Source organism: Pan paniscus, chromosome X, assembly GCF_029289425.2.
Source record: "Pan paniscus chromosome X, NHGRI_mPanPan1-v2.0_pri, whole genome shotgun sequence".
Lineage (NCBI taxonomy): Eukaryota > Metazoa > Chordata > Mammalia > Primates > Hominidae > Pan > Pan paniscus.
This window is the reverse complement of record NC_073272.2, coordinates 41,165,131-41,295,991: the sequence shown is the minus strand read 5'-3', so window position 1 is coordinate 41,295,991 and position 130,861 is coordinate 41,165,131. Positions and strand designations below refer to the sequence as shown.

Here is a 130,861-nt window from a genome sequence, read left to right as displayed (position 1 = left end):
CTCTCTGCACTGTATCCATTAGTACTGTCCTCCCTTTCCAGGTGCTTCACCCTACCCTATCCTCTGGTTCACCCACCCCGCTGCCTTGTTCCCATTCTTGGTGCAGCCCTGCCATTTCTCTGGGCTGAACAAAGTCTTAGGGATATTTTGGTCGGGGAGGTGATGAGGGATGGCAGGGTAAGTCTTATAACTTTGTGTATTAGTCCATTCTCATGCTGCTATTAAAGACATATCAGAGACTGGGTAATTTATAAAGGAAAGAGGTTTAACTGACTCACAGTTCAGCAAGGCTGGGGAGGCCTCAGGAAACTTACAATTAAGACAGAAGGGGAAGCAAACACATCCTTCTTCACATGGCAGCAGCAAGGAGAAATGCCAAGTAAAAGGGGGAAAAGCCTCTTATAAAACCATCAGATCTCGTGAGAATCACTCACTATCATGAGAACAGCATGAAGGTAACTGTCCCCATGATTCAATTACCTCCCACCAGGTCCCTCCCATGACATGTGGGGATTATGGGAACTTCAATTCAAGATGAGATTTGGGTGGGGACACCATAATCAAACCATATCACTTTGGGCCAATTATCTCTCTTAGCCTCTTCTTATCTGTACATTGTGTATAATGATATCCATGTAATGGAAGTTAAGTTGTTAGGAATCCTTCCTCTGACCATAGGAAGGGCTCAAAAAATAGTAGTTATTAATATCTGATAATTATTGTTTTATAATTTTTGATTTTGTGGTCTTGTGAAATTAAACCTACAGCTTCTGTTTTCTTGGCTGTAATATGGGGATTACAAGCATCTCCTTCATAGGCTTGTTGTAAGGATTAAAGGGCATGATGCTATCCACGTGAGAGTTCCCAGCATTTTCTCTCCCCCTCCCACTCAAAAGGTTGACCCCTTCAGGATTTTTCCATCCTGTCTTTCTGGATTTTCCCTTCTCTGGGAGGGACACATTCGTCTGTGCTCTCTCTGTCCCCACCCCAACCCAGTGACTCACTGTAGTAGGCTGGCATGAGGGCATTTTGTCCAGGCAAGAGGGGTGCGTTTTTTCCTTGCAGGTGATAACAGAGTGTGTGCTTGTGGATGACTGCACATGGAGGGAGGGCCCTGTCACTTTCCCCTACCCACAACATGACCCAAGCTAAGAAGGCCAACATCACTGCTTCTTCCTTGGGGCATCGTCAGGCATTGTAGGAAACACAGGCTGGGTCAGGAGACACCAGCAACCAGTTCATAAAAACACTCCATTGGACCACTTAGGTAATTCAGGCTTTGGTTTCTTCTATGTTTTTTAAAAAATTGACTTTACCTTCAAGATTGCCTAGAGCCAGCTTATTTTTCAAGTACACGGACAGTTGCTTTTCCCTTATGTTACTAATTTTATACATTATGTTTTGTCTTTCTTTTTTTTTTCTGGCAGAACATTCTCTATAATCTTTTACCTTAGCCAGCCTGCCTGGGTAATTCAAACATTTTAAAATAATGAAATAAATATGATCCTGAGGAAGAGTAGCAATAAATCAAGCCATTATATTAATTATTGTCATGATTGGAGTTCTCTAGAGCTAAAAGGCAAGAGAGATGACACATATTTTAACACCTATTTAATGTCAAACTTTTTGCTTTTAAATCTGCTCGGCATTTTATTTGACTCTTTCTTCTACAAAGTTGCCCAAGCCACTGATAATTCTAGAAAACCCAATGGAGAACAATCTACCAGCTGCTTAATACTAGGCTCACAGTGGATACCAGCTGGTGTGTGCCCTGCCCCACGGTGTGCTAAGGGCTAGTGGCTTGTGGCAAATGGCTATTGGTTAGGCCTCACCCCAGTACCCCAGCATGCATTGCAGCTGCTGCCCTCTTTCGATAAAGCTTGGATGTTTACGGCCATACTGTGGATGCTCCAAGTACTAGGGCTGCAAAACAAATAACCTTTAAATGTAGTGGCCTAAAACAACAATCTATTAAATGCTCACAGATGCCGTGGGTCAGAAATCTGGACAGAGCACTGTGGAAACGGTTTGTCCCTGCTTCATGATGTCTGGAGTCTCAGTTGAAAGATTCAAAGACTGGGGGCTGGAATGATGATTAATACAAAGCTTGTATGCTCATGTGTCTGGCAGCTGAGGCTGGCTGTCTGCTGAGACCTTAGCTGGCTGTGGCCTCTCTGTGTAGTCTGGGCTTCCTCACAGCATGGAGACTGGGTTCCAAGGATGAGTGTCTTCAGAGGGAGCCAGGTAGAAGCTGCATCCTTTTTATGACCTAGCCTTGGAAGTCCCATACCATCATTTCTGCTGAGCACCATTGGTGGGAGCACTCATGAGATATAGACTCCACCTCTTAATGGGAAATACAAGGCGCTGGAAGAACACACTGGACCATAATATGGGCATTTTTGGAAAATACAGTTGGCCACACTGGGACTGTCCTCTGTGAGGCCCTGTTCTCTCCTCTGGTTGAGAGCTGTTGATCATGGTCTTTTGGCTGGAAGGAAAAGAGACTCGAGTGATCACCCTGATAATGTTCTACAGTGGGAGAAATCTGGAATCTCAACCACACAGCCAGACTTAAGGAAATTACCAGAATGATTTTTTTTCACAAACTCAGTTTGGATCAGGGCACTTCCCAGCCTAAAATACTTTGATGCTTTCCCATTGGGCTTAGGAAAAAATGCAAGCTTCTCAGTGGGGATTACAAGTTCTACATCTCCAACCCAAGCTCTTGCCACTCTCCTCCCACTCCAAGCTCCAGTTTGTGTCTCAAACCCACCAGGCCTTCTCTTGCCTGTAGGCTTTGAACAAAACATCTTCTCTACAAAATGCTGCCTCTATTTAGGACACTTCTCTGCCAACTCTTTCTCTTGCCTATTCTCAGGCTCTGAAGTATTCAGCTCTTCGGATACCCTAAAATCATCCATTATTCCCCAAGGGTATTCACTGTGCCAGAACAGTTGGGCCAGGAGAGGCCAAGTCAGAACCAGCCTGTCTTCCGTGACTTTCTAGACCAATAGAAATATAAAATGAGCCATAACTGTGAGCCATGTAAGTAATTTAAATTTTTCTGGTAGCCACATTAACAAGTAAAAAGAAAAAGGAAATTAATTTTATTAACATATTTAACCCAATATGCCCAAAATGCTTTCCATATTTTTTTTCACAAGAAACCTTTGAAATGTGGTGTGTATTTTGCACTTACAGCACATCTCCATTAGGACTAGCCTCACTTCAAATGCTCGATAGCCACATATGGCTACTGGCTACCATATTGGACAGTAAAGCTATCTGTCATTTGATCATCACAGAAACTTCTATTGGACAGCCCTGGTGTAGAGTGTATTTGCTATAAATGAAAGATGTAAGGAATACAATCCCAGATGTACCTGAGTTTCATGTATCAGAGTTGTCCCCAAAAAGTTGAGTGTAAATTGAATTTTGCAGAAGTAAATGATGCTTGGACACACAGGGAAGGTCGACTATTTAAAACAAAACTGGGCTGGGTGTGGTGGCTCATGCCTGTAATCCTAGCACTTTGGGAGGCCAAGGTAGGAGGATTGCTTGAGCTCAGAAGTTCAAGACCAGCCTGGGCAACATGGTGAGAACTGTTTCTACAAAAAAATACAAAAATTAGACAGATATGGTGGTGTGTGCCTGTAGTCCCAGCTACTTGAGAGGTTTAGGTGGGAGGATCACTTCACCCCAGGAGGTCAAGGCTGCAGTGAGCCATGTTTGCACCACTGCCCTCCAGCTTGGGCAACAGAGCAAGCCTCTGTCTCAAAAAATTAAATTAAATTAAATTAAAAAATGAAAATGAAGCCAATTAAAAAAAAATTATTTGGAAAAACTTTCAAACTTATAGAAATGTTGCAAGAATGATCATATTGCAAAGAATAGCCAACCACCCTTTATCCATTTTCACCTGTTTTTCACATTTTACATTTTACTCCTTTGCATTATCATTCATGCACCTTCTCTCTGTCTCTATCTATATACACATACACCAATATATAATTTTTAAAATACAGTTTGAGGGTAAGTTGCTGTCTTGGTCTATTCAGGCTACTATAACAAAATATCATAAACTGTGTGGCTTATAAACAACAGAAATTCATTGCTCACAGTTCTGGAGACTGGGAAGTCCAAAAACAAGGTGCCAGAAGATTCAGTGTCTGGTGAGGGCCCACTTTTTGATTCACAGATGGTGCCTTCCAGCTGTGATCTCACATGGTGGAAAGGGTGAGGGATATCTCTGAGGCCTCTTTTATAAGGGCACTAATCCCATTTATGAGGGCTCCACTCTCATGACCTAACCACCTCCCAAGGGCCCCACTTGCTAAAACCATCACATTGATAGGGTTTTAACATATGGGTTTTGGAGGGACACAAACATTCAGACCACAGCAGTTACATACATCATGGCCCTTCATTCTTAAATACTTTCATATTTTCTAAGAATAAGAATATTCTTTTATAGAACCACAGTACAGTTAGCAACAGTATAGTTATCAACTTCAGTAAATTTATCATAAGTTTAATATTTTAATCTGTTCTACCATTCATATTTCAATTTTGTCAATTGTCCGAATAATGCTTTCGATAGCATAAGATCTAGTCTAAGATCAGATATTGAATTTAGTTGACATGTCTCTTTTGTTTCTTATGTGGAACATTTCCAGGCCTATTATTTTAAAGTAAAAAATTCTTTATGAAGTGAGTTTTCTCTTCCTCCCCTGTCCCTCTTATTTATTTTGTAAGTTTGAATTTTCAATGTATTTGGTTTTCTTAAGGCAGAACACTACTGTTTTAGAAAAGTGCATGTGAGACAAGAGCCTTCTCCAAAGCCCTAGGCTGCCCTTTCCAGTTTAGGTTAAGGCCTAAAACTCCAGTTCTGAGAAGGGGACCTCATGAATCCAGCTTTTCTTAATCTGGGGGAGTGTCTCCCAAGCACATCACCTACTGGGGGGATTGGGCCACTGTCCCAGCTTTGTTTCACCAGCCAGTGAGGCCATGGGGACTTGCTGATCCTCTTACCCTTCCTTGTCTTCATGGGGGCCTTTCACGTGCAGCACCAGCGAGCCCACCAGGAAGGCAGACAGCGGCTGGCTGATGCAGGCTGGAGAGCTGGCTTTTCCACTCTTTGATTTAAGACCGGGCTTCTCCACAAGTTCGCATAACCTCCCCTGACTGTCTAGATTGCAAAACCAGGCAAGATTTCCTTAAACTCCCAGGAGACCCAAACAAGTCCTCTCGTTTGCTCAATTACAGCGATAGATCACAACGGAAGGAAACACTAAATTAACTGTGACAGTCATTAATACGACCTGCTCGGTGGCAGCGACTGCGTTGGGGGATCGTGGATCCGATGGCTATAACATATTGGTGATTGATAGGGCCGCCCCCATTGGCTCTTTGGCGGGCCTTGAACTTGCTGGAAAAGACCAGGCCTGCACACAGGGCCCCGTAGCCATGGCAACGGGCTCTCGCTCAGCAAAACACATAAAGATGATTCATTTTGTTTTCCTTTCCTTTCTTTCCACCCAAATTTTCATGTGGGTTGGAATCTATTTTTAATTTTTTTTCTTGGAGGAGAGGCTATTTTTAATTTTGTTACCTCCCTCCTGGGGGCCTGCCAGGCCCTGATTTGAATGACCGAGGGAGGTGGGCTGCACCAGGCCTGAAGTCCCGAAACTTTTCTAGGTTTTCCCAGGGTGGGGGAGGGGAGGGGTGAAAAGTGGTGGCTGGCGTGGAAGTGGGGCAGGAGTGGCTTTGGTATTAAAGCTGAGACCTCCAGTCTTGGAAACACCCTTAAAGTATTCCCCCCAAGCTGGTGTTTCGTCTCTCCAGCTCTCTGCTGGAAGAAGGGCCCCCACCATCTTGTTTGTAGCTTTAATGATAATTTTTTTTTTTTCCTGGAAACCGAGTCTCGCTTTGTCACCCAGGCTGGAGTGCAATGGTGCAATCTCTGCTCGCTGCAACCTCTGCCTCCTGGGTTCAAGCAATTCTAGTGCCTCAGCCTCCTCAGTAGCTTGGACAACAGGTACCTGCCACCATGCCTGGCTAATTTTTTGTATTTTAGTAGAGCCGGGATTTCACCATGTTGCCAGGGTGGTCTCAAACTCCTGAGCTCAGGCAATCTGCCTGCCTCGGCCTCCCAAAGTGCTAGCATTACAGGCATGAGCCACTGTGCCCAATCTCTCAAGATAATTTTGTTTTCAATAAATCAAACTCTTTTTCCGGTGAGGCAGAACGCTTTCATATCCATTTTCTTATTTGATCTTTGAGGTAGCTAGGTGTGACAGAGACTGAATGTGCCCACCTGTGTCAGGGCGACCATGTCTCAGCCTCTCCCACAGTGCTCCTGCACCCCCACCCCAACCACTAGTTCTGGCCCGTGGAGTGAGGGCAGAAGTGATGTACACACAGTCACTTTCAGGTCTGGTCCCTAAAACTTCCCTCGTGGGTCTCTTCCCTCTTTCTATTTGCTCAGCTTCTACCAGTGGGGTGAAGAGGATCCCTTGGAGGGCAGGGGACAGTAAAGTCACACCACCAGAGGTTCTAAATGCATCAGGCTGTGAACTTGGATGAAAAAAAATTGCCTCTTTATTTCCACTAATTTTCTAATGAGATTTAGTGTTTCCTTCAATTATGAATGCAGGCAACAAATCACGGCGGTATTAGCAGTACCTGAGACCTTGTCTCCAACAGAAATCACAGATATTTCATATCATATTACTGTTGTTATGCAGATCTCAAAATATCACTTTCACTTATCACTTCTTTGAAATTACGGTGGTTATTAGACCTGCCACTCTATCTTATTAATTACTGTGTTAATAAAGAAGCATATATATTGCAATAGCACAACTGTGTTTTTTTATTTTGATAACTACATTTCAATGTAATTGGTTTTCTTTGTAATTTTATTTTATTTTATGCATTTACAAGCCTTCTTTTGAGAAGCAGTCCATGAGCTTCACCAGAGCGTCAAAAAAGTCTATGGCAGAAAAGGATAAAATGCCCGGCACTTTGTCCCTCAACCAGCACATGACAGTGCCACAAGTTTGTAAGTCAGATGCAGAAATTAAAATGTCATCCTCCTGACCTCAGCCCAGGGCTCTTTCAGATGTACCACATGGTCCTATCTTTTCCACAGCTCACCCTCACATGCTTCTGTGTAGAGGTGGCAGTGACTGCGTTGGGGTAGAAACCTTCCTCAGCCTACGTGCCTGTTGGCTTTTCCTGTTCATGAGAAAGCCTTGCTGAACAAAGCTCTAGAACTTTCTGTGGCGATGGAAATGTTCTAGATCTGTACTGTCCAATATGGTAGCCACTAGCCACATGTGGCTACTGAGCTCTTGAAATTGCCTACTGTGACTGAGGAACTGCATTCTAAATCTTATTTTGTTTGAATTAATAGCTCTGTATTCGTGGTTAATGTATGGAATGGGGAGCTCTAGACCAGGGTTTCTCACACTTGAGCGTGCATCAGAATCATGTGGAGGACTGGTTAACATGTAGAATGCTTTCAGATACACTCCAGAGTTGTTGATTCTGTAGCTCTGGGATGTGCCTGAGAATCCCAGGTGATGCTGCCGTTGCCGGTCCGTCCATTCTCAACATACTGTTACCATTTTGAGTCAGATCATTTTTCATTGTGGGGGCTGTCCTGTGCCTTACAGGCTGTTTAGCACCATCCTGGCCTCTACCTACTAGATGCCAGTAGCATCCATTCCCCCCTCCCACGTTGTTATAACCCAAAGTGTCTGTGAACATTGTCAAATGTCGCCTGGAGAAGCAACCCTCTCCCCCACCACCCAATTGAGAACCACTGGTTCTCACACAAAAAGATCTTATTTTTTTCTTTTTTGGCTTCGATTTTCTATGTACGGATCTGAACATACTACATTTAAAAAAACAATCTGGAATTTAAATCTGAACTTAATTTCTTCATACATCTGCTCTAAAAGTGCCAAAAATTTATTATGTTTCAACAACACACCAGACCAGGTTGGAGGGTTTTGTTTTATTTTGCTTTTTTCCGTTGAAAAGAATCAGTCGTGTCTATGGATGGGCATGCCTTAGGCACTAAGTGCTTTTGTGGCTGTCCTTTGCTGGTCAGTGCCCCTCCTCTGCCCCCAATTCCCCTTCTTTTCTTCCCCTCCCCTCTTCTATTTTCTCCCTGAAATTCTTCCCCCTTTCCTTCCATTCCTTTTCTCCTTTTTTTGTCTTCCAGACTCTTCCCTGCCCCCACGCTGGTCTTCCTGCCCCCATCTTTCTCCTCTGCTGTCCTTTTCTCTCTCCTCTTCCTTTCACACCGTTTGCTTCTGGGAGTGGGGTGACTGGGAGGGGGGACCCTCCCTGCTCCTCCTCCTCATCCTGTACCCCCCTCCCCTCTGTTCTGTCTCCACAGCGCTGATCCTTGCTTTTCCAGCCCTCGGTGCTGTTTATTTTCCATCTGTGTTGTTGCTGCCATCTCTGGCTGTGCTTCCTCCTCTCCTCTTTTTATCTCCAGCCCGTGTTTGTCTTGGGTTGGCCAAGTTTGGCCCCTGGCCCCAGACAGTCTCGGCTGCCTCTCCGTGCCCTCGCCCTGCCCCCTCCAACCTCCAGCCCGCCGGCTCACAAAACAGCTGCTCTGAGGACCACTAAGTGTGATGCAGTTTTGGAAGGTTTTCTAAGTATAGATAAGAAAAACGAACAGGATAGGCTTTCCTGGCCCCTTGCCGGAGTCATGTTACAGCACCGATCAGGAGATTATCGAGAATTAGTGCTTCTTTTAAATGAAGCATTTAGAAATTGTTGGCATCATTGTTGTGACGAAGGGTAGGGAACAATCTCTGTCGGTGGGACAACCGCATGTGGCTTGGCATTTGTCCTGTGGAGAAGTCAAACATGTCAGAGGCTGACATTCTCATATGGAGGTGACATTAAACAAACAAGGTGGCGGGGAACTCTTTAAATCACCTGCAATATTGCGAGCAGTCAATCAATAGCTCTGACAAGCTGGGGCCACACACTTGCTGTGACCGCTGGGTTTTGCTTCTCACAGAAACATGCTTGACAGGAACTGTGCTGCTAATTTGGGGCACGATGTCTGTCTCCCTACTTTGACTTTCCCCCACTACTAGTGCATTTTTAAAAAGTGACCCTTTAAAAGACCCAGGCTGAAGGCTATTTCTACCTACTGCTAAGTATATGAGATTACTTGGAAATATCAGATTGTTGACCAATATTTTCTGTTTTCCTGTCAGAGGCACTAACTCACACATAGAGTAGCCCACTCGATTTTAATCCTTATTTATAAAAGTAAAGACAGGGTCTGGAGAAGCCCAAGTGAGGCTGGCTCCCAAAGGAAAACTGTAAGGCTGTCAGTTCCTTGACCAAGATACAAGGCCGACCGTGCTTCGTTCCACGGCAAGAGAACGCGCTTAAAATCTAAGTGCTCCTGGGAGAGAGGGTAGGGGTTGGGCTTCAATTCATGCTAAGTTATAAGTCGCTAATATTAGAAAGTCATTCTTAGTCAGGTTTTGGTTGAGGAAGACCTGCTTGAGTGCTCTTGTTGATCAAGCATGCAGAGGGATGTGGGGGAAGAGAGTGTCATGCTAGGCAGTGCGGACAGCAACTGGCACAAAACTAGGTCCTCTCTGGTGGGATTAGAGGCCCAGGAAAATCACAGAAGCCATTCCCCAACATGTAGCCAGGTGTGGTGAGTAGCATCCTGTTTTCATCATTGAAACTGAGAACATAAACCTCAGATCCAGCAGTGGGGAGAGGTGTTGCTGAGGAACCAAAACAACTGAAGAAGGGCAGGGGAGGGATGTTGTTTGGCACAGTCAGGAAGCCAGAGACCAGCAGGGAGAGTGACAGTAGAACAGACACTTTAGGGTGGACAGCAGTGAGGCAAATGTTTTGTGGGGCAGGTGGTGTTCACTCAAAGTATTTCAAGGTCAGAAGGAGGCTTAGAGGACATCTCTCTACTTGAATATTTCTAGCAAAGAATAATTCACAGTTTCTGAAAACTTGTTTTAATTCCAGAGAGCTCTAAAGGTGGGATCTACCTTTGTAATCAGTCTCAAAAGATTTTAGGACTCTCAGTGTTATGAAGAGTAAATCTGAGTCTGTTTGTGCTGCCATAACAAAATACCCAAGACTGAGCAATTTATAAACAATAGAAATTTATTTCTCACAGTTTTGAAGACTGTGAAGTCCAAGATCAAGGCACCAGCATTCAGTGTCTGGTGAAGGTCTTCTTGCTAAAGAAGAGCAGAAGAAAGCAAACCCATTCCTTCAAGCCCTTTTATAAGGGCCCTAATCCCATCTATCAGGGCTCCACCCTCATCATTTAATCACCTCTTAAAGGCTTTACCTCTCAGTACTATCACATTGGCCATTAAGTTTCAATGCATTAATTCTGGGGGTCATATTCAGATCATAGCAAAATCGAACTCCTCTTTCATATGAAAGCTTTTCACATGTTTGAAAAACGTGTGCTCCCCTTTTCAGCATAAATGATATCAGTGTAACCAACTGCTCCTTATATTCTGTGGCCTTGTGACCCTTCATGGTTCCCACTGCCCTCTAGTTTGTCAATGTCCTTCATCAAATGTGACTCTCAGAACTGCACACAGTTCTTGTTCCAGTTAGCTGGTGCTGTGTAACAACCAACCACAAAAATCCCAGGGGAATGCAATAGTAAGCGTTTATTTAGCTCACGGGTCTCTGGATCAGCTGGGCGCCAGGTCATCTAGGCTGCCTAATTGACTAGGAAACTCTGCTGTTCTTGACTGGACTTGCTTACATTTCTGGGGTCAGCTGATCTAGACTAGGCTTGGCTAGGGCTGTTCAGTCTGCATCATGCGTCTGTCATCCCTTCCTGGGACCAGTGGGCTTACCCAAGAATGTTCTCATTAAGATGGCAGATGCATAAAAGAGCAAGGCTAATTGTACAGATGCTTTTCCAAACTTTGGTCATGTCAAGCCTGCTAACAAAACAAGTCACATGGCCAAACCTAAAGCCAAGGGGGAAAGGGAAGTCTGACTTTTTTGTGGGAGAATCTTTAAAGTGACATGGCAAAGATCATGGACAATGGGAGGGCTTAAGAAATGTAGATTTGACTTGATCAGATCAAAGGAGAGCTAGATTATTCTCTGTCTTTCTGGAAAGTATGTTTCTTTCAATTCAGCCTAAGATTTAATGACCTTTTTAGATAGCCATACTAATGGCTTTCAGTGAATTTGCTGTCAAGTAGAAACTGAGGTTTTTTACATATGCTTGCCAAGCTCTGGACCTGTGCTATTGACTTCTTGGAGCCAAATGCAGGATATTACCTTTATTCCTATTAAATTTTGTCTTAATGGAACCAGGGCCCCAAATATTCAAGTAAGACAGAATTCATACCCCTTCTTTCATGTCTCAAATTATGTGCAAGTTTTCTCTTTTTTATCTTTGAAATTATCTTTCATCATGATATAATCAGGACTCTTATTGGTGTCAACGATAATAATGTTGAATTGACTTGATGAAGACAGAGTCCCATGTCCCACTGTAAGAGACTGTCCTCTGAGTTGCCAGGGGTCCATTCTGCATTCCTTGGGTCTGGCATATTAAATATTAGAAATTCATCTCATTTAATCATCATCCAGTCTCCATTTCTCCATTGTGTCCCCAGGGATGCAAAGAGACTTTGTGGCATACCTGTTATGATTACATAAAGGACAGGTAGGATTTAGAAAGGAAATGAGAGAGTTGCCATTCAAGAGTGAGGGAGCACATCCAGCAAGGTCTTCAGAAGGAATGAGTATGGGTGTATAGGTGGGTACAGAGTCTTCAGATAGGCACAAGAAAGCTCATGATATGGAGCTGTGGAAGATAAGGCCAGGAAGGGAAGTTGGGTTCATGTTATGAAGCATCTTGCATAGCTGGATAAAGATTTTGGAATTTTTCCAATAAGTATGGATTTTCCAAAACTTACGCAGAGTACATTGGTTCTTTAGAGGTTCCTGAGGGGTGGCCTTGCCTTGGGGATTGTGGTAAAGACAACTTGACCCCAGCATCTGTTCTTCTCTTCTTCTTCAGTTATAGTCCTCCGGATTTTTTGCAGGGTGCATGGATCCCCAGAAAAAAAGACTACATTTCCCAGCCTCCCTTCCATCTAGGTGTGGCCATGTTATCATGTTTTAGCCAATGGGGTTTAAGTAGAAGTTGACATAACGTCCAGGGATAAGGTACAAACTTCTTCATCCTGTCCAGCTGGCTGTATGCAGATCTTTGATACTGAAGTGACATTGGAAGCCATTCACATCAGTGTAATAAAATAGGGGTAACCTGAGTCCCAGACCACATGGAGTGCCATATCAATCATGCAATGATTATTACAGATTTCTTTGATGTTAACAGTAAATAAAATTCAATCTATGTATTATGATGGATTTCTCTTACAGCCAATCCAATCCTAAGCAAACAGAGGGATAGAAAACCAAGTGGAGATCCTTGTTTATCTGTTTAATCTGTTGGGGTTTTGCTAAGAAGAAAGGACTATAGTGCTGGGCAATGGAGATCCACAAATGGTTGATAAGGGGGGGAGGGGCACGGTAGCAACTGTGCTTAACAACAACTACCACAATAACAACAATAAAGATAAATCTGGCCAAGATGTGCAAAGGAGATCCAATGGTAGTATGAGACCAGTTGGCTCCTGACTGTCTCTGTGCATTGCTGGGAAGGCAGCCATGATGTGGTGATTGAGAACCATGGATATCCCATCCACCAACAAACCAGTTACTCTTGTACTTATGGGCACGTGGAGTTGTGCCACACTGATCCCTTCTCCTGAGTCACTTCTATGCTCTGGCCCCTGGTCTCCATGGTCCCATTGGATGGGTCATTACCCCAATTTATAAGATGCTTAAGTCAGCCTGGGGTAGAAGAATACTGTCCACATGAGCTTGTCTTATTGACGCAATGGCCAAACATGCCCAATATGTTAGTAATCAGAATTACTTTCATTTTCATTGCTTATAACACAATTACAGTTAGTAAATACCTGTTTATCCCCCAGGAATGAACAAATGGACCCTCTCCCATGTCTTATAGTAGATGGGGGGCGGGGATTAAGGAATGAAGAGGTGTGGCACAAATTTCACAATCATTGAGTGAGGTATTTAACATTTTTTATTTCTATGAAATTGAACTGAAATTGGCTTGGTGTTTGCTCTAGTTTACCAAATTGTAGAAAACTTGACCTAAGCCTCCATATAAACTGAGTCACTTACAGATTTAAAAAAAAAAAACTCAAAAAAGAAACCCCCCAAAAAACAAAACCTCCATCAGTTTAGGTTTCTGCCCCCGACTTCGAGTGCTTCTGAGCTCTGTTGGGCTGACTGTTGTCCTGGCATGGGAGCAAGACCTCTGGTAGAAGGCTGGTTTCTGTCCTGCTCTGGTTGGTTGGTGAGGGTGCAGGCTCTGTGGGTGTTCAATTAGTACCACCTTCACTGCTTGTGCATGGAAAACATCTGTATCCTTTTTGCATCCAGCTGGCAGGGGGCATGCAATCACCCACAGCTTCCTTGCTTGGCTGTGGAACTTCTCCCTACCCTCCTGACTGCCTCTCAGCTATTCTGGACCAAGCTGAGCTGTGAGCAGCTCTCTGAGATTGTTCTCATTTCCAGGTCCAAGACGTCTCCTACCAACACACGTACTCTACCCCTTGGGCAGTATCTTTGCCAAACCTATTGTATCTCTGAAAAGTACCTCTGCTCTGGGATTCACCCAAACTCATCTGCTCTTTCTTCTGGCATTCATCTTGTCCCAGACCCAGGGATCAGCAAGGTTATTTGGGGGTGAGCTAGGGGCCCCTTCTGATGGAGGGCCCATCATCTAAGTTCAAATCTCCTCCCTTCCAATTCTCTCCTCTTGGTGGCTGGCCTAACCTTGGTCTGCTTTGAGGCAGGAACATGCCTTCTTCCTGCTCTGCTGTTTGCAGCTGCAGTGTCTGTTTCAAGCCCCTTAGCTTCTTATTCTCTCGGCACACAGAAACCTTTACTCTTTCAAGGACTCTTTGCTGGTCATAGAAAGTCTTGACTTTCAAACTTTGGCTTCTGCTCTGAGTTTTCTATAACTCTTTGCGGAAACTCAAATGGCTTCTTTGTCTCAGGCTGTGTTCTCACCCCTCCTACGTGCATACACATCATGGATGCCACTGACATGATGCACTAAAGGCTTGTAGAGGCAAGAGGAAAAATGTAGGAAAGAAAATCCAGTTATTATTTCAAGATATTATACCATCACATTGTTTTTTCTTCTAATTATTAACCAAATTACCAAGCCTCAAAAGAAAGTGGCTGTGGGTGCTGTTTCTAGGTAGTCTCTGTGCATTTATTCCACCTTTTTATTTGTGAGCATCATCAGGAAGAATCTGCTAGAACATCCCACTGCTTTGCTGCCTTTCCTGTTTCTAATGAGTACATCATCCGTGACTGTTAGTATAAACTAGAGCACAACTTGGAGCCAGAACTCTGGTTCCACACTGTACCAGAGTTATGCTCTGCATAACAGACTGTTCTCATTCCTACTTCTCCTAGAAAATTTCATGCATTCCAAATATTTAGAGTGAGGGTGGAAATTTGGTTAATTTGATTTTCTGTTTAAAATGAGATCCTGCCTTCCCCCAACATCCCCCGCAAAATATGTGGTAGATTGCAATAATGACCACAAATTCTTTTTTTCTTTTTTCTTTTTTTTTTCATTATACTTTAAGTTTTAGGGTACATGTGCACAACGTGCAGGTTTGTTACATATGTATACATGTGCCATGTTGGTGTGCTGCACCCATTAACTCGTCATTTAGCATTAGGTATATCTCCTAATGCTATCCCTCCCCCCTCCCCCCACCCCAAAACAGGCCCCAGTGTGTGATGTTCCCCTTCCTGTGTCCATGTGTTCTCATTGTTCAATTCCCACCTGTGAGTGAGAACGTGCAGTGTTTGGTTTTTTGTCCTTGTGATAGTTTGCTGAGAATGATGGTTTCCAGCTTCATCCATGTCCCTACAAAGGACATGAACTCATCATTTTTTATGGCTGCATAGTATTCCATGTGTATATGTGCCACATTTTCTTAATCCAGTCTATCATTGAAGGACATTTGGGTTTGTTCCAAGTCTTTGCTATTGTGAATAGTGCCGCAATAAACATACATGTGCATGTGTCTTTATAGCAGCATGATTTATAATCCTTTGGGTATATACCCAGTAATGGGATGGCTGGGTCAAATGGTATTTCTAGTTCTAGATCCCTGAGGAATCGCCACACTGACTTCCACAATGGTTGAACTAGTTTACAGTCCCACCAACAGTGTAAAAGTGTTCCTATTTCTCCACATCCTCTCCAGCACCTGTTGTTTCCTGACTTTTTAATGATCGCCATTCTAACTGGTGTGAGATGGTATCTCATTGTGGTTTTGATTTGCATTTCTCTGATGGCCAGTGATGATGAGCATTTTTCATGTGTCAGAAATGACCACAAATTCTCCACCTCCCATCAAGAGGTGGAAATGCTTTCTCCACTCCTTGATTCTGACCTTGGCCATGTGATTTGCTTTGGCCAATGGGACCTTAGCAAATGTGACACAAGTAAAGGCTTACAAACTGCTATGCACTGTGGTTTGCCCTCTCACACTCTGTGTTATTCCATTTTGCATTGCTATAAATTAATACACAGTGCTGGGTAATTTATAAAGAAAAGAGGTTTATTTGGCTTACAGGTCTGCAGGCTGTACAAGCATGGCATCAGCGTCTGCTTGGCTTCTGGTGAGGCCTCAGGAAGCTTTTACTCATGGTGGAAGGCAAAGGGGCAGTAGGTGTGTCACATGGTGAGAGAGGAAGCAAGAGAGAGAGTGGAGAGGTCCCACACTCTTTTTAACAACCAAATTTCATGGTAACTCATTACCATGGGAAGGGCACAAGCCATTCATGGGGGATCTTCCTCCATGGCTGAAATACCTCACACTAGGCCCCACCTCCAACATTGGAGATCACATTTCAACATGAGATTTGGAGGGGACAAACATTCAAACTATATCACACTCCCAGGGGCCCTGTGGCCACCACCATGTGAATGAGCCCTGGGCTTGCTTACTGGATTATGGGATACCTCAGCTGATTTGGCAGCTGCCCACAGGTGCCTAAGTGTGCCTGCCTGTGACCAGCAGAACAGTCCAGCTGAGCCCAGCTCATATTGCTACTCTACTGATCCTTAAGCTAAATAAGTGGTTATTGTTTAAAGCTACTGACTTATGGGGTAGTTTGTTGTGCAGAAAAAGCTAACTGTTACATGATACTAAACATAATGGAATGTTTGGTGAATTGGCATTTTGTATCCTCAGGGTTATAGAGTGGACATCAATTCTTTCCATATAGAACTACAAATTTAAAAGACAGAGGCTGGATTTATACCAAGTCCAGGATATACCTAAATTCTTCTTTTAAAAAGTTAGCCAATATACTGTTGTGTTAAAATGCAAATGCCTGAATAATATGCTAAGTATAATGCCATTAGATTAACTAAATTTATGCTGTGTATATATACTTGTATATACATGGAAAATTCTAGAGGAACACTGAAGAAGCTGTTAATAGAGGATACCTCTGGGCCTGGGACTAGAGGTGGGATAGGGGTAGGAGGAACTTTTTTTGTTGTTTATATCAAGTTTGAAATTTTCACCATGATTACATGTTAATTTTATAACTAAAAAAATACTAACATTTAAAAAAATGAAGTCTATCACCAAATGGTCTAAGAGTACCAGCTTGGTTCAAGGAGCTGTGCTGCTTATTTCATTTGTATTTTTTTTCTTAAAAGCTCAGTGTCCAAAATACATCCTGATTGCTGCAGGATTTTCATCAGCGTAGGCGCCAGTGAATTGAGTTTTTACTCTGGTAAGCATTTGTTGCATGTCAAAAATACTCGCTTTAAAGAAAGAAAATGCTTATTTATTTAGTTTTATATTAATTTCCCACCTACTTCCAAGAAATATTTGAAACTCTTAATGTAATGCATTAATTAAATGCTGCTAGGGCAGAATTTCTAGCCAAGTAAAAGAACTTGTATTACCATAGTGCTACATTTGCAAATTGGAAAAATAAAACGCCAGAAAATCTGACTTCATTGAGCGCCCCTAGCTCAGATCCAGTGAACAGAATTTGAATCAAGACTAGGATAGGGGTGTCTGAACTGGGAGATTAAGATCTTTAACTAGAATGAAAAGACCCAGGCCCTGGATACTTGGCTTTTAGTGGCAATTCACAGACACGTGGCTACCAGGGCCTGAGAAGCTAGATTGTGTGGTTTTGCTTTTGAGTCCCAGGACCTGACAAACCAATGCAGCAAAGAGCCTGCAGGAAACTCTCTGACTCCAAGCCCAGATGGCCCTCTCCGATTCTCCTGGGATCTGGTTAACCATATGATCATGGGGCATCTAAAGATTGTGTCATCAGCCTGCCTGTACCACACTTGCTGCATAGAGGCTGCAGAAATTGACCCTCAATTCAGGCTGCAGAAAAATTCCAGGATCAGGGTTCATGGTGGATTTCTCACATAAGATGTATAATGTGGTGAGAATCTTGGCCTAAGGCATTGTTGTGGTGGGCTGGGAGTATTGAGGCAGCACTTCTCACAAGGACAGAGAAGAACTTACATTGCAGTGAGATGTGTTGATCTGAGCCAAAAGACAATGGAACAGGTGAGGGTGGGGGAGAAATGCCTTGTAGAATTCAAGAAAGGGATTAAAAAGGGCATTATGAACAGTCCTATTGCCTTAGAAATCCATATACCTGTGTACAGGGAATAAACACAAAATAAATTTGAGATGTCAACAGAAGACCTCATAGATTTTGGTTGGATGGAACATAGGCCTACTTACATTGGTTCAATTAAAGAAACCTTTATTAAATAGGCACGGTGCATCTCATGGGACAAATAACAGTGGTTCGAGGACTGGCATTGCAAACAAGCTGATAGGATCCAAGGCTGCCAACCTCTCTTTCTCTTTCCTGGAGCCACATGTTCTCTTATTTCTCATTTTCCTTGCTTATCCTCCCCATTCTCATCTATGCCATTGCGGGTGGATTTGTACCTGTTTATTCATTAGCATCTATGTAGCTTAAACAGATTGCTCCATCTCAGTTTGGTGGAGCTTCTCAACTCAAGCAATCATACTATACGATCATGGTTTCTGTGTCTCTTGGTGCTATGGTCTGAATGCGTCCTCCAAATTCATATGTTGAAACTCAATTGCCAGTGTGATGGTTGTAAGAAGTGGGGCCTTTAAGAAGTGATTAAGTCATGAGGACCCCATTAAGTCATAATCTCATAGGTGGGATTAGGGCCCTTATAAAAGGGCTTGAAGGAGTCGGTTCATTCCTTTTCAGCTCTTCTGCCGTGTGAGGATACAGCATTCATCCCCTTTTGCCTTTTTGCCTTTTGCCATGTGAAGATGCAGCAATAAGGTGCCATCTTGGAAGCAGAGAGCAGCCCTCACAGACACCAAATCTGCTGGTGCCTTGATCTTGGACTTCCCAGCCTCCATAACTGTGAGAAAATAAATTTCTGTTCTTTGTAAATTACCCAGTCTCAGGTGTTTTGTTATAGCAGCATAAACAAACTAAGACACTTGGTTCAAGTTTTCAGAGACTTTGACATAGGTGTGTGTTTCCCCCAGCCAGGGGATTCATGCTTTTTTGCAGCAGATGCTGGCAGTGCCCTGCTCATAGCTTCTTGCTTTTACCATTTCAATGCATGCTGGCCACATTTCCAACTGCCAGCGCCTCCCTACATCTCTTTGCCTGGGGCCTTCTCTGGTCATTGTTCTGTCCAGATAGGTGTGGCTAGCTAGAAGTACTGGGTATGAATGCCTAGTGACTGACAAGAGTTAGTGTCTAAACACCCAATCCTTTTACCCCTTTACCCCAATTGTTTTGCCTCTTTGCCCAAGGCTTGTCTTCTACACTATTCTCCAGCAACACTGAGCTCCAGTTATCCAGAGTGGTAACTTGCTTGACAACACACCCTGTATTGGTTGCCTTCCTTCTCACATTTCTTCACTCCACTACTGGTCCATCTCAGAATCACCTCCTAAATAAACTACTTGCATGTGAATCCTTGCCTCACAGTCTGCTTCTGGGGGAACCCAAACTGAAATACTAGTCCAATTAGTTATCGCCAAAGTCACTTGAGCAGAAGGGCCATCTTCAGAAAGGGGCTGTGGGTGGAGTAGACATAGGAAGGTTGACCTTGTTAAAAAAAAAATTAGAAGGGAGGTGAAGCATCTGCACATGATAAAAAGATTCACACCCACATGGAAATTCACAGTCCTGAGGGCAGGGCTATGTTGGGAATCATGTGGGTGGAGATCAAAAGCAGAGGGAACAGAAGTCATATTGTTGCAGAAGCATATTTCAGGCTGCTGGACCAGATGGGGGAAACTGATGATGGTTCTTGACTACGACCACACAACTAGCCCAGAGGTGAGAGACCTACTGATGGGGGCACCACCAATTGGGTGGTTGCTCAGAGTTCTCATCAGCTACGAGCAGAGCATCTGAACTAACTCTTGGCTTGCCTTGCTGACACTCTCACCTCCTATAAGGTAGAGGAGCGGCCAGTGAGGAATTGCTACTAGAGTTAAATTCAAACCAAGAAGCGGGAACTATTTGGTGAGGCAGCAAGACCGGACCTTGGGTGAAGGTGAGTTCATCATCTCAGAAGAGGGTCATGAAGAGTGGGCTGGTCAGACTTCAAAAGTCTTGAAACAGTGGTTCTCAGGCTTGAGTGTGGAAGGGTTTATATACGTGAACAAGGGCTGATACAGATTCCCCTGCAGCTCTGCCTCCAAGACTGATTGGGTACTTCGGGAGTGGGGCCAGGAATTTTAGGTGTTCTTAATTCAGGGGGTTCCCAGAAGGCATTTTGAGGAATAGTGCTTTAGAGCAAACAGAGGTAGGAACTCACAGCTTCAGACATTAAAGAGACCATCCAGAAGGTTGAAAGAACTCAAAAATAAAATTCCAAGTTGGCCACCACAAAAGAGCCCAAGGAGGAAGAAAAGACGAACCTGATGAAGAGCTACTGCTACACAGGAGGCCCTGATGAACACAATTAAAAAAAAAAATCATGCAGAAGAGCTGGCAGATAGCCAACAAAGAACAGAAAACAGTTGCAAAGAACACTAAGAGTGGTGCCAGGAAGGCTCAGTGGTGAACTGAACCTTAAACAATGTCGGGGCATCAAAAAGGGATTTTTGAGTTAAATTCTGAGTAGGCGGGTGAACCCACAAGGCGTCTGCTCACTGCTTGTGGGTCCAATGAGATAATGTTCACAGACAACAGAGGAAGTGGCTCTCACCCCTGTTTTGTACTGGCCTTCTGAGAATTACAGTGACCATTATTAGACACCTCTCTGTGTACGTATTATCTCATTGAATCTTCACAACCCTCTGCAAGGCAGGCATTCCTTATAATAGTCAGCTGTCTTCTATTTGTAAGTGGGAGAAATCCAGCTCAAACTAACTTAGACAAAGAATTGATTAAGGCAAGTCATAGAAACTAGAAAAAAACAAAAACAAAAAAAACAAAAGGAGAATTGATTGGCCCCTGTACCTAGGAAGGAGAATGAGGGGGCTGGTCATAGGCATGATTGAGTCTTGGGGGGCAGAGGATTCTCTCTCATTCTCTCTCCTTGGTGTGGGCCTCCCTTTCCTCTGGCAGTCAGACCTCCCACATGCGGTGGGGAACACAGCCACAGCCCATGTCTACCTGACATCTTTCCAGCTCCATGGCCCTCAGGCAATGGGCCTTCCTTGCTAGTTCCAGTCAGAACAATCCTGGGCTGGGTGCGATGGTTCTCGCCTGTAATCCCAGCACTTTGGGAGGCTGAGGTGGGTGGATCACTGGAGGTCAGGAGTTTGAGACCAGCCTGGCCAACATGGTGAAACTCCATCTCTACTAAAAATATAAAAATTAGCCAGGCCTGGTGGCATGCGCCTGTCATCCTAGCTACTTGGGAGGCTGAGGCAGGAGAATCACTTGAACCAGGGAGGCAGAGGTTGCAGCGAGCCAAGATAGTGCCACTGCACTCCAGCCTGGGTGACAGAGTGAGACTCTATCTCAAGAAAAAAAAAAATCCTGGAGAAGGTCTCTGGTTGGCCTCCTTCAGTCACAGTCTTATTCCTGAGGTGTCAGGTGAATGGGATACTCTGATTGGCTAGGTCTATGTCATTTGCCCCGTGGCTGAGCAAGGGGTAAGGGAGGCCTGTTACCAGAACAAGGGAGTTATATTTGGAGAGTCCTAGTTAATTCAAAAGAATAACTACCACAGTCCCATTCCCATTCCCATTTTATAGATGTGGAAGCTGAGACTGAGAGAGATCAATGAAGTTGCCCAGGAGATACACATGGTGTACTCTGGAGCCAGGACTCAACCCCGACACTGTTGCTTCTGCTAAACAGAGGTGTCTCTCATCCATCTGTGCAGGACTGGGGATAGGGAACAGAGATCAGAACTTGTTTTCTGGAAGGGTGTGTGGAAGAAGCCACTGATGCCTCAGGTTCCCTTTAGCAGACTGGTGCTCCTATCCCTGGTTGTTGTGAGTGTCAGGTGTTGATGACTCATAGCTGCTCCCTTCTCCTGACAATTGCCCTCAGTTGGATGAGAGCACCCACTGGGAAATGTCTGGGAGATTACCACCCCCTCTGCCACACAGTGGTCAGTAGTCCATAGCTGACTGAGAGGAAGGCAGAAAAACCCACTTCCTTGCCTCAAGGTGGGTGAGCCTGTGGTACCTTCACATTTTAGAGCTCCCCACAGGACCAAGCCAAAGTGAGACTTCAGCTGAACCACATCTCTTTTTCTCCTCTTCTCCTCTCACCTCCTGCCTCCTTTCTTCCTCTGCAGGTTCCTTCTGAGAGCACTTGCTCATTCATTCACTTGCATAAGAATCCCTGTCTCAGCTTCTGCTTCAAGGGAGCCTGACCTAAGACAGGTGTTAAGAGTTAAAGCTTGGATCACAAACTGGTTGTCAATTCATGGGTGCAAGAGGAGGAGCAGGAACCTCACCACAGAGCCAAGCCATACGTCTTTAGGAGGCCAGGTGCAGTTGCTCATGCTTGTAATGTCAGCACCTTGGGAGATCGAGGTTGAGAGGATTGCTTGAGGCCAGGACTTTATGACCAGCCTGGGCAACATAGCGAGACCCCATTCCTATTTAATACATGAATAAAATACAATAAAAAGAAATCAGGAAAGCAGGGATGCTGAGAGGAAGCGAGGAGGAGGTGGGGGAAGATGGGATGGGGGGCTGGAGGCATTGATTTTATTTTTAAAATTGTGGTAAAATATACATAAAATTGATTATTTAAACCATTTTAAGTGTACAATTCAATGGCATTCACTACATACACATTGTTGTGCGGCCATCAGCACCATCCATCTGCAGAGCTTTTTCATCTTGCAAAACTAAAACTCTGTACCCATTAAGCATTAACTCCCCATTCCCCTCTCCCGGCAGCCCCCAGCAAGCACCATTCTACTTTCTGTCTCCAAATTTGACTACTCTAGGAACATCAGATAAATGTCCTCAGTATTTGTCTTTTTGGGTCTGGCTTCTTTCACTTAGTATAATGTCTTCAACGTCCATCCATGTTGTAGCATGTGTCAGTACATTATTCTCTTTTAAGGCTAATATTCCATTGTACGGATATACCACATTTTTATTCATTCATCCATCGATACACACTTTGATTGTTTCTACCTTTTTCTATTGTTAATAATGCTGCTATGAGTGTGGTTGGACAAATACCTCTTTGCGCCCCTGCCTTCAGTTCTTTTGGGTATATGCCCAGAAGCAGGATTGCTGGATCATATGGTAACTCTATGTTTAATGTTTTGAGGAACCATCATACTGTTTCCACAGTGGCTATTCCATTTTACATTCCCACTAGCAGTGCACAAGTGTCCCAATTTTTCTATATCCTCCCAACACTTGTTATTTTCTCTTTTTTGGATAATAGTTATCCTAATGGGTGTGAAGTAGAGGCACTTTTGGAGGCAGAAGGCTGAGAAGCTATTTCCATATCTCTGCAATGGCTGCTGGGATGGCCAGGCTGGGTCACCCATTGTCACTAAAAGCAGCCCCGTGATATCCAGGATCGAGAGCCCTGGGCCCATCTCTGCCTTCTCTATGGCCATCAACACTGCAGAGGTGAGGTGCTTCATTCTCTCCACCATTTAGATTTTCCTTGCTATTTCTCTAAATCTCTTTGCTCGTGGGTGCAGACAGAACCCCACTGGGTGGAGGAGGAGGACGATTTTAGTGACAGATTGTTCTGTCCTCAGCTGCAGCTCTGTTCTCTGGCACTGGGCCAGGTGCTGCTTATCATTTTCTCTTTCCTAAGGCTGATTCTTTCCAGGAAGCACCATGGCACCTGGGGTTGAGTCTCTCCAGCCGCCTGGGCCTGCTCGGGCAGGGGAACCCCAGTGTGGACTCAGCCAAACTCTGTGAGATCCTTCCCCCTCTTGTCCTTGGTCTTAGTTTGGGCTCCCCTAAAAACAGACCTCAGGATTCCAGTGCAAGTAATTCATTTGGGAGGTGAGCCCAGAAAGGACAGTGAGAGAGAAGTGAGACAAAGAAGGAAGGAAAGCCAACAAAGGGTGCTTTAGGTGGGTTTCCAATGTGGACACTAAGGCTCAATCCCTCAAGGGACCCTCTCAGGGAGACAGGTCCTCAAAACTGTCCCCCACTGAGGATGAGGAAGCTGAGGCATTTCTTCACCAACCCGTGGCTTTCACTGTTTGTGGACTGTTCTGGAAGAGTGTAAACTCCCTGGCACTTCTAGGCTGCCTCAGACGTGGTCTGAAAATGCCACTGCAGCCAGAGAGCACTCTCAGAAATGCAAATCAAAACCACTTCGTGATAGCACCTCGCACCTGTTAGATTGGCTGTTATCAAAAGATGAAAGATATCAAATGTTGGTGAGGATGTGGAGAAAAGGAAACCCTTGTGCACTGTTGGTGGGAATGTAAATTAGTATAGCCATTACGTAAAACAGTATGGAGGTTCGTCAAAAAACTAAAATAAAACTACCATAGGATCCAGCAATCCCACTGCTGGGTATATATCCAAAGGAAATCAGTATGTGGAAGAGATATCTGCACCCCCATGTTTATTGCAGCATTGTTCATAATAGCCAAAATATGGAATCAACCTAAGTGTCCATCAATGGATGAATGAAGAAAATGTACTATATAAACACTATGAAATACTATGTAGCCTTAAAAAAAAAAAACAGGAAATTCTGTCATTTGTGACAACATGAATGAACCTGGAGGACATTATGCTAAGTGAAACAGGCCAGGAATAGAGACAAATACCATATGATCTCACTTATATGTGGGATCTAAAAAAGTCAAACTCGGCCGGGTGCAGTGGTGCACACCTATAATCCCAGCACTTTGAGAAGCTGAGGTGGGCAGATCGCTTGAGCTCAGGAGTTGGAGACCAGCCTGGGCAACATGGCAAAACCCTATCTCTGCTAAAAAATACCAAAATTAGCCAGGTGTGGTGGTGCATGCCTATAGTCCCAGCTACTTGGGAGGCTGAGGTGGGAGGATCATTTGAGCGCAGGAGATGGAGGCTGCAGTGAGCCGAGATCATGCCACTACACTCCAGCCTGGGTGACAGAGTGAGACCCTGTCTGAAAAAAAAAAAAGTCAAATTAATAGAAGCAGAGAGTAGAATGGTGGTTACCAGAGGCTGGGGAGGGGGCTGGAAAAAGGGGAGATGTTAGTCAATGGGTACACAGTTCAGTTAGACATGAGGAATAAGTTCTGGTGATCTATTGCACAATACAGTGTGACAGTTAATAATAATGTATTGCATATTTCAAAACACTAAAAGAGAAGTTTTTAAACGTTTTCACCACAAAGAAATAAATATTTGAGGTGATGGTTAGGCTAATTAGCCTGATTTGATCATTCCGTGATGTAAACATGTATCCAAGTATCCAAACCATCACATTGTACCTCATGAATATATACAATTATTATCTGTAAATTAAAAATAAAGTAAAACTCAAAAAAAGACAAAGAGAGCTCTCAAGCAGAGGGATAGAAAACACAGCTAAGAGTGTGACACTTGGGTAGGCTGAGGGGCTATAGGTGAGGCACTGACAACACCTGCTGCCTTGTCCTTGGTATTAAAGGGTGTTCATGTCAACCTGGAAGAAGGTGGTGAGGTCAGGATGGAAGGTGTGGCCCTACATTTGCACCTGGTGGACACTTTCAGACTCCTACTTAGTTCAGAGTAACATTTACTGAGTCCCCAGTTCATATGCAATATCATATTTTATCCTCATGATAACACCATGATAGAAGGTATTTTCTATGGTTTGAATGTCTGCTTTCCAGAATTCATGTAGAAACTTATTCTCCAATGCGATAGCATTTAAGAGGTGGAGCCATTAGGAGGTGATTACGTCATGAGGGCTCTTTCTCCATGAATGGGATTGAGGACCTTATAAAAGAGGCTTTATAGAGTGTTAGGCTTTTTTTGTCCTTCTATCCCTTCTGCCACGTTGGGACATAGTGTTCATACCTTTCGGAGGATGCAGCAAGAAGGTGCCATCTTGGAAGCAGAGAGCAGCCCTCACCAGACATCAAACTTGCTGGTGCCTTGAACTTCCCAGCCTCCAAGACTGAAAGAAATAAATTTCTATTATTTATAAATTACCTAGTCTCATGTATTTTGTTATAGCAGCATGAAAAGACTAAGATAAAAATTGGTAACAAGAAGTAGGGTCTTGCTCTAACAAATGCCTGGAAATGTGGAAGCAGCTTTGGAACTGGGTAATGGGTGGAAGCAAGAAGAATTTGAAAGAATAGGCTAGAAAAAGCCTATATTACCACGAATGGTCCATAAAGGCTGATTCTCATGAAAGTGCAGAATAAGAGGATAACTGTAGTAAGAGCCTCAGTTTTCTTAGAGATTACTTAAGTGGTCATGACCAGAATGTTGGTAGAAATATGGATAGTAAAGGCCATTCTGATGAGGTGTTGGAGGTGAGGAACATGCTGTGGACTGGAAACTGGAGGAAAGGTTGTTCTTGTTACAAGGCAGAAAAAAACTTAGCTGAATTATGGCTGTGTCCTAGTGCTTTGTGGAAGGTAGAACTTGAGAACAATGAACGAGGATATTAGCAAAGTACTCAGGGTGCTGCATGGCTTCTCTTGAAGCCTATGGTAAAATGCAAGAAGAGAGAAATGAATTACAGGCCGAATTTATAATCAAAAGAGAAGCAGAACTTAAAGATTTGGAAATTCTCAGCTTGGCCGTGTAAAGAATGAAAAGGGTGTTTGAGAGAGAACTCCAAGAATGTGGCCGAGCTACCTGCTGATAAGGAAGTTAGGAGGGATAGGCAGAAGCCAGGTGCTATTTAGCAAGACATTGGAAGAATGACCCCAGAGGCATTTTGGAGAATGGTGCTGCCACCCCCATCAGAGGCCCAGATTTCCAGAGGCCTAGATTCTTCCCCTTGAGGGCAGAATGGTTTCAGAAGAGGGGCCCAGGGAACCTCGAGGCTGCTGCCCAGGGCTGCCTCAAGCTTCTACTCCATGAATTCTGGCACAGCACTCCTTAGCCACCTGGTTGTGCTCCAGCAGGCTCAGGTGGGCAGCAATGGCAAACCTGGAGACATTCACATGGTGCTAACTCTGCAGGCGTGCAGAGTACAGGAGCCATGGAGGCTGCCTACACCTAGATTTAATGGATGCCTTGGAGAGCCTTGGGGCCTAGGCAGAGAAGTGCCACAGGAGCAGGGCCACCACTGAGAGCCCTCACTAGGGCAATGCTTAGTGGAGCCACAGGGTGGGGCCTCCCCCAAGACTTGTAACTAACTGTAGAACCACCAGCATGCAACACCAGCCTGGGAGAGCTGCAGGTACCTGGGAGAGCTATCTGGGCTGCACCCAGCAAAGCCATGGACCCCTGAGTCCAGTGAGTCCCAGTGAGGCCAGAAGGCAGGACACTGAGTCAAAGATTATTCTCCAGCTTTAAGATTTAATGTTGCTTGCTTTGTAGAGTTTTGAACTCATTTGGAACCAGTCACCCCTTTCTTCCTTCCTGTTTCTCCCTTTAGGAAGGGAATGTCTATCCTATGCCTGTCCACCATTGTATTTTGGAAGCACATAACTTGTTTGATTTCACAGGCTCACAGCTGGAGAGGAATTTTCTTTAGGATGAATCACACCTTGAGTCTCACCCACATCTAATTTAGATGATATTTAGATGAGACGTTGGACTTAAAGTTGATGCTGGAACAAGTTAAGGCTTTTGGAGCTATTGAGATGGAATGAAGATATTTTGTATGTGAGAAGGACATGAATTTTGGGGGGGGAGGGGGGCAAGGATGGCATGCTATGCTTTGAATGCTATATCCCTCCAAAATTCATGTTGAAACTTAATCTCCAATGCAGTATTATTATCTGCAATTTTGCAGATGAAGAGAAGATTCAGAGACGTTAAGAAGCTTCAAGAGGGTGATACAGGCCTGGCGCTGCCTGCCTTAGTGAGTCTAGCACTCCACCATATCCCTGACAAACTCACCCTTACTGTCTGTAAAATTCTTCCGGCTGATTGATCCCAGAGCCCACATACAGATGCACCTGTGTAGAGGGGCAGTGGGAAAGTGTGGCCAGAAGGACACTGCCTTGGGGACTGGCCCTGACCAACTCACTCTCTGCATAGTACACAGGCAAGTTATCTAGCCTTTCTAGTGGCCAGCACTCTCACCTTCAAATGAAGAGCCCAGACCAGGCCTTCTCATCTCTAAGGCTCCTTCTAGCTCTATAAGCCTATGATTCTACGTGATGTCTAGTCTTCAGTGCACACTATTAAAGTGGCATGTGTGGCACAACAGTGACAAATTGTGACATGGGGCAGGGCTGGTTGGGCCTCAGGCAGCTTTCTTCAGGGGGACATTTACCTTGGTGGTCTGTCTACCACCTGGTGTGGCTCTCAGCTTTGTAGGCTCAGAAACAGAATTTCATGATGGCCAGGATAAGCCAGCTCTGGATCCAAGTTCACATGAAGGTGCTAGAATGAGCAGAAAGGTTATTGTGAGCATTTACAATTAGAAACCAGTTGACTGGATGATTCCATTGGCTGTCCCCCGGTCCTGCAGGTGAGTCCCAGAACTGCCTAGTTGTCTGAGGGTTGTGAGGTGGACACTCCCAACTTCTATTTCTGACTTGGTTTCCCTCAGGGGTCAAACAGCAAACAGTGAGTTCAAACACTCACATTATGATAATCTAAGGAAGGCTTATTGCAAAGGTACTGATATGGTTTGGCTGTGTCCCCACGCAAATCTCATATTGAATTATAACTCCCACAATTCGCATGTGTCATGGGAGGAACCCAGTGGGAGGTGATTGAATTATGGGGGCAGGTCTTTCCTGTGCTGTTCTCATGATAGTGAATGAGTCTCACAAGATCTGATGGCTTTAAAAATGGGAATTTGCCTCTACAAGTTCTCTTCTCTCATCTGCCACCATGTGAGATGTGCCTTTTACCTTCTGCTGTGACTGTGAGGCCTCCCAGCCATGTAGAACTGTAAGTCTAATAAACCTCTTACTTTTGTAAATTGCCTAGTCTTAGGTATCTCTTTATCAGCAGCATGAAAATGGACTAATACAGTAAATTGGTACTGGTAGAGTGGGGTGTTGCTGAAAAGACCCGAAAATGTGGAAGTGACTTTGGAACTGGGTAACAGGCACAGGGTGGAACAGTTTGGAGGGCTCAGAAGAAGACAGGAAAACGTGGGAAAGCTTGGAACTTCCTTGAGACTTGTAGAGTGGCTTTGCCCAAAATGCTGATGGCGATATGGATAATAAAGTCCAGGCTGAGGTGGTCTCAGATGGAAATGAGGAACTTATTGGGAACTGGAGCAAAGGTGACTCTTGTTATGTTTTAGAAAAGAGACTGGTGGCATTTTGCCCCTGCCCTAGAGATTTGTGGAACTTTGAACTTGAGAGAAATGATTTAGGGTATCTGGTGGAGGAAATTTCTAAGCAGCAAAGCATTAAAGAGGTGACTTGGGTGCTGTTAAAGTCATTCAGTTTTATAAGGAAGCGGATCATGAAAGTTTGGAAAATTTGCAGCCTGACAATGTGATAGAGAAGAAAATCCCATTTTCTGAAGAGAAATTCAAGCTAGCCAGAGAAATTTGCTTAAGTAATGAGGAGGCAAATGTGAATCCCCAAGACAATGGGGAAAATGTCTCCAGGACATGTCAGAGGTCTTCATGGGAGCCCCTCCTATCACAAGCCTGGAGGCCTAGGAGGCAAAAATGATTTTGTGGATCCCCATGCTGTGTGCAGTCTAGGGACTTGGTGCCCTGCTTCCTAGCCGCTGTAGCTGTGACTAAAAGGGGCCAAGGTACAGCTCTGGCTGTGGCTTCAGAGGGTGCAAGACCCAAGCCTTGGCAGCTTCCACGTGGTGTTGAGGCTGCAGGTACACAGAAGTCAAGAATTGAGGTTTGGGAACTTCCACCTAGATTTCAGAGAATGTATGGAAACATCTGGATGTCCAGGCAGAAGCTTACTGCAGGGGCAGGGCTCTCATGGAGAACCTCTGCTAGGGCAGTGTGGAAGGGAAATGTGGGGTTGGAGCTCCCACACAGAGTCCCTTCTGGGGCACTGCCTAGTGAAGCTATGAGAAGAGGGCCACCATCCTCCAGACCTCAGAATGGTAGATCCACTGACAGCTTGCACCACGCACCTGGAAAAGCCACAGACACTCGATGCCAGCCCATGAAAGCAGCCAGAAGGGAGGCTGTACCCTGCAGAGCCACAGGGGTGAAGCTGCCAAAGGCCATGGGAACCCACCTCTTACATCAGTGTGACCCAGATGCAAGACATGGAGTCAAAGAAGATCATTTTGGAACTTTAAGATTTGACTGCCCTGCTGGATTTCGGACTTGCATGGGGCCTGTAGCCCCTTCGTTTTGGCCAATTTCTCCCATTTGCAATGGCCATATTTACCCAATTCCTGTATCCCCATTGTATCTAGGAAGTTACTAACTTGCTTTTGATTTTACAGGCTCATAGGTGAAAGGGATTTGCGTTGTCTCAGATGAGACATTGGACTGTGGACTTTTGAATTAATGCTGAAATGAGTTAAGACTTTGGGGGACTGTTGGGATGGCATGATTGGTTTTAAAATGTGAGGATGAGATTTAGGAGGAGTCAGAAGTGGAATGACATGGTTTGGCTGTGTCCCCACCCAAATCTCATCTTGAATGGTAACTCCCACAATTCCCACGTGTTGTGGGAGGAACCCAGTGAGAGGCGATGATTGAATTCTGGGGGGCAGGTCTTTCCTGCTCTGTTCTCCTGATAGTGAATGAGTCTCACAAGATCTGATGGCTTTAAAAATGGGAATTTGCCCACACAAGCTCTCTTGTCTGCTGCCATGTGAGACGTCCCTTTCACTTTCTGCCATGATTGTGAGGCCTCCCAGCCATATGCAACTGTAAGTCCAATAAACCTCTTTCTTTTGTAAATTGCCCAGTCTCAGGTATGTCTTTATCAGCAGCGTGGAAACGGACTAATACAGGTACTATTTACAGAGGTGTGTGGGGTAGGGAACCACAAAGGATAGCACAGAAACCTGGGGCTGGTAACATCCCTAAGCACAAAGCAATGAGGGGTATAGAGTGACTACCAGAACCCAAGTATAGAAGAAGAAACCTTAAGGGAGGCAGTGAATGACCTTTGGTGAAGGGTGCAGCCAGCTTGAGGTGCCCTTGTGGGGCGGTGGTGGTGGAGGGGGAGCCAGGGGAAGAAGTAAATGAATCCTACTCCCCTTGTTCCCTCTGATCGCCTTCTGGGCTTCCTGTTGGCTGAACTCCAGGAAAGCATGAGGCCAGGTCATCTTATCTGGGCCAGAACAGGCGGAAGAGGAAGGAGAGTGATGCCGGAGGGAAAAATGCAAGGTATCCAGCCAGGACCTCCCCAGCCTGCTGTCTGATGGACACATTCTAATTTCCTAACAACTTCAATCAGGCTACAGCCAAGTCTCACTGGCCTGGGAATTCCATCCGTTCAAGGTGACTCTGTTCTGACACATTAAATGTTGATGGCTTAGTTTACTGCTCAGGGGCAAACTTATTTCCCTTATCTTAAATTCTGGAGTGAGGAGTTACTTTCCCTCCCACAAACTCTTGTGGCCCAAGTAAACAGGATGGAGAGAGAAAGCTAAACAAGGTGCATTTGAAAAAGCCGTGAGGACTTCAAGTACCACATGCACGGTGAGTCAACAGTGAAATTAAGTGAGGCTGGGAGCATGTTCAAATGGGAAAGGAAGGGGATAATACAGACAGAAAAAAAATCTATAAGTTAATATAGCAAAGCATTATCCAGCTGCACAGCATTAATAGAAGTATGTAAGCTAGAACAAGGGAGGTGATAATCTGTCTCTACACTCAATTTGTCACTTTGCACCCGAACCCCTGGATTTAGGTGTGGAAGGCACACCTATTAAGGGGCAATATCTGCCTCACAGGGTCCATCTCCCATGATTGGCCCTAGTTTTCCCCACTAAGTTCCTACAGACACATCTAATTTCTCTTGCACATAACCACAATTGAAACAGTTGGATATAGCTGATGTGCTTGCTGCCATCTTTTCCCCCAGTGTAAACCTCTCTAGTCTCCTAGCACTTTCCTCAGATACCATGGCTCCACTAGCCCACACCAATGGCCAAATTTGCTCCATGTCTGAAATCTTAGCTTTCTCCACCTCTCCCTCCCTTCTCCCTTCTCAAACACCTGTGCTTTGACTGCCTCAACCTAAGGACTCTCTGTTTTCTAGTGACTTCTGGCTTCAAATGAAGAAGCCAGAATCCCGCTGGGTGCGGTGGCTCACCCCTGTAATCCCAGCACTTTGGGAGGCTGAGGTGGGCAGATCACCTGAGGTCGGGAGTTCCAGACCAGCTTGACCAACATAGAGAAACCCTGTCCCTACCAAAAATACAAAATTAGCCAGGTGTGGTGGCACATGCCTGTAATCCTAGCTACTCGGAAGGCTGAGGCAGGAGAATGGCATGAACCCGGGAGGCGGAGCTTGCAGTGAGCCGAGATCGCGCCACTGCACTCCAGCCTGGGTAACAGAGCAAGACTCCGTCTCAAAAAAAAAAAAAAAAAAAAAGAAGCTGGAATCCCATCCTTGACTTTCTGTCCACCTTCTGTTTCCCTTCATCTGTTCTGCAAAACTCTAATTCTGGATCAATGTGACTGCTGGACATCTTTATTCTTAAGCCCATTGTGCTGTTGGAGAAAACACATCACTGTGGCCTTACAACATGGCAAATCCATGTTCTCCATCCTCATCTGGGCCTTAAATGCTTCTTGACATTCTTTCTTTGTGCCCTTAGTCATCTGACTAAGTCCCTGGCTAATAGTCACATGACTAATAATCTCTGCTACTTTAAGCTTTGACCTCTGTCTTCAGTCTCTTACTGGTCATCTTCCATTTTATTTGCTACTGATCCTACCTCCCTATTTTTGTTTTCTTTATTGTTGAAATATAACTACAAACAGTAAAGTGCACAAATCTTAAGTGTCATCTGATGAATATTTACATACATCTGTACTCATGTAAATCACCACCCAAATCAAGATACCAAATGTTCTCATTACCCAGAAACTAGAAAGTTCCCTTGGACCCCTCATAGACAATAACCTGTCCTTCCCAGGTAACCACTATTCTGCCATTTATCACCATAGATGAGTTTTGCCTGTTTTTGAACTTCACATAAATACGGTATATGCTGTACATATTTTACATATATACAAATTTACATATATACACTTACATATGTAAATTTCATATCTGGCTTCTTTAGGTCAACATAATATCTGTGAGATTCATCTATGTTGTTGCAATTAGTTTGATCTTTGTCATTGCTGTATGGTATTCCATTGCATGAAATAAACCAGAATTTGTAATTTCATTCTTTGATTAAACAGACTTTTGGATGGTTTCCAATTTGGAGCTATCATGAGTAAATCTGCCATGAACATTCTGGTGCATGTCTTGTTGGAATATGAACTCATTCCTCTTGTTATTCCCTACTTTGATGTGAAAATAAAAGGTCATCATGTAAGAAGCCCCTCCTTTTCTCACTACCTACTGAGTTATCTCCTTTTGCCTCTTGTTCTTGCCTCCCTACTTGAAGGCTTAGTGAAGAGATAGCCTCTTATACCAAGACACGTTTCCCGGCCCCTGCCTCCAGAGGCACTTAACCAACTGTCCTCCCACCTGTCCCTCCAATGCATTCTCTCTATGAGGCTTTTCCACCAACTCACCTCCATCTTAAATAAAAAACCAAACCAGACAATACATCACACTCCAGCTACAGGTCATTGCTGTTGGCAGAGGCTGTCGGCATGCATGGGAATGGCCCCATAGCTTCAGATGACCTTGCAGGTGGGCTGAAGGGATGAGTGAGTGTCCACGGCGTGGGCTGTCCCTGTCGCTCCTTCCCTCCTTGAAATACTTTCTTCCCACAGCCTCTGCGAACCAGTCACTCCAGGTTTCCCACTTGCTCTGGCTGTTTCTTCTCCGCATACTTCTAGACTCCTCTCTTCAACAACATTCTGCCTAAAAGCCAAACTGGCCCCCACCCCAGGCCTTCTAGCCCACTCGCTCTGCTCCGTCTTCCGAGGGACCTCACTTGTACTCAGGGCTTTCATTCCCGCTTCTTTGCTAGTGACTCCTGTATCCATGTTTTAGTACAGATCTCTCAGTTGCAATCTAAGCCCTCACATCTTATCTGTCCATGTGCCATCTCTGTTTTTAGACATTTCACAGGCTTCTCAACATGTCCAAGGCTGAACTCAGCAACTGCCACTCCTGCGCCCAGCAAACCTGCTCCTCCTCCGTATTTCTTGTCTCTGTGGATGGCACCACCATCCCTTCACGCTCCCAAGCCTGAAACTTGAAACTCATTTGTGGCAGACACTGTTGATTGGCTAACCCAACCCTCATTCCTGACAAGGAACCACATCGTGGAACCATGGGCCACACTTTAGGCTGATGACTCTAAACAGAAGTTTGCTGTGGGTTCCTGGGAAAGTTTTTATTCCCCTGATACAGGTGCTGCTCTTTCCTCTTCTTCCTGCTAGAAGGTAGACATGAAGGCAAGAGCAGTAGCAGGCATTTTGTAACCATGAGGGAGGGACCAAAAGAATCGCAGAGACTAAGGTGCTGACATTCTTGGACAGATATTTGCCTACTTCCTCTTTTCTTGTTGCATGAGCAAACTATATCTTATTTGTTTAAGCAGTGATGGTCAGATTCTTAGATCCATGTACCCCATAGCAGATGCACTGCTTGGATTTCCCCTTGTAAGATACAGACACTCATTTCTTCAGCTGTTGAGAGTGATAAATGCTGGATGTCACCCAGTCCAAAATGTTTCATAATTTCCACAATTTCTTCCAAGATTCCATAGTCTGGCTTAGCCTGCTCTTTTCCTGGTGTTTACTTATTTATCTGATTCATTCACTGGGCTGTAAGTTTATGGCCATGTATTTTTGTGACGTTATTCCTCTGGTACTCGACACAGGAGCTAGGACATAGTCTACTTCTATGCTTCATGTTTCATGATCATTCACTCTCCAGGGTGCTGTCTTCTGAATATGTCCAGTTTGCTAATGACTTTTTCAAAGTATGACTTTCAGAACTGAGCGGAATGTGCCAGGAGTGGTCTTGACAAGAGTGGGACTATCATTTCCCTTTTCATAGACAATTACATCTGACTGTAGCCTATAGCAGGATTCTTTTTTCTCCGGCCACCATCCCCCACTCTTTACTTATACTGAATTTAGTGGCCATTACAGCTTTTTTTCATCCAAGATGTCACTAAGACACATTCCTCACATCCTATACCTGGACTTCTGCTTCCTGGATCGAGGCTAGGACTTTATATTTTTCCCTATCAAATGTCACCATTCCCATCAGTCTTGACTGCTAATTTTAATTGGTACTAGAACTGAATACGACTTTTGCATTCTTATTTAAATATTTGAATGTAATTTACTATAATTTCTGCAAATCGTCTCAAAACCTTTATACAAGAGGATGCAGAGGAAAATAAATAAATGAATGAATAAAAATACTGATGCGACTATCTCTATTGTAACAGTCTGTGGGAACATCACTGGAATCCTAGTAGATTATCCAGTCTTTTAATTGCTCTGCCAGCTTGGGGCAACCAGAAATTTGATAGGTGTGTGTCTTTTTTTTTTTTTTGGGGACAGGGTCTCACTCTGCCACCCAGGCTGGAGTGCAGTGGCACAATCTCAGCTCACTGCAGCCTCTGCCTCCCGGGTTCAAGAGAGATTCTTGTGCCTCAGCCTCCCGAGTAGCTGGGACTATAGGCGTGCGTCACCATGCCCAGCTAATTTTTATATTTTTAGTAGAGATTGGTTTTCACCATGTTGGCCAGGCTGGTCTCGAACTCCTGACCTCAAGTGATCCGCCTGCCTCGGCCTCCCAAACTGTTGGAATTACGGGCAGAGCCACCACGCCCAGCTAGGTGTTTGTCTTACATTGGTCCATCTGCCCCTTGCAAAAAAATGTTGAACAGGACTGAAGAAACAGTCATAGAGGGGTGTCTGGAAGTGTATCACCTACTTCAGATTTGGAAAGTATCTCTCCTGCTTTGGAGCTGTAACTCAAGTTTCCTTCCCTCACCACCACCACCTGGTTCCAGCAGCGCTGACAGTAAGTGAGGGCAAGAGGGTGTCAGATGGGGGCCTAGAAAGGCCCTTATGCCAAATCCATGTCATTTCTTTTTGGATTACCTGCTCTTTAACACTCTCAGGACTTCTTCTCTCCTCCCCTAGTGCAGAAAATGGAGAGCGAGCTGGTTCTTGGGCACAGACAGGGGCTGATCTGGGCCCAAGAGGATTGCAGTCACCCTGGCTCCACGGGTGCACTCTCTGCCAGGCATGTCCTCTTGGGTATGGATGCAGGATGCCAGGGCACACTTTTTATGACCACGTGCTTTCTCTTTCTTCCTGCATTAGAATTTTTTTCATCACGTCAGCCTGCTTATTAAGAAACTCCCAGGTGCTTTTTACCTCGGCTCCACGCCTGCCCTCAAGCTCTGGCCTCTGCTGTTTTGTGGTCTACCCTGTGTGCGTGCCAAAATGTGTTGGTTGAGTCTCAGAAAACACGCGGGAGGAGGAGCCAAAGGTCACAGCATGCAACCTACCCAACTTTCCTGGGAGTGTGGGTGGCACCCACTTAACCCCATCTCTTCTCTTTCCACCCCTCCCCCTGGGCAAACTGAGCTGTCCCCTGCCTGTGTTTACTCCCAATTTCAACGACCTCTCCGCTAACTCACTCCATATGTTAATTTCTCTGTCCTCCACTCCAGCGGTAAACCTCAGGGTTAACCCTCCGCTCCCCCTTCCAAATCCGGGACTGGACTTTCCCTCCTCTTTCCTCCCTTTCCTTGTCTGAGATCAGAGTTCTTAACCTTTTCTCTGCCGTGGACCCCTGCGTCGCGCTTCTCAAACTTTAACGTAAATAGGGAATTACCCCAGGATTCATTAAAATGCAGATGCTGATTCAGTAGGTCTAGGCGGGCCCGAGATTTGCATTTCTAACAAGCTCCCAGGTGATGCTGCTGGTCCATAGACCACATTTTTAGTAGCAAGGTCTCAGAGGCTTTCAAACGTGTGTGTGTGTGTTTGGGGGGCGGGGAGCGGGGGGCGAGAGGCTGCCCGCACCGCCTCCCCCGTCTCCCCAAGCACCAGGGAAAATCTGTGGGCACATTTGATGCATAAACAGACTCCGGCGGCTGCAGAGCATCACAGGTGCGCGTCCTGCCGGCCCTAGCCCCGCCGCAATTCATCAGCTCCCAAAGAATGCTTCTTTATAATCAGGAAATAGGAACCGACTCTCCCCGAGCGGGGAGCGCAGCCTGCACTCCTCCCACCTTTCCGGGCCGCTGCGCAAGGGGCGGACTTCAGGCGGGGCGGCTTCATAAACCAGAAAAAAAGAGACGAAACAATTAAACCTAGCGAGCCGGGATTGCTCCAAGGAACAGGATTTCAAAGGCAGAGGAGTCTGGCTCGTTTCCAGGCAGTGGGATCAGCCAAAGGGCGCGGGCTGCCCTCCCTCAGCGTGACAGGTGCGCCCCGGGCAGGCACTGGCCTCCCGGCTTGCCCTCTGCCCATCGCCCCCCGCGTTAGTGAAGAATGACTCAGGTTGGTAGGATAATCGACCACTGCTAGCCCCGTGCAGTAGGAAAACACAGAGAAAAGCCACATTCCTTGTAGTCCAGCCGTGGAGCTGTGCTTGCTTTAGAATCACACCTTCCAGAGATGTTCTAGAATCTGGCTTTTCCAACTGCGTATATCTTTTTCTTCCTCTCTTCCTCTCTTTCTTCCTCCCCTCCCCTCCCATCCAACCTCCCTCGCTCCCTCCCTCCCTTCTTTCCTTCCTTCCTTCCTTCCCTCCCTTCTTTCCTTCCTTCCTTCCCTCCTTCCTTCCTTCCCTCCCTCCCTCCCTCCTTCCTTCCTTCCCTCCCTCCCTCCCTCCCTCCCTCCTTCCTTCCTTCCTTCCTTCCTTCCTTCCTTCCTTCCTTCCTTCCTTCCTCAGTGAGGTCCTTACCTTTTACCTAAATAGTTATTTTGCTCATTGAATCTAGAGCTGGACACTGGATATTTACAAACTCAAACAAATAAATGCTATTACCTCCCAATTTCCGGTTTAATACAGACACTAACCACAGCACGAAATTTGTAAAGTATTTAAAAAGGAAAAAAAATTGTCTTACTCTGACTGTGGTCCCTGGACCAACTGCATCATCACCTGGGATATTCTCTGGCCCCAGCTTAGACCTCCTGACTGAGACACTCTGGGGAGTGGGACGTGGGACCCCACCACTCTGGTTTTTTTTTTTTTTTTTTTTTTTAGACAGAGTCTTGCTCTGTCGCCCAGGCTGGAGTGCAGTGGCACGATCTCAGCTCACTGCAACCTCTGCCTCCCAGGTTCAAGCGATTCTCCTGCCTCAGCCTCCCAAGTAGCTGGGATTACAGGCATGCACCACCATGCCCAGCTAATTTTTGTATTTTTAGTAGAGGCAGGGTTTTGCCATGTTGGCTAGGGTGGTCTCCAACTCCTGACCTCAGGTGACCCACCTGCCTCAGCCTCCCCAAGTGCTGGGATTACAGGCGTGAGCCACCGCACCTGACCGCCATTCTGTTTTAACAAGCCCTCTGGGCTGAAGTTTGAGAAGCAGCTCTCTAGAGAAATGCAGAGCCCATATTCAAGGTTTGTGTCGTGTACAAGAAAGAGAGTTGGAGAGCAAAGGGGAATTCATGTGCTCTGGCTCCTGGGATGGGGGAAGGGTGGACACTGGTCTAGGAGAGGCAATAAAGTTCTGACAGCACATGCCTCAGACAAGCCCAGGCCACTGCAAGTGAATAGAGGCTGCGTTGGAGAGGTTCTAGTGCTCCACTGTGTAACCCACCCGCCCACACTAACTGCCAGGAAACAGGATTGTCTACTTTGTGCTAATAAGCTGCCTCGGTTCTTCTAACATACCGAACGTGGTAAGAGCATGGAGGGATGAAATATCTGGAGTAGTTAAGTAATCAAGGCAGGAATAATTAGGTAGACTAAACCCCAACAGAAATAATCCATCTTTTGGAAAGAAATGACATTTTGAAAAATTTAGAAATCTTCATCAAGCTATTATGCTGCTGAAATATATAAGCACTTTGCATTATGTTTTCTTTCCTGCAACACACAACACATACGAGAGTAATTAAGGGATTTCACTCTGTCCTGAGCACTTCATCTCAATGATGGTGGCGCTGGACACTGGGGACTAATACAAATAACTCATCAATTATCTTTCCTAAATAAATTGTCTATTGATTTAAAGAGCATATTATTTTGTATCCAGGTATTTTAGAGAGTTTTGCTAAATGTTGCAAGCTTTTAGGATGTTTTATTGTTGCATAAACAGGGGAAGCAAAACGGGTCCCATTTCAAAAGTTTTCATGGACCCAGAGGGTTCCTTCTCTTTCCTCTCTTGCTGCTTCATCAGTTGATATTTGTGATTAACCTGCTCCATGAAATATGGGAGCTCTTACTCTGGAATGCAGGAGAAAATTTTAGCAGATTATATCCCCCTGTGAAAAATGGCCTTTGTCATCAGTGACTTGGAGAGGACGCTGTGGTGTGCTCAGATATATGGATTAGCAAGGAGCACCATGGTGCGAGATAAGACGGCGCTGGGCTGGGCTTGGGGAGTCCAGGGGTGTGCCCTTGAAAAAAGCGTGTAAGGACCGTGAGCGTCGGTTTTCTCATCTGTACAGCGAGTGGGGGATGAAGGGGTCTGCTCAAAGTCATCACAGTGCCTTTCACCCTTGATTCTACAAGGACAAATTTCAGGCATCCAAAATCTCTCCAACATGGCCAGGAAAAATTGCAGGAACACGGTGGTGTGCTTCTACTGGGATGGCTGTTATGGGGATGTTAGGAGCGGGCGTTTTTGTGTCTATTGTGACACCCCCTCCACACCATCTTTTAAAACTTCCACTGTGGCTTTTCTTGGCTTAGGCCTCGCTCTTCCTGCCACGAGTTTGAAATTGCTGCATGAAGATCCACCTGGCTTTAGGAAGCTGCAGTGCTGTGTAGCACATTTATTCCCAGTCAACGCTTCGAGCAACTGGAGCACAGAGTTTAAATGACTTCCCCTAAGCTGCTGTAGGAATGTGGAGCGGAACAAGCAAGGGGACCGTGGACCTGGATTCTCCACTTTGGGAGGCCGCCTGCTGACTCCAGTCTCCCGTTCCCCTTCCCTTCCACCTGCCCGTCCCACACCACACCCCCCACCCCCTGCCACCTGCAGCTAGTGGGTAACAGGAGGTCAGAGATTCTCCTTCCCCAGTGCCTCTTCATGTCTGGGCTGTTCCTGGTGACAGGGAAGAGGCATCTTGCTAAATCCCACACCATCCGTCCACAAGTCTGGCAATTTTCACAAGAGACCTAGTGGTCTCAGCCCACTTTTCAGCAACATTTAATAGCACAAGACTGTTGTGCAGCCTCAAACTACTGGGAAGAGAAGTGTTTGCAAATCTGTGGTTTGGAGAAAGCTGCACTCAAAACAACAATTCAGATCTTAATTTACAGCCCGCAGATTTTCAGGGAAGAGGATTTCTGGTAAGATAGAAATTATTGGGGCTTTATCCCAAAGCCTAGTTCGTTTCCTGACTTTTAACTCTTTTGCTGCTGTCTCTTCAAGCCACTGCCTTGGCTGGCAAAAACAATGCACAAATGATTGAGGTCATTCATTAATTCAACAAACATCTACGAAACAAAGTCCATTTATGGGCATTGTTCTAGGTGTAGGTGCTGAGAATGACAAATGAATAAGACTTGGGTCCCTGACCTTGAGGAATGGTGAGCCTGCTGGGGAGAGATGACCATTATCAACACAGGTGCATGCTATATAGCATGACAGGGACAACAAAAGAAGTAGGGAGGGGGACCGTTGGCTGCAAACTAGTTTAAGGACCAAATTCCAGCCCTAAGACTCACTTTCCTTGGCCTGCAGAGCATTAAAAAAATGTATCCAACATTTAAACATGGAAAGAACTGACAAAATAAGTCATGATTTCTGGCTTCTCTTGAAACATTTGAAGATCAGGCAATTCTGGGCCTGTGTTTGGAGACAACAGTAGCACAACTGATGCCGAGTAGCGGCTGCCCCCTTTCGATGGGACTCGCAATCTCCAGCTGGATGCAGTGCCCAGACGCCCAGGACGTGCCTGTATACCCTTTCTCACTAGTTGTAGGCATTTGAGTGTGCAACTCTTGGCTTTGAGAACAGTGGAAGGGCAGAGATGGGATCAGCTACTTCACTGGCTTGGGTGAATTGGGTGTCTTTGTGTTGCTGTCAGGGCAAACGAAACCGACATGGCCACAGGCTTCTCTGTGATCTGGTCTCCTTTTTTCTGACTGTGTTTCTAGTAGCAGCTCCTGGCCACCCTAAGCTTCTGTCTCATACAACGACTTGCACTTATGGGAATGGGCCCTGCTGTTTTATGCCTCTGGGCTGTGCAGTCCGCTCTGGTAACTGCTAGCCAAATGTGCATAGTTTGGTTTAAATTAAAATGAATAGAAATTAACTAAAATTAAAAATTTCACTTCTCAGATACCCTAGCCACATTTTAAGTGCTTACTAGTACCATTTTGGATGGTAAAGATATAGAACATTTTCATCATCGTAGAAAGTTCTAGTGGACAGCACTGCTCTGCGGTTTTGCTTAAACTGCTGCTCTCCTTTGGATGAAATCTAACACCTGGACTTTGAGCAACCGTCCTTTTAAGAGACTGTTTAAGCATCCCCTTTACTTGAAGCCTTTGGAGACATTTCCTTCTGGGTGAACTTGTCTGCATCCACCTCTCTGTCCCTGATATTTTTCCTTCACACAATCACACAGCACAAAGAACACCTAGATTTTATATCTGTGAGCTTCTTGTGTGTGGGAACTGTGTCATTCATGGCTTGTTTGTACCAGAACTTAGCCCAGAGGTAGTTCTGTTGGCACGTGATAGATGCTCAGTAAATGTTTGGGGCAGGGTTGCTGGGGCTCAGACTCAGTGGCCCCCAAAGGAACACATGATGTTCCAGACCTGTCAGTGAAGCGAGGATGCCGGAGAACTCTTTTTACAAGCTCAGCCTCGGGTAGCATGCACATTCACGGCAATTTCCAGCTCGAGCGAGCTGTTACTGCAAACCTCTAAGAAGTCAGTGTCTCGCAACATTGAGCAATGAGCAGCCAGCCTTGTGGGGATGAACTCGGAGCTCTTGTTTATTAACTCGTCTTTTTTTTTTCCCCTTCCCTTCTCTGTTTCCTAGTCTGTCTCATGGGCTCATTCCTGCCAACCTGTTGACCCTCACTCCCCAGCAAACACAGGTAATCTATATCATCCGTGTTTACACCTCAAGGTATCTGGGCTTTTCAGGCCAAAGAATTATGACAGATAGTACCGAATAGAAACATCTATTAAAAATAAGAATTCATAATTAAAAATGATGGGAAGTGGTAGGATGTGCCCTGTAACCCTGCTTCATGGGAGCAAGGGTTGAGTTATTTTCTTTGTGGGAAGGAATTCCAGTGTTGGGTTCCAGAACTGTGTCAGAGAAGGGTGACAGTGATGGTGGCTGTGACATAAAGCCAGAGAAAGCTTGAAAGGTGTGTGTGTGTGTTGGGGTGGGGGGGTGGGGATGAGCTCTCTATGCTTGGGCAGACTTTGGGGCTCTTCATCTTGAAACTGCAATTTTCTCAAATTTGGCTAGAGATAAAAGGTAATAGACATTTCTGTTAAAATGCAATATATGTTGTCTTTGATTGGGTTCCCTGGAAATGGACTTTGAGATGGAGATATGTATGCTGAAGGATCTTTTTTATTAAACAGCTTTATTGAAATATGATTTACATACTACAGAATTTATCTGTTTTAACATACAGTTCAAAGATTTTTAGTAAATTTACTGAGTCATGCAACCATCACTACAATCCAACTTTAGAACATTTCCATTGCTCCAAGAAGATCCCTCATGCCCATTAGCAGTCACTACCCATTTTCAACCCCAGCCCCATGCAAACATTAATCTACTTTCTGTTTCTATACACTTGCCTTTTCTGGGTGCTTCATGTAAATGGAATTATAAGGTATGTAATCTTTGTGTCTGGATTCGTTTATTAGGCATAATGTTGTGGCATGTATTATTAGTACTTCATGCCTTTTTATAGCTGAATAATACTCCATTCTGTGAATATACCACATTTTGTTTATCCATCCATCTGTTGATGGACGTTTGGATAGTTTCCACTTTTTGGCTATTGTGAATAGTACTGCTAAGAACATTCATGTACAAGTCTTTGTGTAGTTGTATGTTCTCATTCCTCAGGGGTATATACCTAGCTGTGGAATTGCTGGATCATATGATAAATTTATGTTTAGCTTTTTAAGAAACTGCCAGATTGTTTTCCAAAGTAAGTGCACCATTTTACATTCCCACTAGCAATTCCAGTTCCTCCATATACTCACTAATGCTTGTTACTGTCTATCTTTTTTATTCTAGCCATCCTAGTGGGTGTGAAGTGGTATCTCACTGTGGTTTTAATTTACATTTCCCTGGTGACTAAATGATGTTGAGCATCTTATGTGCCTTTTGGCCATTTGTGTATATTCTTTGATGAAATAGCTATTCAAATTTTGTGCCCATCTTTAAAAATTGGGTTGTCTCCTCATTATTGAATTGTAAGGGTTTAAATGTATATATTTCTAGATACAAGACCTCTATCAGATACGTGATTTGCAAATATTTTCTCCCAGTTTGTGGCTTGTCTTTTCACTTTCTTAGTGATGTCTTTTGAAGTGCAAAAGTTTTAAAATTTGATATAATCCAATGTATTAGTTTTTCATTTTATGGATTGTACCTTTGGTGTCATAACTAAGAACTTTACCTAATCCAAGGTCACAAAGATTTTCTCATGCTTTCTTCTAAAAGTTTTATAATTTTGCCCTTAAATTTAGGTCTATGATTCATTTTGAGCTAATTTTTGTGTATAGTGAAGGATAAGGATCTAAATTCATGTTTTTGCCTATGGCTATCCAATAGTCCCAGCATCATCTATTGAAAAAAATATCCTTTCCCATTGAAAAGCATTGGCACCCTTGTTGAAAATTAATTGATCATAAGTGTAAGATTCTCTTTCTTGACTCTGAATTTTATTCCATTGATCTAAATGTCTACCCTTATACTAGCACCACACTGATTTGATTACTGTAGCTTTGTAGTATGCTTTAAATCAGGAAGTATTGGTTCTCCAACTTTGTTCCTTTTTTCAAAATTATTTTGATTATTCTGGTTCTGTACATCTTCACAGAATATTGGGATCAGCTTGTCAGTTTCTGCATGTGGGAGGTTTATTTGTAGTATCTCAGGGGACAGGAAGGCAGGCTGGGGGGCTAACCCATAAAGCAGTTGCAATTGAGGCCACAGCAGACATGGGGAACTCTGGAGTTAGGATGGCTCTTCAGGCTCTTCAGACCAAACTGAGGTGAGGGGTCAGGCATTTGTATCCCTGTATCAGCAAGGGTTGGCTGGGGGCCATCTCGGGGGAGGGGAACATAAATATGGGCAGGGAAGTTTCTTGTGATCAAGGGCAATGCCCAGTGAAAGACTCAGCTGTGAGTGGTCAGCAGCTGATATTCTAGCCACTGGGGCATAGATCCATTGGCTCCGACATGGGACTCTGTCTCCTTGTGTTTTTGAGATTCACTTGCTTCTCAGGTGAGTTTGCCCCAGTTGGAAAGACCTTCTCCAGAATTCTAAATGGTTTCATTTCCTGGGAAACTTACAAAAGCAGGGTTGTGTGGCCATAACTGATATTCACCATCCCTCTACCTCTATTGTCCATTCTAGATTCCCCTTACACTCAGCTAGTACCTCTGCTGGTCTAGGCAGCTTTCCTGGTGGGGAGAACCAGACTGCCATTGCATATGGGTCTAAGCCTCTGGTTACTCTGCCCTTCTTCTATGGCTATGGCTGCAATATTCATCTATTTACCATTAAAACTGGATGTGGGAGCACCAAGATGAGATTGTAGCAGAGGGGACTTAGGCACTGGATGGATCAACTTTTAATCAGCCCCAAGATTCTAAGACATGATGATACTGATCCTTATGCATGTCTGGGCCCTCTATGGTCATGCTGCACCTGTTGCTGCACTGAACCTTGCTGATCTCTCCAGCCAAGTTCTGTTCTCCCTGGTGAGACAGACTTGAGACAGGCGGTCTCGAGGTCTGGGGAACTGCAGCCAACCATCCCCAACAGGAGCTCAGAATACACAATAATCTTCACCAGACCCCAAAGGACAGCCCTCTGTGGTCACTCAAGTTGAAATCAAATTAAGTAACAACCACAACCAAAACCTTATTTTATTTTTTAATTTTCAAATCAATCAGCTGGGTTTTAGTGGTTGTATGGTACAGGCAAAGTTCTATCCTAGTCCTTAGGTGAAAAAGAAAGAACTCCGAGACATAGTCTTCAGTCTTGACGGTTATAGTTTAGAATAAGCGGTTGGCAAATTATGATCCACAACACAAATCTGGCCAATAGCAGTGACAGAGACCATATGGCCCATGAAGCTGAAAATATTTATAATCTGGTCCTCTACAGAATAAGTTCACCAACTTTTGGTTTAGGAGACTAGGTGTGCAATTACAGTAGTCAGACACTAACTGCTGTAAAAAACAAATCCAAAATCTCAGTGGCTTAACACAGTATAGGATTCCTTCTTGTTCACGTCACACAAAAAGCAGGCTGGGGCTCTGTTCCATGGAGTCCTTCAGGGGCCCATTGTAGCTGAGGCTACTACATCCTTTCTCTGTTCTCCTTTTTCAGGCTGGGGCATGCCTCCTGCAGCTGCTGGAAATGCTAATTGCTCACAGCTGCATCATGATCCAGCTATTTGCCCTGAGTTGACAGCCACTCCACCCAGAGATGCCTGAGAAGATAGGCAGCCCTGGGGGCAGCCCGTAGGCAATGGTACAGGGGTACAAATGCCTGGCTCTTTGGTCTCAAGTGGATGCAACTCCTTGGAGCTACTCAAGCATCAGAGCTCCTGTGCTATCAGAGGCTGAACTTCATTTCAAACTACCTGTTTGCTTAGATTCTCCCCTTGCCTCATCCTGCTTCTCTCAGTCCTTGCAGCTTCTGCTGGGAACATTCTGCCATGAAATCCCTTGGGTAGAAACTCCTTCTTAAGCTCTGCTTTTAGGGGGCTTGACTTAGCACATCAGTCTCCTATGGTGTTGTGCCTCTGCCATTTTCACTATATGCCTTCAAGACCAACCTGGCACATCATCCAACTAGCAGCAAAAGGGGAGAGAGAGAGAGAGAGAGGGAGAGGGAGAAAGAGAGAGAGAAGAAGAAGAAGAAGAAGAAGAAGAAGAAGAAGAAGAAGAAGAAGAAGAAGAAGAAGAAGAAGGAGGAGGAGGAGGAGGAGGAGAAGGAGGAGGAGAGGAGAGGAGAGGAGGGAAGAGGAGAGAAGAGACAAGAGAGAGAACGGAGAAGACACCCTGCCTCTTGAGTCCTTAATCCCTTTTGCTCATAGTTGATTGGTGAAAGCTGTTCTCTCATCAAGATTAAAAGGAGCTTCAAAACTAGTTTGTGCGCCCAGGAAGAGGAAACAGTTTTGGTGAGCATCTACCAGTCTCTGCCCCAAGGCATCTGTCTGAAACAATTCCAGAGTAAAATCTCAGATCAAAATGACCCTGCAAGAGCAGGTCTCAAGGTAGGACATGATTTCTTTCTCAATGACTGGAAGAGCCATTGAGGGTCCCAGTTCCTCCAAGTATTCCTTTCCATGTTGATCTTCCTAACTCTTCTTTCAGGGCAGTGATCATCATAGAATCATCTTCCCAGAACCTAGCCAATAGAGGGAACTGAATAAATGTTTGGTTAATAAAACCACTGATCATCTGGGCAGTCCAGGGTATGGGATAGAATTTGCAATGACCTTGGAATGGCAGAGCAGATTTGTAGACCTGTGGAAGGTGGGTAGGTGTCATCTCAAGCAGGGAAAATAATGGCAGGGGAGAGACCTGGTTTTCAAACATTGGCTCCCAACGTCAGAAGAGCCTTCGGGGAATAAATCCGGTCTTTTATGTCCCACATGTTCTTTCCCTGATGGGCTGCAGCCATATCTCCAAGGCCTCCAATAAAAAGCTCCCTCTGCTCTCACCAACACAGCTGCCTTGTCTGTTAGCAACTGTATGTTCTGATAGAATTAAAGTTTATCTCCCTCTCCGTCTCCCTCCTAAGGTTGTCTTGGTGGCCTTTCTCTCTGGTGCTGTGCTCCATATTCTTAGTCTGTTTTGGTCTCCTTGCCTGCTCATTAGTTTCTGAGTCTGGTTGTTTCTTGGCTTGATAATCAGTGGCCCCCTTGGCTGGGGCCCTGCCTGGCTCTCATTAGCAGTTGCAGTCCTTGTGGAGATCACAGGGAACCTCCAAAGAAGCCATATTTGTAAGTATCTGCTGGAAAGATAACAACAGCACCTTACAGAAGTGAACAGAACACAGTAATTAAAAACACCGCCTGGTCACCAATGATGGCTTGCCCTTCGTGAAACACATTAAGACAAGATTCAAAGGAGATTTGGATTTGTGTTGAGAGCCAGAGGGATAGCAAGGAGGTATGTGGGTTCTTAATGCAAACCAGGCACGTTGGGGTTAAATCTGGCATTATCTCCTTCAGGATCTTGTATTTAATTTTATTAAAAACTCTGCAAACATCATCTTATTTGTCAGAGACAACTCTCCATACTGTTCCTGATGTCTGGCACTATAATTTGCATGCTGGGGACCCGCCTGCATTTGCCTAACTCTTGGCAAAATGTTTCGAATGCCATTTTTGAAATTCCTGGTGAAAGAGTGCCTGCTGCCCTGGAGATGTCTCTTCTGGATATTCTTAGGAACAGAACAATAAACAAGGACGCTTGGAAGAAAAGGGGCAGCTTTCCCCGATTGCCAAGTGAAATACAACTTTGTTATTAAACTCTTCTGCTCTGCTTTTGGAAAAGCTGGGATTACATGTTCTTTTCTCCAGTGTATTAAAAAAAAGTAAGATATTGGCTTCAAATTAATCTGCAGAACTTTGAACTAAAATGAGGGTTCTTTCTCAAATACCACACTAGAAAACAACACAGCAGACTGCCAGGAGCCCCAGCAGGGGAAACCAGAAGGAACATGATGACGGTGTGGAGGAGCTTTACATGGGGATGCTTTCCCATTTCTCGAGTCTGGGTACCCCAACTGGCCCCCATCTGGCTGGCCAGAGATGGATCATTTTCCATGATGCCTTGTGGGACCATACGTGGCGCCTCACTTTCAATGTACTGCTTGGAGTGCCCGAAGAAGATTCAGATGCGAGTGCCCTCACTTGATCTCATCCATATGCTGACCTCTGAGCTATAGGTCATGGCTAAGGACTAAGCTAAAGGCCCAACTTGGTGTAGTTTTGAACCAAGCCGTCTGCCTGAAGGGGGTTTTGAGGAGAGAATGAGGGAGAAAAAAGACTCTGTCAAGTTGCATGCTTGTGAGTTATAATGCACTTCTTACTGTTCCCACCCAGGATGAGATCTGGTGGTGCAAGGCTTGTTCTGGGGCCATTTGATTGAGGAGTATCCTATGGAACAGCCTACAGGTGGTACTTGCTTGCCCTAAAGAAAAACCCTGGAAAATCAGCATCCACCCATCTCACTTCCCCACTCTACAAAAGTAACACATCCATCAGCGAGCCTCTGTCTTTTGTTGGTTGAGGCAGTGGGCTGTGGGACTCTGGATGGCTGGTGCCAGCTTTCAAGGGCTACTTGCAGCCCGGCTGTTGGACATCTCCCTCTGGCCTTTTTCAGCTCTTTGTGAATCCCCTGCCAGCCTTTTCTTTCTCCCCAGTGATGCCTGTGCTCGTCAGCTCCCTCCAATGGAGTGAATATATGAGAAGACAGGAGTCAGCGGGGGTTCAGAAGCCTGGGAGAATGGAGGGGTGAGCCAACCAGCCACATAGAGAAGGAAGCTTTAGATCACATGCCTTCATTTCTTCCCTTCCAGCCTCCCTCCTCCCTGCCAGTGGCAGGGTGGCAACATTCTTAATGATAATTTTAAAAAAGTGCCAGGCCTCTGCTCATTTGCAAATCATCATGTCTAATTTGCATAACAGATCCGGGAGGCCCTAACTCTGCATATGGAAAATGGAATACAGTATAAATAAGATAAATGGATTAGGTCAGCTGACTGCATCTGTAGCCACGGACGACCCACGGGCCCAGCGCACACGAACTACAGAGGAGGTTTGTCAATCAGGCAATTTATTTTGATCCTGGAAGTAGAGAAGCAGGATGTGCGCACACACTCCCACACAGGCTCACCGGCAATCCCTGCTGGGAAATAGGCCATCAGGCAGTCCCTGCGCTGGGCTGGTGTGGCCTCTAAGCCCCCAGTAGAGGGGAGGGGAAGCTTCTGGAGACCACCTGCATTCAAGGCCTCCCTGTCAGAGAGAAGGTTTTGCCTGCAGACTGTGGGTGGTCAATCAAAAGCCAGTCTCCTTGAACTTGCTGACTCAGTGACCAGCAGCTGAAAGGGTGGAGGGAACAGTTGCCAGCAGGCGGAGGAGGTGGGGGGAGGGGGGCGGGGGCTGGGGGCCTTTCAGGCCTCCCCATCTGTCCTTGTCCTCGGAGGCCCGACCATCCCCGGGCAGTCGTCTAGGGCATCCAGGGCTGAGCAGCAGTATCTGGGGACACAGGAAGTCTCAGATCATGCTCAGTCGGGGAGACAATTACCCTGGCAGCTGGCCACTCGCTCCTGTCCACCTCTCAGCCCCCTCATCACCCTGCCACATGAGTCTCCGTGGCTGACCCCCACCCTTTCAGGACATGGGTCATCCATCATGGCAATGCCATCCAGGGCAGTAGCAGGTGGCTTGTCATTTTTATCAGTGCAGCTCAGGAAGCGAGGCACAGGCGAGGGGGCTGTTTCAGTGGATAAATGTGATATGACGCAGGCACCTTTTGCAATTAGTTAATGGGTTGGCTATGTGGGGTAGGCTTCTTTGGCCTTCTGTCTAGGGATTAATGACCTAAGATGACAGATGGGAACCTAAAATCACTCAGGAAAAGAAAACAAGCCTGGGGTTGGGGTGGGAGGAGGGGTGAAAAGAGTGGCCCAACTCCTGGGGGGCTGGGCAGTGGTGGGGGAGAAAAAATGGCATTTGGGCAGTGAGGAGGGAGGGGGTTTGATCAAGGAAGCATCCCAGAGATGGCTTTATGAACTGGGATTTTACAAGGAGCTGTAGACAGGTATGTTTGTGTGTATGGTGTGTATGTGATGTGTATATGTGTGGCGTGTATGTGGTATGTGTGTGTATGATATGTATGTGTGGTGCATATGTGGTGTGTGTAGTATGTGGATGTATGCATGTTATGCATGTTCAGTTCTGGGTCTGGACACACAGAGGTTAGGCAGGCTCTGGCTCAGGACTGAACTCACCAAGCCTCTCCACCAGCCTCACTGTTTGCCCAGGGTCCCTTTCTGTCCCCATGCTTACCTGTGGTTTCTGGGACTCCCAGGTTCCTGGGGCTCAGCCTGCTGCCCTCTCTCCATGGTTGGGCACCCTCCTTCCCCTGCCCAGGCCGGGCTGCAGATGGGCCACAGTCTCTCCTCTTCCTCCTTCTCTCTTGGAAGGTTTACCACAGAAACTTCTGGTGTCAGGGTTTCAAGGCTGATCACTATCAGGGCAAAGATTGGTGGTAGGCAATTATTGTGTGATGGGGTACTCATGATCGGGGAAAAGATTAGGGGTGGTGGTGCAGAAATAACACAAGTGGGCACTTGGGAAACCGGCAAGTATCTCTCAAGGTTCTAGCAGCAACTGGGCACTTTTGAGGCCAGGATGACACCGGATACCCTTGAGGGAGGTATTTAAAATGTGACCTCTCCTGTGTTGTGGTGAACGATGCCAGTTGCCCAGATCATACCATCTTGTTCCAGGACAAAAGAACCAGAATAACCTCTTGGCTATGCAGAATAGGGGATTAGATCATAACAGGGTCCCCTGTGACTTGCAGGTACTGCTCTTCCCTGAGAGGGTTGGTTTGCTGAGCTTGGGCCAGCAGGACAGGCAGGGTGGGCAGATCTGGAGACCTCCTAGCTAGAAAGGGGCCAATCTCAAACACTCGCATCCTGAGATGCACACTAATGGAAACCAGAGAGACCCAACCTGGGCTTTATGATGGTGGCAGTAGTGGTGGGGAATTTTCTGAGTAGGTCACCTGAGGCCTGGAAGATGGATAGAGGGCTAGTTCAGCATTCCTGGGGGCTAGACTCCCCACAGCTGGGCTGCAGGTGTGAATCTAACATGACAGAGCCACACCTTACACGCCGTACATCCTGGCTTGGTAGGGGCTGATCAGGCTTCATCTCCTCCCTCCCTGGAATCATGAGAAGACTGATCCCTTTTTGGACTGAGTAAGCATCCCATTTTGTGGTGATAGTTGTAAAAATCCCCACGGGGAAGATATTTTCTCCCAAGCTCCATTTCAGTCAGGGTGCTTTAGGTTGTCCGTGGTGGAAAACTCCAATTCCATCTAGCTGATGCAGAACGGGCAATTTTTGTTTCATAAGACTGGGATGGCTTGGAGTCCAGGCATGATCCTCTCGCACAAAGATGTTAGGGGAAGCCACTGTGTGGCAGGGCTGCCTGCAGATAGGCAATGTCATGTCACCAGGAATCGTGACCTCTTGGCCTGAGCACCGCATGTTACAGGGCCCCAAGGAGTGGTTGAGTCATCTTCCCCTAGGAAATGGGCCAGGCATCCAGGTGCAGCTAATCGGACTGTGTGTTTGTGCAGGTGCATGTGCCTGTGTGCACACGCATGTGGTGTCAACAGTGGAGCAACCAGGCAGGCAGGCCCTGGAGGCTTAACAGGGATCAGGCAGAAGATGAGACCTGGAGAAGAGGAAGGACAGGGTGAGTGTAGGGTTGGTGGGCCTGTGGCTGTCAGATGAGGGGGGCTGCTGATGGCTGGCCATGGAGAGTTCTGAGTTGCCTGTGTTCTGGAAGAAGGGAAGCTGCTTTCCAGGAATCTTGTTTTACAAAGCAGTGGTTCTCAAAATGTGGTCCCTAGCTGGGCATGGTGGCATGTGACCATAGTCCCAGCTACTCAGGAGGCTGAGGCAGGAGGATTGCTTGAGGTCAGGAGTTTGAGGCCAGCCTGGGCAATATAGCAAGACCCAATCTCTGAAAAAAAAAGAAAAAATTAAAAAAAAAGTGATCCCCCAGACCAGCAGCATCAACATCACCTGAGGGCTTGTTAGAAATGCAGATTCTCAGGCCCCATATGGAATCAGCCACTCTGGGGATGGAGCCCAGGCATCTGCATTTAACAAGCCCTGCAGGGGGTTCTGGGGCACGTTTAAGTGTAAGAACCACTGTTGTAAAGGAACAGCTGATGTCCAGAGTGTTTTCAGAGCAAACATCATGGTACAGATGTGTGCTGGTTGTCCTCTGCCCTCCAAGATCCGGTCTCAACTCTTTTCCCCCATGTTCTATGTCCCAGAGGCCAAGGTCTGTGGACTGCCTCTCTGGGCTCCCTTGCCAGCTAAGCTTTCTTTTCTTTTCTTTTTTTTTTTTTTTTCTTTTTTGAGACAGAGTCTTGCTCTGTCTCCCAGGCTGGAGTGCAGTGGCATGATCTCGGCTCACTGCACTCTCTGGCTCCCAGGTTCAAGCAATTCTCCTGCCTCAGCCTCCCAAGTAGCTGGGATTACAGGCATCTGCCACTGCGCCTGGCTGATTTTTGTATTTTTAGTAGAGATGGGGTTTCACTATGTTGGCCAGGCTGGTCTCAAAGTCTTGACCTCAGGTGATCCTCCCACCTCGGCCTCCCAAAGTGCTGGGATTAGAGGCATGAACCACTGAACCTGGCCCCCTAAGCTTTCAGTTGGGTTTGGCCAGTGGGAGCAATAACTTGGAGGTGGCAGGAGGGAGAGGTCAGGGTATTTCTTCTTTGCTCCCTCCCTGCTGTAAGGGAGGCAATGCCCATCCCTCAGTGTGGCTTCCTCTGGAGGCCTCCAAGGTCCCACCTCTCCCTGGGCTTCCGTATAACATGACTCCTTCCCCTTGTCCCTAGGAGTGGTAATGCCTTCCAGCTGTTCCTAGTTTCTGGGTACTCAGCATCCCCTCCTGGTTCTTTTCACCTGTCAGCACCCCTGCACGTGTCCCCTACATTCAGGTCTGTTTATCTGAACCTCCTGGGGTGAAGACTGTTGCCTGGCAGTGCCTGACTGATACCAGGTAAGGCATAAACAGGTGCCACATGTTGATGTAGGAGCTGATGCTGTCACCAGCTGGCTTCTGGAGATGACAATCCATTTCTCTGGTGCCTGTAGAAGAGAAGGAACAGTAATTGGCTGTGCTCCCACTACACCTAGGGAGTGTGCTCCGTGCTGTGCTGCGTATGATTTCCTTCACCCTCTCCTCTGCTGTAGGCACCATCATTTCTAGTTTAACAGCAATGAATCCAAGGCTCCAGGTTTGACAGCTGGCAGAGGCGAAGAAGCTAGGATTTGAAATCCTGTCTTTCTGGTTCCCAAGTCTGTGTGTTTCCCATAACCTAGGGTGCTTGCCTATAAATGAGAGCAAATGCCTGAAATCTTCTAATGTCAAGATTATGGCCTTACTATAGATACAGACAAAAATGGCCAGCGATATTCTGAAATGCTGCAAGGAAGATGTTTCTTCTGAATACTGGTCAAGTGATTTCTGTTGGCCTCAGCATGTGAAGGGAGGAATAGAGAGGGTCCCGGCACTAAGTCCTTCTTAGGGCCCAGGCGCTATTAGCCACTTTATCTATATTGCCTAGTGTAATCATCAAGGGTGTCCAGTGAGGTGAGATCTTACATTATTTCACAGATAAGAAAGTTGAGGCTCAGAAAGGTTAAGTCACATGTCCAATAGCAATCCTCTTTCCTAGACCCTATCTCTTTTCTTGGCTTTATTTTTCTCCGTGACACTTATCAGCTTCCAACATATTATATCTTTTACTTGTTTATCGTCTGTCTCTCCGTACTAGAATGTAACTCCACAAAATTGGGGATTTTTGTCTATTTTTTCCCCCTTAGCTGTACCCCTGGGGCTATGAGAGTGCTTGGCACATAGTAGGTGCTCACCAAGTTTTTATTGGATGTGCCAGTGAAGGTACATTACAGAGCTGGTAAATTGCAAATCTGGATGAGTCCAGGCCGATTGGACTTGGAAGTCAAGTTTTCTACCTGAGTGCCATCCTGCTTCCCCTCAAATTAATACCTAGAAATGTACACTTATTGAGCACCGACTGTGTGTGCCTGGCTCTGTTGTTGGTGCATTTGCATGCACATTCATGACAAGTGTTCTTTATGTGCTTCTGTAACTTAAAATTTATTTTCTAAAACATTTCGGAGTTTGATATTTTGCCTACTTAATTTTAATCTGGTTCTGCCTGCTGTGCTTGTTGGGCCATGTCACCTTCCACTTCTATGCCCCTCATAAAAAGCTGGGGTCATCAAGTCATCTAGATGAATGATTTCATTCACTATATTTAACCTACTCTCTCCTAAAGAATTCACCTTTTCTTTCCAAAGTGATGTCACATTGGCTGCACAACTTTTTCCAGCAGAGAGGGCAAAGGCACAAAGGTGACAAACATGCTTCTGAACTCCAGCCTGTGACTGCAGGTCTCAGATCTCATGGGGGTCCTTGCTACCCTGCCCACATGTCATGGTGGTGGCCACTGCCCCTAAGGTACTGCTTCAGGCACAACTCAGTTATACCCAGCTCATTTTCCTTAAATAGCCTTGAGAGCAGGGGCCATGTCTGTGTCACAATGCTTGACATACAGTGTGTGCTCAATAAATGTAGGTTGAAAAACAAATTAATAATCTTACTGAATGATGACAGCAACACTAGGCTATGCTAATCATCTCCATTTGACAGATGAGACAACTGAGGCTCAGTGCAGCAAACCAGAGAATTGCTGATTTCCTGTCACACTCTTCAACTTCAGCCTAGAGTCTCTACATGTTTTGAGTGTCTCAGTATAGGATTTGAACAAAGCATCTCTGCAAATGCCTTCTATCACAGTTGTGGTGTTGGAGCCACCTTCAAATGTGGCTAGCCAGGAACTTTTGCTATACAAAGCTCTCAACTGAGGAACAGCTCATCATTTGACAACTCATCTCTAGAAACGTGTGCCCTTACACCCCCTGCCCTGATCATATGCAGGGGGGCAGATCCAGGAGTGGAAAGTTCTCACTTTTGATCTGATTACTTTGCTGGGACATCCTGCAGGATGGGCCACCTGACACATGGCAGCACCAGCCATGAATGGTGCACTCAGCCTCTTGGGCTCATAGGTGGGCAATTTGGTCCAGTTTCCTTTTCAGACCACCTGGACAGAAGCCCAGTGAGCTGGGAATTCTGGGGCCTAAAGCTGAGTAGAGGGCTAGATTCTTGTCTCTGTCACAAAAGTATGTCTCTCCATCACAGCCCCCGTCATTTGAGGAGGAAAGAAATGTAAAATCACTAAACTGCTCTACTGAGGGTATGAAGGAGACCCAATAAATTAAAGTCAGAACACAAATATTGAGTGAATTAGGATATAACTCCCCACATTCCATTATAGAGGGCCTAACCTCAGGGTTCCCTTAAATGGCAAAGCCCTCCCCTCCAGGGCACTAAAAATATCATTGATCATTTATTCATTCAACGTTTACTGAGCTCTTACCGTATGAGACACTCGTTTAGGTGCTGAGGATTCAGACATAAGATAAAATGGAATTTGTGTCAATTAAAAAAGATCTCTGTGATGGTTAATTTTATTTGTTGACTAGGTCATGGGGTGCCTACATACTTGATCAAATATTATTCTAGGTGTTTCTGTTGAGGATGTTTTTGGATGAGATTAACATATGAATCTGTAGAGTGAGTAAAGCAGATTGTCTTTCCTAATGTGGGTGGACCTCATCCAAATAGTTGAAGGTCTGAATAGAACAAAAAGACTGGCCTCCATGAGCAAGAAAAAATTCTATAGCAGACTGTCTTTGGACTTCATCTGCTGTGTCGTGTCTTCCTGCTTGACAGCCTTCAAAGTGGAACACTGGCTCTCTCTGGGTCTCCAACTTGCTACCTCACCCTGCCATCCTCCATAATTGGGGAATCAATGCCCTACAATAAAATCTCTCTACCGATAAATCTCTCTATATCTGTATCTGTATCTATATACATTGAATCTATCTTCTATTGGTCTGTTTCTCCAGAGAACTCTTATACGATATTCAACAAATATGTTCCTGCTTGTCTTTCTGTCTATCCCTTAAGCTGTGTTGCTCTGGAAATGACTTCATGTGGCTAACATTAAGATATATGATATACGAAGACAAAATAAAATAGATTAGGAAAAAGAGTGGCTGGGCGTGGTGGCTCACGCCTGTAATCCCAGCACTTTGGGAGGCCGAGGCGAGTGGATCACGAGGTCAAGAGATCAAGACCATCCTGGCCAATATGGTGAAACCCCGTCTCTACTAAAAATACAAAAATTAGCCGGGTGTGGTGGCACGCACCTGTAGTCCCAGCTACTCGGGAGGCTGAGGCAGGAGAATTGTTTGAATCCGGGAGGCGGAGGTTGCAGTGAGCTGAGGTCGCACCACTGCACTCCAGCCTGCCAATAGAGCAAGACTCCATCTCAAAAAAAAAAAAAAAAGAACAAAGAACAAAGAAAAAGAGTGAGGTTGGGGCACCTGTGAGGTTGTCCTCCCACCATTCCTTTATGAGAACTATAGTCCCTCAAACCAATACCTAGTGCAGGAACAGCCATTTTGTATGACACAGACCCTCCCCCCTCCTTATCAACACCACTGCCAATTGGCCTGAGGCTAAGGCATCTGCCCTGATCTGGGCCAATCAGAGCTGTTCTTTGGGAGTTTTAACCTGGGATAGGGGCAAGCATTAGGTCAGGTGACAGAGGCTTCAAAAGGTAAAGCTTAGGAGCTGCCTGGCAACCATGTTTTGCACCCTGTGGAGAAAGCTGGGCTGTAGTGAGAGAGGGCCATATAGAGGAAATGACAGAGAAGTCATGATAAGAGGTGGGGGGATCAAGTAGACCCTTGTCCCAGCTGTTCCTGGGCTTGACCACATTCCTCTTTCAGGGGACACTCCAGTGTCCTTACCATAAATCTGCATCCCCCCCCCCTTTTTTTTTGACTTAACAAAGTTCAAATTGATTTCTGTCACTTTTAACCAAATCGTTTTTTAGACCAAAGGGAAAACAAGCAGGAAAGTAAAAAATGAAGGTTGGGTTAAGGTTAGTGGATGAACCTGGGGCTTGGTGGCCCCTTACGCGTGATAGAAGTGGGTCACACAGTTAGTTCTGAGCTTTCTAGCAGCCAGCCCCAAGAGGGAGACATGATTTATAAGATTCATAGTGTCTACACAAATCAAAATAAACCAGTTGGTCAGAAGCCACACTCATTGTGGTATAATACTGAGACAAGATGGGAACCTTCTATGTGGGTCTTTTTACAGAGGGCAATGTGCACTATGCCAGTGGTTCTTAAAGTGTCTTCTGCATCAGCAGCATCATCATCACCTGGGAACTTGGTAGAAATACACAGTCTTATATTTGTACTCTGAGTGTTGGGGCCTGGCAATCTGTGTTTAAACAAGGCCCCCTCCTCATTCTGAAGCATGCTAATGTTTGAGGGACACTTACAATATGATAAGCTATGTCCCCACAACATCCCATCCCAAGGATCAGCCCAGCAATGAGCTTTATAGGGCTGTTTCTCATGATGGTGCTCAATAATTACAGTGGCTGTCTGTTGTTTTGTCTGCCCTGCACCAGTCTTCCAATTGCAGAATTCCTCCTCCACCATCCTCTGTGGTCTGGGGGAGATGGTCATGTGACCCAGCCCCGACCAATCATAAGATATTATCCTCTGATCCAACATGATTGCTTCAAGGGCATCACATGACCCAAGCAGGGTCAATCAGGAGCTCTTCATGAGATCTGAAAGATGAATGCTGGTGGAGAGTGAGAAAGGGTTATTCTTCTTTTCTGATAGCAAGTTGAAAGATGGGGGCTCAGGCTGCTAGCTGCCATCATCCCCTCTGTGGAAAGAACCTATCTGTGGCAGGGGAGAATGGGGCCAACATGGGAACAGAAGTAGGGACCAGCAGAGCTGAGAGAGAAAGACTGAAGGGAGGTTGGGGGAGAGAGAGAAAGAGATTGATTTGATATTCTTCATGCTCCTGGTCCAAGAATCCATGCCTTAACTACTGTGCTCTACTGCCTCTCACAGCAGAAAAGCCCTAAAGACTTTCCCAACTGGACTGAGGCCAGAAATGAATCATTCTAAATCTGTGGCTCCCTGGGAAAACTGACAATACCATGGCTGATACTCTGTTTCTGGCTTGTGGGAAGGAAGGGATATGAGTTGTAGGCCTTCAGTTACATCTTTGGAGTAGCTGGGATGAGGCCTGAATGGAAGGACAGAAGCTTCTTCCTCAAGGAGTACCCCCTCTTGATTTGGAATCTAGCCAGGGGTATATTTTGCTACAAGTTGCTCTTGAAAGGTATGCCAGAAAGTTCTGTGGTTCAAAGTTAAACAGCCTATGTGCTCTTCACTGAAATTTGCAGGGCTGAAATGGCCATCTGCTTTACAAATGGTCTAGCCTAAAATTATTATGGCACAACCCTATCACAGATGCTGGACACACATGGGTTTCTCAATACCCCTATTATTATATGGAGAATTGTGGGGTGTGCACATTTTTCTGAATGAAGGGTTCTTAACTTTCATAAATTTTCAAAGGATTGTGACTCTAAAAAATGTTCTAAGGTATATTACTCCATGGTAGGAAACACTGGGATGTCTTTGCTCTTCTGTACTAAAAAGGACCAAGACAATTTTCTGAGTAAAACGTTGGTTTGGCTGATGGTGCTGCCTTAGAACCCCTCTCCAGCATCCCTCTCTCCTCACCCTCAGTGTCAGGGAGAGAGGCCTTCTTCTCAGGCTGTGTCCTCATCAGGCTCTTCAGCTTCCCCACATGTCAAAATCCAGCACGGCTAATTGTTAAAGCATGTGGCTCCACATCCAAATGGTAACACTCAATTTACAAACTCTGGATATTTGATTCGGAGTCTATCCTTGAATGTACTGTGGCTTAATGCCTACCAAAGGTGGGAGGAAAAAAAATTATGGAGGATTTCCTGAAAGAGACACAGTCCATATATCCCATACTCTTGGATTTATCTTTGGATTAAGTCAGAGCTAAGAAGTGAAATGGTAAAGAGGGGGTGAGTAAGAGCAGATGGCCTGAGTCAAGTTCTGGATACACTAGTTACTAGCTGTGCTACCCTGGGCAAGTACCTTCAACTTTCTGTGCTCAGTTTTCTGATGTGTAAAATGGGCTTAATGATAGTACCAGCTTCTTTGTGGTAGATCACACTATTGGTCCCAATCCTTCAGCCCTCCCTAAATCTATGCCCTTTGCCTTGTAACTTTGAAAAGTTACCCTCAAGTGGCTGGGTGCAGTGGCTCACACCTGTAATCCCAGCACTTTGGGAGGCTGCAGTGGGTGGATCACTTGAGCTCGGGAGTTCAAGACCAGCCTGGGCAACATAGTGAAACGCCGTCTCTACAAAAAATACAAAAATTAGCTGGGCATGGTGGCTCACGACTGTAGTCCCAGCTACTTGGGAGGCTGAGGTGGGAGGATTGCTTAAGCCCCAGGAGGCAGAGCTTGTAGTGAGCCAAGATCATGCCACTGCACTCCAGCCTTGGTGACAGAGTGAGACTCTGTTTAAAAAAAAAAAAAAAAAAAAAGAAAAAAGTTACACTCCTATAGTGGACAGAGTGGTCTGCCTCACTAGATTCAGGGTTTAGCCATGTGACTTGCCTTGGCCAATGGGATGTGAGCAGATGTGATACAGGCAGAATGCTTGAAGTGGGCTTGTGCAATGGGGCTTAATCTCTTATGCCTCTACCATTACCATAAAGACATACCTGCTGAACTGTGAGACATGTGGAAAGAGCTGAGTCACCTCAGCTGCCACCAGTCTAGATCAGCTCGCTCCTGCAGACCCCCAGGTGCACAAGCAAGTCCAGGCAAGATCAGCAGAGCTGCCCAGCCCAGCACAGCCCAGATCAGCTGTACCTGCAGATATCGAGAAGTAAATGTCGAGTGCTATATGCCACTAAGGTTTTGTGATTATCTGTTATGTAGCAAATGCCCACTAATACAGTTATAGTGTTATTGTGAAGACTAAATGAGTTCATACATGTAAATGCTCAAGATAGTGACTACTGCCTATGCTTAGAATGTACTGGGCATGCTACACACATCTGCTTTGAATATGCAGGGTTTTGTTCTGCCTGCCATGTTGCAGCTGTCCCCAGTGCCTGGAAGAAGAGCTTGGGGTTGTGAGTAGCTGAGATGGAATAGACTTCTAACCACCTAAACTAGTGCTCAGGATTGGAACATGTGGTAACCACTCCTCTGAGACAGCCCCTGTCTCCTGCTTGCTCTGGCTTTGATCTCTTTGAATCAGACATTAGGATGAGAGTGGAGACTTTGTCTTGCTCACTGCTGTATCCGTGGTGTCCAAAATAGTTACTGACACACAGTAGGTTTTTGATAAACATCAGCTGGCTGATTACAGACTTTCAATTCCAGCTTAACCTTAGTCCCATCACTTCTCAATTCCAATGAACTCCTGCTAGCTCTTTGTCCCTCTTCCCAAGCATGCTTGAAGCCAGTGGGGTGGTAAAGTCTAGACCCCATGGGAGACAATTAAGATCTGGGAAATGGAGCAAGGTCTGTCAGCTACTCCTTTCCCCAGGAGCCACAGGCAGGGCAGCCCTACTTGTAAGTGGGGTTGAAAGTTGTCAAATGGTGCAGTTTGAGGGATATAAAGAGTTATTTTTTAAAATAGCCACCCATCCATGGTTCCTAAAATTCTACCCAGAGTTTCTATTTGTGTTATACTATATTCCTTTCTTACTACTGGCTTAAAAATGCAAGTATTCTCGTGAGGCATGCCACTTTGATGACTTAACTCTTTAGTATGAATGCATTTCTAGAAATATTCCTTTTTATAAACATATATAATTCTACTTAGATAATTCATTCAGAAAGCATTTTTCCAGAATTGCTACCTTGCCGGGTACAAAAGATGCAAAGATATTGTGCCCTCAAGGAGTGTTAGGCTGATGGGAAGTTTTTCATGTCTATAGCTTTCCATAAGGTGGGATATGATCAGCACCTTCAGAGAAATTATGATGATAATGATTATAGCCATTTGCAAAAGTGGTCACAGATTCTTCCCCTCCTTGAATCTATGTTCTCATAATGTGGATTTTTGTATCTCGAGGTGAAGCTTTTCTATACCCCTTGAGTCTGAGCTGTTCTCATGATGTGGCCAATGGGAGACATTAGCAAATGGGACATAAGTTGAGAGTTGAATGATGCCTGCACTTCAGGGCTTGCCCTTTTGCTACTCTTGGACTCCAGCTGCCATGTCATAGCTTGGACTAGTCTGCTGGGGGCTGAGAGACCCATGACCCTGTCACCACCATTGCCAACAGCCAGCCAATGTCTGGACATGTGAGCAAGGCCACTCAGGACTAGCCAGTCCGCAGCTGAGCCTCTAACTGACCACGAATGCCTATGTGAGCCTAGCCAAAATCCACAGACCCCAGAATCGATCAGAAGAACTGATCAGTATAATCATTATTCTTTCAAACCACTAAGTTTTAGAGTATGAATTAACTATCAGCAATAGATAACTGATGATAGTAATAATAGTAATAATGATAGCTTCCATTTACTGGTTGCTTATGATGTACTGAGCATGGTACACACATTAATTTAATATGCATTCACTTAATAATTGCAACAGCTCTACAAGGAAGGTAAGAATTTACCACTATTCCACACTAAGGAAAGAGAGACACAGAGCAGTTCAACCTCTCACCCAAGGCCACATAGCTAGTTAGTGGAAGAACCTGGACTCAGTTCCAAGTTTCCAAGACTCCATACTGGTGTTTATAAGATGGCACCAGGCCACCTACTGCAGGATTACAGAGATAGCATGCCTGGAGTCCAGATGAAAACTCTTTCCTTCCGGGGGCCTGGGTCACAGGGAGCAGAGGAGGCAGAGGTACTCCCTATGCCTGCCTCATAATTATACCCAGGGCACGCACTTACTGCTGAGACACCCCTTTAAGAGTAGCCCCATCCAGAGGAAAGACACCTGTCTCATCTCTCTCCCAGTGACAAATGTCCTCACCTCCCTCCTTGCTGTGTATAATCAGCCCCTTTCTGAAATTTCACATGAGCATTCCCCAGTCCCTGGCTATTTTTCTGGGCCCGACATCTCTCAGCTGCCAATCCTCTGTGACAAGCTCCCCACTCCAACCCCCAAGGGCTGTTAGGGTGATTTGTCAATAATAAATTCTGAAGCAAATTGAAATATTTTGTGACAGCATAAAAACAAATGGAAGAAAACGGTTCCCATCCCGAAATGCTGATTGAATCAAATATTGCAATATCGATTGTATGATACATTTTCATATTTAATTCAATGAAAACCATGGGGTTCGAATGCTTTCTATTACCCTACAGAATTTTTCAGTTTGCTGAAGAATTTATTATTGGTGTGCCACCCAAATCGGATTACTATTGAATCAAAACTCTGCCACGTTATTCAATCAAAGACCATGATTCTAACCCCAAGAGAGATTCTAACCACTTTTCCCAAAGTGTATTTCCTTTTCCTTGTTTCACACAGGAATGGCCAGGTCTTTTATCTGTCTGTACATCATCCAGCCCTCCTCAAGCTGCAGTTAAAATCTACCAGTGACAAAAGCCTAGCCAAAATAACAACTGGCTTTTCAATATCAATAGCAATCTAGGCTTTTCTGGGAATTTATGCTCTTGTTTCCCTGTTTTTGTCTTTTCTCTAGGCCGTGATACAGGCATGTGTCTGCCACCTACACTAGGTTACTTATCAGAGGCAGTTAGTCACCATGTCATGGCTAGGTAGACATGGAACTTGGGGGCTCGCAGCAAATGCTGTCAGTGCTCCCCACATTTCCTTGAGAGCCTTCTCCCATGTTCATGCATGATGCTTTCCAGTTGTTTTAATTCCCCACAGCCAGCACCCTTGTTACCTGTTGTATTAGTCTGTTCTCCTATTGCTATAAAGAAATACCTGAGACTGGGTAATTTATAAAGAAAAGAGGTGTAATTTTCTCACGGTTCCACAGGCTGTACAGGAAGCATAGTGGCTTCTGCTTCTGGGAAGGCCTCAGGAAACTTACAGTCATGGTGGAAGGCAAAGGGAGATCTGGCACTTCATATGGCCAGAGCAGAAGGAAGAGAGAGAATAGGGAGGTGCCACACACTTTTAAATGACCAGATCCCATGATAATTCAGTATCACAATGACAGCACCAAGGGGGGATGGTTTTAAACCACGAGAAACCACCCCCATAATCCAACCACCTCCCACCAGGCCCCACCTCCAACACTAGGGATTACAATGCAACATGAGATTTGTGGGTGGGAACACAGATCCAAACCATATAACCTGTATTCCAGGAAGGCTGGGAGTGTCTGGGAGTTGAAGTCCTTCTGAGGGCCTTCTTTAAATAATATTCCAGCTCCCTTGCTCCCCCACTGGGACACCTCTGAAGGTGACTGGCCTCCCCTGTCTCTAGGAATCCCTTGTGGGATTGGGCCCTGGTTCTCTTTTGTGGGACTTTATTTGACATTGCACCCTTGCTTGGCCTCTTCCGGGTCCTTGTATCACCTCCTCACTTCCTGTTAGGGGCTGAATTTTGTCCTTTCTGAATTCATGTGATGAAGTCCTAAATCCTAGTACCTCAGGCTGTGACCTTATTTGGAAGTAGGGTCTCTTAAAGAGGTAATCAAGTTTAAATCATTTGGGTGGCCTCTAATCCAATACGACTGGTGTCCTTATAAGAAGAGGAAATTTGGACACAGACACACACTCAGGAGAATGCCATGAAAAGATGAAGGTGGAGATGGGGTTGATGCCAAGGCACCCCCAAAATTGCCAGCAAACCATCAGAAGCTAGGAAACAGGCATGGAACAGATTCCCCTCACAGCCCTCAGAAGGAACCAACCCTGCCAACACCTCGATCTCAGACTTCCAGCCTCCAGAACTGAGACAATACATCGCTGATGTTGAAGCCAGCCAGTGTGTGGTTCTTTGTTATAGCAGCCCTAATGAACGAATATGCTCTCCTACCTTTTTCCTGGCAGAAATTCTTGATAAAATCACTTCCGCATGAACCCAGTCTCAGGGTCTGCCATGGGAACTCGTCCAAAGCAGGACTACACCAAGTCCTCGGAGCTCAGTGCCCCAAATTGTCACTGTGTTATGCACATGCCCGATTGAGATTGGATTTCCAAAATCTGATTAGAGAACCTCCACTTAAACAAAAAGCCCACGCTGGTATCTAATAGTGCACGACATTCAGCTGGGACAGACATGGCAACCTTGGGCTCTGTGGCCACACATATCCTCACACACATCTTTCTTCTGTGCCCCTCACAGCTGTGGCCCTGGCTGCTTCACCAAAGTTGAATTGAGTGTCCCTGAAAAATATAGCGTAGCATCCTTTCCCTGCCGCGAGACACTAAACCAATAAATTATAAATCAGCCAGCAGCCCCGTGACATGAGGATGTAATGAGAAATGCAAAATAAGAAAAGACACAGGGAGGAGGACATGCTCCTCTCTCTCCCCCAGCTCAGCTCCCTTTGGGCTCAGAAAAAACAATTGCTTTCTTTTCTCTGTGTGTCTCTGTTGTTACATGGTTGCAACACACACACACACACACATATACTCATAAACACCCACACGTGCACACACACACACACACACAGTGTCACTACTAATCAACCAGAGGCTGCTATCAGGAACCTGGGAACAAAACCAGGACAATAGAATTATCTGGTTCCTGGGGCTTATAAAACTCCTGGGCTAAAGAGCCAAATCTGTTGCCCAGGCCAGTTTCCTCTGGTGAGTGGTCAGCCTTGCTCTGCCCGATTCCGCCCCGTGGCTGGTGGCCAGGTGAATGCTCACCTTGACCGGCACCTCCCATCCTCCGGGGTCCTCCAGCACACCTTATGGAATGCCCTGTGTAAAGGGGCGACTGGCTTGTCTGTCTCTCTTAGGGTGCAGGAGCCAGCTGATCTCCTCTCTTCTCTGTTTGTTTATTTATTCATTGCCTTGCATCCATTTATTCAGCTATTCAGTGACTGATAGAGGGGGTCTGGGAATGAATATTTTCAAGGCCTCTAGGGAGCAAAATGATGCTACTAGAAATGCAGGAACAGTCTGTCTTCCTTTCCCACCACTCTCTGCCTGGTGGCCAGTTTCCCATTTGCCTCCATTCTGAGGCCTTTTGCTCAACACTGCCTGCCCCTTCCACTCCTCCTCCTGCCCCAGAGGCTTCCTTCCCCACACTTAGAGTCAGAATACCTGCAATCTACTAATAGAGCCACTTCCCTGCAGTATAAAAGTCCCCAAAGCCTCAAAAACAATGATTTGGCAAAAAACTCTCTTGATGGCACAACCTGGCCAGAATGGATTTGAGATTATTTAGGGTCTTATTTAACTCCAGTTCATGTGACTATTCATGCATTTTTGCTGCAGAAGTGTTGAAGTGTTTGATTGTGAGGCGCTACCCGAGATCCTGCTGGGGTTTCATGTAAAATATGGTGAATGTACCGTATAACCTTCCTAAAATCTGAAAAATTCAGAATTCTGAAACCTGTCTATCTCTATGGTTTGGATAAGGGCTTGTGGACCCACGCCAGCCTCCATCTGTTGAGTGAATGTCAAGTGCCAGGGGCAGAGCTGACCTCTTTCCAAAGCACATCACATCACATAATAACAACAACCCTGTGTGCGGTGTTATTCCCACTTTACAGATGAAGAAACTGAGGCCCAGAGTTAAACAACTTGCCCTAGGTCCCCAGCTAGTAAATGGTGGAGCTAGGAATTGAACTCACCTGTATTTGACCCCAAGCTTTTAACTTTAACTTTGAACAACTTTTAATCACTGTGTTTGTTATTGCATCCCTCAGTGATCTCCTGACATGCTGTCAGTCCAAACTATCTCAGTAGCTAAAGGCTTCAAAACTCCTGGTGCTCACCCCAGGCCCTGGCACTCGCGGGCCCTCGGGAGACACTGCTGAGGTGAGGAGGGGGAGTTCTAATGTAGATGATCTCCAGGGCAGGTAGGAGAGTGCAGAGAGGGATGGGAGAAACTAACAGAGCCCAGAGAGAGAAAGACAAGACCCCTCCCTCAATCGTGGGGTGGGACCGGAGAGGAGGTGTATGCATGTTCCCGTAAGAACTCTCTCTCTTGTCTTGCCCTCACTGGGTCATCTGTGTGTGAAGAGGCATAAGCATATTTGTGGTTCTGCCCATTTTCTCGGCCAGAACCACAGCATCTACCTGCTCCTCTCTCCTCACTCTCTGGGACAGAGTGCGTTCCTCTGTCTTATGAAATAATTCTGCTCCTGAAGAACCTCTCTTAGGGTTACTTCTCATCGGCCAAAGTCGTAACTGCCAAAGGAAAAAAAAATGGGTGCATTCTTGAGTCCCTAAGTGAATACCACCTTAGGCTAAAATAATACCAAAACCCTATTAAAATGGAAAAAATAATCTCAGTAGTTCTCATTAGTCATTCTAACAACCTAGTGAGGAGTTTTCTCTTTGTAACTTACTCGCCAGAGTGGCTCTTTCCTGGAGCTTCTTCATAGGTAATATGCACAGTACACTTAACACTGCATTCCAAGAACAAAGCATTCATAAAGTACCCAATGCTTTGGTAATTCTAAATTTAGTGACAAAAATTGTAAAGATGGAAGTCATCAATGGAAAGTATTTACTTGATATGCTACTTGCTGAGCAAGTTACCATTCATGAGAGGGGTCAGGAGACTTGAGGTGATCATCCCTCAAACCAGGCAGGCTGTTGTGTGACTTTCAGTACCTACCTCCCATGAGATTAGGCAGAATATATTTCCCCACCTGTTGACTTTGGGTTTGGCTGGGTGACTTACTTCGTCCAATGGAGCATGGCAGGAGTAACAGGGGGCCAGTTCTGAGCCTAGGCCTTAAGAGACACCTTGCGTTTCTGCTCAGACCCTTGGCACTTCTGCTGTTTATGTGTCCCAGGTAGCCACTGGTCCATGGAGACTGAGAAGGCATGTGGAACCACTAAAACTCACTCAGAAGCCTGAAGCAGAGCCACCCCTATAGTCCTGTGAGCAAGAAAAATAAATGCTTGTTTGGTAAATTACTGAGTTTGGGGATGATTTGTTATGTGGCATTATTACAGAAATAGCTGACTAATACACCTAGTAAAGTAGAATTATTGAAACCGAACTGGCACATATACTAGGTAGATCTGAAATTTCCTTGCAACAGAGCTGGGTTAGGGCCCCTAGTGTCCTTTGACTTACTTAGGCTGCTGAGGTCTAGTTAACTCTGGAGAGTTGGAAGACATTCTTTCTTAAATAGGTGGATTGGTTTGAGCCTTGGTTAGGTCTGGGTTGGTTTGCTTTACTGTCCCACGTCCCAGTACCCTCTGAGTAACCAAAATGTCTGCATCTCAGTATTTGAACAGCATGTTTCAGTTTTCAAATCCTTTTGATATAAATTGTTTACACTACTAGAAAAACCGAAGCTCAGAATTCTTGCTATGCTCACAGGTTTCTTCTGAGAAATTCCTTCTGAAATGTCTCCAGGTCAGTGCCACAGGCTGCTACCACCCTTACATGTGTCGGCTGGATCAAGGGTGGATGAGCACTTCCCTAAAGGCAGCCAAGTCACAGACTAGCCAGTGGCCTATGAGATGGCCTGCCTCCAAAGCTCCACCAAACAGAAGTGTAAGTGACAGCTTTCTCTCTCCATAGTGGGAAGAGCGTTGCCACTGGAGTCTGTAGTTTATTAAAATCGAATCTTGGAGGATGCACACAGGCCTATCTAGCCATTTTCTCATCTCTGACCCTTGTATTAAAGCTGCAACAGCATCATCAGGGAGCGTGGTAGACATGCATACTCTCACGTCCCACCCAGACCCACCAAATCAGAATTTGCATTTGAATAGGATTCCTGGGAGATTGGGTGACACAATACTTTGAGAAGTATTGCTCAGAGATATAGGTCAAGTTGTCCTCTTTCACGAAGACTTTTTAAATGACTCCCTATTATGGGGTGAATTGTGTTTCCCCCCCAAGATACATTGAAATCTTAGCCCCAGTACCTAAAACTGTGCCCTTATTTGGAAATAAAGTTGTTCTCAATGTAATTGCTTAAGGTGAGGTTATACTGGAGGAGGGTTATTCAGGAGTAGGGTGGGCCCTTAATTCATATGACTGGCGTCTTTATAAAAAGAGAATAGACACAGACACACACGCAGAGGGAAGACAGCTGTGTGATGACAAAGGCAGAGATTGAAGTGATAAATCTAGAAGCAAAAAAACTACTGGGGCTACCAGAAGCTGGAAGCTGCAAGGACAGATCCTTCCCTAGAGGCTTTGGAGGAAGCATGGCACTGCCAACACCTTAATTTTGAACGTCTAGCCTCCAGAACTGTGAGAAAATCAATTCCTGTTGTTTGAAGCCACTCAGATTGTGGTACTTTGTTATGGCAGCCCTGGGAAACCAATACACCTGCCTGAGCCGTTGGGGAGCTCCGTTAGGGTTCTCTCCAAAACTAAAGAAGACATGGAAATAATGGTAATGGGTATACGTTGTGGGAAGCACCAAGAAGAGAGGATACATGTGGGACAAGGGAGAGAGAAAAGCCAACAAAGCTGCTGTGGGCAGCTGGGCTCAATCCCACTGGGATCCTTGGAGTGGAACGTGGAGAATATGCCTCAGAATTGTTCCACTGGAGAACAGGTTGGCATTCATCCACCGACTCCTGCTCCCATTGATTGCGGGTTTCCCCCAGGGCCATCCACTTCCTCATACTTTAGTGGTGAGCCCACACGTGACTGAGCAAGCTTCCCTGGTCAGGGTCTATCTATGATCAGTGGAGAAGGGAGTCCTGTGCTTGTGGTTTAATGCCCTGTAGTCACCATCTTGCAATTCCTAATAATTTTATCTTTGAAATTGTGTTTTATAAGGGAAATCTAATGGACAATGGAACATACTCTGGCAGCTTGGAATCTCTCAGCCTTCCCAGGATGGGTTCTCGGTTGCCTGCTCCACTGCCCCCACCCTGTTGCTGCTCCTGCTCACCACCCCTGTCAGGATCCTGGTGGAAGGCACAGAGGGCTTGGGCATGCACCAAGTTGTGGGTTATAGCTCTAATGAGGATTTGCACTTGCCCTGGGAATAACTTCCTGCCAGAGGGAGTTCGGCATTAAGAAGCAAATAAAAATTACTAGGATGGTTAAGAGAATGTGCACAGGTGGAAGAGTGGGAAAAGCTTGTGTCTTGCTTTTTAAACAAGGTGTCCCAAAATTTCTTTCCTTTCTCTCTCTGTGTCTCTTAGACAGGGTCTTGCTTTGTCACCCAGACTGGAGTGCAGTAGCGCAATCATAACTCTCTGCAGGCTCAAACTCCTGGCTCAAGTGATCCTCCCACCTCAGCCTCCAGAATAGCTAGGACTATAGGTGCAAACCACCAGGCTTGGCTCATATTTTCATTTGGCACTGTGCCCCACAAATTATGTCATCTTCCCTGTCCTTGATTCTGGAGGGAGCCCTGAGACTGAGGAGCAGAGGTGGGCAGGCAGTCGAGGTGGAAAGCTGTTAGCATGTGAACTGCCCACCTTGGCTGCAGGTGAGCTTGGGGATATGGGGTGTGGTGTCAACAGGGGCTGCTGTAGGGGTCTCCTCCATGTTGAAGCAGTTGCCTTACCCACCTTTATGTTGCCTTCTTGTTGTTTTATGGCTGTTGGTCTCTACCAACCTGGTGCTGGTTCCCGCCAGCATATTTGAGCAGGACTCCCAGTTTTCTGTGGGCTCCCATAGTACCTGGCCTCATCACCTGCTTCTGGAAGAATGAATGGAATCTGTAAAATCTCCAAAGGAGATCACTGTGAAGTCTTTGGAGGACCATGCCCCCCACAATGTGAAAGAGCCAATAGATGTTATTTCTTCTTTCTGTTGGGCACAAAGTCTAGGACCTCCCAAGGCACGGGACAGCGTGTGTCTGCCCACCAGGTTGTCACAGCCATCCTTGGCATTGGGGAAGCAGAGCCAGCCGGCTGTCAGTCAGGGCAGGGGAAACTGTGCAGTATCTATGCCTAGGGATGCTGCTCAGTGCAGCCTCCAGCTGGGCCTCAAAGTCAGCAGAGGATACCAAATGTGGAGGGAAGGGCATGGAGGCAAGGTGGCTGGGAGAGAGACAAGAGGGACCAGCTGAAGGGAAAGAAGTCTGGGGGAGGTGTGAAGGGAAGATAGGAGTGAGATGAGAGAGGAGAGAGAGGAGGGGTAGTCCTTGGACCGACTTGGGGCAGTGGGGAGGCTACTGGGTGCTTTTGGTGGAGCACAGTAGTTACATACTTATGCCTGGAGTCAGACCTGCCTGGGCTCAAATCCTGGCCCTGCCACTTACTAAGTGTAAACTGGTAGGATGCAGAGGATGCTAACAGCATCTACCTCATAGGGGCCTCGTGAGGCTGAAACGTGCGTGGCCCTGGACCTGACACCCAGCAGGTGCTTCCCAAAGTCCACACTCACACCAGTGCTACTCATCAGAAGGGGAAGCACAAGGTCACCAGACCGGGAATGTGGAAGCTTGTGTCCCTAGCCACCTCCCCACAACTTTGTCCATAGCTTTCATCTTTGACCTCTTGTAGGCGAAGGCTGATTACACGTGCTGGTTGGCTTAGGTTCTTGGTAGATGCGCACCTGGCAAGGTGAAGGCAGTGAAGGACTGGTTTGCCAGAGGCCACAGTTGCAAGTACTGACATCTTTTCAACTGTCCCTCCATGGGCAGAGTTCCTTCCATTAATGAGATCTCAGTGCAGCCATCAGTGACACAGGCAGGAAAACAATGAGCCAGGTGGTAGCATAAACTTTGGAATGAGACTGCTTTGGCACAGTGTTTACTAGCTGTGTGACCTTGGGCAAGTTCCATAATCCCTGTGTGTTCTGTGACTATAAAGTAACAGTAAAAAGACGAATACAGCCAGTACAGGCTCATGCCTGTACTCCCAGCACTTTAGGAGGCCGAGGCGGGCGGATCAAGAGGTCAGGAGATCGAGACCATCCTGGCTAATGGTGAAACCCCGTCTCTACTAAAAAATACAAAAAATTAGCCGGGCATGGTGGCGGGTGCCTGTAGTCCCAGCTACTTGGGAGGCTGAGGCAGGAGAATGGCGTGAATCCGGGAGGAAAGCTTGCAGTGAGCCGAGATTGCACCACTGCACTCCAGCCTAGGCAACAGAGTGAGACTCCGTCTCAAAAAAAAAAAAAAAAAAAAGAAGATGAATACCTACCTCATGAAATGCTTTATGGCCTCAATTAGTTAACATATATAAGGTATATAGAACAGTCCACAGTGCCCAGAATATTCTATATTAAAGTGGGAGGCATTATTACTGCATGGCACAAGACATAGTGCTAATGAAGGATCTTGGCCCAGACCCTCCTGGGAGGTGGCATAGAAAAGAATTCTCTTTTGCCTGGGTGCCTGGGATTTAAAGGTCCTACATTACTCTTGGTAGCAGGGGCAGGGGACAGAAGGCAAAGGCATAGGGAAGTCTTCCCTGCATGAGTGGGCACTGGCTTGCCCAAAAAGTAGTGGGGCTGGGAGCCACTGGTAAGTGAGCCAGAGTGGGGGCCAATGACTGTGCTAATTCTATGAGTTATGGATAGAGGGAGGGTCCATGGAAGCCAGATTGTGACCATCACCCGTTCTTGTCCATACCTGAAGGGGTATGGACTTCATCCTTAAGGCAATTCAGAAGCATTGCAGTGACAGTAATGAAATGATATTTATGAGGCTCAATCACTCATCCATGCATCAAGTGTTCATTGAGCAACAAGTATGTGCTATGCACAGTTCTAGACCCTGGAGTGGTGAGCAAGATGGGCATGTCTTGGCCTTCAAAGAGCTGACAGGCAGTCTGCTTGGGGAGCTAAGGGCTTTGTAAACCTTCAAGTGACAACAAGCCCCGGCCCTGTTTAATGCAGGCCCTAATTCTGAATTCCTGTTCCCAGAGCTGAGCTTTTACTTTTGCATCGGGACCTGCAGGAGAAACCTGTGGACTACTGGTTCTTTGCATTTTTACACCAAGTTGCCAGAGGCAACGTGTGCCCTGGCTGTTCTGGAAACCTGAATTTGAATCGCTTTCTTCAGAAGGCACACTGGGTTTCACCCTCCATAGTTCTCAATGGCTAGCCTGGCATTTTCCCTTGGTTGCTAAAATCCCCGAGTGTTCCTGGTACTCAGCATCGCACCTAGTATATTTTCATTAGGCACCAAAGGCAGCCGGAAGTAGAGTTCTAAAAAGCCTTGTGGGGAAAAAATCGGTCTCAGGTTGAGTTCTTTAGGAAGCAGATGCTGAGATGGATTAGTGATAGAGAGAGATGATTTAGTCCTTCAGTGGCTTCCAGGAAGGACCATATCAAATTGGGCACCCATGGAAGGGGGAGGGGAGGAAGCAAGATTGGGCAGGGGGAGCCGTCAGGTGGCAATGCAGGTCTGAAAAGTCACTGCCAGCCCAGTGGGAGCTCCGAGCAAAGGTGCCATCAGAGGAACCCCTCATGGGACAGAAACAGCTGGCCTGAGTACCACAGCCTGCTTAGCCGCCGGCCAGGGGCCACCCCTAGAGGAACGTGACGTCAGCTCAAAAGCTGAGGCCAACCCCGCTGAAGCCAACAGCTGAAGTCTGTCAGCTAACCACAGTCAAAGCAGCTGGCAGCGAGTTCTTTCCTGAAGGTGCTCTGAGTGATGCTTCTCTGCGTCTGACATAAGACCGGAAAGGAGAATTGGGAGCAGACCTTGGCACCGCGTGCATAATTAAGACAAGGTCTTTCTCTGCCTTCAAGGCCCTCACTACCCAGTAGCACTTGTAAGAATTCATAATATCCCTGGAAGGAACATCCAGGCAAGAATACCCCAAATCCAGTTTATAGGGCTACAAGGCACTGTGCAGGAGGCTGCTCAATTTGCCTGATACTCTGAGAATTTCACCACACAGACCAATGAAAATGATCCTTATACCAGCAATGGAGAAAATCTTTTCTATTTTCCTTTTTCCTAATTTGGCGGAGAAGATGCAAATGGATATAAACTCCATCAAAATGCTCTCACCAATGATAGATATCCCCTATTTTGTTTCGCTCCCGTTTGGGTTGTTAGAGTGGCAGCAATTAAACTTGACAAAATAGTGATTAAAAAACAATGAGAGGCAAATGTACCAGCACACCAGCGCGCATCTAGACCATTCCAAAAATGATCTCTTAAGTGTTTGAAATCTGCTTTATTTTCCTACCGCAGGAATGAGTTTTCAAAAAACAGCACTTAGGAAGGGCAATTTGCCACAAGCATTCCACGGCCCCAATAAATAGTATTTCTTTCTAATGGACTCTCCCCCTCCAAATTTTAACTGCAGTTCCCAAATCAGATTCATTATACAAAAGAACGAACAAATGCCACAAAATGCCCAGAAACCGAGCCTCTTCCTGCCACTTCCAATAATGCAAAAGGCAAACAAAACTTCTCAACAGTAACTTTGCTTGCTGGGTTTCCAGGGCACCGGCTGCTGGGCTGCCCTGGTCTGGGAGGTCACAGCCACCGTGGAGCTGGGAGGTCTAGCTGTGATCCATCCCAAAAGTCAGCTGTTGCTGCCTTATGAGCAGGGGCTTTATAACTTCTGGCTGCTCCTTACAGGACTGAATGAAGTATGTGACTCACAGGGGACCTTTTAGAGAGAGGAATTAACAACACAGGGCATTTTCAGCGGTGAGGTTTTTGTTTGTTTTTTGAAATCCTGATGCATATCTGGCTCTCGTGAAGCCACGGTCATGTCTTTCTCTCTCTCTTTCTGATGTGCAAGCAGCTTTCTGGGTCTAATTATAGATGTAGTCTGTGCATCCTTGATCAATAGTTCTGAGTGTCCTCCCGCCTGAAGAGCCGTTTAGTTCTTGCTGATGGGCTGGCATTTCAACCTCTAGCTCTGAGCGGGAGTTTTCAGACTCCTCAACCCCATCAGCGAAGCCCTAGCTTCTCCCGGAGCACCCTTTGAATTTTGCAGAGCTTGGATTGACCCCCATCTCAGGAGGCCCCATCTGCGGGGAGGCCTAAGGAGGCTGAAGAGAAGCCTGACAATGTCTGGAACTACAACGGGAGACTGGGGTTCAAAGCACGGCGACAGCCAGAACCGGGAACAGAGTCAAAGAACGTCTCCCCTGAGGTACTCCCTCAAAGGAGAGGCAGAGGAGAGCCGCTGGCAGCAAGAATCCACCTTGGGAGCAAGGCAGCAATCCATGTGCTGGTTCCCAATTATCTCCGGTAGAGCCATAATCGTGCTGGCTTTCGAGGCCCAGAAAGCCACCGTTTGCCAGCTACTGTTTAATAATGAGAGATGCACAGCACAGGGGTAGCAGGGAAATGAAGAGGCAAAGCACAATTTGACCTGCAGGGCACAGGAAACCGTGAAGCAGAGAGACGCTTAATAATAGGGTTTTACCAGATGAGAGTGAGTGGCTGCCCGTGTGGCTTGGTGCCGTCTCTGAGCACGACCTCAGACAGGCTCTCTAGATCGGCTCCATGTCCTCTGCCAGGCGGGTGGATGCTGTGCGAAAGTGAAGCTGGGCACAACGTTGAGTACCCAGTGAAGGAAGGCAGGGAACGGGAGAGAAACAAGGGCTCCAAGCAAGGTGTTGGCTCAGACTCTCGGTGCCCCAGAATAGTGTTGGGGAAGCTCCCAGCTCCCCTATACTTGGGCCCTTTTCCAGGGCAGGCCTAGGCACAGGCATGGCAGGGGAGGGGAGGTACACCCAGGGACCACTTGAAAAGCGGCCGGCGTGGGTAACGCTCCCACGGCCGCCAATCCCGGGCCTGCCCGTTCCTATGGAAACAGGCGCCAAGCTAGGAGCCTGCTGCTGGGAGCCAAGTCCCGGGCGGCTGTCAGGCTCAGCTGCCGGCTGCCCGCTGGGACCTGGAAGTGCCCTTTTCCAAAAACCATCCCTGCTGGCTCTGAGTCAGAGGGGTCTCCCAGCATCCGCTGAGCTCAGAGACTGGATGGAAGAGGAGCGGGAGGAGAAGGAGGGGAGCGAATAAAAATATTTACGCTTAACAAACACTTTGATGTTTGAAGACTGTGTGTACAAATGAGGGCTGGGAACATCCTTGGTGAAGGGTTGGTGTTTCCAGGCAAATCTTTTCATGCACACGTGCGCACGCGCCCGCGCGCACACACATACACACACACAATCTCCAGCTCTCTTTCTCTCTTGATGGGTTTACATTATCACTGAAGCAGAATGCAAAGCTGGACTTGGGAAAGGTGTGAGTGGTGGTGGATGAGCACCCAGGGACCACACCTGTGTACCTCTGTGGGCCTCCTCTGTCAGCCCCGATGTGGCCTGCGGTGACTGGTTGGAGGGTGTAGGAGGCATCTGGGGCTGCCTAGCCACTTGAGGTGTGTTAGGAAGGCTGCCTGCTGGAGCTGCCACACGGCTGGGGGCTGTGGGTCTGGAGAGGCTTGAGGATCAAGTGCGGTGACACTGAAGACAAGGCCATCATGCCTGGCGTTCTGCACTTGGGTGAAAGTGAAGCCCTCTTCAGAGGAAGTGTGCAGTAAAGACCTGCACTGGGGTTGACCTTTATCTTCAGAGGTCCTGACAATTGGAAACAATGTGTGACACTTGCATCATGCCCAGGCAGAGGCAGCAGCAGTGAGGAGCTTGGGCTTTGGAGCCAGACAGTGCTGGCTGCGTGGCCTCGGGAAAGTCACTTAATCTTCCTGATCCTCAATTTCTTAACTTAGAGGTAGTAATAATAACCACCTCATTGTGTTATTGTGTGGATTAAATATGTTAAAATATATGGAATTTGTAGTATTTGCTTAATAAATATCAGCAAATATTATTGCGTTCATCTGAGAAATGGTTACTGAGTCTGTACAAAATGTCCAGGGACCCATGTTAAGTCTTTGGAGGATACAACAGTTACTCGGGCAGGTAATTTGCCCTAGGGGAGTTTATAGTTTGGTGAAGAAGCCAAGAGAGGTACATTAATAATTAAGAAATAGGCAGAAGATACAAAGTGAAAGTTCAACAGTGTCCACTACCTGTCCTCCCTCAAATAGTTCTTTGGAGGTGAAAATAAGGTAGTGTAGGTATGTATCACTCAGAGAAGGCTAGCTGCTGTGACAAACAACCCTCAAGTAGCAGTGGCTAAGCACCTGCAATGGCTAAACACCTGCAGTGGCTAACCAACCTCAGTGGCTAAGCGCCTGCAGTGGCCAAGCACCCACAGTGGCTAAGCACTTACAGTGGCTAAGCACTTGCAGTGGCTAAGTACCTGCGGTGGCTAAGCCCCCTCAGTAACTAAGCACCTGCAGTGGCTGAGCACCCTCAGTAGCTAAGCACTTACAGTGGGTAAACACCTGCAGTGGCTAAGTACCTGCAATTGCTAAGCACCTGCAGTGGCTAAACACCTTCAGTAGCTAAGCACCTGCAGTGGCTAAGTACCTGCAGGTGTGTGGCATTCACTTTTCCATGAGGTGATTCAGAAGCCCGGGTGCTTTCCAGCTTCTCCAGCCTTGGAATCCTCCACTGGCCCTTTCCATCCAGTGGATGGAGGAGGGACAAGAGAGCATATAGGACTGTGTGGAAAGTGTTGGAGACCATGTCTCAGTCTGTCTGCATTTTACTGTCCAGAATCCAGTTTTTGGCCCCACCTAACTGCAAAGGTTGCTGGGAAATGTAGTCTTCCTGTGTACACAATGGGTAAGTAAAATAGGGATTGGTGAACACAGTGTTATATCTGCCACAGTTGGAAAGGACTTTGAGAACTCAACAACCATACAATTTTTGGGGGCAGGGAGGGTTGTTCTGATTACTTATTGCTGTGTTATAAGCCACTGCAAAACTTAGTTGCTTAAAACAATAGCATTTATTAAGCTCATAAGTCTACGATTTGGGCAGGGCTCAGCAGGGACAGCTCTTCCCTGTTCCACTCAGTGTTAGCTGAATTGGCTGGGAAGCTGGGGGCTGGATTATCTGAGGGTCCCTCACTACCATGTCTGGTGGTTGATGCTGGCTGTTGGCTCAGACAGCTGGGGCTGGAACAAGTGGGGCTTCTCAGGTATCTCTCTATATTTCCTTTTTGTTTGTTTATTTTTAAAAATATATTTCAAAATAACTAAGAGTGCAATTGGAATGTTTCTAACACAAAGAAATAATAAATGCTTGTGATGATGGATATCCCAATGACCCTGATTTGACTATTTCAGCATTGTATGCTTGCATCAGAATACTCCATGTATCCCATAAACATGTATGACTAGTATATGTATTCATAATAATCACAAATAAAAATTATAAAAGCAATTTCTTTATTTTTACTTGTATACATTCAAGGAGTACAAGTGCAGTTTTGTTCCATGGATACATTGTGTAGTAGTGAAGTCTGGGCTTTTGGTGTAATCATCACCCAAATATAATGTACATTGTCCCCATTAAGTAATTTCTCGTCCCTGACTCCCTTCCCACCCTGCCATCCTTCTAAGTCTCCAATGTCTATTATTCCACATTCTATGTCCATGTGTACACATTATTTAACTCCCACTTATAAATGAGAACATGCAGTATTTGACTTTTTCTTTTGAGTTGTTTCACTTAAGATAATGGCCTCCAGTTCCATCTGTGTTGCTGCAAAAGACATGATTTTATTCTTTTTTTTATGGCTAAGTAGTATTCTATTGTGACATATGCCTCATTTTTTTAATCCAAACATTCACTGATGGACACTTAAATTAATTCCACATCTTTGCTATTGTGAATAGTGCTGTGACAAACATATGAGGGCAAGTTAAAATTATATTTATGGTATACAATATAATGCTTTCATACATGTATACATTGTGAAATGGCTAAAGAAAGCTACTTAACATACGCATTACCTCACATACTTATTTTTTCATAGTGAAAACACTTTAAATCTACTCTTTTAGCAATTTTCAAGTATACAATATATTGTTATTAACTGTTGTCACCATGATACACAACAGATCTCTTGAACTTACTCCTCCTTTCTAAATGAAATTTTGTGTCCTTTCACCAACATCTTCCCAATCCCCCCACCCCTCTCTATATTTCTGTGTGGTCTTTTCATGTGGTGTCTCCAGGATGGAGGCTTCATAGGGTAGCAGGACTCCCTGCATGATAGCTCAGGGCTCCCAAGGCACATGTCCTAAGATAAAACAGCACAAGGTCTTTCCCAACCTATCCTTGGAAGTCAATCCCACCAGTGACACCAAGGGATAAATTCATACAAACATCTGGTTCATAACTCTTAAAGGCAAGACATTTTTTGTGGCTTTATTGTGCTTGGTTCAGAGGCCCCACTTGCCAGGGTCAGTCATTTCTGGGAGGTTCCTTTCCTTCTCTGGAGGCTTATAAGTCCCTGGGACTAGCAGACTAGAAACTGGGGGAAGAGCCATGGTGATGGTCACTGAGCTGCTTATTGTCAAAGCATCCTGCTAACATTGTCCATGCTCTCAGAGCCCACCATGGTCCCCAAGACCTTCACTGAGGCTCCCAGGGCCATGGAGCTTAGAGTCCAGATCCCAGGATCCACGCAGAACCCCCAGCAGAGGCTCTGCCATTTCCAGGGTCTATGTGGAAGCTTGGCACTGGTTTCCCCCAGCACCTGCCACCTCTAGTGCCATCTTGTTGGTCTTGGATTCCCGTCCTATTCCTCATCCTTGCCTAGTCTCTTCTTCCTAACTAGGCCCTTATATGCTCCTCACTCATGGTGCCTGCAGAAATACAACCTCTTGAGGCAGGTTCCCACCCTTGACCAATTAGTGTGAGGAACCAGAATGATGATTTCTGCAGAAAGACTCTCTTAAGACGGGACGGCGTGCACTAAAGGCACTCTGAGGCTTGGTCCATCCAGATTTAATAAGACATTTATTTTTAGTTACCCCTGGCCTCCAGGCCTCATAGCTCCTCATAAGCTCTTTTTTACCAGGCTCCATCTTGCCATCCTTCCAAGCATTTTTTTTTACAGGGTCTCTCTGTGTTGCCCAGACTGGAGTGCAGTTCTGATCATGGCTCACCGCAGCCTTGACCTCCCGGCTAAAATGATCCTCCCACCTCAGACCCCAAGTAGCTGAGACCACAGGCATGTGCCACCACACTTGGTTAACTTTTAATATTTTTTTTTTTGTAGAGATGGAGTCTCATTATGTTGCCCCAGCTGGTCTCGAACTCCTTAGCTCAAGCCATCCTCCCTCCTCAGCCTCCCAAAGTGCTGGGATTATAGGCATGAGCCACCATACCCAGCCCTTCCAAAAATTTTAAAGAAGGAGTCTGTCCTGAATCTTCCAGAGCCCAGATGATGTGCCCCAGAGGCTCAGGGGAGGAAGACCTCGCTTCTAATCTAGGAAGAAGTTATGCTTTCATGGTGATGGTGACATGTTGTCCTAGATTGACTGCCCTTTGAAGAGATCCTGTGCCTAGGATTTGTGTGAAAGGATCTCATTTGAGAGGGCATCCTAGCCAACACCAGTTGGAAGTGGGAAAGCCAGACAGGGAAGGGGAACAAGTCAACACAGGGTGTGGTAAAAAGCGTCTGGGGCTCAGTCCTACTGGGGATTGTCAGGAGGTAGTCACCCTCAAAGCCATCATACCCGAGGGTGAGGAGCCAGCGTGTTTATTTGCCCACTCCATGCATCCATGGTGCAGAGCTGCTGTGGAGAGTGTAAGATCGTTGGCACTTCCTATTTGCCCTGCACTACAGAATGCCCTAAGGCAGAGAGTGTGCAGGGATGCTGTAGGAATGAGGACATATGGGCAGGACACCAACAATGTCTGTCACACACAGGAATGGATTTTGTATTTTAGCTTTTTATTATGTAAAGTGTCAGATATTCACAAAGTAAACAGAATAGTATAACAACAATCCATGGACCCATCCCCAGCTTCAACAATGATCAACATTCTTTTTTTTTTCCTTTCAAGTATGCCTCTGAACTGACTTTTATAGAATGGAGAAAACATGGTAAGAAAAGGAGGGCAAGATTCCAGATAAAAAGAGTCAACTTACCAAAGGCACGGGGATGCAAACCAGCAAACTGCCATGCTCTTTGACTTCTGTGTCACCTGCATGATAGAGACTTGGAGTTCAAGTGAAAAGTTAGCCTGGGATCAGCCTTGGAGAGTGTTAGAGAGCAGGCTAAGGAGGGCATGGAGAGACATTCTCTGGCAAGTTGTTGTGTAGGTGAGTAACCTGATTGTCTCAGCTTGGGATCTCGAGAAGAAGACCCTGAGAGAAGGAATCAAGGACAATGAGTTATTTGGAAGGTGGTTGTAGGAAATAGCAGGGGAGTAGAGAATTAATTCAGGGAAGGGAAGGCAGAGATAAAGGATGTTAGTAAGCCAGCTCCTACCAGGGCAACTAGGGTTCAGTCCCACGGGAACTCTGGGAGACAATGCAGAGCACACGGCTCAGAGTTATCTCCAAAGTGGGTCAGGAGCTGGGGCATTTATCTACCAACTCCCCTTCCGTCATTGCTGGAGGGCTGTTTTCTAGGGGCACTGATTCCTTGGCCCTTCCAACTTGTGGTTCTGGGAAAATCCCTCTGAAGCAGAGATACAGATACTGGCAAGTGGAAGTCTGCTGGAACACACCAGGCTGGAAAGATCTGGAGGAATATGGATGGGGCACTGAGGGCCTCTCACACACTGATCTTAGCTGGAGTTCATTAGGAGGCAGAATATCTGATGGATAGGGGCAGGGACATTCAGGAGACAGGGACACCACGAGGAGGCTTTTGCTGTGGTCCAGGTGGGAGGCAATAGAGTTCTGTGCTGGGAGAATAGGAAAGGAGAAGAGGTGACAGATGGGGGAGACAGAGATTGGGGAGATATCATTGACAGGATTTGGCAACTGATCTTGCATGTTCACACGTAGGAGGCAAATTACCAGAGATAGATTATAAACAATGCTCAACCTTAGTAGATACATTTTTAAACTTCTGGTAAAGCAATCAAATTCATCAACAATCCTGCTGGGTCTGTCTCAATTCCAGAAGCTCAGCCAGGCACCCAAAGGCTCAGAGGCAGAAGATTAAGTGACTGAGGGGCTGGCATCTTCTCAGATGTGGCCACAGGCCCGACTCATTCCAGACTCTTCCAGGCTGTGCTGCAGCTAGATGAGGGCCAGTGAGAGCAGCCCTGGGTAATGAGTCAGGAAATCCAAGAGCAGGTCTTTTCTCCTCCACTGTACAGCTTGGGGCAAGTCACTGGGCCTCAGTTTCCTCAGCTATAAAACGCGAAACATTGTATGCGCTCTCCCCATCATGAAATATTTGTTGTGAGGACCCAACATGTTTATGTGTCAGTATGGCTCTTTTGACTTTTCTAGCAAATGCATTCCTCTTCAATACCTTAGTCTTGAAACTAAATGTCCCTTAGTCTGAGAGTTCTGAGACCACTATGACTGCCTGCTCTGCCTCTGCTAACTCAGCAACTTTTCCTGCATATCTTTGCTTTTGTGCCCTGCTAACAAAAGAGAAATTTCTCTGTCAGTGCCCTGCCCATATCCCTTCACCCTTTATGTCCTCGTCCATTTGTGTGGCTATAAAGGAATACCTGAGGCTAGGTAATTTATAAAGAACACAGGCCTATTTGGGTCATAGTTCTGTAGGATGTACAAGAAGCATGGTGCCAGCATCTGCCTCTGGTGAAGGCCTCAGGAAGCTTCCAATTATAGTGGAAGGGGAAGGGGAGGAGGCATCACATGGCAAGAAAGGAAGGAAGGAAAAGAGAGAGGAGGGAGGTGCCAGGCTCTTTTTAACAGCCAGATATCATGGGAACTAAGACTGTGAACTCACTGAATCCCATGAGGATGGCACCAAGCCATTCATGAGGAATTCACTCCCATGACCCAAACACCTCTCACCAGGACCCACCTGTAACTCTGGGATCCAAATTTCAACATGAGACTTGGAGGGAACCAATATCTAAGCTGTCTTTCAGAATATCTACATGTCTGTACCTGAAAGCATCCCACACCCCAGAAGGCAGCTCTGCCTCTGTGGGGCAGGCCAGAAAGGCAATTATAATACCTGATGGCAAAAGGGACTTTGCAGATGTGATTGAGTTAAGGATCTTGAGATGTGGGGACGATCCTAGATTATCTGGGTAGGTCTTTATTACAGGGAGGCAGGAGGATCAGAATTAGAGAATGTGATGTGACAATGAAAGCAGAGGAGAAGAAGGAGATTTGACAAGAGTAGAATACATCAGAGTGATGCAGGGCCATGAGCCAAGGAATGCAGGATGCCTCTCCAAGCTAGAAAGGGCAAGGAAATAGGGTCTCCCCTAGAGTCTCCAGAGGAATCCAACCCTGCTGACCCATTTCAGATTCCTGACCTCCAGGAGGTAATATAGTTGTGCTGCTTTAAGCCACGAAATGTGTAGTAATTGGTTATAGCAGCAATAGGAAACAATTACATTCAGAAATTAACACTGCTCTAAGAGTAGCCCTCATTCCGTGCCTGATGGGGGATGGTGGATACATGCCCCAACTCCTTCATCTTTCGCATAGAGTAACACTAAGGCAATCTGTTTGTTTGTTTTTTTGTTTTGTTTTGTTTTGTTTTTTGAGACAGCATTTTGCTCTGTTGCCCAGGCTGGAGTGTAGTGGCATGATCATGGCTCACTGCAGCCTCAAACTCCTGAGCTCAAGCAATCCTCCCACCTCAGCCTCCCAAGTAGCTGGGACCACAGGTGCTTGCCACCACATCCAGCTAACTTTTAAATTTTTTGTATGGACAGGGTCTCACTATGTTGCCCAGGCTGTTCTCAATTTCCTGGCCTCAAGTGATCCCCCTGCCTTGGCCTCCCAAAGTGCTGGGATTACAGGAGCGAGCCACCATTCCTGACCAAGAGGCACCTGTTTTATACCATTTATCAGTTTCCCCTGGGGTTAAGCACCTATAACTGCTGTGATATCTGGCTTAATAATTATCCCTTTTTGCCTTCTTTCTTGTATGACTTTGATTCTTCCCTGCCGAGGACTCCTGGGATATCTTCCCAAATAAACCGTTTGTACTTAGATCCTTAATCTTTAATGTCAGGGTCTCCTTCTGAGGGAAACTGATATGGTTTGGCTGTGTCCCCACCCAAATCTCATCTTGAATTGTAGCTCCCATAATTCCCATGTGTCATGGGAGGGACCTGGTGGGAGGTAATTGAATCATGGGGGCAAGTATTTTCCATGCTCTTCTTATGACAGTGAATAAGTCTCACGAGATTTGATGGTTTTATAAATGGGAGTTCCCCTGTGCAAGCTCTCTTGCCTGCCTCCATGTAAGATCTGTGTTTGCTTTTCCATTGCCTTCCACCATGATCCTGAGGCCTCCCCAGCCACATGGAACCTTGAGTCAATTAAATCTCTTTCCTTTATAAATTATCCAGTCTTAGGTATGTCTTTACTAGCAACATGGGAACAGACTAATACAGAAACCAATCCAACATAGCCCACAGAGAGGGGCCCCTGTGGTCCAGCTACATTTCATCCTCAATCCTATCAACCCTGTGAAGGTGCTTGTGCTCCCATATTTCAGATGAGAAAGCTCATCCCAGAATCTGGACTAAGTGCCACAGCTGGAAAGTGAAGCATTCCAGATTTGAGACAAGGTGTGCCTGAATCTAACACTGTGCCTTGTTTGTGGGAAAGCTGATGAGAGGGGTCACAGAACTCCTGATGCTCAGGGGAGCCCATACCAAGGGTTCCTGTCTTCTGCCTTGACCTCTTTGCCTTTTGATGGTTGCCTTGGGCCCACTGCCCCCCAATCTTATTGTCTCGTGGAACTGTCACACTCAATATTTGCACCTGTGTTAGTCTGCCAGAGCTGTCATAACAAAGTACTACAGACTGGGTGGCTTTAATGTATTGTCTTACAGTACTGGAGACCAGAAGTCCAAAATCAAGTTGTTGGCTGGGTTGGTTCCTCTTGAGGGCCATGAGGGAAGGATCTGTTCCAGACCTCGCCTTAGCTTGTGGGTGGCTGTCTTCTCCCTGTGTCTTTACATTGTCTTCCCTCTGTGTGTGTGTGTGTCTGTGCCCAAATTTTCCCTTCTTAAAAAGACACCAGTCATACTGGATTAAGGCCAACTTCATCTTGATGTGATCATCTTCAAATATGGTTCCAAGGATGGTGACATTCTGAGGCACTGGGGGTCAGAACTTCAACCTATGAATTTGGGGAGGACAAAGCTCAATCCATAGCAGCACTTGAGGGACAGTCTTTCATAACAGACTTGTGGAGTCACGGGCATTTTCTGGATCCTGATGGTCTTTTCTTGGGGCTCTAGAATCCATCACCTTTTCTTTTTGAGGGGTTGAAATGTCGAGGCTAGACAGGTATGAGGCAAGGAGGCACCTCTATGTGTCTGGCCAGCTGGTGGGAAGGTGGCAATGATGAGTTGATAGGTTTCTGTTGGTGGGGAAGAAGATCAGGTTGCCAACCTCAGTCTGTGCCCTCCTGGGTCCTGAAGGAGGAGGCCAGTCAGTTGAGACCTGCCTTAGGGCAGACAACAATCTTTCTTCTTCACTATTATGTCCCAGTGCCTGGCACTGTGCTGGGCACACAGCAGGGCCCCAGTGAGTCTGCTGGTTGCTTGACTGAACCCTGGACGTCTGGTCACTTGGTAGAGTTGCACAAACCTTGGGTGTATGGGCAGGATATGATGTTGTAGTCAGAGGGAACTGAGTGTGAGAGGAGAAAGAACTGAGAGAGGGCCTGGGGCCTGGAGAAGCTAAAGAACCGAATCTGCCTAAGGCCATGTTCACTGAGTGCAAGTCGCATCAGCACTGGGTGGGCTGGGGCAGTCCGTGGAGCTGGCGCGGCAGCTGACCAGCAAGAGCTGTGTGCTTGTATTCATCTGCCTGGGAAAGCCAAAGTCAGGGGCAGGGACAGGCAGGGAAAAGGAGCCCTCCAGGAGGAAAGGAAAGAGGAAAATGGGAGCTAGGGGGGAGAGAGACAGCTGTGGTTGGTCTTTTATTCGTTTTCACAAACTGAGTGGCTGAAAACAATGGAAATTGATTCTCTCACAGTTCTGGAGGCTGGAAGTCTGAAATCCAGGTGTAGGCAGGGTCGGTTCCTCCTGGAGGCTCTGAAAGAGGTTCTTTTCCATGCTTTTTTTCTGGCTTCTGGTGGCTGCCAGGGATCCTTGGCATTCCTTGGCTTGTTGCCACATCACTCCAGTCTCTGTCTCCAACTTCACATCACCCTCTCTGTGTGCCTTCGCCCCTTTTCTTTTCTTATAAAGACACTTGCCATTGGATTTAGGGCTCACCTTGATCCAGGATGATCTCATCTTGAGATCCTTAACTTAATTAACTCTACAAAGACCGTTTTTCCAAATAAGGTTACTATATTCACAGGTTCCAGGTGGACATATCTTTTGGGACCACCATTCAACCTGCTACAGTTTTTGATGTTGGCCCCAGGCCCAATCCTTTGAACTTGAACTGAGGCTTATGGAGAGGTTGCTGGCTGGTCTCCTGAAAGATTCCATTCCACCATTGCAGGACACCAATAGGCTTCTCTGGTGCCTGGTCAGAAGTGGGTCCTGGGTGAGAAGGAAGGCACAACTCCTCCCCTTTGCCGAGCTCAGTGTGAGGATGGGAGTAGGGAGCAGACAGTGCTCTGTCACCTGTCTCCAGAGTTGAGCCTCTGGGCCAGGACCTGAAACTGCACATTTCACCTGGGTCACCAAAGATAATAGCTAATAAATTCCAGCATGAGACCAAAATGCAGATTTTTTCAAAGGAAATATCCAAGAACCAGTTAAAGGACTTTAAATCCAGAGGAGGACATAAAAGGTTGAAGAGAGAAGACACTGGATTTTCTGAAAGTAGATTTCTTTGGAGACAACTGATCACTTGCTGGGAGCCCCTGGCCTGGCACATAGGAAAGAGGGCTAAGATATATGTGGGGGTGGAGGGAGAGTGCTCACTGAAAGCCAGAAGGAATGACGTAAGCACTTCACTTGGAAAACCTGAGGATACTTGACTCCTGCAGTTATCTGGGCTCTGTGGACTGGGATGTGGCATGCCTTTTTTCTCTGACAGGCTATTTGCCTGAGTCAACAAGGGAGGGAGTGAGGAAGGTGGTGGAGAGAGAGAGAGAACGCTGCTTCTATAGAAAAAAATGACTGCCCTCCCCTTAAATAGCATGCCAATTGTGCCTGAATCCTAGGCACTGAGTACTGAATCATGGTAGGAATGTTGGTCTGGAAGACTAAACCCAGACCTTCTTTGTCTGCGATCCATGGGCCTAAGGCTTTAGAGGTCTTTGAACCCCCCCAAATTCTACATGAATATTTACAAGTAGCTGCAAGTGAACATTTTTTCTAGTGGGAGAACCCATCGCTTTCATTAGATTCTCAGTGGAAGTTGGGATTTCCCCAAAAGCTGAGACCGAATTAGACATGATTTAGGGCCTGTTTAGCCTGATGTTCCAGGATCTCAGGACCCCTAGACTCTGGGAAGGGTGGAAACTCTGAGTGGTCAGTGGTGGATCCAGATCGATCCATTGTGTCCAGCTCCAGGGTCCACTTGATGAGCAGTGTGTGGTGGGTTGAATTGTGTCCCTACAAAAGTTAGGTTGAAGTCCTAATCTTCAATGCCTGTGAATGTGACTACATTTGGAAATAGGGCTTTTGCAGATGTAATCAAGTTAAGATGAGGTCATACTGGAATGAGTTGGGCCCTAAATCCAATGACTGGTGTCCTTATGAGGAGAGAGAAATTTGGAGACACAGAAGGAAGAGGCCATGTGAAGACAGAGGCAGAGATTGGAGTGATGCATCTAGGAGCCAAAAACCACTGGGGCTACCAGAAGCTCTGAAGAAGCAAGGAAAGATTCTTCCCTGGAGCCTTTGGAGGAAGCTTACCCCTGCAGATCCCTTGATTTAGGATGTCTAGCCTCAGAGCTATGAGAGAATCGATTTTTGTTGTTTTAAGCCACCCAGTTTGTGGTAACCTGTTATGGCAGCCACAGAAAACGAAAGCATAGTGTATCCGTGTTTTTGTGTTCTTAGTTCAAGACTGTTTACTTGGCCTTATGTCTTGTCTCCCAGCTGAGAAATGACCCACAGTGACTGGGCTACCTACAAGAGAGACCCTTGAATCAGCGATTCAAGAGGTATTCATATGCCAGGTGCCCATTTATACGTTTCCACCCTCCCTCTTTGGTTTGCAAAAGGAGAATTGACTTCCCTGGATTGTATTCACCCCGAGGGTCAAAGGAGCCCCCCCATAAGCTCCAAGGGGGCAAGTTTTAGGCTCCAGGGCCCTACACAATCTAGCCCCCTCCTCCCCCAGTCCTACACACTTTCTTCACCCCCTAGGCCTAGTCACAACTTTGGGACCTGGAATATGCAGACTCCTTCGTGTCCAGGGGCTTTTGCATATGCTGTAAGCTTTGCTAGAGATGTCCTTAAAACAACTTTTAACTATAGAAATTTCAAGCATATACAAAAAGAAAAGAATAGTAAAATGAATCTCTATGTACTCAGCACCTAGCAGTAACAATGACCAGCTCATGGTCAATCTGTTTCATCTATACCCTTATCCATTCCTTTCTCCTCCAGCCATATGATTTTGAAGCAAATTGCAGTATTGCATCATTTTGTCTGTAAATATTTTGGTATCTATCTCTAAGAGATAGGGACTTTTTAAAAAGAGAACTGAAACAACATCATCTGGTCTAAAAAAATTAACAAATTTTTAACAGTATTAAACATCCAGTGAGTGTTCAGACTTCTGGTTGCTTCATAAATGTCATAATTTGCTAATGGTTTGTTTGAATTGGAATCCAAATAATGGCCAAACATAGCAAACAGTTATCTCTAAGTCTCTAAGTTTTCCCTCTTTTTCTCTCTCCTTTTGCAATTTATTTGTGGAAGAAAACCAGACTGTTTGTCTTATAGAGTTTTTCAGTCTGCTTAAGGATATAAACCTCCCTCTGTCACTTGTATTTCCTGTAAATTGGGTAGTTAGATCTAGAGACTCCAATAGATTCAAGTGCATTGGGAGTAGGGGGGTGTTGTGAACATGATCAAGAAGAACATGGTGTCTGGATGGCTCTCCTCCTTTCTTGATGGCCCTCCTTTTGAGTTGATGATATGGTTTGCATGTGTGTCCCCTCCAAATCTCATGTTGAAAGGTGGCCTCCAGTGTTGGAGGTGGGCCTAGTGGGAGGTGTTTGGGTCACGGGGGTAGATCCTTCATGAATGGCTTGGTCCTGTCCTTGGGATAATAAGTGAATTCTCGATCTGTTAGTTCATGTGCGATCTGGTTGTTTGAAAGAGCCTGGAACTTCCTCCTTCTCTCTCTTGCTTCTTCTCCTCTATGACACACTGGCTCCCCTTTGCCTTCTGCCATTTTGAAAGTTTCCTGAGGCCCTCACCAGAAGATGCCGGCACTATGCTTTGTGTACAGCCTGCAGAACTGTGAGCCAAATAAACCTCTTTCTTTATGAATTGCCCAGTCTCAGGTATTCCTTTATAGCAATGCAAAATGGACTCACACAGTTGATAATCACTGTCTGCATCCCCTACATCAAGGAGATGTGCCCAGAATTCTCCTTACACCTTCTGTACCCAGTCAACTCTTACACAGACCTTGGGTCTCATCTCAATAATTATTTTCTCAGGGAAGAGTTCCTCACCCACCTAGACTAGCTCACATCCTCTTGTTAGAAATGCTCATGGCACCATCATAGCTCATACATTTATTTAGGATTCTTTGCTAAAGGTGTGGCTATCTCACAAGGGTATAAACTCCTTGAGGTTGGAGGCTGCATCTGTTTTCCTCCTCATTGTATTTCCAGTTCCTGGCATGGAGTAGTTGCTCAGTGAGCATTTGTCCAATGGATGAGTGGGTGGGTGCTTTTGCTTTTGGCATCCTGGAAAAATCTGGAGTGGGGCTGGAAAAGGAGTGAACCTATGAGATGGGGCTGATGTCTTGCACAACCCAGGTTTTCTACAGAATGTTTCCATGGACAGAGCACACTCGCCTTGTGGTGTCAACCTCTGAAGGCCTTGATGTCCTGCCATGTCTACCCTACACTCCTCCAATCTTGCTGCTGAATTGCAGAGTGCAGCTTGCCCCTTTAGTGCTGGGTGGCATTGAAAGAAATAAATTATTTCTCTCCTCCTCCCCAATCCTTGGAGACACAGAATATCCCATCTTTAATCACTGCCTAAAATGCAGGATTTTTATTTCCTGGATTAGAAAATGTTTCCCTCCCAGAGAGGCCTGATGCGCCTTCCAGGGAGCCCTTTCTCTCTTCCTTTGATCTTAGAGTATTCCACCAGCCACTGGCTCCTGATGAATTAAACAAAAGGAGAGAAACTCAGGAATCTGCAAGAAGCAAGCCAAATGGGCCAAATCATGTGGGGAGGGTGCCCAACAGCCTGCTGGCAACAAGCCGGAAGATTACCAGCCTGACCCTCCAGGCCTGGTCCTGGGGACCATCTCAAGCCAGAGGGCACTGGAAGATCATGTTGTCCCTTAGTCCCCCAGACTCTTTGGAGGATGTGGCTGCAGGAGGATCGGGAACTCCTTGCTTCCTCCTCAGGGGAAGGAAGAAAGGGAAAATCAGGCCTCACCTGGTGGTAACTGCCTTTAGCTCAGGGCAGCCTAAATGAGAAAACCCAGAACAACCGCCTGTGGCACTGATCTCGAGGTTGGCACCTGCCAAACCTCAAAGGGGTCAGAGAATTCCTGGCTCCTAGTGCTGGAGGGCCAGGGTCCCTCATAGGCTCGGCCAAACATCTGAGGATGACCTAGGGTCAGTCAGGCCACTGGATCAATGGCTGGCCTCAGGCAGGTTTGGTTTGCTGGACATTCAGCCCAGAACAACCTTACACCCTTGTAGAGGGTGTCATTCTGGGAAGGAGTCTGCCACAGTTTGCTCATTGGCTTGACTTTTTCTGGGGCCTTCTGGGGGAACCAAGATGATGTATTCTGCATCTTTTTGTCCCGTCTGTTAGATTTAACATCAATAATTTTTTAAAAACCTATAATTTTAAGCTAATGAGACCTCATATTAAAACTCAGCATTCCACAGCTGCTTTTTGTTCATAAGTGTGGTTCTCTGAGGGAGACATCTTGGGAGGTATTTACCTATGGCTGGGTGGCTACTGTCACTCAAAATGTTTTGGGGACACATCTCATGGATGTGCCTTTTGGAATCTATGCTATGTGCTTTTAGGCTTCAGTGGTACAGCAGACCTTGGTCCTTTGGGCCACACCGTGGTGGCCAGGTTGAGAGTGGCCTTAATGTGGGGTCTGGGTCTGTCTGGCTCATGCCACTGTGCCCAGCACCCAGCAGAATGCTCAGGAGATATTCGTAGGATTAAGGAATGTTGAACTCTTTTCACGATCAGAAACGAGACGTGATGAATCACAACAGCAGGATGAGCTTGACTCTCTTGCTTGGCTTGTCAGCGGCCCTGGAAGGTGTTTTCAGAAAACGACGGAGTGATATGTCACCCCTCTGGCACATCCCCAGAGTTTGTAGAGCTGATCTGCACTGCCAGAGGGAGTACCACATCCCAGAGGGAGCAGATTTTCCAGATTCCTCGATTGTGGGGATCGTCACTGTGGGACTCCGGGAACCTCGCCATGGCTTACCCTGCTCTGAATCTCTAACTCCCGGCACAGTGCATTGCACATGGCAAGTGTCCTAGTTTGCATTCTCTTAAGGGTGTGGGTGCAAATCGTTTATTTGGGAAAAGTTCCCAGAAGCCCAGTAAGGGTGTGCAGAAGTGAGACAAGGAAGGGAGGGAAGCCAATAAACAGTGTGCTAAGGAGCAGGTGGGCAAATGAGGGTCCCTCCTGCTGGGAGCCTTCTGGAAGACTTCGAGGAACATTATCCAGAGTTGTCTTCCACTGAAGGGTCATGAAGGTGGGGTGCATATCTACAAACTACTACCCTCCCCTCCTCTCTTGGTTGATGGTGGTCCCTTGGGTGTTGCCTCCGTCACTTCTAGTCCGCCTGCAGTGTGGGCTGAGCACATTTCTGCTGCCAGAGGAAGCCTGAAGGCAGAGAGATGAATGTCTGAGGTAGGAAGCCATTGGGGCAGGCAGAACTATCCACCAAGCTGCAGGTGACCTTTGGAGTGGCAGGAGGGGATAAGAACAGGGCAGTGTGTTCTACAATAAGTGATCAAATGTTTGTTGAATTAATGTTTGTTGAGTGAATGTGTCTGAATTACAGATACTTATAACATGGGGATAATGATTTTGGCAACTATTACTGTCAATTTCAATTTTTCTCTCTCTCTTTCTCTCTTCCTCTCTGTCTCTCTCTCTCTCTTTCACACACACACACGTGTATATATACATGCCAATCTTACAATATTGAGCATTAAACACATATTAAATGATTCATAATGAGTTCTGCTTGACTCACAATGTTCATTCCCATGCTCCTGGCAACCCCCTAGCAATGGTGTCTTACATGTATGCATATTGAAAAAAAATGTGGAGTTTGAAGTAAGACAGGACTGAGTTTGAATCTTACTTCCACCTCTTTGTGACCTCGGGCAAATTATTTAGTCTCTCTGAATCTCCTCCTCTGGGAAATGAAGCAATAATGTCATCTCCCAAAGCTATCGTGAGGCTCAAAAGAGGTAACGTTGGTAAAAGCATTCAGCTATGTGTAAAGCACCGTGGAATGTGCTTTTCCTTAATGTTCTTACTGTATTCAGATCATTCCTTTATTTGCTAAATATTTATCAAATGAGTACATGAGCCGGGCATGGTTCTAAGTGTTACAGAAACAAGGGTGAACAAAATAGTTAAAAACCACTCGCCTTCATGGTGCTTAATTTCTAATGGAGGAGAGACTACAGACAATGAACAAAATAAATAAGCCCATTTTATAGTATGTTAGGAAGTGATAAATGCTATGGAAAAAATAAAGCCAAGAAAGAAAATGAATAATGTAGAGATAGTATGTGGGGTGATGTATTTAGATGGGGGGCAGTTCAATGAGGCCTTCCTAAAAAAGTGACATCTGAGCTGACCTGAAGGAGTTGAGGTTTGAGCCCCACTGGCGTCTGGGAGAAGGATATTCCAGGCAGAGGTAATGGCAGGTGTGAAAGCCTTCAGGTAGGAGTGTGTGTGCCTTGTTTGAAGAACAATAAAGAGGTCAGTTCTTTGTCTCTTGGGAACACTGACAAATTTCCCCAAACTGGGTGGCTGACAACAGGCATGGATTCTGTTATGGTTCTGGAGGCCAGCAGTCTGAAATCAAGGTGTTGGTGGGGTCGCATCCCCTCTGGAGGCTCTTGAGGAGGATTCTTCATGCCTCTTTCAGCTTCTGGGGGACCCCAGGTGTTCCTCGGCTGTGGCTGCATCACTCTAATCTCTGTCTCTGTCTTCACAGGGCCTTCTGCTCTCTCCACGTTTCTTTCCTCTGTGTGTCACTAGATTTAGGGCCCCACTTGGATAATCCAAGATGATCCCATCTTGAGATCTTTAACTTAAATATATCTGCAAAGAATCTTTTTCCAAATAAGCTTACATTCACAGGCCCTAGAGGGTTAAGATGTGGACATACTTTTGGGGAACCACCATTTAGCCTATGACACTAGTGTAGCTGGAGAGGAGTGAGCCAGACAGAGGCTGAAAGGAACAAGGTTGGAGAGTGTGACAGTATCTGGAGGTACTCTTGTGCAGAAGGCAGGCTTCTGGCCCTGACCGGATGGCAAAAATGACCCCTGCAGCAACCTGTTCCCCAGCTGCCTGGTTCTCACCACCCTAGTAGCTTTCTGGAATTCTGCCTTTTCCTTGCTGCCTTCCTGGATTGATTGGAGGTAAGCTGATGGAGGACAAGGGCTTCTCTGGCTATAGACACAGAACCCTCATCTCTGTGAACACAGGGTCTGATAAGACTTTCTGGTCTGTTCACATGGAAAGTTCAAAGTGTCTGACCCAGCTTCTGTGACTCCTGCTGCCGATCTATGGGGCAGAAGATGCTGCCAGGCATGGGTTTAAATCTGTACCATCCCCAGCCCAGCCCTGGGCACAAGGTGCTTGGTAAAAGCCTTTCTAACAAATGGCAATGACTCCATTCAATTTGCTAACTATTTACCAGGTGTTTCCCATCTACAAATCTGCGCTAAGTGAAAATACAAAGAGAAAGAAGGTAGAATTCTTAGCCACACGGCTCTTAGAGTATCATGGGGGAGAGGAACACATATGTAAATAACTCTATCACTAGTACATGGAGCGGGCACTATTTATTCCCTGCCCTGTTTCCCTCTAGGCCACCAGAGTTCCTGGGCAATTGGAGTGGACAGTTTTTAGCACATTAACTGCTTCCCATTTCAAGGGCCACATCTCTAGTTCCATTGCCCACAAGCTCTGTGGGGTACTAGGGGAGCTTGCTTGGGTTGATGCAGGAGCAACAAGGAAGTGCAGGGAGCTAATGTCCAAGGAATACCCTTGGCTAAGCGGGGTTGGAGTTGCCCCCCTTGCCCTGCTGGGGTTCCTGAGATCACCTTGCAAATATACAACTAGCACCCAGATCCTTGTCCCAGCCTCTGTTTTGGGGGGAAACCAAAACTGTGACTGAAGGCAAAGTGTGACAATATACCTTCAGACAATGTGCTAAGGAATAAGGAAAGAGGAGGCAGGAAGTCTATGGGAAGATCCTGGAAAATCTCTTGAAATGGATGTCATTGTCTCTGGGTTTTGAAAGATGTGTAGGAGTTTGACTGGCAGTGAAAATGGGAAGGGCAATCCAGGAAGAGCAGATAGCGTGAGCAAAGAAAGAGGTGAGGGAATGCAGGACGGACCTAGGGAATGGCGAGAGAAAACTGGGGGACAGGGTGCTTGGATCATCTGTAGAAGATAAGGCTGTAAAGGGAGGTCAAATACACACTGTGATGGGCTTTGCATGCCAATGTGAGAAGTTTTCACTTTATTCTACAAATTTATTCACTTTGTTCTTTAGGTGTCCAGGTCAGAGAAATTCAGTGGAGTCCTCAGGCAGGGACATGATGGGACCTGCTCTCCTGGAATCAACTGGGTTTGCTGCAAAGAGGGACAGAGAACAGCCTATTTTTTCCTCCCATGGGACAGAGTGATTCTGTTAGTACTATTTCTTTTTTTGAGTCTTTTCAATCATTTTATCTCCTTGGCAGCCTGGCTCCTGGCAACAGGTTGGGGTCCTGAGTGAAAATGTGAAGAAAGCTAGGTTTGTCTTTGGGACACCTTTCTTTTCTCTATTCCCTCCTTGAACCTCTCTCCTTATCCTTTATCTTTTCTCCTTCCCCTCAGCCCAATGCCCTCATGTGCTCTTTCTCCCTCTTCCCTCATACAGTTGACTTTTAAATATATTCATTTATACTAAAGTGAAAATGACTGATAGGAAAACAATATATTAAGGCACTTCAGGGAAAGGCACAATTACCACCTAAAAGGGGACAAAACCCTTGTTTGGTTTGAGCGATGAGAATGACTCTAATTGTAGAATTTTAAGTATGGAATGAGCTGAATAGTTTGCTGGTCTTTCCTACCTCCATGAAACTGCACACATGTCTCTTTTTGAGAACTTCAAACTTCTATTCTGCTCTTCAGTTACTTGGGTCTCTCAACATGTCTTGATGACTGCTTTCCCCTTTCTCTTGTGTGAGCTTGTTACTGAGGTGTTCTCCCCTGTTCCAGAGGCCAAGTGTGGTATCGCAAGGCAGCCGGGATCAGAACGGCCTCCTTTGCTCTTCCCCAGGGTGTATAGCACAGTCCTTTCCTGCTGAGGACTGACTGGCTGAGGCACTTACCTTGGCTTTGGCAAGACTATCTTTTTAATAAAAAAGGGGAACTTCTTTTTAAAAAGGTGAAAACTGCCTTGAGTCTGAAATTACCCACAAAGTCACCTTTTTCAGTGCTCACAGACATACAAGCACTCTGCCTCCGCTCTCAGCAAACCATATGCTGCCGCCGCTGCTGGCTGCGTCCTGGGGGATGGCTTTTTTCCCCTTCAGCAAGCCTCCAAAAATGTCATAGAAATTTATATGCTTATTCACAGAGCCGATAAAGCAGAAAACCAGGGTTTCAGCTATTTTTGTTTTGCTTTGCAGATGGAGAGTAAGAAGCATAAATCTCTCCCTCGTTGGACTTCGTGGCCCCCACTTTTTGTTTTGCATCAGACACTGCTCAGCCCATGGGGGTGACACTGTGAGGTTTGGGACCCACCCCTCCCATGCCGTCACCCACATAGAGAAGCTGACTGAAAGAAAAAGATAAAAAACTCAGCAATGTTTATTGTTCCTTAGGGCCCAGGACGCCAAAGGCCCCATCACCCTGAGTGGCCAATGGGGGTTATCCTGGAGAAGAAAAGAACCCCACAGTGGCACAATGCTGTTCTTGTGACAGCTGCCTCTCTGCATGTGAGTAGGGAACATGCGTCATCCGTTCTAGCCTACCTACGGCTCCTCGGCAGCAGGGCTCCAAAATCAATGGTGTTTCAATTACTATTGCTGTGTGACAACTTATTTCAAGGCTTTACTTTGCTGACAATGTTGTGCACCAGGAATTTGAGAAGGGCTCTGCTGAGCAGTTCTTGGAGGTGCAGTCAGATGCCAGGTGGGGCTGCAGTTATCCGAAGGCTCAACTGGGCTGCATGTCCAAGATGGTGCATGCACGCACGGGGGAGTTGGAGTTCAGCTGAGACTGTTGACAAGTGAACTTACAGGTGGACCCTCCAGCATGGTGGTCTCAGGGTGGCTGGACTTACTGCATGGCAGCTGGCATTGTTTGGGGTGAGTGTTCTGAGAGCCAGTTGGAAGCCACATGGCCTGTCCTCAGATGTCCTGCAGTGTCACTTCTGCTACATTCTATGGGTTAGCAGAGAGTCACTAAGGTCAGCCCAGGTTCAAAAAGAGGGGGGTATAGACCCCATCTCAACCCAAGGCATCACAGGAGGGCTCTGAACAGAGAGGGAATATGTCTGACTTAGGTTTAAGGAGCCCTCTGCCTGTTGGCTTCAGAAACAGCTCTGGGCTCCATTGGAAATTTTCAGTGAGTAAATAGGGAGCAGGCTACAGGGAGAATCTCTTCCATCTTCACTAACTGCTGACCTCCCTTTGGTGAGAACAGACACATTCCCCTCTTCAGTGAGGCTCACATAGATAATTTCTGACAGGGTGGACTTCCAGGGCCAGTAAATCCCTACTGGGCCAGGCATCCAGAAAATGACTTTAGGGCACATCATCCCCATTTGAGGAGCAGCAGGGGAAAGGGCAAAAGTGGGTAAACCTACTCCCCTTCCCATTCCTGGAACAATAATGCTTGCCTGTTGACTCTACCCTGGAAGCATTCATAGTCTGACTGCTTCTTCCACCTTCTCCTGTGCCTCCTGGTCTGAGCCACCGTCACCTCTCACCTGGATTATGACTGGCCTCCCTGCAGCTCTCCCTGATATCTACAGTTCGTTTCCCACACAGCAGAGAGAGGGCTCCTTGAACTGAAGTCAGGCATGCCCCTCTTTTGCTCAGAGCCCTCCTGTGATACCCCACTGCTTTCAGAATCCTTGCAATGCCCAGCAAGGCCCTCTGGGGTCTGGCTTCCCACAACCATCCTAGCTTCAACTCCTACTTCTGTCTCCCTCACCCGCTCTGCTCCAGCCACACTAGCTTTCTTATGTGTCTCTAATATACCAGCTGCATCCCTGCCTCAGGACCTTTGCACTTGCTGTTGCCTCTGCCTGGAATGCCTTTACCTCATATATCTGCATGGCTTGTTCTTGCACCTTCCTCAGATCTCTACTCTAATGCTACCTCATCAGAAGAGCCTTTTCCTACCCCCCTGACTTAAAATCACAGCCCTGCCCCACCTCACTCCTAGTATCCCATGCCCTGCTTTAATTTTCTCCACAGAACTTGTTGCCCCCATGGCATATACTTATTAGTTTTTTTTTTTTTTTTTTACTGTCTCTCTCCTTGTCTTAGTTCATTTTCTGCTGCTATAAAAGAATGCCACAGACTAGGTAATTTATTTTACAAAGAAATTTATGTGGCTCATGGTTCTGGGGATTGGGAAGTCCAAGAGCATGGTGCTAGCATCTGGCAAGGGTCATCCCATGGCAGAGGGCAGAAGGTGGAAGGGGAAGAGAGTGTGAGAGAAAGAGAGGAAATGGGGGCTGAAATCCTTTTATCAGGAGCCCATTCCTGAGATAATGGCATTAATCCACTTATGAGGGTGGAGTCTTCATGGTCCAATCCCCTCTTAATGCCCCACCTCTTAACACTGTTACAATGGCAATTAAATTTTTAACACATGAGATTTTGTAGGACACACTCAAACCGCAGCACTCCTCCACTGGAAGGCAGTCACTAGGAGAGCGGGGGCTGGGCCTACTTTGTTCACGACTGCAGGCACAGTGGGCCTTGAACCTAGTAGATGCCCAATAAATATTGAATGAACGGAAAGACTGTGGTCCTAACTTTTGAGGCAAGAGATATCATAGCCCCTTAATTTGTTTAGACCAGGGTCAGCAAACTTTTTCTGCGAAGGGCCAGTTAGTAAATGTTTTAGGCTTTGAAAGCCAGTGTCTGTCACAACTATTCAACTCTGCTGCTGTAGCACAAAAACAGCCCTATTCAATATGTAAACAAATGGAAGTGACTGTGTTTCAGTAAAACTTTATTCTCAAAAACAAGTGATAGGCCAGATTTGGCCCAAGAGCCTACAGTTTTCCAACCCCTGGTTTAGCTACAAAAATGTCCTCTAAAATCCAAATTATGGTTTTTGCTTCCCGGTTCAAGCATTTGAAGCACAGAGAAGTTGGGTGGCTGGCCTGAGGTCACACAACATGCTGGAGACAAAGGTGGGTAAGGAATCTGGGTTTCCTGATTTCTACTCAGGGCTCAGTTTCCCCATGTTGCCTGCCTGTGGGCCACTTGGAGAAGGCCAGAAGGAACCCTGACTTAGGGCTCAGCTGAGAGGCTTCTATTAGCGCCACAGAAAGCTCATATTAAGTGCTAATTGCATTAGGTGCTAATTGTTAGGTGTTAGGTGTTGACGTCACCGGCTGTAAATTGCTATTAAGAGATGAGAGAGAAAGTAGAGGCTGAACAATGGAGACAGAGTCTAGGACCCAAGAAACCAGGGATTGTTGCAGGTTGGGTCTAGGAAGTCTGGAAGGCAGATTCTGGGACGCAGTTTAAAGTGCAGCACAATAAAATGAAGGCAGGCCCTTTGGACTGAGCCTGGGGGAAGGCAAAAGGAAGCAGGAATGGGCAGAAGGCAAAGTTGAGCTGCCAGGCAACCCAAACGACAGCCATGGTTGACCTGATGGGGAGCTCTGGAACTAGGGGACGGCCCCTCAGAGTAGCCTTGAGTTGGGCTGAAATGGCCAAGCCTCTTCCCCACCCCATGCATCAGTTGGTCATTAATGGGGGCTACATTGGGAGGAAAAATGACTTTAGATATGATGCCCCCAAGGGGCTGACAGCTAAGGGCTATTTGCTGACACCACCCTCAACAGCTGGGGCGGCAAGTCCTCTATTCCTGAAAAGAGCTCTGGGGTCAGTTTAGCCTGACATCTACTACAGGGAATAAGAAAGAGAAAAAGCAGAAGAGCTCATGGGAAATTGGAGGGGGAAAGAAAAATTACCCACATAAGCCAAAGCCAGAGCCAAAGTCATCCACAGCCTGAGAGTTTGGAATGGAATTGCTCTGCCCTAACTTCTTTGCCTGTTAGGATTCAGTTTGGCAGTGAGTGACAGAAAATCCGAAATAACTGGCTTAGACACAATAGAAGTATATTTCTCCGTAAATGAAGCTGGAGTCACACAGCCCAAGGCTGTTTAGGCAATTTCACAAAGTATCAGGGACCCAGGCTTCTTCCATGTGGTTTTTCCACCATCTTCAGAACATAAACTTATCTCATGGTCCAGAATGGTTCCTCAAGCTCCAGCCATTACCTCTGCAGTTCGACAACCAGCAGGAACGAGTCAGAGATGAAAAAGGGCTTGGCTCTTCTCTTTAAGGACACTTCCTGGAAGTCACTTAATCATATTAGCTAGAAAACTTAGTCATATGGCTATGTCTAGCTGCTTGGGAGTCTAGGAAATGCCATTTTATTCTGGATGTCCTTTAGTTTGACCAAAAATCAGAAAAAAGAGAGAACAGATATTGGAGAAGAAGTTTCTGTTTCAATCTGACAAACTCTTCATCTTTAAAGATCAGACTCTCAGGGAAAGCTGCAAGTCCCCCTTGCCATATAGTGCTTCTACAATTCCCTAGCATTTTCATTGGAATTTCTCTTTTTCCATATCTGGCTTTCCCACTGGATTGTGATCTGAGGGTAGGAACTTATGCTATTCATCTTCTACCCCTGGTACCCAGCACAGAGCCAACTGGTGCATACTAGGTGCTCAATAAATGCTTGCTGAGCAAACTCCTGAAGAAACCTAATATAACCCTTAGGAATGTGTTGCATTTCATACCCTTAGGAATGTGTTGCATTCCAGAAAAACTTTACTTTTAAAAGCGTTAACTAATAACTTTCTTCGAAGTTGATACACCACTAAGGAGTCTCAAGCAGCCCTTGCATTCTGAAAAAAAGTAATGACAGATGATTGGTGGTTATAGATGGCAGAACATTTTCTCATTTTTATCAAAGCTCAGTTAAATGTAGAATGTGGTTAGAGTGTATAAATATGAGTTATTATGCTCTGTGCTGTTGATGGTTAACAGAACCACAAATTTAACCTGCAGCCGTTCACTCATTTGCATCGAAGAGGCACTGGTGAAAGCCTTGAATGATGACATCAGCACCTGTGCGAGGCAAAAGACTGAGACAATTTACTCACAAACAGCCCCCAACAGAATCCTTCTGGCATACGCCTGTCTGTCAATAAGGGTTGGAGTCACTCTGCTGCCTCTTAAGGTAGAGGAGGGGGCAGGATGTGAGCTCATAGGGTGCAGGCAGTGGGAGGAGGTTGTTCTTCAGAGACTACATTCTTCATGCAGCAGACAGTGTTGATGCCTCGCCCAGATCCTCTTTATCTGGCCGATGCACCCGTCTGTCTGCCAGACTGGGTGTTGGCTAGCATCAGCTTGCAGCTTGCATCCTACTCGGGGGAATTGCCTTTGGTCAACAGGATTCACTTTACTCAGAGATATCTGGGAGGTTGCACACCCCACCCAGGAGGATGGTGGGGAGACATAGCCAATGGCCTCTGCCAGGGACACAAATGCCTGGACCCTTTGCTTCAAGGAGAAGTAGTGATTATCAGCGGTGATCGGCTTGTTCCAGTTTTCCTGGGACTGTCAGTTTTAGGAAAATGCTTTGTCCTGGGCAAACTGGAACAGTTGGTCAGCTGGTCATCCTCAACTTCAGTAGCACCATGTCTCCATCTGGCTGTTTGTCCTGCCCTCTCCTGCTTGCCTCACTCCTCTTCAGGTTTCTCACATGAGCCCTCCCTCCAGAAAGCACTGGCATAGGCATCTCTGTCTGAGTTCAGCCCTGCTTCTAGGGAACCAGACCTGAGACACCTGGGGAGAGCCTTTTCTGGTTTTTCTTCCTCTCCCAATGTGGTCCAGCTCTTACGAGAGTGCTTGTCGACAGGGTTCACAGGTAAATCCAGCTTTCTGGTTCTCGGCAACTCAGTGCAGGCTTGAGTCAGCACGCCTTGGCTCTTTGCAGGGGCTCCATGCAGTCGACCTAATATTCCGGTGTGGAGGTCTCCCTTAAAGTTCTCCATCTTTGGCAGCCCTGTGCTATTGCCTCATCTCTCCCACTCCTGCCCTTTGGTCTAACCAAGGCCATTTCTCTCAGGCTGCTGCTGGTCTCTAGAGGACCAGGCTCTTTTCTCCAGGAGAGGTGGCACAGCATGGAGGAAACAGCATGGATTAAATAGGCAGACTGGCTTCTGCCCCTGGCTTGGGGAAAATCCCTGAACCTCTCTGTGCCAAAATACATAATCCTAGAAAAATGGCACATTGGGTTACTGGGAGAACTTGGAGTGAGAGGCAATAAAGCCCTTAGCAAATGGGGTTAGCCCTGGCCTGGTATTCAATAAAGTCACTTCTTCTGGACCTCTGGTCTCAGTTTCCTCACTGTGACAAAAGATGGCTGGGATCAATGTTCCCTGAGGCTATGTCACCTTTGGCACATCTATGGTTCTGGTCCATGTGGGCTTCAAGAGGAAACCATCACCTTGGCTGCTTCTTCTTCGTCTTCTTTATATATATATATGGATATATATATATGTGTGTGTGTGTGTGTGTATATATATATATGTATATATACTTTAAGTTCTGGGATACGTGTGCAGAACATGCAGGTTTGTTACATAGGTATACACATGCCATGGTGGTTTGCAGCACCCATCAACCAGTCATCTACATTAGGTATTTCTCCTAATGCTATCCCTACCCTAGCTCCCCACTTCCCGACAGGCCCCAGTGTGTGATGTTCCCCTCCCTATGTCCATGTGTTGTCATTGTTCAACTCCCACTTATGAGTGAGAACATGCAGTGTTTGATTTTCTGTTCCTGTGTTAGTTTGCTGAGAATGATGGTTTCCAGCTTCATCTATGTCCTGGCAAAGGACATGAACTAATCTTTTTTTATGGCTGCGTAGTATCCCATGGTGTATATGTGCCACGTTTTCTTAATCCAGTCTATCGTTGATGGGCTTTTGGGTTGGTTCCAAGTCTTTGCTATTGTGAACAGTGCTGCAATGAACATACGTGTGCATGTGTCTTTAGCATAGAATGATTTATAATCCTTTGGGTATATACCCAGTAATGGGATTGCTGGCTCAAATGGTATTTCTGGTTCTAGATCCTTGAGGAATCACCACACTGTCTTCCACAATGGTTGAACTAATTTACACTCCCATGAACAGAGTAAAAGCGTTTCTATTTCTCTATATCATCTCCAGCATCTATTGTTTCCTGACTTTTTAATGATTGCCATTCTAACTGGTGTGAGATGGTATCTCATTGTGGTTTTGATTTGCATTTCTCTAATGACCAAAGATGATGAGCTTTTCTTTCATATATTTGTTGGCTGCATAAATGTCTTCTTTTGAGAAGTGTCTGTTCATATCCTTTGCCCACTTTTCAAAAAGTTGTTTTTTTTCTTGTAAATTTGTTTAAGTTCCTTGTAGATTCTGGATATTAGCCCTTTGTCAGATGGATAGATTACAAAAATTTTCTCCCATTCTGTAGGTTGCCTGTTCACTCTGATGATAGTTTCTTTTGCTGTGCAGAAGCTTTTTAGTTTAATTCGATTTCATTTGTCAATTTTGGCTTTTGTTGCCATTGCTTTTGGTGTTTTAGTCATGAAGTCTTTGCCCATGCCTATGTCCTGAATGATTTTGCCTAGATTTTCTTCTAGGGTTTTTATGGTTTTAGGTCTTACATTTAAGTCTTTTCTTTTTCTTTTTTAAAATTATTATACTTAAAGTTCTAGGGTACATGTGCACAACGTGCAGGTTTGTTACATAGGTATACATGTGCCATGTTGGTTTGCTGCACCCATCAACTTGTCATTTACATTAGGTATTTCTCCTAATGCTATCCCTCCCCCAGTCCCCCAACCCCCAACAGGCCCCAGTGTGTGATGTTCCCCTCCCTGTGTCCATGTATTCTCTTTGTTCAACTCCCACTTATGCATGAGAACATGTGGTGTTTGGTTTTCTGTCCTTGTGATATTTTGCTGAGAATGATGGTTTCCAGCTTCATCCATGTCCCTGCAAAGGACATGAACTCATTCTTTTTTATGGCTGCATAGTATTCCATGGTGTATATGTGCCACCTTTTCTTTATCCAGTCTATGTTTGATGGACATTTGGGTTGGATCCAAGTCTTTAATATTGTGAATAGTGCCACAATAAACATACATGTGCATGTGTCTTTATAGTAGCATGATTTATAATCCTTTGGGTATATATCCAGTAATGGGATGGCGGGGTCAAATGGTATTGCTAGTTCTAGATCTTTGAGGAATCACCACACTGTCTTCCACAATGGTTGAACTAATTTACACTCCCACCAACAGTGTAAAAGCATTCCTATTTCTCCACATCCTCTCCAGCATCTGTTGTTTCCTGACTTTTTAATCATCGCATTCTAACTGGCATGAGATGGTATCTCATTGTGGCTTTGATTTGCATTTCTCTGATGACAAGTGATGAGCATTTTTTCATATGTCTGTTGGCTACATAAATGTCTTCTTTTGAGAAGTGTCTGTTCATATCCTTTGCCCACTTTTTGATGGGGTTTTTTTTTCTTGTAAATTTGTTTAAGTTCCTTGTAGATTCTGGATATTAGCTCTTTGTCAGATGGCTGGATTGCAAAAATTTTCTCCCAATCTGTAGGTTGCCTGTTCACTCTGATGATAGTTTCTTTTGCTATGCAGAAGCTCTTTAGTTTAATTTGATTGTGTTTGTCAATTTTGGCTTTTGTTGCCATTGCTTTTGGTGTTTTAGTCATGAAGTCTTTGCCCATGCCTATGTCCTGAATGGTATTGCCTAGGTTTTCTTCTAGGGTTTTTATGGTTTTAGGTCTTACATTTAAGTCTTTAAACCATCTTGAGTTAATTTTTGTATAAGATGTAAGGAAGGGATCTAGTTTCAGCTTTCTACATATGGCTAGCCAATTTTCCCAGCACCATTTATTAAATAGGGAATCCTTTCCCCATTGCTTGTTTTTGTCAGTTTTGTCAAAGATCAGATGGTTGTAGACGTGTGGTGTTATTTCTGAGGCCTCTGTTCTGTTCCATTGGTCTATATATCTGTTTTGGTACTAGTACCATGCTGTTTTGGTTACTGTAGTCTTGTAGTATCGTTTGAAGTCAGGTAGCCTGATGCCTCCAGCTTTGTTCTTTTTGCTTAGGATTGTCTTGGCTATATGGGCTCCTTTTTGGTTCCATATGAAATTTAAAGTAGTTTTTTCTAATGCTGTGAAGAAAGTCAATGGTAGCTTGATGGGGATAGCATTGAATCTATGAATTACTTTGGGTAGTATGGCCATTTTCACAATATTGATTCTTCCTATCCATGAGCATGAAATGCTTTTCCATTTGTTTGTGTCCTCTCTTATTTCCTTGAGCAGTGGTTTGTAGTTCTCCTTGAAGAGGTCCTTCATATCCCTTGTAAGTTGTATTCTTAGATATTTTATTTTCTTTGTAGCAATTGTGAATGAGAGTTCACTCATGATTTGGCTCTCTCTTTGTCTATTATTGGGGTATAGGAATGCTTGTGATTTTTGCACACTGATTTTGTATCCTGAGACTTTGCTGAAGTTGCTTATCAGCTTAAGGAGATTTTGGGCTGAGGCAATGGCGTTTTCTAAACATATAATCATGTCATCTGCAAACAGACAATTTGACTTCCTCTCTTCCTATTTGAATACCCTTTATTTCTTTCTCTTGCCTGATTACCCTGGCCAGAACTTCCAATACTATGTTGAATAGGAGTGGTGAGAGAGGGCATCCTTGTCTTGTGCCGGTTTTCAAAGCGAATGCTTCCAGCTTTTGCCCATTCATTATGATATTGGCTGTGGGTTTGTCATAAATAGCTCTTATTATTTTGAGAAACTTTCCATCAATACCTAGTTTACTGAGTTTTTAGCATGAAGGGGTGTTGAATTTTATTGAAGACCTTTTCTGCATCTATTGAGATAATCATGTAGTTTTTGTCATTGGTTCTGTTTATGTGATGAATTATGTTTATTGATTTGCATATGTTGAACCAGCCTTGCATCCCAGGAATGAAGCCGACTTGATCATGGTGGATAAGCTTTTTGATGTGCTGCTGGATTCGCTTTGCCAGTATTTTATTGAGGATTTTCGCATCAATGTTCATCAGGGATATTGGCCTGAAATTTTCTTTTTTGTTGTGTCTCTGCCAGGCTTTGGTATCAGGATGATGCTGGCCTCATAAAATGAGTTAGGGAGGAGTCCCTCTTTTTCTATTGTTTGGAATAGTTTCAGAAAGAATGGTACCAGCTTCTCTTTTTACCTCTGGTAGAATTCAGCTGTGAATCCGTCTGGTCCTGGGCTTTTTTTGGTTGGTAGGCTATTAATTACTGCCTCAATTTCAGAACTTGTTATTGGCCTATTCAGAGATAGGACTTCTTCCTGGTTTAGTCCTGGGAGGGTGTATGTGTCCAGAAATTTATCCATTTCTTCTAGAATTTCTAGTTTTTTTTTTTTTTTTGAATAGGGGTGTTTCTAGTATTCTCTGATGGTAGTTTGTATTTCTGTGGGATCAGTGGTGATATCCCCTTTATCATTTTTTATTGTGTCTATTTGATTCTTCTCTCTTTTCTTCTTTATTAGTCTGGCTAGCAGTCTATCTATTTTGTTAATCTTTTCAAAAAATCAGCTCCTGGATTCACTGATTTTTTTGAAGAGTTTTCCAAGTCTGTATCTCCTTCAGTTCTGCTCTGCTCTTAGTTATTTCCTGTCATCTGCTAGCTTTTGAATTTGTTTGTTCTTGCTTCTCTAGTTCTTTTAATTGTGATGTTAGGGTGTCGATTTTAGATCTTTCCTGCTTTCTCCTGTGGGCATTTAGTGCTAGAAATTTGCCTCTAAACACTGCTTTAGCTGTGTCCCAGAGATTCTAGTACATTGTGTCTTTGTTCTCATTGGTTTCGAAGAACTTATTTATTTCTGCCTTAATTTCGTTATTTACCCAGTAGTCATTCAGAAGCAGGTTGTTCGGTTTCCATGTAGTTGTGTGGTTTTGAGTGAGTTTCTTAATCCTGAGTTCTAATTTGATTGCACTGTGGTCCAAGAGACTGTTGTAATTTCCGTTCTTTTGCATTTGTTGAGGAGTGTTTTAATTCCAACTATGTGGCCAATTTTAGAATAAGTGCAATGTGGTACTGAGAAGAAAGTATATTCTGTTGATTTGGGGTGGGGAGCTCTGTAGATATCTATTAGGTCAGCTTGATCCAGAGCTGAATTCAAGTCCTGAATATCCTCGTTAATTTTCTGTCTTGTTGATTCATCTAATATTGACAGTGGGGTGTTAAATTATCCCACTATTATTGTGTGGGAGTCTAAGTCTCTTTGTAGGTCTCTAAGAACTTGCTTTATGAATCTGAGTGCTCCTGTATTGGGTGCATATATATTTAGGATAGTTAGCTTTTCTTGTTGCATTGATCCCATTACCATTATGTAATGAATGCCCTTCTTTGTCTTTTCTGATCTTTGTTGGTTTAAAGTCTGTTTTATCAGAGACTAGGATTGCAAACCTTGCTTTTTTTCTTTCCATTTGCTTGGTAAATATTCCTCCATCCCTTTATTTTGAGCCTATGTGTGTCTTTGCACATGAGATGGGTCTCCTGAATACAGCACAGCAGTGGGTCTTGACTCTATCCAATTTACCATTCTGTGTCTTTTAATTGGGGCATTTAGCCCTTTTACATTTAAGATTAATATTGCTATGTGTGAATTTGATCCTGTCATTATGATGCTAGCTGGTTGTTTCACCCGTTAGTTGATGCAGTTTCTTCATAGTGTCTACGGTCTTTACAATTTGGTATGTTTTTGCAGTGGCTGGTACCAGTTGTTCCTTTCCACATTGAGTGCTTCCTTCAGGAGCTCTTGTAAGGCAGGCCTGGTGGTGACAAAATCTCTCAGCATTTGCTTGTCTGTAAAGGATTTTATTTCTCCTTTGCTTATGAAGCTTAGTCTGGCTGGATATGAAATTCTGGGTTGAAAATTATTTTCTTTAAGATTGTTGAATATCGGCTCCCACTCTCTTGTGGCTTGTAGGGTTTCTACAGAGATATCTATTGTTAGTCTGATGGGCTTCCCTTTGTGGATAACCTGAACTTTCTCTCTGGCTGCCCTTAACATTTTTTTTTTTTTTTTGAGATGGAGTCTCGTTCTGTCATCCAGGCTGGAGTGCAGTGGTGCGATCTCAGCTCACTGCAAGCTTTGCCTCCTGGGTTCACGCCATTCTCCTGCCTCAGCCTCCTGAGTCGCTGGAACTACAGGCACCTGCCACCACACCCAGCTAATTTTTTGTATTTTTTTTTAGAGATGGGGTTTCACCATGTTAGCCAGGATGGTCTCCATCTCCTGACCTCGTGATCCACCTGCCTTGGCCTCCCAAAGTGCTGGGATTACATGCATGAGCCACCACACCCAGCTGCCCTTAACATTTTTTCCTTCATTTCAACCTTGGTGAATCTGACGATTATGTGTCTTGGGGTTGCTCTTCTTGAGGAGTATCTTTGTGGTGTTCTCTGTATTTCCTGAATCTGAATGTTGGCCTGTCTTGCTAGGTTGGGGGAGTTTTCCTGGATAATATCCTGAAGAGTGTTTTCCAACTTGGTTCCATTCTCCCCATCACTTTCAGGTACACCAATCAAACATAGGTTTGGTCATTTCACATAGGCCCATATTTCTTGGAGAATTTATTCATTCCTTTTCATTCTTTTTTCTCTAATCTTGTCTTCATGCTTTATTTCATTAAGTTGATCTTCAGTCTCTGATATCCTTTCTTCTGCTTGATTGATCTCTAAACTGGTTATTCTAGTTAGCAACTCCTCTAACTTTTTCAAGGTTCTTAGCTTCCTTGCATTGGGTTAGAACATGCTCCTTTAGCTTGGAGGAGTTTGTTATTACCCACCTTCTGAAGCCTACTTCTGTCAATTCGTCAAACTCATTCTCCGACCAGTTTTGTTCCCTTGCTGGTGAAGAGTTGTGATTCCTTGGAGGAGAAGAGGCATTCTGGTTTTGGGAATTTTCAGCCTTTTTGTGCTGGTTTTTCCTCATCTTCATGGATTTATCTACCTTTGGTCTTTGATGTTGGTGACCTTTGGATGAAGTTTCTGTGTGGACATCCTTTTTGTTGATGTTGATGCTATTCCTTTCTGTTTGTTAGTTTTCCTTTTAACAGTCAGGCCCCTCTGCTGCAGGTCTTCTGGAGTTTGCTGGAGGTTCACTCCAGACCCTGTTTGCCTGGGTGTTACCAGAGGAAGCTACAGAACTGCAAAGATTGCTGCCTTTTCCTTCCGCTGGAAGCTTCATCCCAGAGGAGCACCTGCCAGATGCCAGCCGGAGCTCTCATGTATGAGGTGTCTGTTGACCCCTGCTTGGAGGTTTCTCCCAGTCAGGAGGCATGGGGTTCAGGGACCCACTTTAGGAGGCAGTCTGTCCCTTAGCAGAGCTTGAGCACTGTGCTGGGAGATCCACTGCTCTCTTCAGACCTGGAAGGCAGGAACGTTTAAGTCTGCTGAAGCTGCGCCCACAGCTGTCTCTTCCCCAAGGTGTTCTGTCCCAGGAAGATGGGAGTTTTATCTATAAGCCCCTGACTGGGACTGCTGCCTTTCTTTCAGAGATGCCCTGCCCAGAGAGGAGGAATCTAGAGAGATAATCTGGCTACATTGGCTTTGCTGAGCTGCAGTGTGCTCCACTCTGTTAGAACATCCCAGTAGCTTTGTTTACACTGTGAGGGGAAAACTGCCGACTCAAGCCTCAGTAATGGCGGACGCCCCTCCCCTCACCCTGTGTGTCCCAGGTCGACTTCAGACTGTGCTGGTGGCGAGAACTACCATCCAGTTGATCTTAGCTTGCTGGACTCCGTGGGGTCGGGATCCGCTGAGCTAGACCACTTAGCTTCCCGGCTTCAGCCTCCTTTCCAGATGAGTGAACGGTTCTCTCTTGCTGGCATTCCAGGCACCACTGGGGTATGAAAAAAAAAAAAAAAAAAAAAAAAACTCCTGTAGCTAGCTCTGTGTCTGCCCAAACAGCCACCCAGTTTTGTGCTTGAAACCAAGGGCCCTGGTGGTGTAGGCACCTGAGGGAATCTCCTGGTCTGCTGATTGTGAAGACTGTGGGAGAAGCATAGTATCTGGGCTGGAATGCACTGTCCCTCACGGCACAGTCCCTCAGGGCTTCCCTTGGCTAGGGGAGGGAGTTCCCTGACCCCTTGCCCTTCCCCAGTGAGGCGATGGCCCACCCTGCTTTGGCTCACCCTATGTGGGCTGTACCCACTGTCTAACCAGTCCCAGTGAGATGAGCTGGGTACCTCCGTTGGAAGTGCAGAAATCACCTGCCTTCTGTGTTGATCTCGCTGGGAGCTGCAGATCAGAGCTCTTCCTATTTGGCCATCTTACCAAATCTTCATGCCTTGGCTTCTTTGCATGCTGAACCTTATGTCTTGCCCCTACCTCTTGGAACTTTCTGGAGTTTTGCTGTGAGTAGGTCCTTCTCTCTCTTCTGAGCTATTACAGAACTTCTAACCAGCTCTCTATCTCCAAGCTTTTCTCTTGCATACCTTCCCAAAATATCACTCTGCTTATATACTCCCTTCTTCAGGAAGTTTCAAGGGCTCCCAATTAGAAACAAATCAAAGCCCAAATGTACTGGTATGATGCTAAAGGCTTTTTGGGAGCCAGTTCCATGTGTGGCCCCTTGCCCAGATCATGACTTGACCTCACTTATCACCTCTTCTTAGTTGCACCCTTCCTAGTGAAAGGCCAAATGCGACTTTAAGGATATTCAGTTTTCAGGAGTGTGATACTGCCTCAAGGGCAGAAAATGCCTGGTGCTCTGCTTCTGGGGACAATTACCCCTCTGCCCCCTTTTGCATCAGCAATCTGCTCACTTTTGGGACATTCAGTCTGGAGAGAGGGTCCGAGGCTTGGGATTCATTTTATAATCTCAGAACAAATGGCTGAAGGATCTGGATCTAAAATCAGAGAATGAAATGGAATGCAAATTTGCAAAGTCCTTAGAAGTTTTTTCCGGTCCAGTTCTGGGCTGCAGCAGGAGGGTGGGGATGAGGGGGAGTAAAGGGGTGTCCCCAAGGAGCTGAGTGAGGAATGGAGGGCTAAGTGGAGGCAGATGAGCTGGCATACCGCAGTCACCTCAGGGAGCAGGCAGCACTGCGATGAATAGAGATGGGGCTTGACATGCCAAGAGCGCAGTTGGGTTAAATGCGGGGTTAACAGCGACCTAGTCACCATTTCACCCTCCCCTAGGAGAGGAAGGCTCTGTCTGCCACCTCAGCCATGGGGAAAAAAGCCATTTTGATGGTTGAATCTGAGCCACGGGGTACATCAGCAACTGGCCTGGGAGACACGTTGTGGCTGCGTGTGGCTGTCAATCCTCCCAGGGTAGGGAGGTGATAATAGATGGTTGTCTGCAGGATCTTCGGCAACTCCCCAATCTGCCTGCAGCCAAGCTTCAGAATCTGTTGGGGTTGCAGAAGAGACCTGGGGGCCTGATTTCTCCCCTGTCTGGGGAGCTGGACACACAGGCAACAACAGTGGAATGGGAGATACAGCTCTGTTTCATTCATTGCTGGGCAGATTGATCCTGGCCAGCAGACTGATGGCTCTTCCCAGGGTCCTCTGCTGTCCCCCAGGGAGCAAGCTGTGGGCAACCTTTCCCACAGTCACTTGTGGGCAGAGCTGCCATGTCCACAGCTCCAGATAAAGCAAATCTCAAAACATGCAATGAGAATGGTGTCTCCATGTGCAATATGGCAGCCCTGTCCTTTGGTAACCCGTTCCTTCAGGAATGTTCTCCGCACAGAAAGTCATTATTTTTTACCTTTAAGGAGTCAGTTGGCCTCAGCATCCTGCTGTGGTCTAGCTTGTGCACAATTATCAAACAGAAGTTCCCAGCTTCTTCCTCTTCCCACTTGTCCCTATTATGGGGTAAGGGTGCATGCACCTGGTTGCTGATGTAGGTCCCACTGCCCACTATGTAACTGTAACAATAGTTCAAAAGAGTACCATAGGACCACAGAAAGACAACAGTCTGCCTTCTGAAATAAAAATCATATATGTTTACTATTCAATTAAAAGAAGAATAAATATATACATTGAACCCAGAGTAATCCACCGTGTGCTGTGCTAAGTCTAACTGCTCTTCATCACACAATTAATAAGACCCCCAACTACTTGCTTAGCCCATGTAACCCCGGGAAGAGTCTCTCCTCTCTGCTAGACCTTCTTCTTCCAGGCTTCCCAGAAGGGTGTGGAGAAGGGCTGTGAGGCCCTGTCTCATAGGTACAAGGGCCTTCTTGATTCGTGATGTCTGCCAGGTGCTTGGCAGGGAGATGGGAGGCACGTGCACTATATATGTGCCCTTTTCATCTCTTGGGGCTGCATGCCCTTGGCTTGTTCTCTTGCTTAGGCACCTGCTCAAAGGTCCTGGTAGACCCAGGCTTTTGTCAGTGGGTGATGTCTGAGGAGGTCTGTTTTCTCAAAGACTTGGCAGGCTGGCTTTTTCCTTTAGCTGTTCCAGCAGTGCCTCCTCTAACTTGGGCACTTGATTCCCAACTGTGGCCGGTCCAGTGTAGGGAGGGGTGCTTTAGTTTCCTTTGGGGGCAGGATGAATTCTTTTCTGATGGGGTCAGGGCTAAAAATGGACATTCCATTGGAGGGATGAAGAGATGCAATATACTTCCCGTGAAATACCATTAACAGAACCTCTCACCCACCACCCCCCATTGCTGCGGCAACTTAGAGGCTATTCCAGGTCGATAATTTCACATCCGATATTGAGTATGTTACAATAGTGGTGATCAATAGATTAATCCGAGCTGAGAAATTAATGGTGGACAATGGCCTTCATGTGATAGTCCAGTCAGAGAGCATTATGTTGCCTTAACTTTTACTTTTGAAAAAAAAGTTAATGTAGATTTTATTCAAATACAACATACAATGAAAAGTGTATATAACATACATGCCCATTTGATGAATTGTCACAAACTGAGCATGCCCACGTAATGACACCTGGATGGAGAAAGAGACTGTGACCAGCACCTCAGAGACCCCTTGTTCCCCTTTCTAGTCCCTACCTGCCTCGGGGGTAAGCACGATCCTGACTTCTACAACAGAGTATTGGAAAAGTTTCCTGTTCTCAAAGTACATCTAAATGGAGCCATACACTATGAGCTCTTTCATGTCTGATTCTTTTGCTCAGCATAATGTGTGCGAGGTCCATTCCTGTTGCTGAGCATTGTAATTGGATCAGTCTCATGTCGGTATAGGATTCTGTCGCATGTACACACCATGATTTATTTACCCATTCCACTGTTGATGGGCACTGGGGTGATTTGCAGATATCTGGGCGGGGGGGGGGGTTGGTGACCATTACAAATAGCCCTGGGCTGAACATTTTTTGTGTGAGTCTTTTGGTAAGCTCGTGAACACATCCCACTTAGTACATATTTAGGAGTAGAGTGGTGGGGTCATAGGGTATACCAACATTCAGTTTTAGTTGAAAATTTAAAAATCATGAAAACATTATTTAGGATTAAGAAGCATTATGAAGATAGAAAATTATGTACCAGCAGTAGTACAAAATACCCATGAACCTACCATGGAGATTAGACAAGTGTTCACATTTTGCCATATTTTGCTCTTTCACATATTAAAAAAATATAAAATTTCAAATATAGCTAAAACTCCATCTCCTCTTCCCTTCTTCTAGATCAGTATCCCTTTTTTAGATCAGTATCATCCCATGGCTGGTGTATCATCCTCTGCTCGGTTTAGACTTGGACTACATCTGTATGAATCCAGAAACCATATACACTATGCTTTTAGATTTTACAAAGGTAGCATCCTGTTCATGGTCTTTTGTAATTTGCACTTTTTTTTTCACTTGACATTATTTGCTTGCAACAGCAGAGCAGCAGAAACCTCCTTAGTGCCCCACCATAGAAGATTGATTCCACTGACGGCTACTGACACCTATCAACATGTAGAAATATGGAACACATAATGTGTATCTTGATTTGTTTTTTTTTCTGTTCTTTGGCAGGCTAGCTGGGAGGTGTGTGTGTGTGTGTGTGTGTGTGTGTGTGTGAGAGAGAGAGAGAGAGAGAGAGAGACAGAGAGAGAGGAAGAGAGCTTGGATTATGAGTGTAGGATTTTGTGTGTGTGTGTGTGGCTCTGCCCCCAGGCTCCTGGCTGCCTTTGCTTGCACATGCTGTCAGCTAAGCGGTGGCTGCGAGTCTAGAGGACCTGGCAGGACCCGCCCCACCTCTGAGGCACAGTTCTTAGTGAGACCATCTGCTTGGTTGTTGGCTAAATTGGGTCAAGAGCCCATGCTTCATTCCCTCAGCCCTGGCCAGGTTGGTCTGTATCTCGGGCTCCAGTCGTTAGGGGCAGGCTATTGACAGTTATGTCCAGAACAGAATGGCCCAGTCCCAGGGTTTTTCAATCCACCGTAAATATGGGGTAAGAGGAGGGTCACATGCTGAAGAATGGGAGCCTTATCCATATCTCGGCTATGCAGGTGGATCTTTGTTGGTGAGGTCGCCAAGTGTTGCACACATTGCTGGATTCCTTGTACCAGGTCTGTGGGCCCATTCCCAACATCAGGGGGCTCTGCTGCCAATAGCTGCAACCTCCTCAAAGGTATGGAGAGCTGGAGGTGTCTAGGAATTTGCTATCCCCCTTCCCACCCCTGCACCCCACCCCAGGGTACCCATAGCCAGTGACTGATGTGGAGTTAAAAACCCGGCTCCATTGCCTGGAGGCAGGACAAACTCTGGGATGAAATTTACCCTCCAGAGGCCCCCTGCCAGATGAGGATGGGGGTGGGACTTTGAGTTGGCACCCTTGCTTGCCTTTCTCCATTTTTCTGTTCTACTCGCCAATCCCTTACTGGTTCCTCCTGGGAGTGCTTCCTTACTAACTCACCTGCCCCCAAACCCTTGACTCAGCACCACTCCTGGGAGAACGTGATGCACGCGGCCATACTCTGTCCTCTCCTATCTCTCCCCTCCCCTCCTTCACAGGGCAAACTAGGGTCCCGGAGCCAGGCAGACCCAGGTTCTAGCCTGCTTCCACCTGTGAGAGTTTTCTCATGTTTCTTAGTTTCTCTAAGCCTCAATGTCCTCATCTGAAACATGGGGCCACTAAAATAACTCACATCAGAGGACTTTGTGAGGATTTAATGAGGTAATGCATTGAAAGCACTTAGCAGGCACACAGTAATCACTTAAATGGTAGCTCCCGGGGTTGTAATGAGAATTAAGAATATAATGTGTATCAGATGTGCCTGGCACTTAGGAGATGCTCAATGTATTTTCACGCCTTTTCTCTCTCTTTCAGGGCATCCAGTACAGGTACTTATGGTTAATTTTTTATGCGATGAATAGGCAACATAGCAGGACTGATCAGGCTGCAACCATCCAGACGGCAAAAGAATAAAAAGACAAATGCTAAAGAAATGTAAGACGGTGACCCTCCACATAACTCACTTCTGGGAGTCATTTGTTGCCTCTTTATTTGTATGTTTCCCCCAATAAAAGTTTTAATTAAAAAATATCCAGACCCTGGGGACTCAACGATAAATTTGAGTGCAAAGCTCCTTGGAGAACATGTCTTGGCTAAATACACGGAACAGATTATTATTATTTATTATTATTTCCATTCCAAGAAATGGCGAACATTCTTCTGCACTTTGCTTAGTGATTTGTGGCTTCTGCAACTCTGGTCCCTGCTATCGGGAGAGAAGAGTGATGCCTTTTAGCTTTTAGAGATGCCCCGGGTTTGTGCTAATGGAGGGGAAGCGGGCCTGCTCTGCACAGCTGTCTTTGCTCCTCATTTATTACTGCGGCGCTTTACCTCCCAAGGGCCTCTTTCGTTTCCAAACCAAATAATTCAGACCCCGTTGTTTACCTCGGCAGAGGGATCAAGGTTACACCCAGAGTAACATGGAGAACAGCGACCCAGAAGCTTTGCCCCAAGTCTCGCTCTGACTTGGGAGTAGCTTGCCAAGTTATTCTGAGCTCTGGGAATTACTTTCCGGGTTTGGGAGCTCCAGGCCTCTGAGCTGCGGAATGATTTATGTGCCCCAGAGACCCCTCTCCTATTTCCGATGGTTCCTTGTCTGGAGTCCTCCTCTACCTTGGCCAGATGGAATCCTCAAGCAGTGGGGAAATTGAGGCTGGGAGAGAGAGAGGCAGGAGAGACATGTTAGAGACAGGAGAGAGAAAGCGAGAAGAAAGACTTGTCAGAGAGGGAGGAGAGACGTGAGAGAGGCAGAGAGAGGAGAGACGTGAGAGAGGCAGAGAGAGGAGAGACGTGAGAGAGAGGAAGAAAAGACATGAGAGAAAGAGAGACAGGAGAGAGTTGTTAGAGAGAAAGACGTGTTAGAGAGACACAAAAGACATGAGAAAGAAGAGATATGTTAGAGAGAGAGACAGAAAAGACAAGAGAGAAAGAGGAGAGACATGAGAGAGACAGAGAAAGAAAAGATGAGAGAGAGAGACAGGAGAGATGTTTTAGAGAGAGGCAGACAGAAAAGACATGAGACAGGAGAGACATGTTAGAGAGAAAGAAAATACACGAGAGAGAGAGGAGAGACGTGTTAGAAACAGACAAGAGACACAGAAAGAGAGAGAGAGATAGGAGAGGTGTTAGAGTGAGACTGACAAACAGAAAGAAGAGACATGTGAGAGAGAGACCGGAGAGACATGATAGAGAGAGAGAGAGACAGGAGAGACATGATAGAGAGAGAGAGAGAGAGAGAGTGAAGCCGTGGTCACTCAGGGCAGATGAGAGGCAGTGAGGATGGCTGCATCAAGGAGCAGGAGGATGAGAAGGAGCAGGAGCTGGGCGCACCCAGGCCTGCCCTTGCTACACATCCCTCTTCTCTCTCTCACTCTCTGGAGAGGGATTTGAATGTAAATTATTGTTCGGCAGGAGATGGCAGGAAAAGCCAGTAGCGGGGTGAAGAATTGAGGCAGGGAGGGGAAGGAGCCAACAAAGGATGTGTTATCAAGTCAGTTACCAGTGTGGGCAAATGGGCTTGATCCCGCTGGGAGCTCTGGGAGACTGTAGGCGATACACCTTAGAATTATCTCAACCGTTGGAGGAGCTGGGCTGTCAGTCATTGGTTGAAAGCTGCTCCCGGGGAGAGGTCATTAGGCTTCTAGAAATTCTAGCCTGCTGCAGACAGAGGCATGGTGGGCTCTGATAGCCGCAAGGCTCTCAGACAGATGTCCAGTGCTGACGACTGGAAGTTAGGGCCAGAATACAAGGATATGTAAAGCCTGGGTGAGTGTACGCAAGACATGATGGCTTCTGTACCAACTCAGAATTATCTTTCTTGCCTGTGTGCTTATAATCTGGATTTTAAAAACACTACTCTCCTTTTATAAAGAGTTCTCTGAGGAACAATGGCTCCAGGAAATGCTCCATGAGCAGAGTCAAGTCCTGGGATCAAGAGATTTGGGGATCTGCAGCATTCTATATCACCTTTTGGGCAGTCATGGTGTACATGAGCCCTGTGTTAGTCTGTCTTCATGCTGTTGATAAAGACGTACCCGAGACTGGGCAATTTACAAAAGAAAGAGATTTAATTGGACTTACAGTTCCACATGGCTGGGGGAGCCTCACAATCATAGCGGAAGGCAAGGAGGAGCAAGATACATCTTATGTGGATGGTGGCAGGCAAAGAGAGAATGAGAGCCAAGTGAAACGGGTTTCCCCTTATCAAACTATCAGATCTCGTTAGACTTATTCACTACCATGAGAACAGCATGGGGGAAACTGCCCCCACAATCCAACCATCTCCCATCGGGTTCTTCCCACAACATGCAGAAATTATGGGAGTACAATTCAAGATGAGATTTAGGTGGGGACCCGGAGCAAACCATATCAAGCCCTTTCAAAGCTTTACGATGTCTTTCAGTAGCGGAACCTGGTTGATTTTGCTTACCTAGAGTTTCTCAGCTGGAATGGCCAATGAACACTTATTTTGCTGGAGCCTGCAATTTACTTAAGCTCTGTGGGACTAGTGTTCTGCGAACACCCCAGAAAGCACAGGTTTAGCAAACTGGTCAATGTCATGTCTTGTGAATTTCCCTATGTTGTCACTTTACACAAAATGGGTGTCGTGGGAAGGAGTTGGCACCTAGTGAGGATTCATCCAAGGAGCCATTTAGGGAACTCAAATGTCTGGCTCAAGGAATAGAAGGCCCAGGGGGGATGGGACAGCTGCCTGTGAATGTTCCAAACATCACAGGAAGCTACATTTCAGCTCCAAGTCAGACAGAGATGTTTTTCTCACACAGAGAACTGAAAAGACATGGTTGCCTGCATGGTCAGGCTCTGAGTTCCTGGTCACTGGGCTTGCTTCAGCAGAGGCTGGATCTGTTGAGAATAGAGCAGGGGCCCTCTGGCCTTGGGTGGGAGTTGAGCCAGGAACATTTAGGCTCTTCCCATCTCTTAGATTTACTGTACTAGGCTTGAAGGCATTGATGCCCTGCTAGATGGGGAGCTACTTGAGAGATGGGTTGTGTTCTACATTTCTTCATATTTCCCCAGTGTCTGGATTGTTTCTAGGCATATAGTGGATGACAAACAAAAATTATTGAATGGATGGATGAATAGGTGGATGGATGGATGCATGGGTGGATAAATGGATGAATGCAGAGATGGATGGATGGATTCATGGATTGATGGATGAATGAATTAGCTTCTGGGGGGCCCATTGGCAAAGCTGCACTTTGGCAGAGCTGATGTTGAAATCTTCTACACCCACAGACTGTGTCTGCATAGATTTAGAATGAGGTTCAGTCCAAGCATCATAAGTCTAGGAGACATATGATGATAATAGCTATGAATTTCAGAGTATAATTTTGTTCCAGCCACTGTCCAGTTCTTCCTCATGCAACCCTTGCAGCATTTCTATGAGGTAGGTATCACCATGGGGATCATTTCCTTGATGAGAAAATTGAGTCTTAGAGAGGTCACCAGACTGGACAGTGGCGAGGATGTATTTGGTTCAGGCCTGCCGACTCCAAGGCAGAGACCAGAACCACCCTCATCGCCACCTCAGAAACACTTTACTGCCTCACACAGCCCACATGGCTCCTATCTCCTGAGCAGGGCATGAGGAGGATTTTTACCAGTAGTTACAAGTGGGGAAAGAGGCCTGAGAGAGAGCGAGTGGCTTGTTTGGGAAGATAGGAGGCAGTGAGAAAGACAACACACCTGGGGCAGGAAGAGCTCAGCTGACTCATTGACTTCATTTCCCAGCCCCGTATTGGTGGAATTTCCCCCCTGCTAGCTCAAGAGGCAGAAGGGGAGGAGGAGGAGCTGCAGAAGCATTAGGGAGGAGAGGTGCCATCACAACAGGCAGCATGGCCATCTGGTTATCATTTCAGGTGCATGGAGGTATCTGGGCTGTCTGCATTTGCCCTCCTGCTTCCCTGTAAGCTCCCTTGAAGTGCCACAGCTCTTCATGACACACAGGCGGCAAGCCGAATGCAGCTCTGATTTGATGGCAATAATTGCTGTACTAATCAGTCTGGGAATACACTTCAGGAAGTCGCTTGTTCCTATGTCCTCTGTTCAGTCCAGAAGCCTCCCTGCATCCTTCAGCCCTCCCTGGAAACCTTGGACCTGAATTCAAAATGAACTGAGAAATCTTGTTCCAGCATTTGAAATAAAGGTAACACTGGTTCCCTTCCTTCCTCCTCCCTTCTCCCCCAATCTTCACAAAATAGAAACATGCTGATGCTCTTATCTTTTTAAAAGCTTTAAATGACTCCATGCACTACATTGCATAACTGTTTCAAATTTCTGATTCCTCTCTCTATCCATGAGAATTGCCATTCCTCCCATTAGAGATGAATCTATTTCCCATCCCACTGATGCTAGGCTTAGCTGTGCAACTTGCTATGGCCACTGGAATGTAGGGAGAAGTGATGGCTTGCCATTTCCAAGCCTAACCCTTAAGTAGTATCCTTGGTTTCCACTTGTCATCTTGCACGTCTGTCATCATCATAAGAAAAGTACCCCAGGAAGCCAGCTGGTCTCAGAAGAATGAGGAGACATGTCGGGAGGCTTAATCTGAACCCATAGCTTGGTGTCCAGTCCAGCCTAGACCACTTGACCTGCAGACATACAGCTGACCTTCAGACCTGTGGGCATGAGAACAAATGCTTACTGTCATATGTTGCTGAGTGTGGGGGTGGTTTTTGTTACCCACCAATAGCTGACTGATACAACCTATATCTTCTATAATCTGCTTCTCTGAACACACACATTGCCTACACAGCAAGTCATCATAAAAAAGAAGAGAAAAAGTTATAGCACAGAAATGCTCAGCCCACACTTTGCTGTGTGAACTTGTTTTTGCTAAATGCATCAATCTGTCTGGGAATGTTGACTTAATTTGAGAGGATGTGTTGATAACATTCTGATAGGAGGGGCTGGTATGCAGTTTGGTTTCTGGAGCTGCAATCACAACACCACATTGGATCAGAGCCTCATTCTACCACTTACTACTTGGGTACCTTTGGGGAAGTTACTTTGCTTTTCTAAGCCTCAGTTTTGTCATCTGTAAGATGGGTACTTTTCTCATAGCATTGTTTGGAGGTTTAAATGAGAAAAGTGTGTCATGTGCTTAGTGCAATGTCTAGCCAGTGGCAGGAATTCACTAAATCCATTAGCTGGTGTTATTTTTATGTGTTGTTATAGCAAAAGCCCCAAATGATACTTTAAAGAGATAGGAATCATCCCCTCTCTCAAATTTCCATCCAACACTTGCTGGTTTTCACTTTTATGCCTTTGCTAAAGAAATCTCTCCAAATCACATTTTTTTGTGCAGAAAAAATAGTGTAGTGAGCCACGACCCCTGAAGTCTGACTGGTTCTTCCATTAGCTCGCTGAGTGAACTTGAGCAAGCCTTCTCCAGTCTCTGGGCCTCGGTCCCCTCCACGGTGAAAGGTCAGGATTGAACTCATTTCTAAGGGCCCTTGACATCCATCATTTTGTAAGTTCCCTTTGGAAAAGATCCAGAAGAGTTGGAAAGAGTTTTCATAAAGATACAGATTAGGATTCTGGTATAATAAAGGAAGAACTTTTCTTCGAATAGAGCGTCAAGCATGGAATTGAAGAACTGTAGACTATTTGACCTGGAAGGATCTTAGAAAACTTCTGATCCAGTGATCTCACTTTATAGAAGAGAAAGCAATATCCCAGGGCAGCCAAATGGCTCATCCAAGGGCATTTGTGCATTCAGGAAATATTTGGTGGGCACCTTGGTGTGGAGGCCCTGGGCTTGGGGCTCTGAGTGCATAGGACGCCTTTTACAGCTTCTGAGCCCAGGTGAGGAAAAAGACAATAAACATACATTTGCAGTGCAGTCAGATCCAGGCTACACACAGATAGCTGCATCGAATGCTAAGAAGCACTTGGGAGGAACACCTAATCCAATCTTAGGCATGGTCAGGATAGAACCACAATAGCCAACTAATCTTCATTATGGGCCAGGCACTGTTCTAAGCATTTGACATGTGTTATCTTATTTACTCCTCAAATTGACACTGTGAGGTAAGCATTATTACCACTATCCCAATTTATTGGGAAGGAAACTGAGGCACAGAGCAGTTAAGTAACTTGTCCAAGCTCACACAGTTAGCAAGTAGCAAAGCCAAACTTTGAACTCAGGTCATCTGGCTCCAGAGTCTGTGATTTTTACTACATTATACTGACCTGGGGAGGACAACGTCAGCGCTTTTACCTGAGGAATGAGCAGGAGCTGTCCAGCAGAGAACAGCTGGGCAGAAGGAATGGCATGCACAAAATGGTAAAATTCTGGAGGTGAGCATGAGTGTGGTGTGCCTGTGGAACTGTAGGCTAAAAAGTATGTATGTGGCTGGGCGTGGTGGCTCACGCCTGTAATCCCAGCACTTTGGGAGGCCAAGGCAGGTGGATCACTTGAGGTCAGGAGTTCGAGACCAGCCTGGGCAACATGGTGCAACCCTGTCTCTGCTAAAAATACAAAATTAGCTGGGCGTGGTGGCATGAAACTGTAATCCCAGCTACTTGGGAGGCCGAGACAGGAGAATCGCTTGAGTCCAGGAGATGAAGGTTGCAGGGAGCAGAGACTACGCCACTGCACTCCAGCCTGGGCGACAAAGGAGACTCCGTCTCCAAAAAAAAGAAAGAAACGAAAAAAATAGTACGTATGTATATACACATATCATTGTATGTCTGTGTGTATATGTGTGTCTGTGTGTTTATGCATGTGTATATCCATTTCTGTGTGAGTCTGTCCATGTTAATGTGTGTTTCTGTGTGTGTTTGGGTGTATGTATACGTCTGTCCATCCTGTTATACCTGTATATATGTCTATATATGTTCCTGTGTGTGTGCATGTGTATTCGTGTGTGTTCATGTGTATGTATTTGTGTCTGTCTGTATATACATGTCTGTCTTTGTGTAAGTCCATGCATATGTTTGTGTGTTTCATGAGTGCGTATACTTGTTATCTGTGTGTGTGAGTGCATATGAATGCATATGTGTCTGTGTATCTCAGTGTGTGCATCTGTGTGTGTGTGTGTGTGCGTGTGTATGATGGGGGTAGATGGGGTTGGGAGGTAACCAGAGCTATGCAGAGGCCAGATGTTGAGGGCTCTTGAAGACTTTACTCATAGGGCAAAGGGGAATCATTCAATGAACTGCAGCATTTTGGAAAGGCCATTTGCTCATTATGAGTATTTATTTAGCACCTACTATGTATCCGTTACTATTCCAGATGCTGGGGATGAAATGATGACTAAAAACAAAGTCCCTGTCCTTAGAGGGCTTATATTCTAGTGAGGAAAGACAGACAATAATCACATAAGCAAACAGATGTGTAATAAATGTCAGGATAAGCACCCTAAGGAAAAAGAAAAGCATAGTAAGAGGAGAGGTGGTGGAGAAGGCTTGCTTTGAGCAGAGGCCTTAATACCTGAGAGTGAACCCAGGGATATTGTTGGGGAGAGCATTCCAGGCAGAGTGAACAGCAAGGGCAAAGGCCTGGAGGCAAGTGAGGGCTTGGCACATTTAGGGAATAGCACAGAGGTCCAGAGAGCTGGCATGAAATGAGGGAGGGGAGTGTGGTTGGTGCTGAGACTAGGTACGTGGCTGGGGCCAGTTCCTACAGAGCTCAGTGGCCATGTGAGGACGTTGGATTGTCTCCCCTGCACAATGGAAAGCTACTGGAGGGCCCCACTTCTGTGGCTGCTGTGGGGAAAATGTAGGAGAACCCAGGTTGGCATGCTCTTAAGTCAGTGCTCCCTCCACGCTGCCACCTTGAGAACCAAAACAAAGGTTGATTTCCTTTCTGATGTTATGTGCATCTTTCTTTCACAGGACAAAGAAAACAAATCTGTTTACAAGGTGTTTTCCTGTCCCAATTGATTAGCCACTGTTTCAAGTCCTTTCAATATAGTTAAATTTGATCATAATCAAATAATTTGCCGAGTTTCTAGGCTTATGGTGGTAGAAGTTTATCACAGGCTTCCAGACTGAAGGAAGTAATACTACATGTGGAGGGTGTGGTGCAGTTTCTAGAGCATAGTGAGACCTCGATAAGCATGCTTTATTATCTCATTTAATTCATTCATGAAATCTTTGAGGTAGGGGCTGGGCATATTTTACACATAAGGAGCGTGAGGCTTTGAGAGTTGACATAATTAGCCCAAAGTCACACAGCTAGTTAGTGGCATCCCAGCTCCCAAGCAAAAAGCAATTTCAAAAGGAGTTAGAGATTCTGCTTGCTACCGCAGGATCATGGAGCTTTTTGCTCCTGGCACTCGTTGCTGGAGGAAGCCTAAGGGAGCAGGTTTACATGACCATGCCCTTCGCCAGGTGCCTGTGGGGAGGGGTAATGGGTTAGGATGCTCAACATCAGTGTCACTGTCAGCGTCACCAGTAAAGCACCATCTGTCCACAAGGCTGGGCTGGACTCAGGGCTTAAACATTGCTGATTTAAGAGAGTTTCCAGTGTGAGTGGGCCATGCAGATGGAAAGAGCCAAAAGGGAGGTTAAAAACATCTGAATGAGCCCGAGAGAGGCCTGACTTATAGATATGAGCAACTAAATAAATAAATTCTGCAGACACTTGCTGTCCAGCAATGCTGCTTTGCTTCTGTAGATATGGAGGACTCCCTGAATTGGGCAAGTGGGCTGTGGGGTGTTATGGATCAGGCAGGAGGAGGAAAGACTGCCTCCCTGATCATAAGTCCTGGACGGTATTGTGCTGAGGTTACTGTCAGAAGGAAAGAAGAGACATGATGAGACTGTAAGGAGTGGCTATGAATTAGCAGCATCAGGCCAGCGTGGTCTGATAGCAGACAGATTGCTGTCCCTATCTCCTTTGGAAGAACGTCACTGTAGAAACACTAGGCGTGTGTCTTTCAGACCTGCGAGTCAAGGGATAGTGTTAGGAAAAGAGTGCAGGGGCCAGGACCCTGACACAGAGGATATCTTCCTGGAGGTATCCTCATAGTGACAGACAAATGTCAAACCCAACCCAACCCAACCCAATTCTGGGAATTTGGGAAACTTGGTGTTTTAGTTACTATGATTATGTAACAAGTCATTCCCAAACTTAGTGGATTAAAACAACAGAACTCATTCCTTACACTCGGATTCTGTGGATCAAAAATTTGGACAGGATATGCAGGGACAGCTTGCCTCTGCTCCATGATGTCTGGGGTCTCTGCTGGAAGCCTCGAAGGCTGGGGACTGGGGCCATCTGAAGGCTTGTGCACTCAAATGTCTGGCAGCTGATGCTGGCTGTTGGCCAGGGGGGCCTCAGTTGTCTCCCTGTCTGTGTGGACTCTCCCCATAAGCTGATTTGGGCTTCCTAATAGCATAGTGTCTGGGTTCCCAGAGTGAGATTCTGAGAAAGAGAGAAGCAGTTGGAAACTGGCTCCTTTGAATGACCTGGCCTTAGAAGTTACATCATATCATCTGCACTATAATCTATTGGTCAGAATAATCATCGGCCTTACTCAGATTCAAGAGGAGGAGCAGAGACCGCCCCCTCTGTGGGAGAAGCATTAGTCACAGTGTCAGAAGAGCATGGCAGATGGGATACATATGTTTCTGTGGCTATCTTTGGAAAATACTCTTGGCCACACTGTTTTAGTCTCTTTGGGCTGCTATAACAAAATGCCATAGACTGGGTGGCTTATAAACGACAGAAATTTATTGCTCACAGTTCTGGAGACTAGGGAGTACAAAATCAAGGTGCTGACAGATTTGGTGTCCAGTCAGGGTCTGGTCAGGGCCATCCTGGTTCACAGATGGTGTCTTCTTATTGTGTCCTCACATGGTGGAAGGGGCTAGTGAATTCTCTGAGGTCTCTTTTATAAGAGCACTAATCCCATTCAGGAGTGTGGAGCCCTCATGACCTGATCACCTCCCAAAGCCTCCACCTCTTAATACCATCACCTCGGGTGGTAAGATTTCAACATGTGAATTTTGCAGGGGGGACACAAACATTCAATCTATGGCAGAGGCCATGAGTCATATTATGCCCTATGGAGGACTCTCTTGGGGGAGAGCAGAGGGATAAGCCCCTCATCCCTCAAGGAGCCCAGAGCAAAATCCTTCCATTTACATAATAAAAGAAAGCCTCCTTTCTGCCCATGAAGTGGGCCCTTGTAGGTCCCAGCTGTGAGGGCAGTGATAGGAGGAGGGACAGGAAGTTGGCAGTGGCCAAGTTTTGTGATATTTTCCCAGTGACCTTTGCTGGAGGGCATAAAGGTAAGTTTCCACTTCAAACAGAGCTTGGAAACTCTGTGGCCTTTGCAGAGGCAGCTTGGCCACCTAGCAATGCTTGGCCTTCAGGGCTGGCTGAGGCTTGGTGTAGGAATAAGGTGAAGATTCTGACAAGGCAGGGGGACTGCGGACAGGAGCCCCACAGCCTAAACAAATGATGGCCAGGCTACTTCACACCCTCTGCCTCACCTGGAATAATACCTGCTTCCCACCTGCCTCACACGGAAATTATACCTATCTTCAGTCACACCTCTTCTGACATGGATTTCAGTGAAAGTAATTTATGTGGGAGGCGATCCTAGGAAGCACCGGTAGAGGGTGGGATATAGGACAGGGGAGGGAAGACAGCAATTCAGGGTGTGTTAGCAAGCAAATTACTGTGAGTGGCTGAGGCTCAATTCCACAGGGGAACTCCGGGAATTATTGTAGAACATGTGCCTCACAGTTATCCCATTCACAGGCAAGGGAGCTGGGGTATTTATCCTCCACCTCCCATCAGTCATTGGTTGGGGAGCTGCTCCTGGGGTGCTGGTAATTCCATGGCACGCCTGGCCTTCTGATAGGTGGGCAGAGCTGGCTTTGACCAGAGAAGCCCTCAGGCAAAGAGGTGCAGGTACTGTCAGCTGGGAGTTAGGACCTTATGCACTGATGGGGAAAGGGTGAGGTGCAGAATCGGCTATAAACCCCATTAGTATATTTCAACTGTTCCACTCATTCACTATTTACTGAACTCTGCATTCAAAGTCCTCTGCCACTCAGTCCACACCTCACTTACTTAATCTCTCTGTGCCTCAGTTTTGTCATCTGAAAACAGGGATACTAACAGCATAGTGTTGTGAGGATGAAATGAGTTAACTGTTAAAAAATACTTCAACCAGTGTCTGGCACATAGTAGGCATGAGGTAAGTGGTAGTTATTACTCTAACTTCTGGGTGTGCCTACCTTTCAATGGTGCCCAGGCAGGCTGTTCTCAGCAGCTGAGCTCACTCTTGACCAGCCATACACTGCATCCATGTTCTTACACATGCTGAGAATGCCTTCCCTGCATTGCACTGAATCTTCTGTTCATCCTTCAAGTCTCCAGCCACATGCACATGCCATGCGCATACATGCCATTCCCCCTCTCTGGAAGGTTCTCACTCACTCTCTTCAACAAACTAACTTCTTTACCTTCAGCCATTTCCTCAGGCAAACCCCTGACCTTCCAGATTGGGTCACATTCCCCATCATATCACTCTATGCTTCCTTTTCTAGGTACTTATCCCAATTCTCCTTAGATGATTAATCAGGTAACTGGAGGTTTAATGTTCATCTCCTCAGCTAGAACAGAAACTCCGTGAAGGAGGGATCAGCTTTGTCTTGGTTATCATTTATGGCAAATACAGTGGATTGGCTTGTGTGATAGGTAGCCAGGGTTCTGGACGTGATTTTGGTTTCATCAGTTGGAGGACTCAGCAAGTCTTGGACTTGGGCGCTGATTCATGTGCCTGTGATGAGAGGCAGCATGCTAGGCATCTGTTTGGTTGGGAGGGTCTTGGCAGAAGCAGTGTAGCCCAACAGCAGAGACAGTGGCTTTTTGACCATGGAGAGGTTCTCATCACAGCAGAGCCGGCAGTCTATTAACAGCCCAGTCCCGCTGTGTGGTTTGTGAGTTAGTTGTTCCTGAAAGCTCAATCTAGAACTTGTTTCTATAGCAATGCCAAAGATTCTGCAACGAATAATTTTCTGTTCAAATTAGCAAAAGTGGATTCTGTTTTCTTCAACTGGCTACTGACCCCTACATCACTGCTGCATCTTCAGGATCTAAGATGGTGCCTGGTGCATAGTTGGTGCTCAATATGAATAAATGATTGAAAGGATCAAATGTTATTTACATTGCAATCTGCCAACTGTCCTCTAGAACAGTCCTCTAAATTTTTTAGAAAATTCGTCCAACTAGAGCCCTTGGGCCCTTTAGGTTTGTTCTCTTGTCACCATAAATGACCTCTTGACAGAGGTGTTGGCATTTGCCTGAGTGACATCTTGGTTTATTTCCCCAGGATGAATTAATAAGAACTCCTAGGCTTTGCAGCCTTGAATCAGCTGTGGGAACATCTGTTGTTAACCTTGGGAGATGCTTAAGAGCTCAGAAGCAGACAGTGTCAGCTATTCTAGAGGAGGAAGCCCCAGGCTCAGTCAGTGACATCAATGGTGTGATTCCCAGGTTTGCCAGACCATACCAATGACACTCCCCACTTCTCCTTTCTAACTGCTCCAGTAGCTGACTTTGTCAGTGTGATGGTTAATTTTTTATGTCAACTTGACTGGACTATGGGATGCCCAGGTAGCTGGTTAAACACTATTTCTGGGTGTTCCTGTGAGGATGTTCCTGGATGAGATGAGCATTTGAATTGGTGGACCGAGTCAAGCAGATGGCCCTCTGCAATGTGTGTAGGCATCATCCAACCTATTGAGGACTTGAATAGAACAAAAGGGTGGAGGGAGGTTAGATTCAAGCTCCGTGTCTGACTGCTTGAGCTAGGACATCAATCTTCTTCTGCCTTCAGTGCTCCTGGTTGTCAGGCCTTCAGATCCACACTGGAATCTACACCACTGCCTGTCCAGCTTTCAGGCTTCAAACTACACCATCAGCTTTCCTTGGTCTCCAGCTGGCAGACAGTAGATTGTGGGACTTCTTAGTCTCCATAATTGCATGAGCCAGTATCTTATGATAAATCTATCTGTCTATCTATCTATCTCAACATCTATTGATCATCTATTTTAGTTTGTCTATCATCTCCTATTGGTTCTGTTTTTCTGGAGAACCCTGACTAACAGAATCAGGAATATAATGCGTTCTGCCAGGTATCTGGCCTCCACCTGGGCCTTTGAGTGGCCAAAGATCTTGTCCACCTCTATCCCAAGAGGGGCCTGACCAGACTGTACCAGATTTCAGCCTCCAGAGCTGCGGTATGACCATCCTGCTCTAAGGGGATGCCAGAGCCAGCCTCTTCACCCCAGGGTCTCTCTGTTCAGGAAGCCAGGTCTGGTTGAGTGAGAGTGAGAAGGTGACTGTCTCTGAGGAGGTAGGAAGACCCTAACTTGAGCAGCTCTGTCCTCAACAGTAGACCTGCCCCACCTGTGACTCATCCAAGGAGGCCCAGATGCTGGGCTGGCCTTGAACTCAACCACCTTCTCTGAGTATACCCTTTTTACCATCTGCTATGCCTGAAACAGCCAGGACCATCAAGTAGATGTCTTTGGTCAGGAATTGCGGGGAAATACTCCAATTGACATGAACTAAAGGGTCCTTCTCTCCTACAAAGTAGAACGGATTCTCCCCAGGGAGGTGGCAGCAGGCAGGGCTGGGCCTGCTGATGACAGATGTGCTGGCTGAAATTTCTCAGCTTGCACAAGACACCCCAGTGCCTGCAGGTGACTGAAGGAGATTGATGGTCGTTGCTCAAATACTTTTCGTGTTTGGTCCATGATTTAGATCAAGGGCTGTATGAAAAACTAGGCATGCTGTGTGATGTTTATCACCATCTTACAGAAATGTCAAGGTTAAAGTCAGAAAATTAAGTCCCAATTAGGTCAAGATCCAAAAATCTAGTTGGGGCTGAGACCAGGATGGGTTGGGGAGGCTTGAATGGAAGTGACATGGAGATCCCTGGTCACCATGAATTTGGTAGGCCTGCTGGGTTTCTTTAGAGGGAGTGGGATGGAGAAGACCCCATTCTGCTCATATTAGTGGTTGGGGAAGGGCATAGCTGTTGGAAATGCCAGGCCAGCGACTAACTGGACAGGTCGCCACACTTGGCATTTGCCATATACTCAGATGGCATGTTCAAAACATTTAATAACTGGGAGGGCACAGCCCCTGACCAATTAGGATGGACACAGGCACCTGCTCTGCGGGTCTTAACTGTTTACTTGCTGGTTTCTTTGGAGGTCCCTGGGTCTTAGGGGAGGGTCTGGGGAGGGCTGGGTGGGTGGGAAGAACTTGAGGTAGGGTGCTCAGGGCTGTAATTACCTGCTAATCAGTCTGAAAGCATGTCAAGAGCCAAATAGTCAGGACATCTGTACCTGTGAGTACTAGATGCCTATGTCCCAACTGTTGTTGTTTTTGAGGGGCAGTCCTGAGAAGGGCTTGCTGGGAAACTGGGACCTGGGTGTGAAGCAGCTGGAGGATGAGGTTAGCCTTGCCTGGGCTGTGATGAATGATGAGCTTTACCTCCAGGTTCAGTCCCGGACTTCAGCCTGGCAAAACAGCTGCAGCTATCTCCCCACCAGCTAGCAGAGTTGGCGGAAAGTTCTCTCTGAGTTTCCCCCTGGGCATTAGATAGCCTACGAAATGAACTTACTGTCTCCTTCCCATCCTGGCCTCAAGATGCCACTGGCTGTCTTTCTGTCTGAGTCTTGGAGCTTCTGGCATGGCCAACTGTTCTGGCTCTCTGGGGCCTCGGCTGGAGCTGATGCTGGGCCCCTGCCCAGGTTTTTGACTACCTTTTCCCAGGACAAATCGAGCTAGCTCCAGTCCTGGCCCTGCGTTGTCCTCATCCTGCCCCTTGAGATCTGGACACTTTTGAATACTGAGGCCTGTTCAGAAGTGTCCTGGCATTTTGTCATTGTCTCCACTCCATTTGTTGTGACTCACCAGAACTTCCCAGGATGGGAGCTGCTGGGTGCAAGATTTCCCCAGCCTTCTGCCTTCCTCTCTAGAAGCCCTTGGCTTGCAGTGGACTTTGTGGCCACACATGGCCATTGGGCATAGGCTTCCCTTTCAATGAGCCATTTGGACTGTCAGGTTTGATGGATTTTGAAGCCCTGGTTTAGGGATGGCTCAAGCAGCTGTCCCCATCATCTTGAATAATAGGCATAGCCCCTGCTTGTGGGAAGGCTCTTGGGTGAAGACTATCTTGGAAGACTTATTTTATTGGTGGCCCACATGGGGCATGCCACATCACCTGGAGACTTGGACAAAGCCTTGTGATTCATTGAAAACAAAGATTCCTGGCATCTTTCCAGTATCTTTTTTTTTTTTTTTTTTTTTTTTTTGAGATGGAGTCTCGCTCTGTCACCCAGGCTGGAGTGCAGCAGCATGATCTTGGCTCACTGAAACTTCCCTCTTCCAGGTTCAAGTGATTCTCCTGCCTCAGCCTCCTGAGTAGCTGGGATTACAGACGTGTGCCACCACATCTGGCTAATTTTTGTATTTGTAGTAAGGACAGGATTTCGCCATGTTGGCCAGGCTGGTCTCGAACTCCTGACCACAGGTGATCTGCCAGCCTCGGCCTCCCAAAGTGCTGGGATTACAGGCCTGAGCCACTGCGCCTGGCCTATCCTGTGCTTTAATCCCCAAAGTTGTGTTAAGCATCTTTGTGCTCTCAACAGACAGTGGACTTAGAGCACAAAAGAGAATGAATTTCCCTGGTGTTATGACACACACTTTCTTTTCACATTTTACCATTTCTGAAATTAGGATGCCATCATTTACATTTGATGTATTCCTATAAAATGGTATCCTGCCTACCTCCCTTACTTCCTTTTCTTTTTCTTTTCTTCCTTGTCTTAACTTAGTCAATGACATCTTACGTCTGAAGAAATCAGGACTTATTATTGATGGATCAGCTGATCATGGATGTATTCTTTCTTTTCCAGTATTCTTGACCAGTTTTCTCAGGTTAACTCAGTGACCTGGTGCAGAGATTTAAAACCACTCTGCTTTAAGGAAACCAAGCTGTTCTCCCACTTGATCATCCTCCTTTTATTGGAGGATGGCATTGTCATGGCCTGGCAGCCCATATTTCTTTCTGGGGGTATTTGGCTCAGCTTTCAGCACAGAGTAGGTGCTCAGTAAATATGTGAGTGGTGAATGGATGAATAATTAGGTGTTAATACCCCTTCCCCAGATAGGGCAGGAGTGGAATTTAACAGACATCTTTCAAGATTGCTGCAGTGAGTACCTTCTTTTTAAAATGTCAAATACAGGCAGCCACCAGTGGGAGGTGGGATGTCATTACCCTAAAGGTCATTTATAAATTGGGTCTGCTCCACATTTGTTCATCTGGGGCTCAGGCTAAGGGGCAGCAGTCACTCAGAGGAAGCTCTTTTCATTGAATGACAGGGACACAAGAGGGTGAGCAGAACTGGCCATGACTCTTGAGGTCTGTACTTGGTGGGTGTATTGTTTGTTCTGGATCATTCCATTGGCCAAAGCAGGTCATATGGTTGAACCCAGAATCAAGGGGTGAGAAAATATGAGAAGAGCTGCAAAGTCTCATGGCCAATGGCATGGCTACAAGGAAGGATGAGGAATGGGGACCAGTAATGCAATCTACCCCCATG

At 45.9% G+C, this 130,861-nt stretch overlaps 1 long non-coding RNA gene across 1 annotated transcript; it reads left to right on the top strand.

Moving 5' to 3' along the window:
- The first annotated feature begins 48,871 nt into the window (after window positions 1-48,871).
- LOC117977635 (uncharacterized) lies at window positions 48,872-114,284 on the top strand. The gene is made up of 3 exons (XR_004668807.2): window positions 48,872-48,997; window positions 113,250-113,371; window positions 114,071-114,284. It is a non-coding gene; the product is annotated as an uncharacterized LOC117977635 (long non-coding RNA).
- Window positions 114,285-130,861: the final 16,577 nt, after the last annotated feature.